Here is a 144,179-nt window from a genome sequence, read left to right on the forward strand (position 1 = left end):
ATGACAATTTGATGCTTACAGTCCCTGTAGCCATCCAGCCCTCTGAGAAAACAAGCCTAAGGACATCCAACACTCGGTTGACGACAACGTAGAAAACTAGAAAGAATCTCTGTTCTTAAAGACATTTTTGAGAGGCTAAATTTACTCTGGAAGGTCCCTATCTTGTATCTTAGTTTTACACAAGATACTCATTTTCCTTATTTTTGCATTTTTACTTGCATCTTATACTTGCAGTCAAAAGCACCGAAAATACCAACTTGTTCACTGGCTTCTCATGTGTTTTTCTGAGGTCTAGAAGCATATCAGATAATTTGTCAAGGAAGTGTGCTCTGTGATCTGGGGAGTGGAAGGAGCCCCAGACTTGGTTCAAGAGCAATCTATTACCTGAGTTTGGGTAATTCACACTCAGCTTCATGTTCATCATCTGTAAAATATTAGTAATTATGTTTATTTCACAGAGTAGTAGTAAAAACCAAAATGAGTAAGCTAAGTGAAAGCCTTTTGTAAACCAATGTAAGTTCTTTTAACAACATGCTTTTGAAAGATCAATGTAGAATATCAAAGTTTGCTCTGAATTCCAAATTTTGATAGTCAGTGTTTTCACCATTTTGTCTTAACAACAGCATTACTAAAATTATGTCAGTCAGGGAACAGTTGGAAGCACAGCTAGGATGAACAGGATTCTGACTGGCTCTCTCTGAGACTGGCAGAAACAGTCTCGTGATCAATGATCGGTGTCTCCAATGGGACAGATGAAGCAGTACCTGGGTACCCGGGGCACTTATATCCCTAGTTTCCATTGCTATTTTGAGGCATATTTTCATTTCTACCTGCTAACTGATTTTGGCCTAGTGGAGTAGCTGCATATAAACCTATACAACTATCTTGAGCGTTTAAACATAAGACAATTGAAACTTAAAATATTTATCCAATATGTTGTTCTTGATGTGATCTCTAAGGGTAAAAGTTGGATCCATTTACAAAGCAGGCTTTCTTGAGATTTGGGTAACATCTATGTCAAAATTCAAAAATATAACCAAAAAAACCTCACCAACAAAAATACTGTAAACATAATTTTTATTCTTTTCTTACCTTCAGTGAAAAGTGCATGATGCCACCAAAACATTTCTTTGAAACTCAGTAACTGAACACAGAACTCAATAGCCTGGTGATTATTTTTCAGACAACTGCTGAATAATTTATATTGCTTTAAAAATAACTAACATCTATTTTTATTACGTCAATCCGTTTTAAAGTAGCAATATTACTCTCATTTTTTCATAAAAATTTAAAATATCTCTAATAGTCCTAAGTGTATTGTATTTATATTTGTTCCAAGTGTTTGTTTCATTAAAATGTTCCAGAGATAAGTGCACTTCTACAGAGAAAACAAAATTTAAATAAAGACAAGGGGAAATATTCATGGTTGTAGCAAAATAGTTATTTTGAATGTTCTGACTCTTAGCAATTCAAAGAGAGAATAGAATGTGTTTTGTAGGCAGGGACCTCTCTATTGATTAAAATTTCAATCCATTTCTTTGTAGATCATTGATAGATGGATAGCTGTTTCTCCTACCAGTAGATACTGCTGGGTTGATTGTCTAAAGGTTTTCTACAATAAAACACCAACAATAAATGTACTTAAAAATATTGTAAGACCTACAGATCTACACAAAGATAACAGGTGTTTTAAAAAACAGAAAAGTATATTATCACAGAAATAAATGAAACCCTATCTTAACCCTAAGCAACCAGTTTTGAATATTCCATACTTGTTATTTTCCATTCAACTAATAGCTTATTAAATCAGATATATATTCCATTCAGTAAAGGTTGATAAGAAATTTCCTATTCTCAGATAGCATTATGCTTCAATAAATTTAAACATTTAAAGCCATCTTAATATGAAAAGCATAAAAGAAAAAAAACATAACTTGCTTTAATACAAAGGTTTTTTAATAAAAAAAAGTCAAAGTCTACATTAAATCAGGAAATCAACAAATCTGAATTATACAAGCTTTCTATATACTTAGAAAAACCAAAAACACACAGTTTATAACAAAACTCTTTAATTCAAAATAGTCTAATTTAAAGAAAATGTCATTATGCTCTGTTGATTAGATAGGGTTTTGTCATTTAAATTAAATGGTTCACCTGAAATATGGGAAGTATATAATAGAGAAAATTCAAGCTCAAGGGTACTTTGCAAGTTATCTAATTTGCTTTATGAATCAAATTCTTAGCTTCCAAAGGGCAGACACAGTCTTTAATTGCTTTTAGATAGGCACTTAAGAAATGCTTTTGATGAGGAGGAAACCCCAAAGATTATGAATCACTCAACTCCAGGGAAAAATGAGTATCTTAACAAGGTAAACTTTTCATAACTGCCCTTCTGCTGCCAAGAAACCATAACTATCCCCAAGTTCTTCCTATTAATCAGAATGAAGGAAATGGAACCTAAAATGCTCTATTCTTATTCAGTTAAAAGGTAAACTTAGTAATTCAGCTGCTTTGTATCAATCTCTCTCTCTCCCTTGAATTAATGAAATTTTTCAATACTAGAATAGTTACCATAGTGGAACCAGAGTATGTTGCAATTTCCTTGTATCTTACCCATTCACACTAGCAAAACATCCTTTTTAAAAAAACAGTGGGGAAGGGGGGAATGAGAAAAATCTCATAAAACTAAACGTAAGTTAGAGAGCTTTTAAAATTAGAAGCAGTTGTAATTAGAAAAACCAGAGCTAGGCAAAAGGAGATGACCCCAAAATTTTACTAGTTCTCTCTCCTAAATACTTGGTCACATGTTCCAGATAAGAAAAATGGAGATGAACTATTAGGTGAACTCATAAAAAGTATCAAATAAATACTAGGAGGGAAAGGGGAGGAAGAAAGGAAGGAAGGTGGGGGGAGGGAAAGGAAGGAAAGGGAAGAAAGGGAAGGGGAGAACAGGGCAGGAAGAAAAAAAGAACAGAATGGCCTTACTGAAACACCATGGAGCTCCCTAGCAAGCAGGACATTTATAAAAGCTTTTGTAGTTCCGCATAATGGTCCTATGCAATTCCTCCCCACTAGAAGAACATCTATACAAATAAATTGTCGCTTTAGATTCTGATCACAGATCATTCGTAACAGTAATAACTGTTGTTATCTAAAAAAGAAATTCTACTAGTTAACAGTTAAGACAAACATTAGGCCATTCTTCGATAAATTAATACTCCTCCACTATTACTGATGAAGCCAAAACCTCAGAGAGTCATTTTTAAATGAAAATGTTGAGCTGGAAAAGACTATCACATTCTTGGGGGAATATCCAAAGAATTTGCTGCTGACATCACCTCCCCCATCCTCTAATCACAAGCCCCCTGGCCTGCATTTATTTCCTTAATTTCGTTTACAGTAACCACAGTGATGGAGCTAAACATGAACAGTAGTGCCCTTGAATGAGCTAGCCTCCATCAAAGATCTGAAGACAGCATTCCCGTAGGACAGTAAAATCCCCCATAGCTGTGAACATCCACTCTGTTCAGGATCTTTGGTACATTTGGAGTATAAGAAAATAATGGCACAATAATACAAGTACTATCAAAGGAAAATTTTTCATCAAAACAAATAAAAGTTAACCAGCCATGATATGTAACAACTTTCTAGAAAACCAAAGTAAATAGCTCTTTGTTCTCTACAAGTTCATTTACATGATCAGAAGTTTGACGTTTAAAAAAATAGTTTAATAAAAATACACTAGTAGTTCTACAAGCAGCCTTCATGGTCATTTCTTCAATTCAACTCACCATAATCAAATTAAAATAATGCCATGTCCTCTTATTAAAAAAGAAGTCCTCTTGTCACAAGAAAAGCAACTTTACATTTTATATGATACAGTACATCTCCCTATGAGTATACAGAATACATGTATAAAGGTCATCAGTATTTCTGAATGCAAAGCAAATATATTAGTGGAGTGCTTGAGTGAAGCTGTTCAACTTCCTCCTTATTCAAAACTTGTTACTCCCTACTGTGGAGTTTGTGTAATAACATGATGGTAAACTTTATTTTTTAAATAACCCAGTGTATTTCCTTTTTAAAATGCCTTAAAACCATTCCAGAAATTGTCTTCATATATATTCTATAGATGTCCAAACCAATAGGGCAAGTGTTCTAATACCAGCTATGGAAGATGGCTTTTATTGATTATCTAGACCCATAAGGTGTGCAGTAAAACAGCCAATACTGCAGTGTTACCTACAGGTTAGCCTATGTTGCTTTAAATGATATGTGTTTCTCCTGAATTGATTAGAGGTGTTACAGTACAAAGCCACGGCACACACAGGCGGAATGGACCTTAATATGCGTGTAGGCAGTGCAGTTAGAAAGGGATGTACATTTCTTTTATTCCAGTACCTTCATATAATAAAGTTACCAAAAATAATATTAAAAAAAGAAAAAAGCCAGCTGGCACTGCCAACCAATTCCTGTAGTAGTCTTCGAAATCCTAATCCTGTAGAATTTCCTCTTGTAGTCAGAAGCACCACCGTCGTCAGGAGTATTACAGTGTATTGTTACCTACGCCAAGCAAGCCTGGTGATGCGGCTACCTGAGTTCTCTTGGTTGTGAGTCAACGTGACCTTCGTTCATAATTTCCCAGCCTTCATGTAGGTGGGGATAGAGCCACGCTGAGTCAACCCTTCAAACCTTTTATAGGTATAATTGAGAAAAACCCAGTCTTTGGATTTGTAGTCCGGTTCCGTGGTGTTTGGCACTGCAAAGATAGAAAAATTAACCAAGACCAAAGGAATTTCATTAATGAAATATGTTATCACTTTCATAGACTTTTAAATGTGGTTAACTGTGAGACTGTCTTACCTGGTTGTAAAATATCAGATTCAGGAAAGTCATCGAAATTTGATGTATCATCAATGCTTTTGATTTCTATAGGGATTGCTGCTGGCCTTTCCCTGTAAAATAGTATTGAGTAACCATGGTTAAGTTTTCTTGAATTCAGTTTTCCAAAGCTTAATTCTACTTGCAAATTCTGCATGCTGTTCTATAGATATTAGAAGAGCCAAGGAAATTTATTATGGATCTGAAATTTCTGAAGTTAAGTGGATTTCATAGCTGAGTAGAATTTTCTTATTAAAACATTATCATTTACTTGGAATTTTTATTTCTTTATACCAGGACTTTTTCATGCTGTTTCTTTTTTTAAAGAGGAAAAACAATAGTTAATGAAAGGGAAAGGAGAACAGAGAATTTTATTTAAAAAATTTAATCATTCTATAAAGTACCCTAAACATTGTTGGGATCAGAATCCAACCTAATTAATTTAGGAATAGAATTCTTCTAGTAGAAGATCTACCACTTCATAAGTCAAGTCATTTGGGGAAATAAGAGGCTCAAACGGTGAAGGGACTACATGTTTGTGATGAAATCTGAACCCAAAAACTTCTCAGTCATATAAATTTTAAGGGAACTGGGGGCATTAGGTTAAAAAAATAATAAGTCATGAAAATGTTTTGTTTATCATGCTAAAACTAGTTTAGAAAATTCATCAATTTTTATTGCTTCTATTTTTTCAGCAAGTACTTATTGATCTATTAGGTGATAAGTGTACAAAATTGTGTAAAAACACATTTATATTTCCCCCAGAATTATTCGAACCTATTTACACTTAATGTACTAACTTAATAAATTTATATTAGTTTAGTTTAAAAAAAATATAAACTCTGGTGCCCTAATGACCTTAGACATTGTGACTCTTCCCGCATATAAAACCAGGAGACTGGACTGGTAGTCTGTAAGCGTTCTTTCAGCTGTGACAAGGGGGAATCATGTGATAGTTCTGCTCAATGAGATGGCACATGGACAGTAAAATGCAGTGCAGCAGTTTAGAGTCAGGACTCTGGAATCACACCGCCTGGGTTCAGTTCCAGCCAGATCACTTACTAGCTGAGGCACTAGTAAGGCAAATTACTTCTCCGTGACTTAGTTTTCTCATTTGTAAAATGGGGATAATAATAATACCAATTGTATAAGGCTTATTATGAGGATAAGATGAGCAATGTACATAAAGTACTTACAACAGTGCTGGACATACAGTTAAGAGTCCCCCCAAATACACCTACTGCAGAGTCAGGTAGAGTGCCCAGCACATTGTAGGGGCTCCCGTGAGGGGACACTTAGCTGTCTTGAAAGTGGAAAGGGGGGCTGGCGAGCCTAGGCGAGGCAGGACTGAGGGCAGGGAGGCCAGAGAGGTGAAGAGCATTTTCATCAGAATGAAGAGCAAATGACAATGCCCTAGGGTGGGAGGAATGGGGCGGGAACCACAAAAGATGCAGCTTCTACAGATGATGCAGCTTCTACACATGATGCAAGAATCATATCCCAAGATCCTGAAAAGCAGGGAAGGACCCTTAGAATCACTCTCTAAGTACAAAGAGAAGGAAGGAAATGGCGCAATCAGATTTTTTTCTGAACTGTTGCTGTGTGGGGGAGAGACCAGAACTGCTGAAGACAGTATGGCCACAAAACGAATAAAGGCCAATGCTCACAACAAACAACTCTAAGCCAGTTCTTAGAAGTTACCTGCATTATTTAACTTCTCTCACAATGCGGGAGACCTGGGTTCGATCCCTGGGTTGGGAAGATATCCTGGAGAAGGGAAAGGTTACCCACTCCAGTATTCTGGCCTGGAGAATTCCATGGACTGTATAGTACATGGGTTTGCAAAGAGTTGGACACGACTGAGCGACTTTCACTTTCACAGTGTTTATAAGAGGGACTGTATATTCTTCAAAACTAATAAAGGAGACACAGTATAGAATATGAGAGGACAAAAACAGTTATATAGTGTTAAATGAATTACATCTTTGTTGCGCTAACAGCCTTCATCATGTAACTTTGCATATCAAAATCTCAACAGGGGCACAGTATGTGTTTGCTTCTTAAAGTGGATGTTACATAAAATGAGTCATTTATCTATAGCCACTACAGTCTCACTCATTTATATAATCCAGAAAACACTAACTTATCACATGATCACAATGTTACCTCTTGTATTTAATCTATCAGAATCAGAGATAAATTAATCACCAAATCTAGTAGAAAGTTTTCACTCACACGGCCTTATCCCACTCTAAGCCTGTAAACATACCTGATGTGCCCCCAGTCGACACCTTCAAAAAAAGGATGACTTTTTATTTCTTCTACTCCACTATTCCCAATTCTATTTTCAGAATCAATACAAAACCTAGAAAATGGAAACAGAGAAATTATAATATGCAGACTACATCTCAAGTACTCTGCATTATTTCAAACACTTCATCTTTTTTTCTGTTTACTGAAGTTAACTCTATTGTGAGAAATGTGAGGAAAAATAGAAATCATCTGTAACTTCACTATTCAGATATAACTATTGTAAACTGTTTGAGGCCACATTCTTCCAGTCTTTTACTATAATTTCAAAAATATGGTGTTGATAAGGAGTTTCCATTATTATTTTTTTTCACTTAATATACTGAGAACATTTCCCAAAGTCATTTAACTATTTTTCTATACATTTTTTCCCTAAAGTTTACACATGGAAACACTGCAATTTATTTAGCTAGTCCACCATTGCCAGACACTTAGATGATTTTCAATTTTTCATTACTAAAAACAGTATCAAGACAACATAATATACCCTAAATCTTTATACACATCTGATTATCTGCATATGCAAAATTCCTAGAAGTAGAATTGCTGGGTCAAAGGTCAAAGACAGTTTGAAGATTTTTTTTAATAGGATGCTACCAACTGGCTGTTCCCACAGACTGTCCCAATTCATATTCCTTCTAGGAATCCACAATAGAACCTAAACACTTCATCTTAGTTGAGAAAAAGAATGGAATCTTTTGCTTAGAAAAGGTTTCATACATAGACTTTTTTAATTGGGGGCTAATTACTTTATAATATTGTGGTGGCTTTTGCCATATATTCACATGAATTAGCCATGGGTGTACATGTGTTCCCCATCCTGAACCCCCCTCCCACCTCCCTCCACATCCCATCCCTCAGGGTCATCCCAGTGCACCAGCCCTGAGCACCCTGTCTCATGCATCGAACCTGGACTGGTGATCTGTTTCACATATGATAATATACATGTTTCAATGCTATTCTCTCAAATCATCCCACCCTCACCTTCTCCCACTGAGTCCAAAAGTCTGTTCTTTACATCTGTGTCTCTTTTGATGTCTCGCATATAGGGTCATCATTACTATCTTTCTAAATTTCATATATATGCATTAATATACTGTTGTTGGTGTTTTTCTTACATAGATTTTGTGATATGAACTGCTACTAAGAATTTATTGTCCCTTTCTCTTTAGGGGATAGAGTCATTGAATCCTACAGGAATGACCTCTGAAATAATATAAGACTTCTTCCCTCTTCTTAACTCTTTTTTTTTTTTCCCCTGAATATTACCTTTTAAGAATCTGCATTTAAAAAAACCAAAATGCCTTTTCTTTACCGAGTCCTTTGACTGTATAGATCAGTGATAGTCTTTTTCCTGCCACAAAACTGAAATAGGCAATTTAATCTTTTAGGTCCCTGTGAGGCCTTAAGATACCATAACCTCTTTAAGTGATTTACCTACTAACCTAAGAATTAAGTCCTTGGCTTTCTCAGATATAGGCACCTCTGGAGGAAATACCAGAGTTTCTTTCCAGTTCATCACTTTCCTGTATGTTTCTTGAGGTGTTTCAGAGCAGAAAGGTGGATATCCTAAGTATCACAGGAAATAAGGTTTCATTAGCCTTTACGGTCAAATTTGCTGCACCTACTACCTACATGTCACAAAAAAACAAAACAGCCCTGAGCACTCTACTTAACAATAAAAAAACACCACCATTCATCCATTTACAATAAAATGGCTTATAAAGTCAACAAAATAAAGGATTTAAAGCATTGCCCCTCTTTCACCTAAAAGGTCACACAGATACAATTTAGATATCTGGGAATTCTGGTTAAATGCCTCCTTCCTGACACAGGATCCCTAGAGAGCTCACTGATATTTATCATTGTGTATTTAACATTGGGGGATGCCAGAAATCAGCTTAAAGAGTTCAGATATTTTAGCCCATAATATCTACAGTATGTTCAATCAGTGGTGCTCTGATTTACATAGAATGTACATAAATGAATAATAAAACATACCTATTAGCATTTCATACATAATTACTCCCAAAGACCACCAGTCACACAATTTGTTGTAACCAGTCTGCATGAATACTTCTGGAGCAATGTAATCTGGTGTCCCAACTGTTGAATATGCCTGCAAAGGAACAGCTTGTCAAACCAGTGTCCTCAATATATATATATATATATTTTTTTTTTTTGAAAGATCTGAGTATGGCTCACTACTAGAAAAACTAAAATATACAGAAGCTAATTTTGAATCTAGTATGTGTTTTGCATGTTTATCATGTATAAGGCTTAGTGAAAGGCATGGAGTCAGATAACATGTTAAGACATGATTTCTGTTCCTAAATCCATTCCAAAAAAGAATAAAAAGGATGTGTTCAGTCGGCCTGGCTTCTCCACTCTATACTTGCTCTCAGGCAAGTTATTCAGCCTTTTTGAGCTTCAACTTCTGCTTACATAAAACTGGACTAATAATTCCTGCCCTCACAGAGTAGGTATGAGGATGAAACAAGCAAAGGAATGTGTCTGTAAACCACAGCCTCCCGTATAAAGATCACTTATTTTCGTTATAAACTCATTTCCAGGGTACTGCTTATCTATTAGAAAGCAATGCATGCAGTTTTTCATTCTTAATTAATATAAAATCTTACAAAAAACTTTCTTTAAGGCAGCAATTTTCTATTACAGGTAGTACTCTAGGGGCCATTTGAAAATGTGTAGCAGCAGATTTTGACATTTCTATATCTGGGGAAGGACATGATTGGCATTTAGTGGCAGGGGATATAGTCTCTAAAGGAATTTCCTGCGCCAAACACCAAGAGTCCGGTCTGTTTCATCACTGGAAAATACTGATGTGAGTCATGATGATAGTCACAAGAATAGTAAAACCTGCACATGAGTAATGATTGTGAATACTCTGTAATTAGGGGGTACAAAATTTCCACCATAGTTTTAGGCAGTATTCATATTTCCCTTTAAAAGCAAGAAATACTGCAATTCTTTCCTCAATCATAAAATCTGATCTAAAAGTGACACACTTAAAAGCAGAAATAATATTCTGTCATTAATGCATAGCTCAAAACATTTAAAAAATATTTTTGAAAACTTTAAAACACCAAAGTGTTTTATAGGCACAAAAAGTTTACTTGGACTAATGAGAGAATGAGCTCAATGATGCAAAGGTCATTTTATTTGCTTTGAGAGGGTACCAGACTCTTGCCTTTCAGTCTGTTTACCTTCCTGAAGGACTGCTGAGTAAGTTTCCCTTCATCACTTGGCAGAATTTAACAAATATTTATAGATATCTGTCGATATGTACCAGGCATTGTATAAGAAGTTAGGAAATTAAAGTCAAAAGGCACATTCATAACCTTGACAATGTTCACAAGATAAAAGGAAAGAGGAAAAGGGACAGATGATTCTAATATTTGCTAAGTAATGGAAGAGAAAGCTTGTAGGGTTAAAAACAGACAGTGCTGTTGGGCATTAAAGGAGTCATTACGTTTATTTGCGGTTAAGTCTGCTTTTCAATTCTATTTTATTGTAACACTGTTAACACGACAACAAACTTTATGTTTACTTTGTCTATAAAGTTCTTAGAAACAACAATAACCTTACTTATGCTGACTGATATTTGTTGTATCAGGACAGGTAGGGAAAATGGAAACATGAATATCACTCAGCATTTACCGCAATTTACACTCGTCTCCCAGGCGGTGCTAGAAGTAAAGAAACCCGCCTGCCAATGCAAGTAGACAGAAAAGACACAGGTTCAATGCCTGGGTTGGGAAGATCCCCTGGAGGAGGGCATGGCAACCCACTCCAGTACTGTAGAGTCCCATGGGCAGAGCAGCCTGGCAGGCTACATACAGTCTACATGGTCGCACAGAGCCAGACAAGACTGAGGTGACTTAGCACGCTCACACACTCTTCTCGGTGAGTTTTATAGAAAGTGCTAGTACTGGTAAACAGACAAATACATAATCAGAGATATGCTTGATAAAATACTCTGAACTGAAATCATAAAATATAAAAGTGGCATTTTCCGTTATAGGAATGGAAATGTTACAGAAAAATTAAGAAAACTATACAATCTCAGAGGGCTTTCCTGGTGGCTCAGAGGTTAAAGCGTCTGCCTGCAATGCGGGAGACCCGGGTTCAGTCCCTGGGTTGGGAAGATCCCCTGGAGAAGGCAATGGCAACCCACTCTAGTCCTCTTGCCTGGAGAATCCCATGGAGGGAGGAGCCTGGTGGGCTACAGTCCACGGGGTCGCGAAGAGTCGGACACGACTGAGCGACTTCACTCACTTACTATACGATCTCAGAACAAGCTCTATCACTGCTAGGAGGTAAGAACTAATTATTGTGAAACTCTAAATAATAAAACAAATACCAAATGAGATTTTAGAGCCAGGGCCCAAAATTCTTTCTTCCAAATGTGGCTACTTACCAGTTGTCTCCTATTCTTCTTCCACGTTTCTGCTTTCCTCTTTGAGTTCATGTTCTGGAATGCTAATTTCAATGAGACAGAATTGTAATTATGAGGGAGAAACTCTTACCAAAAAACAAATTCACATACATGCATTGAAAACACACCAGTTTAAGGGTTGAGGAGAAGGAGAGAAGCTTCAGTTCTCAACAGTCCTGGATTAAACCAGCTGGACTACTTTAACTTGGAAAAAAAAAAAAAAATCCAACTTACAGAAGTCACTTGGTGGATTGTGGGTAAGATTTCTGTAGAATTCAGTCCTATGAGCCTTCTTTAATCCCGTGCACAAACCAAAATCAGATAATTTTACATGACCCTAAGGAAAAAAAGGAAAAACCTCATAAAATCATTAGAGACAAAAGGCTTACTTAAAACTCTTCTTCTAAATGCAATCATAAAAATTCTTAGCTTAGAACTCCTACAGGTGAAATGCAAAATTATCAATATTTGATGTTGATTATTTTAAGAAGGAGAAAATGGAAGATGATAAAAAGACAGCCAATCTTTCCTTGATGTCATTTCACTCCCAGGGCTCTCTCCTACTGTACCAGTTTATGAAATAATGTAGATTATCAATCATATAAATTGCAGTTGCCCATTTCCAATCACAAAATCACCTCTGTTACAGCATAAAACAATCAGTGACCTAGTAATTCACCAGTTTATTCACATGCCTTGGCATCTAACAAAAGGTTGTCTGGTTTAATATCCCGATGGATGAAACCCAACTGGTGGATCGCATCTATTGCCAGAACAGTCTCTGAAATGTAGAACTGTGTTTCCTCTTCTGTCAAAGTATCCTTCTTCATTAGCAATGTCATCATGTCACCTAAGTAAAGGAGAGTAGGTGTCCTGTATTAGTAACATCTCAAAAGGGGGAATGTTTTATAAAAGATGTCTTTGTAATATACAACATAAGCCTCATTTCTGCATTTTATGATCCACCCAGAGTACTTCTAACCATCTCTAGGGCCAAATAAAATAAAGTCTCATTAAGGAGAAGTTTCATGACATGTAATGGTTTTAAGGTAGAAAATATGTGAAATCAAATCACAGCAGAACTGGTCATGATATAGTAGCTACCATTCAACATCCAGAAATAAGTTGCTGAGGAAAAGATACCAAACCGGGAAAATGAATGCGTGTAAGCAGATCTGGAAATGGGATATATCCTTTCAAATTCAAGTTTCAAAAGCACTCAGCACTCTTTGGGCCAACAAAGATAGGTCATTATTCCACCAAGAGGGTCACTTCTAGACATTCTTGTTCCCAAGAAATTTTGCTCTTTTACAAGGGACAAAGAAGAAACACTGGTAAATTTACAACTCAAAATTGACAACTGTTAATATTTTTCATGGTGCTTCAAGTCTTTAAAAAAAAAATACCATGCAAATTCTTCATCCTCTGTTTCCATTCCATTCCCCTTCCCCTTTTTGTTGAGTTGCCATTATCATGGATTTGCTTTGGTGTGTATTCTTCCAGCTTATTTTTGAAATGTTTTCAGATGTATATGTATTAATCTATGAATTTAGAGTCTTTTAATGGTTTTTAAAATTACATAAGTGATATCAACTGTACATATAATTCCACAGCTTGCTTTATCTCTCTTAATTTCTGAGATCTTACTGTTGAAACAAATACAGCTCCTGACTTTTAACTACTGTAAAATATTTAATGACATAATTATGCCATGTTTTACTTATCCATTCTTCTACTGATGGACAGTTACCTTGCATCTAGGGTTTCACTCTTATGACACTGCTGCCATGAGGCCTCTTGTGCACACGTGGGGAAGAATCCCTCACTGTAGCACACATGCCTTTTTAACTTTCCTGGCATCTCTGAACTGCTCTCCCCAAGAGTCAGAGATTCCTCTGCACAGATGAGAGGCCAGGTTTCCCCCACAGCCTCATCAGACTATTAATGTTTCTACCAATCAGATGGTTGAGTGTGAAATGGAATCTCATTCTTGTTTTAACTTGCATTTCCCTGAATATGAGTAAAGCTGAACATTTTCTTACTTTTTATAGACCAACTAGAGTTCTATTCCTTACACTGCCTATCATTTGCCCACTGGGTTGTCTGTCTTCTTCTTTGGTGACTTGTTCTGAACTCTAGACTTGCAAAGATCTAAAAAATTATATACAGTAAACAGAATAATAATATTTAAAATGTGCCAGCTTTATCATTTCTTCAAAACAATCTGATTTGCGGTTCAAATTAGTATTATTGTGGGAGGAATGATTAGAAAATTATGACTGTGTAAAACCTCAGAGCCAGAGGTATAAAATATCCCTAGCTTACTGATTTATATAATCAATAAAATCATAGTTAGATATAAAGATGTGCTTGCGTTGGCCTGTCATTGCTACTACATTTGCTTTTACCTCCAGGGAGAAATTCCATGATTAGATAAAGGTTCCTCTTGTCTTGAAAACTGTAAAACATCTTCACCACCCAGGCACCATCTGCTTCTACCAAAATATCTCTTTCTGCTCGGATATGGGCCACCTGGATGAATGTATTTTGAAAAAATAATTGTAACACGTTACACATTTTTCAAGCTTACTTCTTAACAATTACCATATTCTCATTAAATATGAAGAAGTTCAGGAAACAGTTTATTTTAGCTGATATCTTTAGGTCTGAAGAGGTGGGATCACAAAGGGAAGCTGAGAGTTTTCAGATAGAAAAATGATTAGTCTAAGGATTTTCTAACCAGAATCTTCACCTAACCAAGGATCTTGGCTTCGTCAAATAAATTTAGGGTCCTGGTCTGACTTTTATTAAAAGTTAAATAGTTAGCAATGCCCTATGATTGGTATAACAAAGTCAGGGTGCTCAACAAACTATTTTTAATTGTTACCAGTCCAACAAAGGGCCTAACTTGGCCTTTAACTACTAGGTTGTTTTAAGAAGTTGAAACATTTATAATAATTTTATATTATTTTGTTATAATAAACCTTTGTAATATCCAAAAACATGATCTACAGCATATTCTTATATAACTTTTTGGGATTTTGCTACTGACTTTTGTCAGACACATAATTACTACAGTTACTATTAAATGAACATTTTGGAGACTGAAAAACTTTATGAACTGAGTGATTTATGGGGTTGGTACAGTTACTTTTCAGATGTTTTCCCACTGATACATCTATACATTCTTTCTTCAAATTTAATTAACAACAGAATATTTGATTTTATGCTTTTGCTATTTTCATTGTGCACCATTATGAACTCTGGCCTAAAGCACATGAGGATACAGATTTTGTAAACCTTTTCTTGATAACAAAATATGATCTGCTTAAAATAACTGAGATTACTGTATCACAGTCTGATACAGTAAACGCTCTAAGATCAAAATCAAAGCACAAGAATAAACATTAAAAACCTGTTTTCTGGCATCAAAAAACTTAAAATTTCTTTGGACCTGTTTCATAAAGTGAAAAATTATATTGAAATTCCTACCTACCACCTTTTACAAAAAGCATTTTGAGATGGTAAAGGAAAAACAAACTCTGGTGCTGCCTCTGGTGTTGTCAAGATAACAACATCATTAACTTGGCTTGATTAATCATTTTTAAGTACCTTAAAGCCAGATTACAGGCACGTTTTCAAAATGGACCTAGGTTTCTATAGTAGAGGAAGTGTCATGCATAGCAATCTGGAACCACAACAGTGGGGAGATATGTTAGTCGCTTCAGTCGTGTCCAACTCTTTGCAACCCCAAGGACAGTAGCCTGCCAGGCTCTTCTGTTCATGGAATTCTCCAGGCAAGAATACTGGAGTGGGTTGGCATTTCCTTCTCCAGGGGAGAGATCTTCCCAAGCCAGGGACTGAACCTGGGTTTCACGCATTGCGGGCTGATGCTTTACTCTCTGAGCCACCAGGAAAGTGGGGAGATAAGTTGCTATTTAATCTTGCAGAGTTGTTAGCATTCAAGTAAATGTGATAAAAACTTAAAATTATAACATATTAGAATTAAGTGGGAAAAACATTTTCTAAAATGAAATTCAATGATGACAAAAGCAGATTAATTTATATAGGAGGAAAAAACAACCCCAAAGTGCAAAACAGACTTGATGTTGGACTACAGTGAAGATTCTTCTGCAAAAATTCTAGACCAGGGCTGTCCAACAGAAATAAATGCAAACCACGCATGTCACTAAGTTTTCTAGTAGCCACACAAAAGATAAAAAGAAATGGGTGGAATTATTTTTAACAATACAGTTTCTGTAACCCCTATATATCCAAATGTTATCATTTCAGCATGTAATCAACAGAAAAATTATTGAGCTACTTATTTATACTCTTTTTTTTGAGGGAGGGGGGACACCAAGCCTTCAAAATTTAGTAGGGCATTTTCCTTTGCACAGCATATCTCGGTTCAGACTAGCTACACTCAAGTGCCCAGCAGCCACACGTGGCCAGTTACGTAAAGACTATGGGCTGGAACTCACTTCTGCCTTTAGTCTTTCCTCTAAAACTCAATCCAGGACTAATCCCATATGGCTTAGTTAGAAGTTTCCCGTTTATCTCCTAATCTCGGAGGCTCTACATCTTGACCCAGATGTTTATTTCCATCATTATCTGTAATTCTCAAACACATCTCAATATCTGACCTCCCTTGCCTTCTAACCTTTTCCTTGTAGATCAGCCTGTGTTCAACAAAACCCCTGCCACCGCATCTCTGGACGTTCCTGTCACTTTCTCATCCTGAAAGCAGGCTGTCTGCAGAGAGTCCTGTCTTCCTGGAGAGTGAGTGGTCAGGAATGACCTGCTTTCCCCGTCTTTTCTACATTAGAAAATGACACCATCAAGCATCCCATTCCCAGGTACAACTCTGGGAATTATCCTTGATTCTTCCCTCTTTCCTCACGATCCTTGCCCCTCCTCTCCCTCCCAATATAGAGTACGGCTCAGAAAATCCTGCTGGCTCTTCCGTGAGATCATACACTTCATCTGCGACTTTTCTTCCACTTTATTGTCGTAACCCTGTCCTATTGTACAGGGCTTCCCAGGTGGTGCTAGGGGTAAAGAACCTGCCTGCCAACGCAGTAGACATAAGAGCCTCAGGTTCCGTCCCTGGATTGGGAAGATCACTTGGACGGAATGCAACCCACTCCCATATTCTTGCCTGGAGAATCCCATGGACAGAGGAACCTGGTGGGCCACAGTCCATAGTGTTACAGAGTCGGACACAACTGAAGCAACTGAGCGTGCACGCACTGGTGCGTAAGTCACAGTCACATCCTGGCTGCCACTGCTACACAGTCTCCCAAGTGTTCTCCCTGCGCCAACTCTTGTTTGTCCTGCCTGCAAGCCATCTTTGTCAAGCATCCAACAGACACATCAATTCTCGTTTAAGCAAAACAGTGTCTTCCCACTGCATCTGGAGTGGGACCCACACACCATCCATCAAAGCTCTGTGTGATCTGCTCCCTGCCTCCCTCTCCCACTTCATCTCCCACCACTCCTCCCCTCCTTGAATTCTAGCCACAGTGGCTTCTTTCCATCTCTAAACAGACCGAGATTCTTTTTGTTGCAGAGATTCTGGATCTTCGTTCTACCTGATCATAGGTCTCACTCTTTCTCGTCAATATTCTCTTTGCAGAGAACCTTCCCTCATCTAATTCTTTCTCCTAAAGCCAGGTCATCTGCATCACTTTATCCTTTTGTAAAATTTGTCTTCATAGTACTCGGCAGACCTGACTATTTCAAACAGCTGTCTGCTCATTTCCCCTACAACTGTCAGTGAACAAGATTTAGGTTTCGCCTGTTAATCACTATATTCCCAGAACCTAGAATAGTATCTGACACATCGTAGGCACCTAATAAATACTTGTTGAATGAATGGAACAGAAATAAAGTGAAATAATGCAGTGAAAATTCAATTGGGCCGTATTTAAATGAAAAGTCAGGATCGTACTGTTATGATAACAAAGTTAGTTTAGGTGGGACTAACAGTGCAGTTCAGCTTTAGGTCCAGGGAGGCACCATCTCCCTCTGCATCCTCACACTGTTGAGTCTTTCACTAGCACATATACTCACTCAGGGTTCTAACAATGTCTACTCAGGTGGATGCATAAATTAATGGAACAACAACAATCGATGTCTTCAGATTCTTGGTCACCCCAAAATTCCACCAAGTCACAGGAAAGAGGGAGAGAGCTCAGGAGTACAATTGGAGGGGTTACAGATTTTGAGTGTTAGAGTTAGTCGTTCAGTCATCTCTGACTCCGTAACCCATGGATTGTAGCCCGCCAGGCTCCTCTGTCCATGGAATTCTCCAGGCAAGAATACAGGACTGGGTAGCCATTCCCTTCTCCAGGGGATCTTCCTAACTCAGGGATCAAACCTGGGTCTCCTGCATTGCAGGTACATCTTTTACCATCCAAGCCACAAGAGGGGCCCTTTACAGATTTTGAAATATGTGTAATAAAATCAGCAAATTCTTAGGAGACTGGTTTGCTTATTTGATAGATAACAGGGACTGAGGGTGCTGAGGACTGCCCTTTACTTTTACTGAAGTCAGAGAAGAAGGTATTTTGCTGTGAAATGAAGGTTTGTGTCCTCTCTGAAAATTCCTATGGTGAAGCACTAAACCCCACTATGACTGGACTTGGAGACGGGGCCCTCTAAGGAGGTAGGCTTAGTGACGTCATAAGCAGGGAGGGTTAGTGTTCTTATAAGAAGAGACTCCAGGGAGTCACTCTCTGCCCTCTGCACATACCAAGGAAAGGCTATGTAGCCACTTGGTGAGAAGGCGGCTGTGTGCAAGCCAGGAACAGAGGTCTCACCAGAAATGAAACCCTGCCTTGCTCCTGGACTTTCAGCCTCCAGAGCTATGAGAAAAGAAATTTCTGTTGTGTAAGTCATCCAGTCTGTGGTATTTTGTTATGACAGCCTGAACACACAAGCTAGATTATGAATTTGGAAGAAATTTTAACCAGAGAGAAACAATGAAACACGCTACCAAAAAATCTATAATCAATTAAGTAGTAAGATGTGTAGCTTTCTCTTTCTTAAAATCCCAGTTTTAACACTTACTCTAACACCTCGCCAGTGGATGTTCCTTTGGTTACATGTGCTAAAGAACTCTTACCTGCTCTTTTTCAAGCATATCAGCTTTTCTCAATATCTTCATTGCATAGATATGGCCTGTATCTTTCTTCTGGACCAGCCGCACCTTGAATGTAAAAATTCATAGCACAAATTTCTGTCACTGCTATTTATTCAGGGGTGAAAGGTAGGCTCCTTTAAAGAAAGCAGTGCTGTAATTTGCTGTTGCTGGTTATTTTAGAAATTCTATTAAAATTACACTACTTTAATACATATTTTAACCCATTACACTACTTACATATGAAGCTACTATCTTAAGATACATATTTTCAATAACAGCGACTTTAAAAAAGAAGCACACCTCTCCGAACGCTCCTCTTCCTATAACTTTCAGAGACTCAAAGTCATCCAGGCCAAGTCTGGTCCGCTTGAGCCGTAAGAACTCTGTCTCCTTGCGAGCATGCTGCGATCGGCGTAACTTTTTCTATTAAAAAAGAACATTTTAGGAAGATGATTTTTAAAATCAGATTGTTTCAAAGGAAGCCTATAGTATTAAAAGAAGTGACATATTAAAATGAAGGTAACATATCTTAAATATTATATACTCGTGCTACAATTTATTTACCAAAGTTGAACATTCATTGAGCATGTAAAAAATAAAATAATTCTTAAAATCATTTAAAAATTTTTAACAATTGATAAATCTTTATTCTTGAGACAGACTCTGTTAAATATTTCATCTTAACAAGTCCACATATTCTTTCATCTATATATTAACTTAATTCAAAAACAAAAATTAAACTTTAGGAAATGCTAATAGCATCCTTTATTTTTCTTTTGGCCACATCGTGCAGCATGCGGGATCTTAATTCCACAAACCAGGAATCAAACCCGTGCCCCCTGCATTGGAAAGCAGATTGTTAACTGCTGGACCACAGGGGAAGTCCCATAATTTCTGATATTCATTTTTTACTGTTAACAAATCTACTAGGGAATTGTGTCAACTCCCTAATTTCCAAGGCTGCTCTCTCACAGCAGCTGAGACTTCAGACACCGAAATAACACAGCAGCAGTATTTCCATACAGACTTATTCATGGTAGAATTTATTCTTGGGCAGATTTTTTAAATAAAGTGCTTGAGACTTGGCATATAACTTCTTAAAAATATGAAACTGCAACAACAACAAAATAATTACACAAAGAATCCTTTAAAATATCCAAGTCAAGAATTTCACAATTCATTATACAAAGATTACAAAAAATACTATTAAAGAAAAATTATGAACTACCTGAAGCTTACACTAGGAATGGGCATTTATTTAATTGTTCTAAACCTTGCTTTTCCTTCCCCTCATGAAACAAAATTCTGCTTTTTGACACAGAATTATGTCAAATTAGCTCAACCTAGTAGAGGTCACATAAGACTCTTGAGAGTCCCTTGGACAGCAAGGATATCAAACTAATCAATCCTAAAGGACATCAACCCTGAATGTTCATTGGAAGGACAAATGCTGAAGCTGAAGCTCCAATACTTTGGCCACTTAATGTGAAGAGCTGACTCACTGGTAAAGACCCTGATGCTGGGAAAGATTAAGGGCAGGAGGAAAAGGGGACGGCACAGGATGAGATGGTTGGATGGCATCACCGACTCGGACATGAACCTGAGCAAACTCCAGGAGACAGTGAAGGACAGGGAAGACCTGGCGTGCTGCAGTCCATGGGGTTGCAAAGAGTTGGACACAACTTAGCAACAGAACAACAACATAGTAGAGGTCACACAGAACGGGTAACAAACAAAATCAGTGAAAAAATCAAGCCCCAGTTCATCTTCAACTGAACCCTATCAAACATGCAGAGAAAGAAACAGGTCAAAATGACTGAAACGGTTCAGAAACACTGTTCCTAAATGTAGTTCAAGATATAACCACTGAATAAGCCCTTCCTGCCCCTGTGTGCAACTGTTTCCAAATTGGTAAAGTGAATTATTAATTAGAAATATGCAAGGATGCATCATCAACACAATGGACTTTTGATACTTCTAACAAAGTCTACAAAGATAAAATCAGAAAATTATGTCTTCAATCTAAACACCTTTAAAACAGCTAAATGAAGTCACACCAGTGGTGAAAATAGTGAAGACCTTCTTTGTTTAAAAATGCCTTTTGAATCAATAATGTTGAAAAATGAATTATTAGTAAAACAAAAGGACAGCTCAGAAGTAACTTGTTATAAATTCTGACTCTAATTTAAAAAGGCCACATGGTGGCACTATAACACCATTTTTCAAAGAAGCAAAAGACCCTTTTAAAAATTACATGCATGATTAAATATAAGAATTCTGAAAGGCAGGCTGGATTTCTGGTTTTATGGGTTTAACAATGTACAGTTGGATGCAGATTCAGAAACTTGTCTAAGCTGAATGGAAAAGACCACATCACAATTTCATAAATTATGCTCAAAGTCGACAGACAAGAGAGGCAGTCAAAGAACGTAATGCTTATCACTATTTGACAGGTTGTGTAGTGTAGTAAGTAAACAACATTTATGTAGTCAGGAGACGGCTTTTAAATGGTGAAAGGGAGATCATAATGTATGGACTATACAATCCTATGAAGAAGGGATAGTACTTGAAAAACAAAAAAACCTATCAAATATCAAATATCAAAGTCCACGTTGTAGTCCAAAAGAGAGTTGAAACAAGTTCACATTTCTTAAAAAACTGATGAAAAAAGCATGCTGATATATCTGCTCACAACTTGTGTAAATCAAGTCATCTTGGAAAGCAAGTAACGTTGTAATCATATTTTTGGTAATCATATTCTTTCCTCTCGAAGACAACAGAAATCTACGGGCAGGCTTAACATTTCAAGGCTCTCTTGCTGCTTAAACTTGTGCAGTTTGGTTTTCCCTTACAGTAAATAGTATTCCATGTTAGACAGGATTTAAAAGGAGATGAAACTAGAAATATACCATTTTCTTTTTTTTCCCCTCCATTCCTCTTCAAATGGATGTTCCTCAAATGCTCATTTTGCAGGGTGCTCAATTTTTGTAGAAGACAGTGTACACAGAGTTTTAAGCTATGAAATACTTCAGGTAACAACTTCATCTCTTATAAATGTTTCTCATGGCCACATTATATACGGTTTAGTTTTCACAACTAACTTTCATAAACTATTTCACAAGTTAGTTTCTATTACAGAATGCATTAAGGATGAATTTATTTTTATAAAACAATTTTACTTTGAAAAGATCCACCCCACATAAAGATAGTTTCAGCACACTACATTCTTTCAGAGATCGTGTCTATTTGTGACCATCTAGGACTTAGAAAAGGGCCCAAGAAGGAGCATTTGTGGAATTCTAATATCTTCACTGAAAATTTTGGATGTTTTATACATGGTTATTTTAGGCCACTGAGAACTTTTAGGGGTAAAATCATCTCACATTTTCTGTGAGTTATTTAAAGAGAATTAAAGAGAACAGTTCTAGACGTACTTAGCACCTCCTGGTGTGGATGAGAGGCTATACTCAATGCTTACATGCATCTAATTTGGCCCCTAAGTTGTTTTTAAATCATTCTAATAACTTGCCAATATTTTAAAAAGGCAAATGATTTAATAGAAGTCCAGATTTCCAGCTTCTCTTGAAAGGCAGAACTTGGTTTCACTGGGCCAACAGGATCGCCCTGAAACCAGGCCTCCTCCATCCACCCCAGTGCCAGTCATGGGAAACTGGTATAATCAGGCTGGTGGTCTTGTTTCCTTCCAGCAAAGTGAAAAGTGGTATTCTTTATTAAAAGATAAACTATGAGGTGAAAATCTTTAGAACAAGGCAAAAAAAAAAAAATCTATTTCTTCGTGGAAATAAAAAAAGGTGAATTAAATATGCAAAATATATTAGATCAAAAGACTAAATGTCCCTAGGAAACCAATGTGACCAGCTTCTCTTGTTTATGATACTTGCTTGGCCTTTGGACATCTGCTTTCATATAGTTCATTTTTAAAGTGCAATATTCTGCACATATTCATTACTTTGAATGTACCTCTTAACAATCATGTAAATTCTACCTATTTCTTTAAGATTCAAATCAACTGTTAATTCTTCCGTGAAACATTTTCTGATCCCCTGAACTAGGAAAAAAACCCTCCATATTTTCAAAGTTTGCCGCATTCTATCATGTATACCTATTCGTACACGTACACACAGGTAATCTCTCCTTCTAATCTATAAACTCTTTAGGGAGAGATCCACTGTCCATTTGTTCATTTATTTACCAAGTATTTATCCCAGCCCTCTGCCAGCCCGGATCATGTAATGCGGAACAGACGTCACGGAGTTTCTACCCTGGGAGGACGGTTTTAAGGCTGCCTCAGGGACAAGAATAGTGTACTATCCCAGGGGACGTGTTGCCTAGAAAGAGACAGAAGCATCTTGAAGAATAGTGGAACTCAGGCAGGCAGAAGGAAGAGTTCCAAGCAGCAGAGATGCACAGAAGAAAGCCTACAGGCAGGAGGAAGGAAATGAAAATAATTCAATCCCATTGGGCAGCCTGGCGATGGGGTGACAGGAGATAAGGTGAGAGAAAGGGAAGCAAAAGCCAAATTATAGAGGGACTTGTATTCCACTCACATTGAAGAGCTGGCCTTATCCTGAGAGAACATGGGAGCCAGTGAAGGGTATTAAACAGGAGTGACTTGGTCAGATCTGGTTTTTGACAGGTAACCCTGGCTGCAGTGTATAGGAAAACTGGGGTTGGGAACACGGCTGAGAACGCAAGACAGACTAGCTGGGGGCAGTGAGTCTTCAGGTGAAACACACGGTCATTTACACGACTGGGTTCCTGGCACCAGACTAGTGAACCAGGAGGTTTTAAGAAACATGCAGGAAATTTTAAAGATTTCGCAATTAACTGATTCTTCTTGGAGCCCTCTTTTCTTATTCCTCAGACCTAGAATACTGTAGATACTATTCTCTGAATATATGTTATTAGAATTTTTAAAAAAGCTTCCCCCTTTCAAAGATTTCCAACATAGCAACACAGTAAGAAGACCACATTCAAATATTAAACCCACACTATCTAAATTATAAGACCATGTGTGCATTCTAAGTCACTTCAGTCATGTCCAGCTCTTGGTGACCCCATGGACTGTAACCCATCAGGTTCCTCTATCCATGGGCTTCTCCAGGCAAGAATACTAGAGTGGGTTGCCATTCCCTTCTCCAGGGGACCTTCCTGATCCAGGTATCGAGCCCGTGTTCTCTTATGTCTCCTGCATTGGCAGGAGGAATCTTTACCACTAGCGCTAATACTTGAAAAAGCCACTGGGGTAGCTTTCGTACAGTTATTGTAGTTGTCCCCTTTTTATTGAGAGATAATTGACATATAATATTGTGTAAGTTTAAGGTATACAATGTGGTAATTTTTCCCCCCCACCTTTTGGCCATGCCATGTGATCCACAGGATCTTAGTTCCTCAAAGAGGGATCAAACCCAGATACCCAGCAGTGGAAGCATGGGGTCCTAATCACCAGGGAATTTCCTACAATGTGATGACTTGATACAAGTGAATATGTATTGTGAAATGTGGACCACAATAAAGTTAGTTAACACATCCATCATGTCACATAACTAAATGCTATTTTTTTTTTTTTGCAGTGAGAACATTTACGATTTAGCGACTTTCAGGTATATAACAGAGGCATTAGTCACAGTAATTACAGCTTACATTACCTCTTCATCTGCTAATCCTTCTTCTTCCATAGCCACTTCTAATTTCTTCTGCCTTTTTAGAAGAAAAAACAATTTAAATTTAAATGTGTTCCTAAGTATTTCCATTTAAGAAATGTACATTTATTTTTTCAAGTTTATAATTCAGATTGCTATGCTAAAAAACAAATATTTCAAGTTGAATCAAAATAATCACTAAAAAGAGTGATTATGTGTGTGTATATATATATATATATATATATATATATACACACACATATAAATATTTCTTTTTCAAAATATAAGCCCAGTCCAGATTCAGCCGTCTTATACTAGCCAAATGAGTAATTTACTTCTAAAGCTGCCTAAATGAATTGTTAGCAAAGGTGACTCATGTTCTAACGTGGAAAACTCTGTTGTCTAATGTTCAAACTTCCAAAATCATTAACATTTATCAGTGCTTATACTAGATGTATAAAAAGGTAACTATAGTGACTAAAAGTAAAAATTTTTAAGGTGGATATCTCTAGGCTTCCCTGTGCTTGAACTTTGGTTTTAACTTATTAGCTAAAGCTTGTCTATATCCTTCACTTAACCTCTAAACTTGATTTTCCTAATTAATCAAGGAAAGATGTTCAGTGCAATTAAGTATATTTGAGTCTACTACAATTCTTGGGAAACTGGAAAGTGATACATGTACATTAAAAAAATAACCCATTAACTACTAGAATATTTGCATTGCTAGGTATAGCCAAGTTCAATTCTTCAATATTTTTAAATGTACCCTTGAAGTTACTTAAGCTACAGAGGGAGTGGGGGGTGGGGTGAGGGGATGTGTGGTGTTGATCAGTACAGATCAAATAACTGGTAACCAGACAGAAAGCTGGAGTATCCACTTTGCAACTCATTTCCAAGTGACTATTAGTATTTCATTTCTATTGTATTGCTTTTTTTTCCCGCCTAATGATAAACCTGGGAGAGCTTTTCCTAATTAGTTTTGCAGCATACTAGAAAAAGACTAACTTTCAAAGATTTACCCATAAGGGTTGAGGATTGAAACCATGATGTTTATGACAATATACCCCAAGGGAAGCTCTTTCCTAAACCACTGTTAAGATCCTTTTTATTTCTTATGGAAAATTCATAACAAAACTATCTGAAGCCTGTTCATAAGTCAGCTGTTCATAAGAATATTCTCCACTTACTTCCTCAATTCTAGTAATAAGCACCTACCTTGGTGCTAATCACACTGATTTTTATCTTTTGTTTACACATGATTGCCCAAGGCCAACCCTTTGAATGGACTAAGTTCCTGATACTGGACTCTTGTGTCTGCCATCATGCCCCTCTAGACACCAGAGCTGCTTGCTGAATGATCTGAGTTTTCTTCTCTGCAAGAAGAATCCAGAGTCAGAGGACCATTATCACAGGAGGGACTATCAACATACAAACAACTTTATTCTTCTGTCAAATCTCTATACTCGCCTTCTAAAGCCATCAACTCAGTAACTTATCCTTCCTTCTGGGAAGAGCTGCAAAAACTTTCATCTGTTTCCATACCTAAATGAGAAGACCCACAGGTTTCTCTTGTCCCTTCTTAAAACACAGTTTCCTCCTGAAATGATCTTAAGCTTTGTACTGATTGGTACTTTATTTGGCTTATGCATTTATCCAATTAATTAAGCCTAAAAAATCCATCACATGTTCCTTAAAGTACAAGCTTTTAGAAAACATAAGCTATTTAATTTGACTTCCATGGCACTTACCATGTTTTTTTAAAAAACTAATTTTTATATCTATTTTCTTTTGTTTAAAACTTCCCTGGTGGCTCAGATGGTAAAGCGTCTGCCTACAATGTGGGGGACCCGGGTTCAGTCCCTAGGTCAGGAAGATCTGGAGAAGGAACTGGCAACCCACTCCAGTGTTCTTGTTTGGAAAATCCCATGGATGGAGGAGCCTGTGGGCTACAGTCCATGGGGTCGCAAAGAGTCAGACACGACTGAGCGACTTCACTTTCACTTTCTTCTTTTGTTTGGGAACAGAAGGCAAAACTGAGTTACTTTAAGGTTCCAGCAATAAAAGACAATAATGAACCTTTAAAATTCTCATGAATTTTAAGCCAGCATTGACTTCTTTCTCTCACATACCTTATCTGGGTAGCTGCCATGTTTTTCCCATCTTTCTCACTGAAAAAGATAGTAACTTAAGCGACCATTGAAAAAATATAGGACTTTCCTTCCTTGGTTCTCTTTTACTTCATTCAGTCTCCCTTGATGATCTGATCACTTTCAGACTTTCATTATATTTACAATTACAGTAATTTCTTGTATGTTTTATTTCTAACTTATGGTGTGGTTTCTACTTGTACTTACTTTTAGGTATTTCAGTTTTTCTTTTTCCCTTGCTTTCTTCTGAACTTATTTTTCCCCTAGCTCTTTTTTTCCTTCTATTAATTTGAAAGTTACAAACTAATTTTATTCTTTTAGTGGCCACCCTAGAAATTATAACAAGCATTCTTAATTTGTCAAAGCTTGAAATTAATCAATCTTTACTCCTCTCTATGTTGTATCCCTATCCTTAGGACACACTGATCTCTAAGAACAATTTAATTCCACTTCCCTCCACTTCCACTTCTACTGTAGAAAAATACTTTAGTTCTATTCTTTAAAATATCTAAGATAGTATCATTATTGTTGAAGTTTTCTTATACAGTCCATTTTGGCTGAGATTTATCTACATATTTACATTTAGATCCTCTGAGTGTGCTCACCTGCCTTCTGCCTAAGCTGAATCTTTTGGAATTTCTGCTGATGGTGAACTCAGTTTAACTCACCTCTGTTCCATTCCCTTTCCTCTTTTCCTCTAGGAATTTTGATCAAAGACACATTTACTCTCCTCACTAGTCTCTACCTTTCTTAGCTCTCTTTTATACTTCCTTCCTCTAAGCTGACTTCTGAATAGTCACTTGAGTTTCACTTTCCAGTTCTGTACTCTCCCCAGCCATGTCTAATCTGTAGTTGCTGCTGCTGCTGCTAACTCGCTTCAGTCGTGTTCGACTCTGTGCAACCCCATAGATGGCAGCCGACCAGGCTCCCCCGTCCCTGGGATTCTCCAGGCAAGAACACTGGAGTGGGTTGCCATTTCCTTCTCCAATGCATGCAAGTGAAAAGTGAAAGTGAAGTCACTCAGTTGTAGACCCACCCAAAATTACATCCAAAACCACATTCTTCCCCTGGAGTTCTATTTCACTAAGTTTCACCACTCTCTGTTTGCCCAGGTGTGAAATTCCAGAGCCAGCATTGACTTCTTTCTCTCATATTCCTTACCTGCGTAGCTGCCATGTTTCTCCCATCTTTCTCACTGCATTCTTCCTTACTATGGCTGTCATAACCCTAAGGCTAGCCTACTTTCCACTGGCTGGGACTACATCCTTTTCTGTTTCCAATCTCTCCTCCCACAATCCATTCTGTACAACACAACTAAAGTGGTCTTCCAGAGAAGCACCTGTGATCATTTAGATCTTCTGTTCAAAATTTTTCAAGGCTCTTTACTACCATGGGACTAGCTTTGATCTGAAGCGTCCAAGGCTCACAGGAAATGGTAAAAATCTAGCTGGAGCTAACTTGGACAATGCCTGACTTGGTAAGGTGCTTTCTTCTATCTCCAGTATCCTCCCTCCAGCTTGTTAGCCTCTCCCTTCTCCCTTTCATGCATACTGAACAGTACTCTTCCTTAGGAGCTCTGTTCAAATGCCACCAGCCTTGATGAAGCCTTCCCAGCTGCCTTTGTCAAAAACAACCTCTCCTTCCTTCACCCTTCTCAAGGGGCACACTTTTCACCCTTTCATATAATATTCATGTGCATTATCTTCCTTACTGTAAGTTTTCTGAAGGCAAAATAACGTCATTAAAAAAAAAATTCTCTCATTCCCCCTGATATACACACAACACTACAAATGTTTCTGGATTAAAAGCAGTTATTCATTAATGAGCTCTCTCAAAGAAAGTTTTTTAAAAAAGAAAATATAAAGATATACCATAATCTCACGGTCAGAAACATTTTGCTTAAAACATCAATTAACAAGAGATATAAATATATTGGTGCCAGGACAAGACACTATTCTGTGAAGGTAAAACAAGTAACCAAGTACAATGTCATTATGGGAAACTTAAAAGCAGCATTCAAGGATCCACAATATTTATATTATTAACGGACAACATGTTTCCATCCCACTTGCAACAGAATAGCTTATTTAACTACACAGAAAATTTTGACCAGCCTTTACTATACCTGGTTTCTCTCTCTTCATGCTGTAAAATCAGGTTGCTGTAAAAATTCTCCAATGTGAGCTTGGCGACAGTCACTCTTTCCCGGGTGTGGTTGCTCATAGGAAAGGTGGTTGTAGACCCTGCCGTCATTGCCATAGTAACAGAAACTAGAAAGACACAGAGACACAAATTATTTCATAGGAAAAGAAAACTTTCTATCTCTTTTAACAAATTCTAGAAATGGCCTGATTTCTACTAGGCAACAATACTGTACCCTAACAGTTAAGACACTGGAGTCTTTCACATTATAAGTAAAATAATATAATAAAGAAATACAGTATTTAGTAAATATAGCAAAGAAAGATAAAGATACACCATTCCCAAAGCAACAGAAATGAAGTCTGTGCTGGCAGATGTAAACCACACTAAAGAAGCACCAGTAGCAGTCCACACACAACATGAACACATTCACATACATACTCACCAGTCACTCAAAACAAGGTTCAGTCAATTTTGTGGTTGTCTCACTGATTACTAAATAAAATTCACAAGATTTTGCTAATACTTATGACCCAATAAACACACATCTCCAAAAGAGTTAACAAAGTTTAGTTAAACAGAAAGAAGTAGTTTCTGCCATATAAATTGTATGAATCAAGTCGTGTTATATCAAATATGCACACAAACATCTGTCAGAGCAATTCTTATGGGTATTATGTTTTAGGGAAAAACTACTTTTAGAAGCAAACCCCTTTGGCCACGTTGCACAGCATGTGGGATCTTAATCCCCTGACTTGTGCCCCCTGCACTGGAAGTGCAGGCTTAACCAAGGATGCCCCAGAAACAAGCCCCTCTGAATGGAGTCCATGGATGCCCTATTTCATCCTGAATCCTAAGTCATTCCAAATAGTGTTAGGACAGTCTAGTACACTACTCTAGACTGGCAGGTCCATTTCATTTTCTGATGAAACTCAAATGCCTGTAGGAACCAGGCAGGAAACAAAACATATGAATCAAGTCAGGTGACAACAGGGAAGGTCTGTGGTCTTTCCTGGACAATGTTTGCTTACTTTAAAGTCATTCAGGTGCCAACTTTGAAAAACCATTGAGCCAGCCAAGCAAAGTACTGGAAGATGATGTGATGACTTCCCCGGAGTTCCAGTGGTTAAGACTCCATGCTTCCACTGCAAGGGGCACAGATTTGGTCCCTGGTTGGGGAACTAAGATCCCACATGCTGTGTGGCATGGCCAAAAACCAAACAACAACAACAACAAACCAAGAAGAAGAAGAAGATAAGGTAGACAAATAGACAAGATAAGGAATGTTAAGACTGAACTCTGGTGGCTGCTATAGGTGGGCACTGACCCTAGAGACTCTAGACCCCACCGCCCCCCCAAAAAAACCCCAAAACAAAAAACCTAGAATGGCTCCATACATTAAAGAAGCTTTTGCTAATCTAGATGGGAGATCATTACTGACCATACGAGAGAAGATCCAGATTGCCAGGGTAACTACCCAACGCTGCATTAATAGCTAAAAGTATTCTCCCAAATCTGACACCTACCCCCAACACCAGCCTCTCGTTAACTAACTACATCAAGACACAGAGCCCTAGATACAGACCTGAACTGAACTGCACTCCAAGGATCTCATTCTTCACATGAAACAAGCCATACACGGGTTGAAAGTAAACAATTATGGCAAACTCCCAGTTCCGCTGTTGTCTTAGTGAGTTTATACCTCAATCTACTGCTTGAACCTCATTATGTCTGAAATTTCACTTATTATTCTAACATCATAAACTTGTTTCTCTGCTAGCTGCTCTAAATCTTTTTATAACAAGAAGCTGATCACATTACTTGTTTAAAATTGTTCATGGCATGTACAGCAAGTCAAATGAGCTCAGCAAGATAAATAAGGACAACTCATACACAGACTGCTGATATCTATCAGAAACTTTATGAGAGTTTATTCATAAATTCCGCCTTTTTGCCTGAGGCTTTAAGACCATGGCACTCCCAAGCATTTCTTCCTCACAACAGCCCAGTAAAGAAAGGAACTGAAACTTGGAAAAGTCAGCTGGTGAGCTTCGGAGTCCCACCCCACCTATCTCCAATCTGCCTTTCTGGGCTTATCTGCTGCCCTTCCACACCACTCACTTGGCCTTTTCATGCCTCCAAGCCCTGGCATGACCTATTCCTGAACCAGTTCTGTCCTACGCTCTATCTGCAGGGCTACTGCTGATCCGTCACAGCCCAGTGTGACAGAAGCCTTACTGTGGTGACTTCTCTAAGGTTCCCTGCCAGGAGAGACATCAATTTACCAGAAGACACCAAATGGCATTATTTCAAGTGTGCTCTCTGCCACGTGTAACAAATACCCCAGGTACAAGCACTGATCACGTCATCTGCCTATCCCACTAAACTCGGAGCACTTCTGGGCAAGAACTTGCCCTGATTCGTTCCTGAGCGTTCACCTTGATAGCACTATATTGGACTCAGAGTAGGTATTACTCAATGAAATGAGTCCACTTATCAAATGGGGGATGGGGTGAAAGGAGAGTTGAAAAAATTAGCAAAACTTGCCTATAAAGGGTGGCAACTGGGGAAAAAGAAACTTACTGAACCTTGGAGTCAGATATTTAGAGATCTAATCCAGGTTCTGCTGCTAAACGATCACATGAAAGTGAAAAAGTGAAAATGAAGTTGCTCAGTTGTGTCCGACTCTATGTGACCCCATGGACTGTAGCCTATCAGGCTCCTCTGTCCATGGGATTTTCCAGGTGTACACTTTTCCAAGTGTACTGGAGTGGGTTGCCATTTCCTTCTCCAGGGGATCTTCCCAACCCAGGGATTGAACCCAGGTCTCCTGCATTGCAGGCAGATGTTTTACCATCTGAGCCACCAGGGTCCTATTCAAATCACCACAATGCTCTGAACTCAGGTCACTTTCCCCTCAGATCCAGGAATTACAGTACTTGCTCGGCTAGCTCACAGACCTAGTTTAAGGCCATCTGAGATAATACAACATAGAAATTATACAAATGTAAGATATTATTTTAGGCACTTAGTTTACTTTTTAAATGTGCTTTAATAATAGTGAGCATTATTTTTGAAACAATAATAAAATGAGCTCAAGAATTATCCTGGCCAAATGATTTCTGAGCACTAGGTTTGGAATGGTTTCCCGGGTGGCTCAGTGACAAAGAATCCACCTTCCATGGAGGACAAGTAGATTCGATCCCTGGGTAGAAGAGATCCTCTGGAGGAGGAAATGGCAACCCACTCCAGTATTTCTGCCTGGAAAATTCTATGGACAGACCAGTCTGGCAGGCCGCCGTCCACAGGGTTGAAGAGTCGGACACGACTGAACACGATGACGAAACTTGGAATGCTACCTAAGGCAATGCTGCCCTGTTATCTTTGGAGATCTCAGAAAACTGGGTTCATGGTCTATGTTTCAGGATCAGATGCGGAAAGGTCAAAGAAAGGAAAGAGGGGATGGGACAGTACAGAGCAAACATCCCCAGTCATGTTTGCTAATTGGCACTTGGGGACTGGTAAGGAAGGGGGGTGCTGGGAGGTTGGCTGGAAGTAGAAGAAGTCAAATAAATTTAGGAAATCTAGATTATACAAAGTTTTTTACTGTATGACTTACCATTACATTGTATCGTTAATGGAATAATATGTATCCTAAATCCTCAAAGAGGCGATAGGTCGACATTTACAGCAGTATTCGAGGAAATCCCCTTTAGGCATATAAATTTTAAGTTTATAGACAGTTATTTTCAAACACTGGTTTAAAAAGTGCCTGTTACTTTTTTTAATATTTGCTGGGGGGTGGGGGGAGGGGGACTTTGAAACTCCAACAAAGAACAATATCTAGAAATTTTAAGAGTGCTTTCTGATTTGTCCAGAATACCTGTAGCTGACAAGAGAATTTTCAAATTGGTTTGCCTGTTGGCAGGAGGAAAAAAGGTCAAGACTCAACTATAGTTATCCAAGGTTTATACTTTCCTTTCAAAAAGTGAATGGTGAAAAAAACTAATAATTAAAACCTTTTATAACGACCCTTGAAAAAGCACAAAGAAACAACACATCAGTAACGCTCCCAGGTGGCTCGGAGGTAAAGAGTCTGCCTGTCAGTGCAGGAGATACAGCAGATGTGGGTTTGATCCCTGGGTTGGGAAGAGTTCCTGGAGGAGGAAATGGCAACCCACTCCAGTGTTCTTGCCTGGGATATCTCATGGACAGAAGAGGCTGGTGGAGCTACAGTCCATGGGGTCACAAAGAGGTGGACACGACTTAGTGACTAAACACCACAAATGCTTTTAGAATTCAGAAAGAAGGATATATGATGAACTCAGGGTGTGGCAGCTGACAGGCTGCCAAAGGGCCTCGCAAAACAGGCTGCTCTGCTCTGTCTGCCAAGGAGCAGGGTCTGGCCTTTAGCTGCCAGTGTTCCAGGGCAATCAGATTATGGAAGCTACTTAATCCTCACAAAGTTCAAAAGAGACTGATAAACAAGACATAATGGCAGTTTACGGATTTACACAGTAAGAAACTGAGGAAACAAGAAACTGATAACTTGCATGTTTTGGCAAACGCACTCTGTTTCTATAGGCAAGTTAGATGTAAAGACTTAAGAAGGCTGGTGAGCACGGCATCAAAACAGAGAATTGTTTATTCAATCTGACTGTTTAATGGCACAAGGAGAAAGTGGAATCTTAAAAAAAAAAAAAGAAAAGACTGACCACTATCTTGCCCAGGACACCTCTGCCCATTCAAAGTGGCAGGAGGAGATGGCCAATATTAACCCCTATTGCTGACAGGGCTTTCCCAGATGATGCAAAATTAGGGGGCTAGGAGTGGGCAGAAATATTACTGAGCAAAATTTGGGGGGGAAATTTCTGTGAAACATAAAGAAGTTGGGGTACTAAAAACAACTCCAAACCACAGAAAGTGTTTGCATTAGCAGTGCAGAAAAAATGTGAGATAGTTTGAGATAAAGATTTATGAACCTGAAGTCTTTATGAAAGAGGGGTAAACAAAAAGAAGGGAAGGATTCTTCCATAGAAAGATGAAATGAACTTATAACCCCAAAATCCAGAAGGGATATAAAGCGATGAAGAGAGACTTCCAAACACTATATAATTTAACCATGATCACCATGGTTTTTCCATTCAAATTATACATACATGCAAGTGTATGCCTTGTTTAAAAACCTAATCAGAGCAAAACCTATGTCTGTTCATCTCTGTACAAAATTACAGCACCTGGCAAAGTGCTGAGCACACAGTCTGCATTCTATAAATGATGATGAGTAACCAAACTCAAAATTAATGGATTTTAAATTATATATGTCTCATATCTAACAATTTCCTTTGGATTAAAAACTACAGTAGCATTTGGTGTTATATTAACCTTCAGAGAGACAAATACTACTTGAGAGAGTCAACAACAGAAAAACCCCAAACTCTCTCCCTTAGTCTGGATTAAATCTTTTAGAGATTGGCTTAAAAAACAAAATAAAACAAAAATTATTACTCTCTAACCAGAAACAAATAGTGAGTGAGTGAGTGAAGTCGCTCAGTCATGTCCGACTCTGCGACCCCATGGACTGTAGCCTACCAGGCTTCTCTGTCCATGGGATTTTCCAGGCAATAGTACTGGAGTGGATTGCCATTTCCTTCTTCAGGAGATCTTCCCGACCCGGGGATCGAACCCAGGTGTCCTGCACTGTAGACAGACGCTTTACTGTCTGAGCCACCAGGGAAGTCCGAAACAAATAGGCTTTATAATATTAAAATTAAGCAAAACTAAGAACAGAAGGGACCAAATTATTACAAATGATCTGGATAACTGGCACTTGTTATACTGCAAATATATTCCTCTAATGGATTTCATACTGTTCTTTGTCTTTTATTTACTAAAGCCCTTTCTTCAGCCAGAAAAAGAACAGGATATAATTTGCAAGTCTAGAATTCCTGCACTGATAAAAAAAACAGTAGGTGTCCTTGAATTTCCTGTTCATGTGTTTTGTCCAGACTCTCCTATTCATTAATGGAGAAGCTACCAATGGCAGTTCAGCATTCTTTCGTTTATCAAGCCTGAGGAAAGGAGATAACAAATCTGGCACTGGGGCCATCTATAAATAGATGTAGTGTCTCCAAGCATTTACCATCACACTTCTAGAATAGAAAAACAGAGCTGCTACCTGACCAGTACGATTTAACCAATGACTTCTCCTTAACTTTCTCCAACTACATTTCAGAGACAGAGCATCATTAATGCCTTGGAGAACAAACATTTTCCTAGATTCATCATTAGCTGCAACCTAGAATCCAAACAGGTCCTCAGGCTGGACACTGCCCTCTGGGTCCCCAACAGAGCAGCCACAGCTTCTTTCCTCTCTGAGGTACCATCTGAAGAACAAGATATTCACTGTCAGGTGAGAGTTCAAGTGCCAATACTAACTTTTATAGTCATATTATTCCCAACCAACATTTTCTGCAGATACACACAATGTGCCAGCACTGCCAAAGCACTGAGAATACGAAGACTGATAAAACACAGTCCCTGCTCTTATGGAGTTCATAGTCCTAGGGTGACACAAGGAAAACTCAAGGAAAAGTATAGACTGAGGTTTAAGAGAGGAGGAGATGCCTCAATTGACTCTTGTTGGTGATAATCAAAGAGTCCACAAGTCAGATGGCCAGGGCACAAGGGGAAGAGGCTGAAAGGGCTTGAAATCAACTGACACACTCAAGTGTAGAGAATGGCTTGAGTACATCTGGTGAAACAGCCAAAGATGAAGGTGCAAAGTCAGTCAGGAATCATAAAATACTTTTCTGGCCATGTTAAAAAATTATCCTGAGTATAAACGGGAGTTGCCTAAGGCCTTTAATTAAGTGAAAAGCAATAAAGAACAGTGCTTGAGCACTTACCCAAGTACCAAGAACTCTTCCAAAAATGTTACTTGTTCTAATGTTTTTGATCCTGCTAACCTCCCCTACAATTCTATCTGATTGGGACTTCAGATAGATTATGCTAGCATAGGGAGGGTGCAAGCAGGCTGAGCAGACTAGACTGGAGGAGTGTCAATCAGCCTGGAGGACTCAATAAAAGGTCAGGGGTAGCAAAACTGAGGGCCTACAAACATATTTTGTGTAACTTGTACTATGGTTCAGAAATCAGAAGATGTCACATAAAAATCCAGATTTCTGGCTCCTCTCGAAAAAATCCAATCTGTCAAGTTCGAGCCCACAGTCCTGCCTGCAAATGGACGGCAAGGACAGAAGCAGTGGGTCCCTGAAAACCCCACTTCCTGCCAGAGTTCACCAACTTCCTTCCTCAGGCCCAGCCTCCTTCACTCCTTGTACTACCTACCTGCCTGCTTCCAGTAAGCATCTGAGATTACAATCCTTGGTTTAGGGCAGAATAATAAGGGCCCAATTTAACACAGTAGGAGAAGAGATTAAAAGAAGGGCTCAGATACTCAGCTGAAAATAATGAAATTTGTAATTCAATTTCCGATTTGGATGACTGGGTAAATCTTGATATCATTAATAAGAACAGGAAGTACATAAGAAATGCTAACTTGGTGGGGAAAGAAAATAAGCTCAAGGCTGATCCTGAGTTATTTCACCAGACACAGGATCCACGGCTCTAAAATGGATAGACACCAGGCCCGCCTTATAGAATTGATGTGAAGCTCCAATGATGGCAAAGCCCAGTGATGAAGGTCCACATTGCTAGGTCTGAATTTTGGCCCAGACACTTACTAGGTACATCACTTCAGGCAAATTACTTAAACTTTCTGTGCTTCAGTTTACTGTTGACTAAAATAAAGATTATGGTGGCCAACTTATATAGTACATGCTTATCATGTTAATGTAGGACTTATAAGAATCACAAAAGTTAATATTTGTAAAGGACTTAGAACAGTGCCTAGTAAAGAGAAACGTCATGTAAGTGTTTGATACCTCCATAATAAATGAGAAAACCTTTTAAATACATGTGGCTCATATTAAATACACAAAACAAAAATGATCAATTTTCTTCCCTTCTTTACCCAGTCCTCCTGCTCATTCCTCCTGTTTTGAGTAACTGTCCTGGTAAATTAATTTGTAAGTTTATTCTCTGGTGGATATTCTCTATGTCTTCTAGTCTTAAAACCTACTTGATTTGAAAGTTTAGAGTGCTTTTAGTGGTGAGAGAAAGGTATCAAAAAGTACTTATCAGTTTTCTAAACAGAAAGACTTGAAGGAAAAAAAAAAAGACAATTTTTGGTAGAAGTCTCGCTAGATGTTAGTGAAGATCTGGGAATGTGGCTATGACAGGAGGAAGTGTTCCAGAGAACTTCTCATTCCTCTCACAAGATGGAGTCATTCCCATGAGGCAAGAGACATTCAGTCTACCTAAAATCCATTTACTCTGCCTAGTGTCAAGAGCTTTTGCTTTTAATTAGTTAATGTGATGCTCTCCATCTGTGGAGAGAGAACTGGCTCTGTTTACTAGTCCAGCAGATCGAATTTATACACAGTTGTCCTTGCTTTCTGTGTGTCGTAAGCCTGGTGGTAATGGCGCAGCGGTGCTGAAGTCAACATTATCATTTTTATTTTTAAAACTGTTTATAAAAAGGCACCTTTTCCTGGTGACCAAAATACAGTTCAAAGGTTGAGCTCCCCAAAGCTTATTTGGCTACAGTAATACTGTTAACAGCAGACTACTTAAGAATGTTAATCCAAACTCCCTCTGTACATAGTTTTTTTTTTCTTTTAACTTGAAATGAGAAGGGAAAGTGTTGTTTGAAGCAAATGTAATCCAAGAAGCTGAATTAAATAAACTAAGTTAAATTTGCCAAAATAGTGGTAATTTTGTCTAAAACCTGGCCTGTTTACAGTTCTTATGGTTTAGGTAATGTAGAAACCCATTTTTCTCAAAAGTATTCAGAAAGAAGTCAACCACTCTTAAATATAGTTACATAATTCAATTATTCTATTGCTATAGCTCTGTGTGGTAATCCATCAGATCTTGCCTGCAAAGGATAGATGCTTACCTGAATCTACCAAGGCACAGTTAACTTAAAGAAATAAACTTCCTCATCTGAAATGCCAGACAACTCCAAATACTGATAATTTAGCACCACAATGGAGAAGAAAACAAGCTTAGAGAGTAGAGGTTGCCCTAACTTTTTTTTAAAATCAAGTTCTATTAATTGGTATAAGAACGTTCTCTAAGCCTGTTTGTTTTGTAAACAGACTGTTTTGTAAAAAAAATAAGTTCATTTATATCATTTTTTAAAAAAGATTCCACATATAAGCAATTTCATATGGTATTTGTCTTTCTCTGGCTGACTTCACTTACAGACTTCCAGTTTCAAGATGAATAAGTCCTGGGGATATAATTCACAGCATGGAGACTAAGTTAACAATATTATACTGCTATTTGAAAGTTGAAAGTATCTGAAAGTACTGTATATTTGAAAGCTGCTAAGAGTAGACTTTGGGAGAAGGCGATGGCACCCCACTCCAGTGCTCATGCCTGGAAAATCCCATGCATGTGTTGGGACAATTGGCTATATATTTGTGGAAAAAAAACAAGTCAGATGTTCATTTCATTCCAAACGGCAAAATAAATTTCAAATGGTACAAAAGGGTGAACATAAAGCTAAAGAGAAAAAAAGGAAAGGAAGGAAAAAGAAAGGGAAGGGAAAGAAAAACATGAGGAGGAACAGGAAGTAAAAGGAAAAGGAAAAATTAAACTTCAAAAAAATTACAAGAAAATTAGATGACTAACTGATCATTTAAAGGAAAAGGACTGTCATAATAGGAAATCATCACAAGGAAAATAGTCCTAGGTACAATTACAGAAAAATTTTGAATATCCATATGTGTATCAAACAAGATTAAAAGATAGTACTTTTAAGGGAAACTGCAAAATAGCAGTATATATTAAACTTTTATGCTAAAAATACCTTATGCCTATGTCAAAATAAATTAACTTCTTAAAATACACACAAAGTTCATAACACAAGTTTTATAACATTAAAGGTATAAAGAGACAATAAAGGCCCTAATAATAAATAGATAATACTGACTGACAAATACATAAGTAAAAGTAGCTAACAAACATGAAAAACATTCAATGTTAGCATAAATCAAAGACATGGAAACTTTAAAACTTTAAAATAATGCAATATATTCCCTGTGTAAAAGTAGCCACAACCTGGGGAAAAACTTTCTTGTTTGGGCCCAGTCTATCATCAGATACCTTTCTACACATCATCTGTATCCACGTGGATGTTTTTATAGCTATATTGAGATATAATGGATATGTAAGATTGTGTACCTTAACGTTCATGCGTGTTGTCACAAATTTCCTTTTTTTCCCCTGGGTGAATAACATTCTAGTAGGCTGTGTGTGTGTGTACACCATTTTCTTTATCATTTATCAGTGGACAGTTGGACCGTTTCCATGTCTTGGCTACTGTAACGTGAGGGTGCAGCAATCTCTTTGATAGTAACTGCATTTCCTTTCTATATTGCTGGACCATATGGTAGTTGTATTTTTAATTTTTTGAGGAACCTCTGTATGTTTTCCATAGTAGCTGTACCAATTTACATTCCCACCAATAGTTTACAAGAGTTCCCATTTGTTCACAATCTCAGTAACACTTGTTCTCTCTTGCCTTTTTGATAATACCCTCTCCAACCAGTATAGAGTGATATCTCATTGCTGTTTTGATTTGCATTTCCCTGATGACTTGTAATGTTGAGCACCTTTTCATACACCTCTTAGCCATTTGAATATCTTCTCTTAAAAAATGTTTATTCAAATCCTTCGTCCATTTTTAAACTGGACTGTGAATTTGAGTTGTAGGAGTTCCTTGTATATTTTGGATATTAACCCCCTGGTCCTCGGCTTTTCCTTGTTGGGAGATTTTTGATCACTGATTCAGTCTCCTTGCTCATTATTGTTGGGCACAGATTTTCTATTTCTTCAGGATTCATTCTTGATAGGTTGTATATTTCCAGGAATTTATTTCTTCTAGCTTGTCTAACTTGAGACGTGTAATTGTTAACAGCAGTCTCTTATGATCCTTTGTATTTCTGTGGTATGAGAGGCAGTACCTCCTCTTTCATTTATAATTTTATTTCAGCTCTCTCTTTTTTCTTGATTAGTTTAGCTAACGGTTTCTCTATTTTGTTTTTTCAAAGAATTAATTTTTAATTTTATCAATCTTTTCTATTGTTTTCCTATTCTCTAATTTACTCATTTCTATTCTGATCTTTATTATCTGCTTCCTTCTCTAACTTTGTGTTAGCTTGTTCTTTTTCTAGCTTCATGAGGTGGAAAGTTATGTTGTTAATTTGAGAGCTTCCCTTGTTCTTAATCTATGTTTTACATTTATCACTATCAACTTCCCTCTTAGATCCTCTGGCTGTATCCTGCAAGTTTTGGTATGCGTGTTTTCATTTTTTATTGTTTCATTTTTTGAAATATCTTTATTTCTTTGACCCATTAGTTGTTCATGACTGTGTTATTTAAATTCACATATTTGCAAGATTTCCAGCTTTTGTCCTGTTATTGATTTCCAATTTCACACTGTTGTGGTCAGAAAAGACACTTGATAATTCTTACCTTCTTGAATTTGTTGAGACTTGTCTTTGGCCTAACACATGATCTCTCCTAGAAAATGTTCTGTGTGCACTTAAGAAGAATGTGCAGTCTGCTGCAACTGGATGGAATGTTAGATCTGTTTGGTTTAATTCAAATGTGCTGTTTCCTTATTGATTCTGTCTGATTGATCTATCCATTATTGAGAGGGGTATTAAAGTCCTCACTATTACTGTATGGATGTTCACTTCCCCTTTTCCTTGTTAGTATGTGCTTTATATATTTCAATGCTCTGATGTTGGGGACATAATTAGTTACAATTGTTCTTCCTGATGAAATGACCCCTTTATCATTATATAATAACCTTCTGGTCTCTTCTGATATTTTAAGCTTAGTCTATTTTGTCTGTTATAACTATAGCTCCCCTGCTTTCTTTTGGTTACTATATGCTTGAAATAAGTTTTTTCATCCCTTCACTCTTAGTCTGTGTATGTCCTTAAAGCTAAAATGTCTCCTATTCAGCATATTATTGGATCTTGTTTTTTAATCCATTCAGCGATTCTACATCTTTTGATTAAAGAATTTAATCCAATTATGCTAAAAGTAATTATTGATGGGTAAAGACTTACCACTGCCATTGTATTGTTTTCTGTTTTGTAGATCCTTTGTTCTTTCCTTCCCCTCTTGCTATCTTGTTTTGCCAACAATGACTTTTTACAGCAGTGTGCTTCGACTCCTTTACCAGTCTTTTCTGTACCTACTACAGAAAGTTTTTCCTTTGTGATTACCATAAGGCTCACATAAAATATTCTATTTTAAACTGATGACAACTTAAGTTCAATAGCATATAGAGACTTTAGACATTTAATCCTCTGCCCCTCACGTTTCAGGTTACTGGTGTTACAATTTACGTATTTTTAATATTGTGTATCCAATTTTCATACATTTGTCTTTTAACTTTTAAACTAGAGTTATGAATTACATACTACTACTACAATTTCAAAGAACCAGACTTTTGACTATACATTTACCATCACCAGTAAGCTTTATAAACATATTCATATGTTTTTATGATGTTGGTTAGTATCTTTTAAATTCTGTTTGAATTGTAAGTTAAATCAAGGGGTGATAAAATCCCTCAGCTTTTGTTTTCCAGGATATCTTTTTCTCTCCTTGATTTGTGAGAAACAGCATTACTAGGTATACTATTCTTGGTTGACAGCTTTTTTCTTTCAATATTTTGAATATCATCCTCTCACTCTCCTGAACTGTGAAGTTTCTATTAAGAAATCGATTTACAGTCTTGTAAGGCCTCCCTTGTATGTAACAAGTCACTTTTCTCCACTGCTTTCATAATTTTCTCCTTTTCTTTGACTTTTGGTAATGTAGTTCTAATGTGTCTCAGTAGAACCCTTTTGATTTCAGTCTATTTGGGATCCTTGAATCTGAATGTCCTTTTCTTTCCCTAAGCAATTACTGCTTTCCTTTCTCCTTCTGGGATTCCAAGTATTTGTATGTCTTAATAGTGTTCTATAAGTCTTTACTCTTTTTCCTTCTTTCTGCAGCTTTGACTAAATAAGTTCAATGACCTATATTCTAATTCACTCACTCACTTTTTTTTTTTCTTTTGTGGGGGCCAAGGGGTGGTACTTGGTCAAGTCTGTTGTTGAACCTTTCAATAGAATTCTCCAGTTCAGTCATTGTATTTTTCAGTTTTAAGATTTCTGTCTGGGTTGCTTGTTTGGTTGTTGATAGTATCTATTTCTTTGCTGAAATTTCCACTTTGTTCTTGCATTGTTTTCCTAATATCATCTAGCTGCCTCTGTGTTCTTATAGGTCACTGGACTTCTTTAAGATAATTATTAGAAATTCTTTGTTAGATGGTTCACAGAGCTCGACTACTTCAGGATCAGTTAGAGGAGGTTTATTAGCATCTTTTGATGGTGTCAAGTTTACCTGACTCTTCCTATTCCTTGATTCCTTGTATTGGTATCTGCATATTAAGGCAAATGGTCTCTTCCTTCAGTATTTATGGTTTCACTAGTCAGCTCAGCTTGGAATATTGGACAGGCCTGCTGGTAGTGTCTGTTGGCAGGCAGGGCTTGCTATGGGGTTCTCTTGTTAGATAAGGCTACTGCCCATATTCTGAGGTATGGGGGTGGGTGCTGTTTGCTGGGTTCTGTGGTTGGGTGCAACTGCTGGCTGGACTCCACATTCCAGCAGAGTGCTAGGAGGGCCTCCTAATCGGGTGGGGCTGCTAGCTGTATCCATGGTCAGGTGGGGCCACTAGCTGGAGTCTGCATGCACTTCTAGTGGGGTGAGGTGGCAGGTTATGTTCCCTGGCAACATGGTGCTTGGGTTGGACTCATGAATGGGCAGGGCTATGGCTTGGGCTCTGCAATTGTTTCTGGTTGGGCGGGGTCTTAGGTTGTTAGGAACCAGATGGTGTTCCTGGCTTGACTCCCTGTTGAGGTGGAGCCCTAGGCTGGGCTTTGCACTTAGGCTTTGCGCCATTGACTGTGCTCAATTGTTGGACAAGGTCACTGGCAGGATCACTGGTTGCAAGAACTATATTCTGCAGTGGGATGAGTTAGAGGCTGTGCTTTTCAGATGATCAGAGTCACTATCCAGGTTCCCTTAATGGGTGGGATTACAGGTTATGCTCTGCAATTGGGCAGGATCAACAGCTGGGCGCCATGCCTGGGCAAGGCCACAAGCTATGTCCAACAATTAGACAGGGCCCTAGGCTGGGCTCTACTGCAGACTAGAGCAGTAGGGTGAATCCACAGATGGGCAGTACCATAGTCTGGGTCCCAAGGCTGCCCAGGGTCACTGTTTAGGCTCCTCAAACAGTTTGCTGGCTTGGCTCCCTGACTAAGCAGGGCTGTAGGATAGGCTCTGTGGCTATACAGGTTCTCTGACCAGGGTTCCTGGTCAAATAGGACCAGAGGCTACACTCAGCAGTTAGGCAGCACTGTCAGCATGCTTCTTTGCCTGGGTAGGACTATAGAATGGGCTCCATGGTCAGCCTGCTCATTGGCTAAAGACCCAAATCAGGCAAGCTACAAGCTCCCCATGCCAGACAGGACTACCGAACTTGCCTCTGCAGATGGACAGAACCACTGGCTGCAGTCTCTGTTCAGGCACCACTGTAAGCAGGAATGTGGTCCCCCAAGATCTGAGCACTGGTTGCTGTGAACACATCCCCTTCTCTGCCTCTAGTGTCTCCCAGTGGTTGAGTTCTACAGATTTCCCCAGTGATCCCTGTGAGGTGAGACCCGAGTGGGCTTCCCAGGAAGTGTCCCACAACACTGGAGGAGCTGGATGTCTAACTTGGGCTTTTTTTCCCACTGGAAAAAACAGACTCAGGGAGACCCTCTTGGTGTGGCACTGTGCTGGCCTAGGTTCCTTCTCAGTCTCTGCAGTTCCAAGGGATGTGCCAGCCTCACCCCAGGGTTCTGGGATATTTTACAATGGTGTCTAGCCCATAGATAACTGATCCTGTTAGGGGGGCAGGACTGAAATTAGTAATGACCTATGTCACCATCTTGATGACTACATTCCCTCTGCTTATGTTACCTGATAGGGATTAATTCTTTCTGGTAGGGAATGTAGAAATTTATATCAGGAATCTTAAAGGGTTTGTTTTGGGGTTTTTTTGCTTTTTTTAAAATCAAAAAAAATTTAAATTTGACATAAATAATTTCACCTTTGGGAATTTATGCTAAGAAAACAATCAAAACTGCAGCAAAGATTCAAAAGCATTTTTAAAAATCAAAGCATTATTTAAAATAGCAAATAAAGTAAATGTTTAAAAGTAAATGGAATGACTGATGGAATGATGATAGCACAAAATATCAGACATAATACTGAAGAAAAATTTCCCCCCAAAACCTAACAATGTGAAAAATAAGATTAAGTAAATGGGATATGATGCTTTATATTCAGGTAAAATATGAACTCAACTATATGGTGGGAGGAAGAGGGTAAATTAGAGTGAAATATGATGTAAAATATGCATGATTTCAATTTTTTCATTTTTTTCAAAGTTTCTAATTTTCCCATAAGAGGAAAACAATCCATCTTATGATAAGAAAAAAGTATTTAAGAGTATGTGAGGGGAAGGTAGGAACAGTAAAAGGAAATCAACTTGTATTTTTCAGCCCCCAGAGGTGGTTTTCCTGGTACCACTGTATGTGAATTTTTTCCCTAAGTACCAAATTCTTTTTTTGCCTCTTCATACTGTTCATGGGGTTCCTGTGGCAAGAATACTGGAATGGGTTGTCATTTCCTCTCCAGCAGGTCAAGAAACAACAGTTAGAATTGGACATGGAACAACAGAGTGGTTCAAAATTGGGAAAGGAGTATGTCAAGGCTGTATATTGCTACCCAACCTATTTAACTTCTATGTAGAGTACATCATGTGAAATGCCAGGCTGGATGAAGGATAAGTTAGACTCAAGATTGCTGGAAGAAATAACAACAACCTTAGATATGCAGATTAGTCACTCAGTTGTGTCCAACTCTTTGGAACCCCAAGGACTGCAGCCTACCGGGCTTCTCTGCCCACGGAATTCTCTAGGCAAGCATATTTGGAGTGGGTTGCCATTTCCTACTCCAAGGGATCTTCCCATCCCAGGGACTGAACTGGAGTCTCCTGCATTGTGGGCAGATTCTTTATCATCTGAGCCACCGTGGAAGATGCTGATATCACTTAATAGCAGAAAATGAAGAGAAACTAAAGAGCCTCTTGATGAGGTAGTGAAAGAAGAGAGTGAAAAACTGGTTTGAAATTCAACATTCAAAAAACTAAGATCATGGCGTCCAGTCTCATCACTTAAAGGGCAAATAGAAGGGGAAAAAGAGGAAGCAGTGAAAGACTATTTTCTTGGGCTCCAAAATCACTGCAGATGGTGACTACAGCCATGAAATTAAAAGACACTTGCTCCTTGGAAGGAAAGCTGACAATTCTAGACAGCATATTCAAAAGCAGAGACATCACTTTGCTGACAAAGGTCCGTATCGTCAAAGCTACGTTTTTTTCAGTAGTCATGTGCAGATGTGAGAGATGGACCATAACGAAAGCTGAGCACCAAAAAATTGATGCTTTTGAATTGTGCTGGAGGAGATTCTTGAGAGTCCCTTGGAATGCAAGGGGATCCAACCAGTTAATCCTAAAAAAATCAACCCCAAATATTCATTGGAAAGACTGATGCTGAAGCTTAAGCTCCAATACTTTAGCCACCTGATACAAAGAGCCAACTCACTGGAAAAGACTCTGAGGTAGGAAAGACTGAGGGCAGGAAGAGAAGGAGATGACAGAGGATGAGATGATTGAGTGGCGTCACTGACTCAATGGACATTGAGTTTGAGCAAACTCTGGAAGACAGTGAAGGGCAGAGGAGCCTGGCATGCTGCAGTCTGTGTGGTTGCAAAGAGCTGGACACGAGTAAACAACAATAGTAACAACCAGATTCTTAGTTTGGGTTTAGCAGAGGATTACAAAGAACAGCAAAAAGACTCTCACGTCACAGAATAAAACTAAAGGCAAACCAGAAGACTCATGGGAATTCCATAGTTTTTCAGTCATACTTCACACATCTTTGTAGGGAAATATTTTGGGGGTGGGGACTTATACTTGTGCATATTTACAAGGGCTAAAACTGCCCCTCACTTCTCAAATAGCTTTTCCACCTGTGATTCAAAAGGCCTGTACCAAAATCAAAAGCAAGGCAGCACAAATCTCAGCTCAATTAACTTCAAGCCTCATTTCACGTAAGGAAGCTAGCTACTCCTCCAAAAGCATAAGAGAAGACATGAGCACTCCAGCTTTAAAGAAGAGCCTCACTCCTGTTTACTCCTTCTTTGCCTGCTTTAAAGGAGATAATAACGCCTGATTCATAACACCAGTACAACCAAAACTGTTTTGTGCTACAAGGTGAAGGTTTGGTGTGACAGAGAACAACCAATGAGTGGGCAAGGAAGGAAAATGATGAGTGGGGAGAGGTGGTGTGACATGCTGGTAAAGGAAAGAGGAGGAGCTCTGGAAGTAGTCTAAGCACACAAATCCCTCAGCAGCCCAGTTATAAAAAGCCTGGTCATCTCTGCACTCTCTTGCCTTTCACTTTCCTGAAAGTAAGCTGCTAAGAGAGGAGAAGAAAAAACAGATCAACATTCACACACACAATAAAACCCGAAAACAGAAGAGTTTTAAGTGAGGCTGTAAAATATAAATTTCCTAAATAATGACTTTAATTAAAAATATAAACGATTTTACTTCTCCCATTCATTCAGAATATTTAAAGCTTCTGTATCACTAAAAAGCTTCAGGGGAGACTTACGTAGATTCCTCCATTGTATCAGTTTCTTTTATATGTTTTAATTTTAAAATTACTGTGTTGCTTTTTCTTTGTTGTTCTTCTTAAATGAAAAGCACTCACTCAAAGAGATCAGACTAACTTAACAACATAAGGGCCAGAGCAGAAGTCATTTTTGAGGGCAAAGATTAGACTAAAATTAAAACATGGTATCACCAAGCTTATGATTTTAAGATTTAAGTAGCTTTGAGCTACTGTTAGTTATTGTGGGCGATTTAAACTCTTCCAAGATACCTTTTGACCATTACAAGGGACCAGTGGAAACTGCTCCCAGCTAGAAACAGACATACCATGTGACACATCAGACTCAGATATTCTGCTGAACACAGAGATTACCTCACTTCTGCAGTCATGAGAAAAAACCGGAGGTTACCACCTCGTTAAGACACCAGAGAACAGAAAACTTTAAGACAGAAAAAAATGTTTTTAGTACTAGTAACCTTTATAATTAATACCTGAAAAACTTACTATCTATCAAACAGGGCCAGACCACTGTGCTGAGCTGTGATCTTCAGAACACAATTCTGGTTTATTTGGAAAACAAATATAGGAGGAAGACTGTGCCTAAAACAGAATAAAAGCGAATAACACAGTTTCTGTCACTGGGGATATCCTGTAATTCAAGTTAGTACACTGGCAAACCCTTCCATAAATCAGCCTATGAGTTCATTTCTGTTCAACACTTTTCTTGATGCCATTAAAGGTCTCAGGTCACAATTTTATTTTAGTTCACCACTCAGGCAAGACTGTCGGAATCATAGAACTTGAAGACAGAAACTCCGTTATCGAGTTCATCTCCCGCATTTTGCAGACATGAGGCCCACAGTCACATCCGGGGGAGACGTATGGACTAGGTTATCAACTTTCAGGGGAGCTCCCAGTCCATCTGGAGAGTCCACAGTGTGGTGGCTGCTCTATGCAGCCTCTATGTAGCTGTGTAACCCCCCAGTGGAGCTGCCCTTCAGAACACTGAACGCCAGGGCAGCCCCGGACCACAATGGCCCCTACCAGCTCTGTCCCTGGAGTCCATGTCTGACACTAAGTCACTGCTTTCTATCCTAGGATTATGGATCTGTGGATCAAATAACTGCCTGCTTTTCAGATGACCAAAGAATAACATTTTAACCCCAAACTTTCTGGAAACCAAAGTACTGTGGCTTTGACTAAAGGCTTCTTGAAGGCTATTAGTACCTCATTACAGAAGTTAGTCAACCACTAAGCAATACAGGGCTTCCCAGGTGGTGTGAGTTGCAAAGAACCCACTGGCCAATGCGGGAGACATAAAGAGATGAAGGTTTGATCCCCAAATTGGGAAGATTCCCTGGAGAGGGGCATGGCAACCCACTCCAGTATTCTTTCCTGGAGGATCCCCCATGGACAGAGGAGCCTGATGGGTTACAGTCCACGGAGTCGCAGTCTGGACACACACACACAAGCGATACAGATTTAGTTTGGGGCTCTACCTCTATCTGTAATTATTTCCTTATAAAATTATGCTCCAAAGTGAGTTTCTCAAAACCATATATACTGTAATGGGGTTGTGTATGCTCCTTGTCCAAGATAATTTAGCATGATGGCAAACCTAAGTGCACAAATATTCAGGTCTCTGGAATTTGCATAGGTATCCTATAACAGATGAAATAACATTTCTAAAATATAAAAATGAACTTTTTTTGAAGATAGAAATATCTTTTTTTCTATTTATGACAGAAATATCTGACACGTGAAAAATGTGAAAATATCCAAAAGTATATAGTGTCAATCAAAAGTGACCTCATCACTCTAAAATCCAGTTTTCACTGTAGGGTAACGGACTGAAGTCAGACTGCCTGCATTAAATTCTGGTTCTGCCGCTTAAGAACTGGAAGACCTCTCAGGGTGTTGGTATCCTTATCTACAAACAGAGACCATGAAAGCATGTGAGAACTATAACAAGTGTTGATTAAGTACTTTACAAAGTATAGGAATTATTCCAAGTACTTAAAACATGTTAACCAATTTTAATAAAGTAGATATGAGTTAAAGCACTTAGAATAGTGCCTGAGATCTAGTCAAGGGCTCATTAAATGCTAACTGTTGTTATGGCCTTCCAAAACTTTAATGCCCATATAAACACACACACACACAAACACACACACAGTTTCAACAAAATGCATTTACATAAAGTGTTCTGTAACTTGCTTTTTCCCTAACTTGCAGACATCCTTCAGTGTTAATTCCAACCGATCCACTTTATCCTTTTTAAGCAACAAATAGTAATAATATTTACTAACATATAATAACACATTATACTAACATGTAATGAATTGTTTTGTACTAGACACCATGCTTTGTGTATCATCTCACTTAATCCTCTGCTGCTGCTTAGTCGCTCAGTCCTGTCAGACTCTTTGGGACTGCATGGACTGTAGCCCACCAGGCTCCTCTGTCTGTGGGATTTCCCAGGCAAGAATACTAGAGTGGGTTGTCCTTTCCTTCTCTAGGGGATCTTCCCAACTCAGGGATCAAACCTGCATCTCCTGCTTGGCAGATGGATTCTTTACCACTGAGCCACCTGAGAAGCCCCTACTTAATCCTCACAAGACCCCTAAAATGAATGTGCCTTTATTAGAGAAGAGGGCGGTGAGATGTCGCTGGATTAAGTAACATGCCCAAGAACATGGTGGAACCAGGATTTGAACTTGGTTCCTCTGTGACTGAGGGTCCAAGCACACTTCATTCTCTATAGTGCCATACTTTTTAACCAGTGTCCACTAAACCAATGTTCAAATGGTCTCTATTGATGGATGAGGAGGGGATTTTTCACAATACTACAGTGAATATATTAGATCATAGATTATGCATGCTTTCTTCTATTTCCTTATTATGTTCTTCCAGACATGCAACTGCTGTCAAATCATGCACATTTAAAATTTTGATACATACAGCAAGGTTGCTTTCCAGAGATATAAAACCAATTGATCAACCACAGTTACACGAGAGAGCCAAAACTAGTCACTGTCCATCTTTTTAATCTTGGCCAGTCCAATAGGACATCTTAGTTTTGCTTATGCATTTCTTTGACTACAGTGAGCTCCCAGGTAGCTCAGTGGTAAAGAATCTGCTGACAATTCAGGAGACGCAAGTTCAATCTCTGGATTGGAAAGATCCCCTGGAGAAGGAACTGGCAACCTACTCCAGTATTCTTGCCTGGAAAATCCCATGGACAGAGGAGCCTGGCTGTCTACAGTCCATGGGGTCACAGAGTCAGACATGACTGAGTTACACACATACAATGAGTTAACCAATTTTCATGTATTTTAAATAATTATTTCTTCTTTTGTAAGCTGCCTGATTTACATTCTTTTCCCAGCTTAAATCATATCATAATGCCCATATTGAAACAATTTCCATTGATACAATTTAAGAAAATTTAGTCCATGCAGGAACTGTAGTTATTACAACAGCAGCAAGGCACTTTCCTATAAATCAACAGTATCAAATCAAAAGTGTCACAAAGCTCAAAAGCTGAAAATATATACGGAAATATAACTTTCCAAACTAAGTAAAACTTTCTGTGATTCAGATGTGACATTAAGACCCTGTTGTGTAGACCCTATTTATTTGGACCAGCATATATAAATTTTTAATAATGCCAAATTATTCTTCAGCAGAAACTTCCCAACTTAGATAACAATTCTCTAGAAGGCAACTAATCATGTCCTTCTCATTATCATGATCATCACTGTCAGCATCACAGCCAACCTGACATGCCAGATAGTACTGTGTGCCTCCTCTCAGGTAACCTCACAACAACCAGGGGCAGGAGATACTATTTCTGCATTTTTCTGAGAAACTGAGGCTCAGAGAGATGAAGTCATTTGCCAGAGGCCTCTTAACTAGCAAGTAGCAGAGTTAGGGTTTCAACCCTGTCTGACTCCAGAGCTATTATTCTATTGTTCCAACATCATGTCTTCCTTTTATGACCAGACTCATGTGATTAAATGAAGCTAAAACCAAAAATAAATCTGTAACTTCCAAAAGGCAACTCCAGAGAAGGGCTGGCCTTTTCTTATATGATCACCTTACTTACTCTTGACAAATCTTAAATTGCTGTATAATCCCTAGTTTTAAAGAAACTTCAAAGGATCGACTCTCTCATCCTTCTATCAGGAACAAGGCTGTGCTAACCTTCCTCCACTGTGCTAACCTGACCTCTGGTCCACACAGCTATAGAAGCTGTTTAAAAAGTTTCATAATCTTGCTGGGAATTTTTGGTGTCCTCATTTACTTGTCTAAATAGGGAAAAAGTATCAGAATGTTTTGCTATATGAGCAGGAGGATTAACCAACATTGAGAGGCTTCCAGAATCTTGGCAAAGATACCATCATGTGGGTTGAAGTCCGTCCAGGTTTAACCTGTGTCTAGATGGGGTCACAGCAGCCCTGAAATAACCTGAGAATAGAAAGGTCTCCTGGTGATGACAAAGGAGCCCTTCTTATCTGCTTGGCAGTCTCATAATCAGAGGATTCTTACATCCAACCTAAATCTTTCCCACTGAAATTCAAGCCTATTTCCTTTTCTCATATTTGCCATAAAAAGAAAGAAATCGCTGCAGCAATTAACTCACTCAAATTCTCACAGCAAATTTTTTAAAAGTAGCTGGAACCAGTACTGATTTTCTTTGATTCTCTTCATTGCATAATCAAAAGTTTTCAGTCTTTTTTGCTAAGGGAAGAATTGCTTCTCGCAAGAAAACTGTGAAACTGGTTTGAAAATAAAGTTGCTTTATTTATAACTCTTCATGACTGGTATTTAACTGAGACAAAAGCCCTTCAGCAGTGCTTTTAAAGGTCTTTATCAACAAAAATAAAACCATAGGTAACTTTCTCAAACCCTTCTGTGTCAGGTACAGTACTAAACATTTAACATTTTTTCATCTTCACAACAATTTTATGAAGTAGATGCTTCTCAAATTTACAAATAAGGAAACTGAGGCTTAGTTAAGTCTCCACCCCAAAGCCACAGAGCTAGTAAATGGAACCGATTCCGCCTTATAACTGAGCCTAAGCTTATAACCCACTCTACTACATTGTCTCCCATCTGACCTTTATTCTTAACTGGGTAAATAAGCCTCTGTTTATAGAGCACTTGGTTTCTAAGAGCTCCAAGTTCTTTATAATAAATTTTATGCTCCTCATCTCTTTCCAACACAACATTTGTGCAAATACAACAACCACAAGGTTTCACGGAACTAAAGAGAATCAACTTAAAAATGCAGCAAACACCTTAAAAATCTAAGGAAAATAAATTATGTGCACCAAGATTTTGAGTCTGAGTTTGAGCAACTACAGAACTTCTGCACGAGACAACCATCTGGTAACAATCCGTTTTGAAACTCTACTCTGTTCCATCAATCTACTTATTTATTTATTCTCATAACTAAACCAAGCTATTTTCAGAGCTTGTAAAATATATTTTGACATCTTGTTGGAAAGACTCTCCTCTTTCTTTTGTTTTCCTCCCAAATTTTTATACACTCTTTTATCTGAATTTTAAATTCTGTTCTTAAAGTTCAATTAAAAACACTGTTGGGATTTTGACTAGGTATCAGTTTTTTGAAAAGGGGGAGGAAAGGGCATGGCAGTTTAAGCACATCCAGCCTCAGCCACTGGTGGCTCAGCTGGTAAAGAATCCACCTGCAATGTAGGAGACCTAGGTTCGATCCCTGGTGTTGGGAAGATCCCCTGGAGACGGGAACGGATGCCCACTCCAGTATCCTGGCCTGGAAAATTCCATGGACTGTATAGTCCATGGGGTCACAAAGAGTCGGACATGACTGAGTGACTTTCACTTTCAACCTCAGCCTCAGGATTAAAATTACCAATTTGATTTTGGTTCCTTTGCCAAGGTATTTCTATCACCTGGGAAACAAATATCCAAACTGAAGGTTAAGGTTTTCAAAATTCTTTTAAATATATATATACATATATTTGACTGTACTGGGTTTTAATTGCAGCATGTGGGATCTAGTTCCTCAACCAGGGATTGAACCCAGACTCCCTGAACTGGGAGTTCTGAGTTTTAGCCACTGGACCACTAGAGAAGTCCCTAAAGATCCCTTTTTAAAAGTGGCATCCAAACTTAAAGTGTCTCTAACTGATTACAGGGGAAAAAAAAAAATCAATATTCAGTAAACCTACCAGGTGGTGGCTGAAAGGCTGGCTTTCAGGAAGACCAAAGGCAGAGAGATAGAAGACACCAGCTAACAGTTCCACTGGTTTAGGTAACTGATCATTACTTGGCCAATTATGATCAAATAATTGGCATCATAAGCACCCCTTATACACCTGACACTCTGCTAGTAAGAAGAGACCTAAATAGTAAGAGAGGTGACCTGAGCACTTAAAATCTGGTGATCTGTTGAAAAAAGCAATACAAAACCACAAAAACCATCAGTGCATGTGACAAATATGCCCAGGTGAGCCTATGTGATGTAAGCAGGGCTTCAAACAGGGAAAGATCAGTGTGGGCTGCAGCACCCAATAAAAACTAATAAGTTGGCTAAACTCAGCTCCAGCTTACCTGAATGCGGTAATCAAAATTTAATGACAGCTTTTTAGGAGCCCAGGTTAAGAAAAACAGTGATGAGCTCACCTTGGTTTATAAATCACGACTCAGCCAAACTCCCAGCATCCTGATAAAAGGGCAGAGAGCCCATAAGCATGCCATCTCTCACTGTTCCCGAAGCAGCTACTCCAGATGACACATAGAAACTGTAGTGGGTACAGGATTAACCCAGTGGGAAATCCCCAAACACTCTGCAGCGTGAGGGCTATTCAATACCAGAACCTGATCCTACTCCCCTACACTCAACCTGAAAAGTCCCTGTTCCAGAGGACTCACATCCACAGAAACTCCACCCAGTTTCCTCACATCATGGAAAGTCACTAGTTTACTCAGGGGACCTAGTACGAGGGCTCCTTGACTTGGGGAAAGAGGTAGTTCTTTCCAAAAGCACTGAGTCAAAAATTTTTACCAGCACTAGATTTGTTCAAAGTAAAAAGAAAGGAATAAAAGAATATTTTTTTTTAGTTGAATAAACAGGATGAGCACTGTATCTCCTCCCAAGGAACAAGAAAACAATGCTAAACATAGCTGGGAAAACTGGTTGGGGGCAATGGGGGTGGAATGCTTAAAAAAATTTTAATCTTATGCAAACTCTACAGATATTAATTTTAAAATATTATTAGATAATGCAAAGCAAGACATCTCAGTGAATTTTTTAACCAACCTGATATGTCAACAAGCATTACTTATGGTATTTTCTTTGAAAGTGCATAGAAAACTTACTTGTGAGTTAGTTTTAAGACCTGTGCATGGATGCTAAGTCATTTCAGTCATGTCTGACTCTTTGCAACTCTATGGACTGTAGCATGCCAGGCTCCTTTGTCCATTGGATCCTCCAGGCAAGAATACTGGAGTGAGTAGCCATTCCCTTCTCCAAGGGGTCTTCCCAACTCTTACATCTCCTACAACGGCAGCCACCTAGCCATTACCTAGCCATTACCTAGCCATTACCACTAGCGCCACCTAGGAAGCCCTGGGAAGTTTTAAGGCAGCTTCACTAAAATGAGGAAGTTAAGACCATTTATTCATCTGAAGTTCCTTCTCAATCTCATGACACTGTTTATACTTTTTAAACGTAAGTTTTAGTACTTTAAGCATATGAAGAGTATTCATACAAAAGCCTCAGAACTCCATTTCTAATGAGATACACTGTAAATCATAAAACATTGCCTCATACCCTGTAGCTTTTAAGTGAAACTTGGATAATTCAGTGGGTTGTACATTTTTAGAAGTGATATAAACACTCTGTACAGTTCCCTACATACTTCAGGAGTTGTGAAGACCTAGTGGGAGAGATAACATTGCTTTCTAAAGGGCAAAACACTATTCACTGTGCGGTTATACATCCACTAGACAATAAAACTTCTACATCCGGGATGAGTATGTCTGGGGAGAGAAGGAAGGGAAGGACCACAAAGGCATTTCAGACTCTATGTAATGTTTCGTTATCTCAATAAAAACTCAGGCAAACAGAGCAAAAAGTTAAGATTTATGCATCAGGTACATGAATGTTCTTTCCATTTTTCTCTCTAACTTTGTAATAATCCATAATTAAAAGGAAGCTTCTAATATAATCTTGAGAAAATAAAAATAACAAAGATTCCAAGAACTTTTAAAGGTTTCCTGTGGATAAACTTTTTTAAAGCTATTTAACCTTATACATAGAGTATCTTCCTTTCTCTAACAACTATTTTCCTTACTAATATGGTCACCGATTCTTTTCTCCCTTACACCTCCATCTAACTGAATCTAAATAAAACAGCACAACTTTCTCCAGGGCATACAGATAAATGAAGCTCAGGGATATGGGCTCAGTGGACTTGATGGTCTTGGAACAGCTGGGAGGGGGATGAAGACTACCCCCCCAGTGGGAGAGGCTGCCAGTTTTCTGGAGCCAAGCCTTCAGTAAGGCGTCATTATTTTATCTGAAGTATAATGACTTCCCAGAATAGCAAGAGATCTATATTCAAAAGATTAAAAACATATCCCATATATACTGAAATATTCCCAGATGAAATACTGTAACATTATCAAGAATTGTCTGTAAAATAATACAAAAAGAATGAGTATGGTTACAGATGAAATAAGATGCCATGATTTGGTAAAATCTGGTGATGGTACATGGGAATATATTATACTCTCCTCTGTATTTTTGTATATATTAAAATTTTCTCATAATTAAGCTTTCAAAAAATATACCCAAACTAAGTTGTTTACTTATTATCACATTAGGGCTTCCCATGTGGCTCAATCATAAAGAATCCACTTGCCAATGCAGAAGAAATGGGCTCAATTCCCGGGTCAGGAAGATCCCCTGGAGAAGGAAATGGCAAACCACTCTACTATTCTTGCCTGGGAAATCCCGTGGACAGAGGAACCTGGTGGGCTACAGTCCATGAGGTCACAAAAGAGTCGGACAGGATTTAGCCACTGAAACAACAATTATCACATTAAAAGCCTTTCCCATTTTCATCTGCTAGGCCTGTCCATGCCAGGGTTAATCCTCATGCCATCACTCCTCAGTGTGCGCCGTGGCCTTAGTTACTCAGTCTCTTTGGTTCTGAGTTCATCCGTCTGAAAAAGTGAAAGGATTGGATGAGATGGTTCTTAACTTCCCTATGCTATACCATGATTACTGGATTTATAAACTGACTTAGTTATTGAATAATACAGTTAAGAACTGCACATGTTATTAGTAATACACTATGGTCACATAGGAGCATCCTTAACCCCTCATTTATTTATTTGTTTGACAAACATTTAGGGTATGTGCACTATGTGCCTGGCAGTATTATATGTGGGTAGAATACAAAATTAAACAATGCAAAATCTCTGCCTTCAAGATCCAGTCTCACAGTGGAAAACATGTCTAAACAAATGACAACATTACAATGTATGATGACATCGCAGTGATGGAGGTGAAAATAATAGAAGGCTGGGGCTTCCTTGGTGGCCCAGTGGTTAAGTATCCACCTTGCAATGCAAGGGACACAGGTTCAATTCCTGGTCTGGGAAGAAGATCCCGCATGCCTCAGAGCAACTAAGCCCATGTACCACAACTACTGAGCCTGTGTGCCACAACTAACGAAGCCCAGTACCTAGAGCTGAGCTCTGCAACACAGAGAAGCCAGTGCAATGAGAAGCCCAAGCACCATAACTAGAAGTAGTCCCCACTCGTCACAACTAGAGAGAGCCTATGTGCAGCAGTGGAGACCCAGCACAGCCAAAAATAAATAATCTTTAAAAAAAAATACTATAAGGCCTTCACGATGTGAGAAAGCATGGAATTACAAATAAATTCATATGCAAAGGGAGAGAGAAAGTAAGGTGCAGTAGATGAGATTGGAAAGAAAGCAGGGACCAGACTGAGAAGAACCCTGTAAGCCACACCAAGGAATTTGGAGTTTCTTGAAAAGCGATAAGAAAAGCATTTTAAAGATTTCTAAACCAGAAATGTTGTGATCCAATTTACATTTTAGATGATCTGCTGGAAAAGGAGTACAGATTTGGTGGTAGTTGGTGGTGTTTATAGAACAGAGGAGGGTAAAAAGGACGGAAATTAAATCTAGTATTTAAGAGAAAACTAAAATGATCCAGTCCATGGGGTCACAGTCAGACATCACTGCATGACTGAACTGAACTGAAAATGGTCAAGCAGGAGATGCATGAGGCCTTGAATTGAGGTAGATGGAGATTCCTGAGATTCTGCTCTAGCGGCACCCTGAGGTTCAGAACAGGGAACAGAAAGCATACTCAGTTACATGAGAAAGTAGTTGTTGATGTACAGTAAAGGCAATCGGTTCCTTCTCCAAAGTATAAATGAAGCAAAGATCTTAGAAATGCAGGTTTTAGGTACTCTGCTATAAGTCTGCTTCTTTCTTCCAAGATAATACAGAAATTATAGCATGAGACATTATCTATTCACCATTATTGAGGGGCCAGGTTCAAGCACAGTGCCACACATGTTGTTGTCATTGTTTAATTGCTAAGTCATTCTGACTCTTTTGTGACCCATGGACTATAGCTGCCAGGCTCCTCTGTCCACGGGATTTCCCAGGCAAGAATACTGGAGTGGGTTGCCATTTCCTTCTCCAGGGAATCTTTCTGACCCAGGAATTGAACCCACGTCTCCTGTGCTAGCAGGTGGATTCTTTACCACTGAGCCACCAGGGAAGCCCCACATACAGCAGGTGCTTAACAAATGTGGGTTATGTGTTGGATATGATGAGTTTTCATAAGCTAATGAAACAGTGCCACGTGGTACAGGTGATTAACTCCCTGCTCACTGGCCATATTAGCAATGACTTGATCAAGAGCACCAGTAAGGAGAGATGAAAATTATTGTCCTGGTAATTTTATGCCCCTCTGAGACCCTCCCCATAACCCCTTATCCCCTTCAGATTTTTAGACCATATCAGCAATAATCCCCACACAAGGGAATGAGTGGATAGTTCAGTTATTATTTGAGTCAGACTACACCCAACATGTAGACTATTACAGAAGATACTTTTTTCCTTATAAATTACATTGTATCTTTTATCTGAGCTCCCAAGGGGGCACTTCTGAGAGTAGAAGTCCTAGGTGCTGCAAACCACATGGAATTCTGTTTCAATTTTTATAAAACAAAAGCAGTATTTTTTCCCTCAGAAACCATTATCTTTATTTGAATAAAGATGATAAAAAATAAAGCACAGGAAGGGAGGTCATCTAAACAACATCTTGCTATTAATGACTATTGTCTGAAATTAGAAAATTCTGCCCATCTGTTAAGTATTTACTTTCTTATACTTTTTAAGATTTTCTCAGCAGTAAGCCTATGCTACTAAACATCAAAACTTCAAAATCTGATCATCCAATTTCAAACTCATAACTTTATAAAATGTTAATATCACTTCAGACATTACTGACAATAACAACAATATATAATTAATAGTAACGAACTGAGCATTAATCATGAGTCAGGTAACAAGCTTAACACTTTATATACAATGTCTCATTTGATTTTGATCCTCACATTAACCCTAAGGAGTAGTACATAAAGTTACTACCACTTTGCAGTAGGGAAAAATGGGGTTCAGAGACATGTACCTTATCTGATATGATATATCCAAAACAAGCCTGCTAGACTCAGTAGCCCAGAACTCTTCACCACTCTGCAGTACTCTCTCTCCCAAACCCATTTAAGGATAAAAAAAAAAACCCGGAGGCTCACAAAGTTGACAAGACTTGTTGAAGGGCACATATTTAGAAATGGAGCCAGCATTAGGCTCATGGTTCAGGGCCTCTACCACTCTACCTCTAATACTGGATCTGTTCCATGAAACAAATCATAATCACCCCACAGGAATCAACAAAGTATAAAACCCCCACCCTGTTAAAAAAAAAAAAAATCAAACTAAACAGGCTTTGTCAACATAGCATAAAGGTCATGACGTTCTTTAAAAACAATTTAAAAAAAGCTAGTAGGGTTTCTTTTTGACACATCAAGGGCATTTTAAACTCAAATCATAAAAGGAGCTAATTTAGAAAATAATGCTTCTCAGATGTCTAATTGTGCCTTTATTTTTGCTTTCCCAATATTTATTTACATGTTTCTTTTACAGTTCATATTTAATTGTCAAAGTTTTCAGTACTTCTCAGGGACTTGGGAAAAGGTTAATGAGCAACCTTCTGTTCCCAACCCACAAAGAAAACAATGTATACAATTAATCCTCATAGATCCTATTGCCAAGTAGCAAGCAAGTGCAATATCTCTCTGATGTATGGGGTGGGGGCGGGGGGACAGAATGGGTGAAAGAGGGCAGAGAGAAACATTAAAAAAAAAACAACCCACACTTCAGGGGCTCATTTCTTCCAAGTGACTTATACCTCATAGTTGACAAGATGATCCCACCCTTGAATACAAGGAAGTTGCACCCAGTCTCACAAAGCACAGATTCAATCACCCCAAACAGAAGTCTGGACTTCCCTCCAAGACAAATATGGAATTCAATCTGTGTGATGCTTTGAATGCAGCTAATTAACTTGCAATCCTTCATTATGACCAAATAAGGGAGGGAAAAGAGCTACCTTCCTGGTCCTTCCTTGAGGGGGAAGCGAAAGGAAAAGGCATAATATTTAAATCCCACAGCAAAGTTTGAAAACTTTTCCACTAAGATACACACCCTAGCTGAGTCATCATCATAACACCCTACAGTGGCTCACCTCAGTACTAATTACCTTTGTTATAGATGGTCATTCCAACTCTGCTAATTCACTCAAAATAGAATGGATAAGAAGCTATAATTTGTTTCACTCTTTTCACTTATTTAACTCTATAATTTTTAGAGCAAATGCACTGGCCTTAATTTATGTAAGTACTTAATCTATAGCTGAATGAATCAAGAGCCCACAGCTGAGTGAAAATTATATCTGAAAATAGCCACTAACCAAAGCAGTAAAGGACCCTGATGCTGGGAAAGATTGAAGGCAGGAGAAGGGGACAACAGGGGACAGGATGGTTGGATGGCATCACCGATTCAATAGACATGAGTTCGAGCAAATTCCAAGAGCTGGTGAAGGATGGGGAAGTCTGGCATGCTGCAATCCCTGGGGTTGCAAAGAGTCGGATATGACTGAGGGACAGAACAACAACAAAGCAGCAATAGCAACAAAGAAGATTACCTCATGAACCAAGGAGAATGTTTCAGATTCCAAACAAAGATTATGAGGGGCGAAATTTTCTTAACCTAAAGTTTAATGAGTGGACACTTTTCAAATATGTTTACCTATTTTCCCGAATAGTTGTATAAGATTCCCCTATCAAATCTTTTAGGAGGACTCCAACCAACCTCTAATCAGTGAGAGCTCTCTGTGGTATTTCTTAAGCCTTTCCCCCATTTTTCCCTTTCCAAATAGTTGACAATGGCATATAGGGGGGTGGGGGTGGCTCGGTGAATTAAAGGCTATGGAGCTCTTGAAATCTTTCACAGGCCACAGTCCACTCACAAAGATCCAAAGTGTTTTGATGTGAGCCTGACACACCAGACAACTCCAGTTCCAAGCTCTCCTCCTATTTTGATTCCATCCATCATGCTGAAAATGTGCTTTCCATTCTTTCACCACTACATTAAAAAACAATCCAGAGTTTTAGGTAAATTCTTTTAAAACTAAATGAGGTAACACTTCAGACACCAAGTCAGTAACTACCTTAGGAATCTACTTCTGAGACTGGAACTAGACTCACTGAATTTGAATCTGATCCTACTCTTGCTAGCTTTGGGACCTTAGAGAAGTTAATTCACCTGTCTGAGTCTTTAGTTTTCTCACTGATTAAAGAAATTTTTGTCGGTTACTACATGTGATGCCTTTAGGATAGTACTCGACACTTAAGTGGTCAATCTGGAGAAACTGTTATTATCAGGATCATTGCTGTCCATCATCACTGTTGTTAACTTGATAATCTGTTAACATACCCCTTTTACCATCCTTCTAGTATGTGGAAGAATCTATCAGGAGATAATCAGATTTCTGAACTACTGTTAAGCTGAAGAAAATAATCCACTAACAGCTTGGTCGGCAAGTTACGTATTTCAAAGAACTTAAGTCTGTGATTTAACATCGTAAGGACTCAACCACTCAACTATAATAATAGTTTAGGATTCATTTAAATCTCTTATGGGCAACTGTTACAGATTTCAGGCAGGCCCTAAGTTATGAGTGTTTAATTTTGAAATAATGAAGCCAAAGATATTTTGTCTTCAAAATCATTACAATACATCTGGAGAGATAGCTGCATCTTTAACTAGGCTACAACATAGAGAATTAAACTACAGTAATTTGAACAGGAAACAAAATAGGTTAATTTTTCCTGGGGTTAGGAAAAAAGAGCAGCAACAACAAAAATGATACTCAAGATTGAAAATTTATAGGTTATGAAATGTAACATTTGCCCCATGAATTTGCCATGGTGATCTTATATAAAACTTAATTTATACATATTAAAATACTAGGTTAAAAAAAATATAGCATCACAGAATGAAAAATAAGCTACAAACTAGCATAAGACATTTGAAACATAAAAATAAAGAACTAAATACAATGGTAATATAGTAGTAATAGTTATTCTTATACAGTTCTTACTAAGTATCAGGCGCTATTCTAAACCATACACATGTATCTTAAATACATAAAGAATTACTATGAATCAATAAGAAAAACACAAACAACAAAATTTTTAAAAGAGCAAAAATCCCAAATAGGAATTTCACAGAAAACAAAAATGGCCCATACACATAAAAGATGCTCAACTACAATTCTAATCAAGGAAATGAATATTAAAGGCCTGATGAGGTATCAGTTCACACACTAGATTCACAAACACTAAAAAGGCTGTCAGCATCTAGTTCTACTGAGGAAGCAGAACAATGAGAATTCTTATCCACTGCTGGTAAAGGTCTAAACTGGTGTAACTGCTGTGGAGAACAGCTGGATATTACTAAGCAAAAATGAATAGCCAATGACTAAGCAATCCTACTCCTAGGTATAAATGGAAAAGATACCCCTGCACAAATGCAATACCTAACAACATTCAGTGGACACTGTTACTACAGATAAAAAAAAAGTATGAAACAAATAGAATAGAATAGAAGATTCTATTATATGGTCTAATATATTCTATTATATTCTATAGACCATATATTCTATTATACGGTCTAATATAAGATCATCAATAGAAGTGAATAAAAAAAAATTCTGGTACATTCATCTAACTGAAAACTACACCACAGTGAAAACGAACAAGGTACCAGCACCTGGGTGAATCTCAGAAACATAAACTGGAAAAAAAGGAAATGAGTAAAAGAAGATTATGCACTGTATGTTTCCATTTATATAAAGTTCAAAAAAACAAGCAAACCTAAAAAATAATACTGACTCAATGGGATCTATTCCGAGGTGATGAAACTGTAAGTAAAAGCCAGGAAGTGCTAGCTGTTCAGTCACTAAATCGTGTCTGACTCCTCCGTTTACCATAAAATTAAAGACAGCTCGGAGGAGGAAGGGCATTCAGGAAGCTTCTGAAATACTGGTAAAGTTTTAGTTTTTAAACTCCCTGGAAGATACTTTGTAATCAGTTTCATTATTTTTCCTTATTTTGTACAGATATATTTTATATTCTAACATGTAACACACTTCAAAATCTTAAAAAAACAATTTAACATGTATTCCTTTTAGATAAGTCCTAGGTAAGTCTACATAATGAATCCATCATTGAAACAACATATACATGGCAGACTAGAAAAGTAACAATTTTAAAATAAAGAAAACTTTAAAATCTGCAGCAGAAACAAAAAACCTAAACTTTAAAATGGAACCAAACTGAATTCACAATCAGAAAAACAACACAGTAATAACTCAAAGCATCAGTTATTCAAGTGTGTTCTATAAACCATTTTTTTCTTAGATGTCTAAGGGAAAATGGGTACCAGGAGTGAAATAAATTTGAGGATTAATGGGTTAAACAGATAAATCTCCTAAGGAAGCAACAGAATTTCCTTAACTTGACTCTAGAATCTTTTAACATGGTGAATTACATAGTGATCTTTTAGGATTCATATTTCCTATAATGCAAACTGGGAAACATTTTATGACACAGAGGTCATACCAGAGAGCATATCCCCAAGCCAGGTGAGAGCAGACAATACTCTGGTGAAAGGTATTCAGATACCTAAGTCTTCAGTGGCTGATCTGTCCAACCCAAACCATGGGCAGTTGGGATCAAAACCCATAACCAAATACAACCCTTTAGTAACTAAGGGAACAGTCATTTCAAGTGTTACATGAACATGGTGACAGCTTTATGTGATTCCCTTGGGGGCAAAACAACATAAGCATAAGGTGCAACAGAAAAGATCTGGATGGAATATAAAAAATAAATCTATTTCTACAGCTTTTAGCAGGTCTTATTTGGTTTAGGTAGAGTTCAGTGGAAGGCTCCAGTAGAAAAATATGTTTCAAATCATACCTCTTAGTTAAAAGGTTTTTACACTAGGCTTCCCCTAATACAATTAGAAAGTTTCTAGTTTTCTACTAAAGTTTTCCCTAAGTAAAACAAATCTGTGAACTGGGTCAGCCAGTTCTTCAAAATGTGGTTTTATTACCATAGGAAAATAAGGTGATAATGCTCTTCAAAAGAAAACACATCCAGAGCAGGGGGCACAATCTCTGTCGGGGAACTAAGATCCCACATGCTGTGCTGTGTACCCCCTCAAAAATGATTAAGATTGACAAATATGACAGTGACAGAAGGAAGAACACCTGTCGTGTGGACATCCGTGGCCAATCATTTCATTACAACCAGATTCCTACTGAGAGCCAAATCACAGTAAGAAGATTCCAAAGTACGCACAGAATCAGAATTAAGGAAGTAAGAGGAATTGAGAATGTAATGGTCTTCTTTCATCCTGGCAATAACTGTTTTTTCTTTAATTAAGCAATCCCTATGTCTAGGCATTCTTCCAAGTCCTAGGGATACGGAGGTCTTTGCTTTCAGAGAGCTCATATTTAAGTAACAGCTGAAGAATATTTATTTCATCAAAGTTTACTATAATATTATTCATGGAGTAAAAAATTTCAAAGCAATCTAAGTGTTCAACAATAAAGCTGTTGATTAAATAACTATAAATCTAAATGATGGGGAAAATATAGTTTTTAAAGAATAGTACTTTTAAGCAGTAATTCAAGACATGGAAAAATGATTATGGTGCAACATTAAATGAAAAAAGCAGGCTGTAAAAGTGTATGTAGTGTATGATCACACGTGCATATGTGCATCACATGTATACTTACATATATGTATACATTTCCTACCCTTCTAGATGCATCAGAGAAAGCCAGAACGTCACCAATAATTATCTATTTTTCCTCTGCTATCTTTTCAAAGGTAACTGAAAACTTGATACCTTTTCAAACTTTGTAATTTCCTGAAATATCACTACATGTCTTTTATCACCAAGGCAGGGATTACTTTCAAAGTAATTTCAATCGACATAAATACCAGAATCTCTTCAGATTTATCTTTAAGAAGCCATCCATGAATGCCTGTTCTTGGCTCTGTCTCTGAACTTTCAGGGAGAGAAGTCACCCTTCCTTATGCCTGTAAGCCATACTCCACAAGGACAAGTAACACACCTTATTTCCTCATTCCTACTTCTTGCTTCTTCCTTTCAACTTAAACATCTTAAAAAAAGTTACACTTAATTACCTTGGAAATAAATGTATAACTCTTCCCCCACAGCCAGTCTGCTAACAACCCCATTTCTAGCCATGGCACCAACCTTTCTCCCAATCAGAATCTTGGAAAGCAGCCTTCATTCACCTCTCCCTTTCCCATTTCAGGTTCATTAATAAAATCTGCTGAAATCTCTCGCATCGCATCTTACTGCTCACCCATACTTCTGCCACTGGGTAGTCCAGGCCCTGACCGCACAAGACGGTGCGTGTGTGCATGCTGGTTGCTCCGACCCCACAGACTGTAGCCCACCAGGCTCCTCTGTCCAAGGGATTCTCCAGGCAAGAATACTAGAGTGCGTTGCCGTGCCCTCTTCCAGGGGATCTTCCTGATCCAGAGATCAAACCCGTGTCTCTTACATCTCCTGCACTGGCAAGTGGGTCCTTTGCCACTAGCGCCACCTGGGAAGCCCTACGTGACGGTACCAGCGTTCAAGCTGGTTTTCCTGAGGCCATCTCACCCTTCTCTAAATCACGGCTCTGTATACAGAATTTAGATGATGTCATTTGGAGGCTCAAAAACTTCGACGCTGTCTCCTTTTTTCCATTCCAATCTTAACTTCTTTGCTTGGCTTTTATTAAACCCCATAATTTGGCTCCACCCTAACTACTTAACTCTATTTTCCATTATTTGCCGGTCTCACCCCTCATCAACTAAGAGACATGCCATAATCAATCTTACCACCAAGCTCTGGAAAATCTAAACATAAAAAAGGCCCTTCCTTTCGTCTGTACATTTATTTTGAAAGCCTAATGGATTTCCCCTCTTCTACAAAGCTTTTCTTGATTTCTCCAACCTCATTTATGTTTCACTTTTCTGAACCTGTCTCAAGTGTGTATGTGTGTGTGCACAAGTTCTTCATCTATTCATTCACTGATGGACACTTAGGTCATTTCCGTATCTTGGCTAGTGTAAATAATGCTGCTATGAACATGGAGGCACAGATATCTTTTCCGGTTAGTGTTTTCGTTTCCTCTGAACATATTGTCAGAAGTGACTATGTAATTTTGACTTACTGATCAAGTGGACTTTAAGCTTAAAGTGGAAAAAGAGACAGAAAAAGTGCAGATATTACTGCAACAATGAAAGCACCCGGTCAGGCTCTCCTTAAAAAATGACAATGGTGAGAATGGTCTAGCAAGTTATTTATTGCAGAAGAAGAAATGGGAAAGGTGTGAGCAACAATGCAGCCTTAGATCCCTGCAAACTTATGTCCAGAATATGGGATTAAATAAAGAAAGAAAATTGGCATTATAAAAATAAGCTAAATATAAGTTATAATACCACTAAGCATCAGTGAGATTTGAAGGGATGGGACTTAGAAACATAAAGAACTGCTGGTCTGGATTATGTGAGAGGTTGAAGCTGACACAGAAAGAAACCAAGCTGTAATGGGGACTTCAACATTTGGGATATTTGCTAGAGCTCTCCTACAGCTAAAACTCAACGAACCTGATAATGCCTTGCTTAATCTCCATCTCTCACATAGGGAAAGAAACATTCTGGATAAAATACAACTACTGGGAAGAAATCAGCTGACTGAAGAGCAACGGTTAACTGGAAAACCTGAGAGAGACTCTCAAGTTGGCTACAATTGCTGGGGATAGGAATGTGGGACATGCTTAGGGAACAGAAATTACAAAAACTTCAGAGGAAAGAAAAGTAAACCCTGTTGAGACTCTAAAACGGAAGATGCATCATATGTTTTTAGGAAGTTCTCAAGAACAGAATTCTAGCTAAACAATACTTGATTAATTAATCCCACAAGTATTTACTGAGCATCTACTATGGGCCAGGTAATGGGACTTCCCCAGTAGCAAAGTGATAAAGAATCTGCCTGCAGTGCAGAAGCTGCAGGAGATGAGAGTTCAATCCCTGGGTCAGGAAGATCGCCTGGAGGGGAGCATGGCAACCCACTCCAGTTTTCCTGTCTGGAGAATCCCATGGACAGAGGAGCCTCGTGGGCTACAGTTTATCGGGTCGCAGAGTCAGACACAACCAAGCATGTAGGCACAAGGAAAATACAAAGGAAGTAGAAAACATGATTACTGCCCTGGAGATAGTGAACATTTCAAACTTGGTTGAAAGAAAATTTGGGCTTCCCTAGTGGCTCAGACAGAGAAGGCCATGGCAACCCACTCCAGTACTCTTGCCTGGAGAATCCCAGGGACGGGGGAGCCTGGTGGGCTGCCCTCTATGGGGTCGCACAGAGTCGGACACGACTGAAGCAACTTAGCAGCAGCAGCAGCAGTGGCTCAGACAGTAAAGAACCTGCCTGCAACGCGGGAGACCTGGGTTCAGTATCTGGGTTGGGAACATCCTCTGGAGGAGGGCATGGCAACCTACTTCAGTATTCTTGCCTGGAGAATTCCCGCGGACAGAGGAGTGTGGCAGGCTATGGTCCAGGGGGTTGCAAACAGTCAGACATGATTGAAAGTAAATTATAAACTGAAAATGAATTTAAAAGAATAACTAGGAAGATGTTTCATATCCACACAGGACTTGATAAAATAACAGGTTTAAACTTCTGGGTTTTAGAGTAAATAATTCTTAAAGCTACATCACTAGAATAATCTAGGAAAGAAGGCTGAGACAAAGTGAGAGAACTAAAAAAAGAAGAAAAGTGAGAAAGACATGTGGAAAGAGACAGAATCAAACAGCATGCCCCAGTTCATTCTAGTCACATAGAAAAAAGTACAACTTAAATGATTTGGTATGAAAAAAAAAAATGGAATTCTGGTTATAATGTGCAACACAGAAGAGGAGAAGAGTCTGAAAGGACTAGCTGCACACAGAGCTCTCCAACGAGCTGAGGTTTTAAAAGACACAGATAAAAGACAACACATAACATGGACGCCTGGAAAAGCAGCTCAGGGTGACATCAGGAAGCAAAAAGCCCACATTGAGCTGAGCTTAAGAAAACCATCAAGGGCTACCAAACGGGCTTTTGAATGTATGTCCAGGAGAGAAAATTTGCAAAAGGCCTGGGTACACTGGTTAAAGTGAATGGTGTAGTTAACACATGACAGGGAAAAGAGAATGACCTCTACTTTTATGTTGCTTTTTGAAATTTTTACACTTGAATACCACCTTACAGTTTACATGTTTCTATTTTACAACGTCCTTGAGAAGCAGGGCCAGCCCCTACTTTAAAAACTCTCTGTCCAGTATGCATCCCCCTCTTGAACTCGGCCTCCTTCCTTGGTCTCCTCCTCAGGATGAGGGCCGGAAGTGGAGTCCGTGGGGTGAGGGAACCAAAGCCCAAGACGGCAGGGGCCACAAAAGAGCTGCCCCCAGTGCCTTGCAGGTCTTCTAACTCAGCCAGCTGATAAGGTCACACACCAGGAATTTGCCTCTGAACTGCTGAGGACAAGTACTCTTTGATGGATTATGGAGACCTGAGAGCTCTGCTGAAAGACAGAATACAGGCCTCCCAATCCTCCAAAATGAGGAAAGAACATGAACATTACAAAATACTAACATGAACATTACAAAAGAGCATGGATATGACGAAACACTAATATCAATAACGTTATGCTTATCACCCAGCTTGAAGAATATTCGAAAAAACATCATAAAGCAGATGGTTTCTGAACAAAGATGGGTGGTCACTAAAAATCCACATGGATTCAGGAGGAACAAGTCTTGCCCAGTAACTCTACTTCTTTTCTTGGCAAACAATCTATGTGACTCTTTGAAAGGTATTTAACAAGCTTCACTCTCCAAGTCTTTCTAGAGGGCTAAGGGAGAAAGATGATGAAACATGGGCTGAGATGTGTTTATAAAGCAACAAAACCCAGAATGCTCATAGGCAAGTTCTATACAAGACTTATGGGGCTTCAACAGTTATACTAACAATGAACCAGATAAAGCTTTTAATGACACTCTTACCAAAACGTGAGGATGAATAACCATGAGCAGGACAGCAGAGTCAGAATCCAAATTAATTTTTACAGAAGGTAAAGTGAAGACGAGCTAAAAAGCCTCTTGATGAAAGTGAAAGAGGAGAGTGAAAAAGTTGGCTTAAAGATCAACATGCAGAAAATGAAGATCATGGCATCTGGTCCCATCACTTCATGGGAAATAGATGGGGAAACAGTAGAAACAGTGTCAGACTTTATTTTGGGGGGCTCCAAAATCACTGCAGGTGGTGACTGCAGCCATGAAATTAAAAGATGCTTACTCCTTGGAAGAAAAGTTATGATCAACCTAGAGAGCATATTCAAAAGCAAAGACGTTACTTTGCCAACTAAGGTCCGTCTAGTCAAGGCTATGGTTTTTCCAGTAGTCATGTATGGATGTGAGAGTTGGACTGTGAAGAAGGCTGAGCGCCGAAGAATTTATGCGTTTGAACTGTAGTGCTGGAGAAGACTCTTGAGAGTCCCTTGGACTGCAAGGAGATCCAACCAGTCCATTCTGAAGGAGATCAGCCCTGGGATTTCTTTGGAAGGAATGATGCTAAAGCTGAAACTCCAGTACTTTGGCCACCTCATGCGAAGAGTTGACTCATTGGAAAAGACTCTGATGCTGGGAGGGATTGGGGGCAGGAGGAGAAGGGGACAACAGAGGATGAGATGGCTGAACAGCATCACTGACTCGATGGACGTGAGTCTGAGTGAACTCCAGGAGTTGGTGATGGACAGGGAGGCCTGGCGTGCTGCGATTCATGGGGTCGCAAAGAGTCAGACATGACTGAGCGGCTGAACTGAACTTTAACAAATGAAATTTAATAGAAAGAAGGTAAAAATTATATTTTGATTCAAAAACAAATGCTAAGTATAAATTGTGATAAACTATTATATACATAAGGAACAACTAAAGATTTTGCTGAATAAAGCTTGACACAAATTAAAAGTATGGAAAAGCTGTCCTCAAAATTTACATGATCTCAATCTTAGGCTGAGTTAATAGACATAGATTAGAAACAAGCAAGATGAACGCCATACACTAGGCTGTATCATCGGAGAAGGCAATGGCACCCCACTCCAGTACTCTTGCCTGGACAATCCCATGGACGGAGGAGTCTGGTAGGCTGCAGTCCATGGGGTTGCTGAGGGTCGGACACAACTGAGTGACTTCCCTTTCACTTTTCACTTTCATGCATTGGAGAAGGAAACGGCAACCCACTCCAGCATTCTTGCCTGGAGAGTCCCAGGGACTGGGGAGCCTGGTGGGCTGCCGTCTGTGGGGTCGCACGGAGTCGGACACGACTGATGCGACTTAGCAGCAGCGGCAGCAGCAGCAGGCTGTATCATTGGGTTCTGACCTGGAGAAGTTTTCAATAGTTGGCAATGTGCTATAGTAAGTACAAAAGGACAAAGTAAAATGTCCTCACAATTTGAAAATTAAGTCACCCTCTGGGAGTAATAACAGCATGAACCAAAAGAATTAGAAATGATAATCAACATAAGTAATTCCAAGAAAAGGTATGATTGAAAATATTTGAGAACACTCAAACCCAATCAAAAGTGAGCAGGGTGTACTTTCTGGGAGGCTGGATTATAACAGAATGTGAATTAAGAAAGCTGAAACATTGTCAATTGTGTTTCTGTCTGGCTAAAGGAAAGACTATATTAACAGAAGGCGCTCAGTCACTCAGTCATGTCCAACTCTTTGTGGCCCCATGGACTGTAGCCTATCAGGCTCCTCTGCCCATGCAATTTTCCAGGCAAGAATTCTGGAGTAGGGAGCAATTTCCTACTTCAGGGGATCTTCCTGACCCAGGGCTCAAACCTGCATGTCTTGTGTCTCCGGTACTGATGGGTGGATTCCTTACCACTAGCACCACCTGGTGAGCCTGTTAAGAGAAGAATGTTACATTAATCTGTTGGGGGTGGGGACAGGAGCTTAACAAGCAAGATTTTGCCTGTATTCCCCAACACTGTCTGAGACAGAGATGGCTAACAATGTCCAGAGCACTGCTGGTAGGTGTATCCTTATTAAAAAGAGGCTCCATCAACTCTCCTGGCTCAGTGACACTCCTCATTAAGATGACCTATCTTGATTAGAATTAACCACTTCCCATGTAGACTGTCCTGCTGGGGTGACAGTGCGCTGACCAAATTATGAAGTTTCCGTTCTACTCACAGTGATATTAATAAATTCATTAGTTGACGTCTTGTTTCTCTGTCAGTCTCCTGGTCACTTGCTAAATATAAGTAGATTCCATAATCCCAAATATTTCTGGACACACACATACACACAAATTCACATTTATGGAACTGGAAAAGCAAAGTCTATACATTAAGTTGTGTCATTCTATATCCAGATACCACAAACCTGTGGAGTCCTGTTTCTCTGTATGAAAACTGTATTTTATCTTTATTTAAGAGAGGAAACTAACAAAATATAACACATGTGGAAGAGAGTAGTCAGGAAAGTAAAAAGTCTGAAATCCCTGATATTTGAACAAATTAAACGAACATGCTTATCTTGAGACAGAGATGATTGAGATAGCTGTCCTCAGTCGTCACTCTTGCTGTTGTTTAGTGGTTAAGTCGTGTCTGACTCTTTGCGATCCCATGGACTGTAGCCTGCCAGGCTCCTGTCCACGGGATTTCCCAGGAAAGCATACTGGAGTGGGTTGCCATTTCCTTCATCATTCTTTCAGTGATATAAAATTATCTCTAACTCTGTGATGAGAAACAGTTGAAATCTGAGTAATGAAGAGTTTTTCAATTTATACTGTCCCATGTCTGGACACATGGGAAATGTTCACAATGTTAGCTATGATTGTGTTGTATTACAAGATATTGTGGGAATGCAAAGGAGGGGTACCTAACTCTGAACAAGAGATGAGAGATCAAGGAAGGCATCCTCAAAAGCAGATACCTAAGCAGGGTATGAAAGAAAGCACAGGAGTTACCCAGAAGAGTGTGGGAGAAGGAATTCCAGAAAGAAGCATGTAAGATTCAAGGTCAGAGAAAGCTGCAGAGGTGAGTAGAGGGGGTAATGAAAGAGAAGGCTAGGAAAGCAAAAGGGCACCACTTCTTGAAGGGACTCAGGTCACAGGCCATGGGAAGGAATCTGGTGGAGATGATGGAGAATCGTTGGAAACTGTAACTGATGGGAGTTACATAATCAGATTTATGTTTGAGGAGAACCCTTTTGGCAACCACACATAAAACGGATTGGAAGAGCACAAGGCTGGTAGCAGAAAAAGACGGTTATTTCAATAATTTGGAGTCCACATGAAGATACTGACATTGTAGAAAGAGCCAAGCTGGGGACTTCTCTGGTGGTCTATGGGCTCAGACTCCATGCTTCCAGTTCCAGGGGCCCAAGTTCAATCCCTGAAAGGGAACTAGATTCCACATGCTGCAACTAAGAGTTTATGTGAGTGATAAACAAGAGGAGAGTCAAGGATGATTTCCAGCTTTACGGCTGGGACAACCAAAGAGAATAATACCGTGCACTGGAGGAGGTAAGAAGCCTGAGACAGATTCCGGGAAAGGAGAAGACAACACTGAGTCTTGTGGAAAAACACCCAGGTGGTGATGTCTACGAAAGAGATAAACCATGGAGTCTCAAGCTCAGAAAAGGGGTCTGGTTTGAAAGTCATCATCACAGAGTAGTCACTGAAGGAAGCTTCAGATCCTATGAGATCATCCAGTCCCCAGAGTGTGAGAAGTAAGCAGAGGGTTGGGGACAGAAGGCTGGAAAACACCAACCACTCAAGACAATGAAAGTCAGTGATTTCATGATCTGTTAAGTTTCTTTTCTTTGCAAGGAACTGAAATAGTTAGGCAAAGATTAAACACCCACTTACCAAGGATTAGGGGGAATTCACAGCACAGAAATGGACTATCTGACCTCTATAGGATCTTTCAACTCTGAAAATGAGTCAAATACTTTAATTCAATCTAGTATGTCTTACAATCTGAGGAAACTTTTAATTACCACTACAGAAAAACTAAAATCATACTTTTTTTTCCCATACTTATTTTAATTCTTTGGCCACGTTTGTCCAGGATGAAAAAACACTTTGAGGAACTAAAGTTTCTCGTTTGATAACGTCTCCGCAAAGGGAAGGAGTCCCTGACTGACCAAGACAGGTGAGCACAGGCTCTTACCTGATTTCCTGTTCTACGTTCCCCTCTACGGGTCCTGTCATACGGTTGGTATCAGGATGCAGTTTTACCCAAACACATGTGCCTACTTATTCTTCCTTTCCCTTTCTGTCACCCTGTGCCTGACTGGGGCTAGACTTAACCTATGGTTTTAAGTCTTAAAGGTTTTCCGAAACGTAGCTATAATTTCCACTAATATTTAAAGTGTATTGGCTTTTGTTTCCCTTTCCGCTCAATTCTAAAAACACAGAGACACAGGTATAAAAACACATTTTAAAAAATTAAATCCAGAAATGTCTGATTAAAACAAACTATCGTTTTGGGCACAACAATATACCCAGGGTATTTTTAGAGAGGACTAAAATTTCACCTTAAAAAATAACACTGGTTCTACCCAGAGACACTTGGAACAGGTGTCAGAGATATTTGACCTCTCTCAACCATATGCACCTTTCTCCTTCCCCCAGTCAACACCTGTCCTGCCCCCCTGCAAGCCTTCTCTTTCTTCTCGTGCCCTTGTCTTTCACTTTCTTCCTGGCAGTACCCATAAACTTTTATTACCACTAATGGCAGTAAAGCTAACACAGCTGCCACCCCCTCAACCCCCCACCTAGAAATACAATGGGTATAAATCTAACTGGAGCCTACAATGAACTTTTTGGTTGTCCTTAGAAAAGAATTTAACTATATTCTGTATCACTGACCCAATCCACAGGACAGAAAACAAATGGCTCCAGCAAATAAACTTTTGTGGAAAGAAACCACAAGTGCTTTTTAGCTCTAGCAGTTTAATGGGGAGGCTCAGAACCATAACTTGCAGATGCAGGTTTCTAAATGAGCAAAACAGAGAGAAACAGGACAAACTAGAGGTAATGGTTGACACCATTTGAAGTTTAGAATCCTACTAAGTAATTACCACACAATAAGCATTAGAGTAGAGAAGATGGGGAAAAAAAAAAAATCAAGGCTAGATCCAGAATAAAAGGACTTCAGCACTAGATATTACAATTCTGGGAAAGTTCTAGGGGCACCATAAAACTTTATGGGAAAGGTAAATAATTATGTTCCTCTCAAGTCAGGTGCTCTTGAAGCTGTGTTCTGATGCTGCACTCTCATACAACAAGCTTACTTGCTCCAGGCATTCATCAAAGGAAAGGGTTTTAGGATTTTTCTCCTCTCTGGCTAATGGTATCATTACCTTTTCTGTTTAATTTCACAAAATGAAAGCAAGAGACAATGTATCCCTGGCAGACGATTTGGGAAACACAGCAGAGGTGCTTCCATGAGGCTATAAGAGGCAACAGGAACATTTCCTTACAAAAGTTCGGAGTGCTGAAGCTAAAGAAACTAAATTTGGAAAAACATAGCCAATAAAAAGTTATTTTACAGGACAAGTTCATTTATTTTACCTAGCCTCTTGTCCCAACGCAAAGTAATCCCCGAACAGTCTCTCACATTCTATGCTATTATATCTTCCTCCTGCCTGTTGGCCAGAAAAACTCCTACTCACCCTTCAGGTCTAAGCTCCAACACCACCACCTCTCTGGAAACCTTTGATTCTCCCAAACAGGTGCTCCTTTTCCTTTCTTCCTGAGTGCTCCTTCATTACAGCAGCTATATGCTATTGCAATTATCTCTAAACCTTGAGGTAGCCCAGCAGTTGCCTGCCTGCTTTCTGAGGGCACAACTCGTCTTTCCATCACTGCATCTCCTGGAACAGGACACAGATCTCACATGTAATCACAGAGGCAAAGAACTCCCTATGTCTCAACATGAAGGGCCAACACTCACCCATCCAAGTCTCTCCTTTCCAATCCCACCAGGTTTCTTTCTTTATTTTTTTTAAATATAAATTTATTTATTCCCACCAGGTTTAGAATTTCACTATCAATCCTTTTGGAGAAGGAAACGGCAGCTCACGCCAGTATTCTTGCCTGGAAAATGCCATGGACAGAGGAGCCCAGTGGGTGGGCTACAATCTGTGGGGTCATGAACGAGTCAGACACAACTGAGCATGAGTGCAATCTCTTAGATTATTTAAACCAGCCTCTTCCTCGGTCTTTCCATTTCCAGTCCATCTTCCCTTGAATCCGTCCCATATACACTACCGTGTCTGTAATCTTACTAAAGTAGAACTTTAATTAAATGTACCAGGTTGAACAGTTGATGATGCAGAGAATGAAAAGCTGAAAAACACCTGTTCCCTAAGCTGAATGGGCTAAAATCCAAAAGGGCAGAGAAAGAAGTAAATAATTAACACAAAACTCATCAGGTGTTATAGAGATATTTCAAACTCATGCTAATCCCTCCCCTGGCATGTCTTTCACTCATAAATGGACAATTTCTATTTCACTTTATACAGGAAGCCATCCTAATCTCTCCAGCCAGACGCATTCTTTTCTCCCTCTGTTTCCCAGTACCCTGTTACTTGCTTATCACTTTCTGCTTGATTTACACTTATTTGTACTCATACATTAGGTCTCTTACTGGATTGAACCTTCCTAAATAGAAGGGCAATCCCTTTCACTTGTCTCTATTTTGCTGTGGTACCTAATAAAAGTGTCCAGAATATAGTTGATAAATGTTGAACTGTGATGATTAAGCTCATGAAAATATTATGAGTCTGTGATTCCTTGAGGATTTGCCAATATTAAGAATATCAGTGGGTCAAATAATACACACAATTCAAGACTGAAATTTTTTCACTCTTGCCACCAAAATAGAAAGTCTATTCTGTTTGGCAAAGTAATAGTGGACATAAGGAGAACATCCTCAACCAGATTTGAAAGATGTGTCCAAATGCAATGGATCACTACTGTAAAAACACAACAAAAGGTAACTCCCCAGTCTCTAAAGTCAGCCCCTGCTTACACATACAGACTCATCATGAAGGGCAAACATGTTATGGCGTTTCCGTAATGGGGGCAAGTCAATGGATAAGTGCTCAGCTAAGTAAAAATGTCCACAGCTAGGCAAACACTAAATTTAATAAAGCAAGATACAGGTACAAGATAGTATTTCAAAAATGGATCATTCAATAAACTCTCTGATCACTCAAATTCCATAGGTGAATACTTGCAGCTTGTCCATCCTTTAAAGCTTATCATCGGTTTCCTAAAACAAAGCTACTGGAAGACTCCTCACCAAGCCCTCCTTCTTTAATTTCACTTTTGAAACAATATCTATCCTCCCTCCACCCATTCCTTCATCATAATTAATCTAGTTAAATCCAACAGCTGTGTGCAGGATGAGGCAGATAGAAACTTAACTATCACTCACCTGACCTGTAAGAACTGAGGACTTAAAACAGCCTATGACTCAAAATGCAAAACTAAAATTCCAATTTCTCAATTTTGACCAAAAAAGTCCAAAACTGTAAGACCCTTTAGGAAAATGCTGTGCTACAATGATATACATCTGCTCCCAACTGGTGTGAAATCAGAACATTTGATCACATCATTTATTTCAGCATTAAAATCGCTGAGGCCCAAAACCGTCTCATCAACTAACTTTGCAGACGCCTTAGCAAACTACCTTTGGCAGCTTTTAATCTAAAGACACAAATTTAAGTTTGCTTTGAGGATTAACCAAGAAAATGTCTAAAAATGCTTTATAAGACTCTAAAGCACAATACAAACTAAGGTGTTACTAGTGTTCTTCTTATAGTTAGCTCTCGCCAAGAGCAGGTCCCCCTTTATAGGAAATCTGAGCAGAGCTGAAGTTATTTCTGTACACTTTTCCCAAAGGAATTTATGTTCTATATAAAAAATGTAAATAACTCCTAAAAAAAAGGAGGGAGGAGAGGAAAGGAAACAAAATTCAAGTGAGACTAGAAGGAGGAGGTAAATTAAACAGCACAGGAGAAGTTTTTTGTAATAAAATAAAGCAGTATAAGAGAAAGCAACCCTGGATCTCAGAGATCAGTTTCTAGCCCTGCCACTGAATTATCTACTCAGCTACTCCTGTGGCCCTGGTCCCTTCACCCCACTAGGCTCCAGTTTCCTTGTCTGTAACTAGAGATAACAGCTCAGACAGTTGCTGTGGGATTAAATGAGATAATATTTATATAAAGTACTCAGTACTATATCTGGTACATAGTAAGTATTAAGCAAATAAATGATTACTGTTGTGGTAAAATTATTACTAGACCTGTACCCTGATTGGTGACATTCAGGAAGAAAAAGGAGCCAAGAACATGTCAGCAGGGAAGAGGAAATACAGAGGGCTAAGTCTATATTCCACTGCTGGGCAACAACATTTGGGAAACATGGATTACCACAATGCATTTTTCATATTAAATACACAAATTACTTACTGTGTTTCCAGGACTGCTGAAGAATCTAGAGAAGTGTAACCAAAATCTCCAAGTCATAAAAGCTGAAGAGCAATGACTGTATAGAAGGAGAACAGGACAAAAAAAAGTGCTTAGTGATGTGCAACTTTCAATTTTCCAAATATTCATAGACAGAATGAAAGTGAGGCTCCATAGCAAAGCTACCACAACTCTGCTGACCCAAAATAGATGGTATCAGAATCATGTAGACTCATTTCAGTTTCTGCCATCTTGTTTTTTATTCTGGGGAAGTGGCTGTATCTGTGATTGATTTTGAGATGGGGTGGGTGGGTGTGTGTGCGCGTGTGCGCGTGCACATGCATGCGCTCAGTAGCTCAGTCATGTCCAACTCTATGCAACCCCATGGACTGTAGCCCATCAGCCTTCTCTGTCTATAGGATTTTTCCAGGGAGGAATACTGAAGTGGGTTGCCATTTCCTCCTCCAGGGAATCTTCCTGACCCAGGGGTCGAACTCGCATCTCCTGCATCTCCTGCATTGGCAAGTAGACTCTTTACCAGTAGGGTCACCTGGGAAATCATTATTAACACCATCATATTTGATAACTGCAAAAACAGTAAAAGTGTCCTAAAATTAGGAAGAAGAGGAATCGAATCCCCTCCTGAAGCAGATGAAGAGATAGCAAATAACTGTAAAAGGTGAAAAACAATGGACACTGCCTTTGCAAATGAGCTCAGCATCTTAAACACTCTAACATGTGAAAAGTCTGCACCCATGGATGTTAAGACCCATGTCACCAATCAGAGATTTGATGTGAAAGTAAGTGAAAGTGTTAGCCACTCAGCTGCATCTGTTTGCGACCCCATGGACTGTAACCCACCAGACTCCTCTTCTGTCCATGGAATTCTCCAGGCAAGAATACTGGAATGGGTAGCCATTCCTTTCTCCAAGGGATCTTCCCAACTCAGGAATCAAACCCAGGTCTCCTGCATTGCAGGCAGATTCTTTACTGAGCAATATGGGAAGCCCTATGGAACCAATAAGAATCAGCAAAAGACCAGGAAAACAGGAAACGTTCCATATGGCTGGCCAGAGAATCAACACCCACTTGGGTGTCAACCTGTCTAGGGTTACTTCAGGGGAAGGCAAAGAGCTTGTTTAAGAATTTAAAAGCTGAACACAGTACAAATACTACTGTCATAAGCCACAGACAAACTGCCAAAGTTCGAGGCCTTTCTGAATTTACACAACATGAACATGAACGGTCAACTCACTATCTGACCTGTAACTGCTAAGGAGGTGAAGGTATGTCTGGTTTCCCTTTGAGTTTGCCCAACTCACACTCCTCCTTACTGAGAATAACCTTTCAAAATAAAACCTGTACTTAAAGGAATGTGTAATTTTTCTTTTTTAATAACAAAGCAGAGTAGACTTAAAAGCATCTCCCTGAAATTATGGGCTGAAGATCCCCCAAATTTTGTCAATCAGGCGGTGATAAATGGAAATAATATGCCATCACTACTAATTCAGGCTGTGTGGAAAAACATTTTTTTAAAATCTGTTTTGCAATTTGTGTCTTACTGTAATAATATAAATACATTAGGCTCTAAATCCTGGATTTTGTTCTGCCACTTTTTCCCATTAGGTTGTAAGCTTGTCAAGGTTTCCTACAATCTACCACACTCACAGAAGGAGAGGATACTTATATTCATTCATAAAAACTGTGCCACTAGAGCTCTACTTAATACTACAAGTACAGCTGATAAGGGCTCTGACAAAGGTCTGCACCTTGCTGGGAGGAAAGGACAGCTAAGTATCCATATGGTTAGTATGGTCTAACGATTATTTTTTTTCCCTTATCTTTAAATTCAATTTAAAGTTACTTCAATACCTAACCAACAAGTGCAAACCACTCCTGAAACTTCATAAATAAAATCAGTTGGACCATTCATTCAACAAAGATGCATTTACCAAGTAGGCTTGTACTGGGCCCAGTGCAATTCTACAGTACCTTTTATTTCACAACCCCAAAGAGCTTTCAAAGTTGCCCTAACATAAAAGTATCAGTGACTGAAGTTCTCTCATTTTATACACGTACAACAATATTCAAAACACTGATTCAAGTGTTCAACACTATTCAAATTCACTGATTATAAATTTAACTGTTGTGAAAATAAAAAATAAAAAGGGCTGCTGAGACTGACGTTCAATAATTAACTAAATTCCAACTTCCCAATTCAATCCAAAAAATACCCAGTGCCAAGTGGTTTTAAAAAATTACAAGCCAAAATATACAATGATTCAAACATTCCACAAGGCAAAGGAATTAACATAGTTACAACTTCTCTCTTGTAAACCCTTGCGGGTACTGCTACTAGGTAATGAATCAAATTTATCAAAACCCCACTCAAGGATTACACTTAATATGCACCAAGAGCAATTTCTAAAACTGGAGTCAGTATCTAACATGCCAAAAATAACGTATTTACCTGGGTTTTCACCATTTTGGAGCTCTTTCTAGAAAACATATCCCTAAATTTAGGTGTCAGAAGAACGCATTTTCCCAAACCAACATCATCAAAAGTGGGAGAAAAATCAAGGAGACTGGTTAAGCACAGGGATACAAGTCAGAATTCTTGGGTGGGAACCCCTGCTTTACCATTTTCTAGATACCTCAATTACTCTGTCTGCAAAATGGGAATAAAAACACCCACTCCACAGTTGCTGGAAGGATTAAACTGAGGTAGATTAGCATGGTAACAGCTTAGGAGCAAGCAGCATTATATAAAGTGTTTGCTTATGATGATTATCATATGACTAGATCATCTCAATCATCTACACAAATGCCTTTCCCTGATGAAAGCCTTCTTTAATTGGTCTAGTAAAATTTAACCCCTTCCTCTTTGGCTTCCCCACAAAATGGATTGTGTATTATAGTTATTTGGGAATATCTTCTTCCCATCAGGCTGAAGAAAACGACCACAGTTCATCTGAGTGCACAGGGCAGCAAATACTACTCATTGTTGCCCTTCAGTTTCCTCTCTCTAAAGGTTCTGAACAATAATACTGTGTCAATCAATTATAAAACATTTACCTGGAGAAAGGAGCTTTATGTAATTAGCACACATCAGTACCGGACATACCTAGGTCAACACTCTCTTAAAGACTTAAACAAAAATTTGGGAGGTGGGGAAGAAGGATTCACTTAATATCTTTTAACTACTGACCAAGGTTATCTTTTTAAATTAATTCTTAAAATTTCTTATGCTTTAAAAGCTCTCTCATTATTTCATTCAAAAAGTCTATGGTGTTTTTAATATAAAAATACAGTAGCATAATTTCCACATATGTCAAGTCAACCTAATCATAACTTACCCATCTGCTAATTTTAACATAATCTTGGGGTTGCTAGATGACAATATGCTTGCCTGATTCACCCTCCATTGTTTATGTAAAATAAAACCATTTTCACATTACATTGAGATGCAAAACTTTCTGGCTTTGATTTGTGCCCTTTTCCATCTCTCAAAAAAGTGCCACACACAGGCAAAAGAGCCTCCAACTGATCCCAGATCACTGAGAAAACACTATCTAAAGTGTTATCCAACTTTGCTAACATGATGCTGCAGCCCTAACTTTGAGAGGACAGAACTTTCCTGAGAACAAATGGCTGAACTGAGGCTGCTGCTTTATTATCCCTTTCTACAAACTACGATTCTTCCTTTGTTTTCATAGCGTGTTACCTTTAGAAATTAATTTTTTAAGCATAAAAACTGTTGGGGACACCTTATTTGCACAAATATTTCTGGTCTCCACTCTATGATTTATTTAAAGTGAAACTCAAAAACAAAAGGCTAAAGAAGAATCGCACTAATTTAATGTGGTTTTTCTAAGTCTAATTTTTTTTTCATTCCCCAGCGGCAGGGGCTTCCAAAGGATTACAAAAACAACACCCAATTTGTAAACGGGGAATGTTATTAGCCATCTTAACAAGGAGAACACCATAAACGCTAAGCCAGATTAAACAAACAAAAAAAATTTTTTTTTATCCATTGTACTTCCTCTGAGATCAGAATCTTTTACAGAAAGGTACTTTGACGATTCTATGCAATGAACAAATGTCATCATAATTTAACATCCTATTCTGGATGAATTTCTCTCCCCTCACATAGTCACAAGAATGGTCAGTTCACATACAATACCTCTCAGCTACTGGATAGACAGTATAATAAACTTAATTGTTTTATATATCCTGAGGCATACAAAGAAAAACCAAACACAAAGAGGCTTCCAGTACCTTACATACATTTATGACCGAGACAAAGAACTTTCAAAAACCTGCCTTCAGTAAGCAAAACTGGGCTTAAACAACAATAAACCCTGCCTTAAAGTAAGGAGACCTGGCAAGTATTAAGGCCTAACCCCGTCCCCCACTCACAGCCCCTGAAAGACCAAGTCTCACTCCCAGCTTACAGCTAGGAGGCATAACTGAAACACTTAAAGCTGTTTCCTCAGATTTTAGTAGTATTAAAGCTAATACTCAGGTCACCTTTTCCAAGCAATTGGCTTACATCAAAACTTATCGCAAGTTGCGTGAAATAGACAGGAGCGTTGGCTCTGCATTTTATCAAGTGAGGAACACCAGCATCATACTTTCTGGACCAGCCAATACTCCCTGCACCACCAGCTCTCCCCGTCCCCCTCCCCATTTCTTTTTAAGTCTTTCCTCCAAATCCACAATTCGAAAAGCGGTCTCATAAAACAAAAGTAGTATCAGTAAGCGGGAGGCCACCGATTTTGAAAATAAAGTTAGTTCTTTTGCTCTCTACCTGGCAACTTTTAAGGGTGAAATGTTTCCTTCCTCCATCGAACACAACCTTCCCTATTTTTACCCATACCAACCAACCACTCGTTCGTCCCCTCGTAGTAAAGGTGAAAAAAAGGGAGTGGGAGAAAATGATGGTGAAAAGAAGGGTCTAGGATTCCACCGGTAGGGTCCGATTTTGAGAGACCGGCTTTAAACACTCCTTGGCTTCTGAGAGCAGGACGGCTTTTACTGTGTCTATTTGAGAAATGTTTAGGAATCTGACGCATCAGTTTTTAGGAATGGTACACAAACAGCCCCCACAATCTAAGAGCCATGCCCAGAATCCTTCTCGCTGGCATCGGCTGGAGGGCACGGGACAGGAGAGCAGGGGATACAGGGGAAGGTCCTCACGACATTTGTTATTGTTTATGAAGCCCAGGCAGGGACAGAGAGCCCGGGGCTCCGGGACAGCGGAGGGGAGAGGCCAAAGGAGCCTGGAAGGACAAAGACTCCTCCCCGGGCCACAGGCCACCTCTCCGGACACCCGGGGCCACTATCACCCCAAGGAACAAGAGGGCCAAGGCCGTCACCGGAGCTTCACCGGAGATATTTCCAGCCTCGAAATCAGCCCGGCTTTTCCTGGACACCCTAAGACACATAAGATCTTCTCCTGATCCGGCTCTCAGAGTTGCGGCCGGAGAGGCAAGCCATACCCCTAGCCTCCTCCGCGAAGAAGCGCCGCATCAGCGCACTCACCTGCCTCCGGTCGCGCCCGCGGCCGGCTCAGCCTCCGCACGGACCGCAGCCGGCCCGGCGACCGTCTGCTCCCTCTGCCCGCTCCGCCCTCGCCCCGCCCCCGGGAGGTGGGACCCGCCGCCGCGACGCCGGAATCTCGGGGCGGCCTCCTTGAACTCTCGCGAGCCCTTCCTCCTCCGCTTCTAGGAGGCTCGGCTGGTCCCCGACGTCATACGCACCACAGCCGGAAGTAGCCTTCTGTCGTCAACGCAGGCACCCCGCCAGACACACGCCCCACCCACCTGCGCCCGGTAAATTCCTGACTGGCCCTGAAAGAGTTGTTCCAAGAGTGACCGCCTTCCTTCCTCATCAGCATCACCTCACCTCCCTCTTCTCTGCTGAAAGCTAGTTCAGGCCACTCTTGAGGGACCCAGGGTGTTGCCACATTGGTCACGTGTCCTACAGGTCGCCAGAGTTTCTCTTGATGCTTCACAATGCAAAGTGAGTGTTAAAGATAAAAGGGAGCTCAGAGATCATTTCTATTATTTTTTTGGAACCTTTTGCAGAATATGAAAATGTGGTCAACAAAAATGGATTGGCTGATCGTGTTGCCTAACTAGTTAGTAACTCAGTGTTCCTTGACTCTCTTCCTTTTCCATTATGACTCGATTGTAGAGACTTGAGAGGAATTCACATTTGGAAAAGCTACAAAAAAAAAAAAAAAAAAAAACCTTCAGCATTCATGAAGAATTTGCTTGCATCATCTTGGAAAATCTAAAATAACTGATGGTACTGGGCTGCTGCTTGTTTAGGATCAGAGAACTATGAGGAAAATCACCTGTACTATGACTCAGAAAGGATGGCTTTGGGAAGGTGATGCATTTGAGTTCTTATTGAGCAAATCAAATAAGAAAATTGTCCCCAATTATCGTTAACAAATTATCTTCTATCTGAATATTGGAGATTTTATAAAATAAGATTTACTTTAGACTGTTAAGACACTATACAAAGCTAGCGCTGTGCTTGCAGAAAATGTAATTCAGAGATGACAACCATTATCTTTATTTTTACCCAGAGCAGGTGACACATAGGAAAGACTTAGGAAAGAATCTTAACATCACTTCTCTCTCTTTTTTACACTCTCTTCTCTCTCTTTTTTACACTCTCTTCTCTCTCATACATAGCTTGATTGTTGGAAAAAGCACTATGTGATCTGGTAATTAGTGTGTTCTTGGAGAAATCAGTTCCTTCTATATCATGGTGATTTTGAGGCTCAAATGACAGTTGCCATATGCAAGCATTAGAAGTTTAATTGTGATCAAACACGCTTGACAGAGGGCTGTACACCTCTCTCCCTCCACCACACACATATTAATTCAGGTGAGTAGGACTGAGAACATATTCAAAAGCAGAGACATTACTTTGCTGACTAAGGTCCATTTAGTCAAGGCTATGGTTTTTCCTGTGGTCATGTATGGATGTGAAAGTTGGACTGTGAAGAAGGCTGAGCGCTGAAGAATTAATGCTTTTGAACTGTGGTGTTGGAGAAAACTCTTGAGAGTCCCTTGGACTGCAAGGAGATCCAACCAGTCCATTCTGAAGGAGATCAGCCCTGGGATTTCTTTGGAAGGAATAATGCTAAAGCTGAAACTCCAGTACTTTGGCCACCTCATGCGAAGAGTTACTCATTGGAAAAGGCTCTGATGTTGGGAGGGATTGGGGCAGGAAGAGAAGGGGACAATAGAGGATGAGATGGCTGGATGGCATCACGGACTCAATGGACGTGAGTTTGAGTGAAATCCGGGAGTTGGTGATGGACAGGGAGGCCTGGCTGCAATTCAGAGGGTCGCTAAGAGTCAGACATGACTGAGCAACTGAACTGAGGACTGAGAACAGTTTATGGGGTATTCTCTAGCAAACTTATGTTTTCAAATGTGCCACGCTATTTTCATGGCACTAAGAGATATGAACTAGTCTAGGGTATCAGACTAAGATAACATGAGGCAGGCTAGTTTCTAAACTGACGGCATTCCTAACAAATTCCCCTAGGTGTTGAAGGTACCTGACGTGAATCAAATTAGAGCCAAGTGCCCTTTTGGAAGTTTGGTGAAATCTATGGACTCTTTTTCAGAATAGTGTTTTTAAATGCATAAATAAGCTACCTAGGATATAAAGGAAATTGATTACTTTAATGTAAAGTTATTAAAATACTAAAACTGAGTTTTCTATATAGTTCTGATGTAGGCAGCTTCTAAGATGACTCTTAATAATCTTCACCTTCTGGTATTCCTATCTTGCACAACCTCCTTAAGTGTGGACTGGACCTAGTGACTTGGTTTTGCAAAGGAGAATACAGCAAAAATGATGAGCTGTCACCTCCACGACTGGGTTACAAAGAACCTGGCTTCCATCTTGTTCATCCTCTCTTGCTCCATTTCTTACTCACTCTGATGAAAACAGCTGTCATGCTTTGCCCTGTCTTGTGAAGAGGAACTCACAGTAAACACAGAGCAAAGTCTCCAGTCAACAGACACTTAGGAATTGGGGCACCCAGTCCAACAGCCTGTGAGGGACTGAATCCTGCCCACAACCACATAGAAGCAGACTCTATCCCAGTGGAACTTCAAGATGACTGCAGCCTGGTAAAGGACTCTTAGCCAACATACACAGCAAAGTCTTGCAAGATTCCTACCCCACAGACACTGTGAAATAATATGTATTCATTTTTTAAGCCATTAATTTGGGCCAGGGGTAATTTATTACACAGCCATAGATAAAAATAGTTGTATATTTGCTTTATTAATGCATCAAATAACAAGATCAATACCTACAGTAATTTTGTGGTAGTGATATACATAAACAATGTTTTGAGATATTTGTACCAACTTAATGAGGTAGAAAATATGCATGATTTCTATTGGAAACAAAGTCAAAGATTTCTAGTATTACTATGATTTGCTGAGTATATTCATAATGGAAGAAATGATCATTTTCAATTAAGGATTAGTGGAAAAATACATTGATGCATATGTATTATTAATGCCTATGTTTATATATATATGTATATAAGATTTGTATATTTATTTTTCATTAAAGTTCACAGACCCAGATTGAGAACTGTTGGCCTAAATAACGTATTTTGGCAGGACTTTCCAAAACTCTTCTTATCAACTGTCATTATCAATCATAATTAAAGTTCAAGTAATACAGGTAACAGGTACACACCATGGTCATTGCTAACTTTAGTAACCTATAGTTGAATATGAATTTTTATCCCCTATCTTTCACTTACTCCTTCTTCTTTAAATTATACCAAATGTGGATAGACAAACTAAAATTGTAGCCCACAGAGAAAAATCATAGTGAAAACCTTTTTGGCACCCAGAATTCATCTGATCTTTGTTTTCAGTGTGTGAAATTTAGTATTACTTTTACTCTCCTAGACCTACCATGTAGTAAATAACCAAAGAATGCCAAATGACAGTAGTAAACAGAAACAGAAGGAAGCTATTAGTAAAACCCTTCCACATAGGAAACATAGAAAGAGAAAAGTTGTTTTCCTGTATACGCAGCTTTGCGTCTGTGGGATATGGTCAAAGTAGTGTTTAAACGTACTGCTTTAAATGCATTGAACAGAAAACACAAAAATGTACAAACAAGTGAACCAAACTTTCAACTCAGGAAACCTGAGTTGAAAAAGAAAACAAAATAAATTAAAGAAAACAAAATAAATTCAACAAAAGTAGAAAAATGTTAAGATTACAGCAGAATTCCTTCCAGATATCCTGGCCCTTTTGTCTATCAAGTATTATAGATCAAATACATAATTGCTCCTATATATAACTCCATTTTTTCAAATAGATGTAATTTATTAAGATTAACAAATTCAAATGCAATTCTAAAATATAAAGGCAGAAATTAATGTAACACAAAACAAAACAAAAATGTTTGAAGTTGACCAATAAGGTAATTCTTTAAAAAGTCAAAGAAATAGGGAAAATCTTTGGCAAAACTAATCCAGTGGGAGAATAGGACAACAGAGGATGAGATAGCTGAATAGCATCACCAACTCAATGGACATGAGTTTAAGCAAGCTCCGAGAGTTGGTGATAAACAGGAAAGCCTGGCATGCTGCAGTCCATGGGGCTGCAAAAAGCTGGATACGACTGAGTGAACTGAACTGAATCCAAGGGAGACACAGCTAGAAAGGATGATAATAGAGATATAACTGCTGATATGGAGCATTTTTTAGCATTAAAAATGATGATGAAAAAGAGAGGATTTTCCTGGTGGTCCAGTGGCTAAGAGTCCACCTGCCAATGCAGGGGTTTGACTCCTGGTCTGGGAAGATTCCACATGCTACAGGGCATCTAAGCTCTACAACTACTGAAGCCCTCAAGCCTATAGCTTGTACTCCACTACCAGAGAAACCACCATGATGAGAAGCCTACAGACAATGAGAGAGTAGCCCTTGCTCATTGCAACTAGAGAAAGCCCACTTGCAATTTCAAGGACCTAGTGCAGCCAAAAAGCCCACTCACAGCTTCAAGGACCCAGTGCAGCCAAAAGACAAATAAATAATACATTAAAAAAAAAAGTGAGAGGCTATCAAGACAAGCTGGCTGAACACTTCCTTCTGTATGAGTATGAGCAATGTTAATTTCTGATTAGATTTATGGATAAACAAAAGTAGTTCATATTTATTGAGGTTTTTTTCTGTGTGCCAAGCATTATGCCCTCTGATTGTATTGTAATCTTTATAATAAGTTGGTGAGTTAGGTATTATCACCAATTTATAGATGATGAAACTGAGGCTCAAAGAGCTCTAATAACTTACCTAAGGTCACCCAGTAGCAAGTAGCAAAGCCAGCAACCCAGATTCCTAATAGTGGATCAAAGAAGCACTACTAAGCAAAAGTAAAAGCATGGAATTTGGAGACAGAGAAACTAGTTGAAGTACTTACCTGTTTACAACGTGTTCAATGACTATTAACTGTGAGTACTGCATGCATGCTAAGTCGCTTCAGTCACATCTGACTCTGTGCGGCACTATGGACTCAAGCCCACCAGGCTTCTGAGTCCATAGGATTCTCCAGGCAAGAATACTGGAATGGATTGCCTTGCCCTTCTCCAGGGGTCTTCTTGACCCAAGGAGCAAATTTGTGACAATTAGGTGTCCTGCATTGGCAGGCAGATTTTTTACCACTAGTTCCACCTGGGAAGCCCACTAGTATGATGATAATCCCCATCCTTTAAGTGGAATTAAGACCACAACTGCCTACATGCAGATATACGGACAGAAATATGTATCAGCATTATGTATTCATAATTGTGAAAAATTGGAACTAATCTAAATATCTAAAGATAGGGATTAGTGTAATAAATTATGGTGGATCTGTACAATGTAATAGCATATATTTGTTTAAAATTGTATGTAGATAAATGGTTAATGACATAGAAAGATGTTCAGAATATATTGTTAGGTTTGGGAGTTCTAAAGCATGTTACCAACAGTCTAACAGCTTTTACATAAAAATTATTTGAAAAACAATATATGTATATATTCATAATATGGGCTTCCCATGTGGTGCTAGTGATAAAGAACCCACCTGCTAATGCAGGAGACATAAGACATGTGGGTTTGATCCCTGGGTCGGGAAGATCCTCTGGAGTAGAAAATGGCAACCCGCTCCAGTATTCTGGCTGGGAATATTCCATGGACGGAGGAGCCTGTCGGATTACAGTCTGTGAGGCTGCAAAGAGTTGGACACAACTGAGTGAGCACATACACATAAACACATACATTCATAATATACACATTCCATATATATATATATATATATATATATATATAAATTTTTAAATACTGAAAGAAAAACAGTAAAACAAAAGCTTTAAGTGTTGTGATTATGAAAAAAAGATTATGGTATTAAATTTTTTTTTTAAGGAGAGAGAATAGGTGCTTCTCAGTCTGCTTGGAAGAGTATCCTGACAGGAAGACATTAATTTTTCTGTTTTGGAAAAGATAGAAAGTAGATAGGATTTACCAAAAAAAAAAAGTGAATGGACCTTTCCAGTTTGACATGAAGAGTGCTTGACCCCTGGCTTCTTTTCTCATAGCCAAGGTTTTCAAAGGGGCTCTTGCCCAGACAATCAAAATGCAATTCAGGTTTGTCTGTTTGAAAATAAAGTCTCTTTTCTACAAGCTTCAGGGGACTTTCATTGAACCATTTAGTCAAACACATGACAATCCATTCAGAACTCTCACCAGACTGCCTTCTGAAAAATACTTTATAAACCTGGAAACAATGACTTCTAATTGACTTATACTTTAATTTTTAGCTGGCTTGACTAAATTGCAAACTATTTATCACCTAGGGTTTAAAGCATTCCAAATTTAGGCTATTTCTCTCCCAAAGTTAAACACACCTATGTAAATAAAAAAAACCCAAAGAAAAGCATAAAGGGAAGGTAAAAATATACTACATCTTACTGAAGTGGTAAAGAATCTACCTGCCAATGCAGGAGATGGTGGATGCATAGATTCGATCCCTGGGTCTGAAAGATCCCCTGGATTATAAAATGGCAACCTGCTCCAGTATTCTTACCTGAAAAATTCCGTGGACAGAAGAGCCTGGCAGGCTACAATCCATGGGATCATGAGGAGTCGGACATGACTGAACACTCACATAATGCAACCCATCTCTTTGCATTTTATTTATTACTCCTCTAACAGAAAAATCAGACTGGATTTGTATTCCAAAAACCAGGTTCTCTTACTACTGTATGACCTTGCACAGATCAAAAATGTCCTTTTTCCTCATTTGTAAGATGGGAGAATAGCAACAGGGTATTTGCAGCAAAATATTTTTTGATAAAATTACTTTGTGAACCATAAAACACCATTGCCATAATGGAAAAAATACTGAAGATAGATCTCAGTTTAGTAATAGCTACCTTTTAGGATTAAATGAAATTAAATGAGATAATATAAACATCTATTATAAAACTCAGAACATATTCACTCTCAGTTCAAGGTAGCTGTCTTTATTATCCTTGCTAATACTAATAATTAACAAAAATGCATGTTTCAGAATGAAACTCTCTTACTTTTGTCAACTTCAAATCAAATGAGTTCTCTGCATCTACAAAAGACTTTTGGTGATATTGACATCCATGAAGAGAGAGGAAGTGCTTGTCAGACCTTTCTTGCCTTGATTTGTGTCTCCTGTCTATTAACTTTTACAGATTTCTGATACTAATAGAGATACAGTGGATTTTCCATCTGTGAAATAGGAAACAGTGCATACATAAGATGAGACAAAGTGATGCTGTGATAACAATCAGAGAATTTTAGTGGCTTAAAATGGTGAAGATTTATTTATTACTAGTGTTTCATGCCTGATTCAGGCCAGCAATAAGGCTTTCTCATCAGGATTACTCAGGGTTCCAAACCAATGCAGCAGCTGTCATCTTGAACATTGCTAATTTTTATGCCAGAAGGAAAAGACAAGATGGAAGGGTCTCAAGTACAGACTTCTGCTTACAACCCATTGATTGACCAGAAGTAGTTGGATGGCCCCAATGCAAATAAAAGAAAGCCAAGAGGTACAATCTCCTCATATTCTAGGAAGGAGACATCTCTGACACTCCACCTTTCTAGTGCAGTGAGCATGGGTTCTATACCTGGGTGGGGAAATAAGATCCTGCATGTCACATCAGTTCAGTCACTCAGTCGTGTCCAACTCTTTGCAACCCCATGGACTGCAGCATGCCAGGCTTCTCTGCCCATCACCAACTCCCGGATGTTACTCAAACTCATGTCCATTGAGTTGGTGATGCCATCCAATCATCTCATCCTCTGTCATCCCCTTCTCCTGCCTTCAATCGTTCTCAGCATCAGGGTCTTTTCCAATGAGTCAGTTCTTTGCATCAGGTGGCCAGAGTATTGGAGTTTCAGCTTCAACATCAGTCCTTCCAATGAATATTCAGGACTGATTTCCTTTGGGATTGGCTGCTTTGATCTCCTTGCAGTCCAAGGGACTCTCAAGAGTCTTCTCCAGTACCATAGCTCAAAAGCATCAATTCTTCGTCACTCAGCTTTCTTTATAGTCTAACTCTCATATCCATACTTGATTAGTGGAAAAACCATAGCTTTGACTAGATGGACCTTTGTTGGCAAAGTAATGTCTCTGCCTTTTAATATGCTGTCTGCTGCCTCTGCTGCTAAGTTGCTTCAGTCGTGTCTGATTCTGTGCAACACCATAGACGGCAGCCCACCAGGCTTCTCCGTCCCTGGGATTCTCAGGCAAGAACACTGGAGTGGGTTGCCATTTCCTTCTCCAATGCATGAAAGTGAAAAGTGAAAGTGAAGGCGCTCAGTCGTGTCCGACTCTTCGCGACCCCCTCGACTGTAGCCCACCAGGCTCCTCCATCCATGGGATTTTCCAGGCAAGAGTACTGGAGTGGGGTGCCATGATCATATCTTTTCTTCCAAGGAGCAAACATGTTTTAATATCATGGCTGCAGTCACCAGCTGCAGTGAGTTTGGAGCCCCCCAAAATACAGTCCGTCACTATTTCATTGTCTCCCCATCTATTTGCCATGAAGTAATGGAACCTGATGCCATGATCTTGGTTTTCTGAATGTTGAGATTTAAGCCAAATTTTTCACTCTCCTCTTTCACTTTCATCAAGAGGCTCTTTAGTTCTTTGCTTTCTGCCATAAGGCTGGTGTCATCCCTTATGTCACATAGTGTGGCCCAAAAAATGTTCTAAAAAATAGAAGATATCCCAGGAAGGAGAAAAAAACAGGAATGTTTGTCAGCAGTATTAATATTAATGACCTACATACTGTATGTGTGAAAAACACTGTTCAAATACTAGGTGTTACTTGAATCCCTTTCTCCATGTCTTAAAGAAACACTGATAGTTAAGCTCTTTACAAAAGAAAAATGCATGATACTATATAATATTTTGTAATAATATATATTTGATGAAATTTTAATTTTTAAAACAACAAATTAGAACAGAAAAAATAACTTCTCCTTGGTCTCTTCAGTCTCTTGTGACATTCATTCACATTAGAAATCTACTCACATTGTATAATACCCTATTTTTTAAAAATTTTATTTTTAAAACTAAAAAGCAGAGTGTTTTTTTCTTCAATCTCATTGCCTTTCCCATTCTTAATTTTAGGACTGAATCCTAAAATTTTTATTTTCTCAAGTAAGAGAGAGAATATCCTTCCAAAGACTGTTTTTCATGACAATAGTGGAATTCAACTTATGAAAAAAATCATGCTTAATGTAGGCAGTCTAATGAAAATTAAAATAATTTGAATACATTCTGGGAAGTTAATGTAGTCACTTTGTTGCAGAGTGTCTATTCATGTTCTGTGAATCTAGTACTTAAAATTATTATACCTTTATAAAGCAATCACTTTCCAGTTTTAAAAAGAATTTTAATGGTATCACTCTGGTTTTTAAATAAATATTTATTTATTTTAAATATTATTAAAATATTTATTTTAAATAAACAGATAACATTTTTGGTTTTTGGATCTGCCCCAAAGTTCCTATACTTTATTTGGTTTTTCCTTTATAATTTATTAGCCCATTAAATATAGAGTATTTTTTTAAAGTTGATTTTTTTATAAGTGATTATGACTGCTTCAAAATCTATTCGAATTGTAAAGAGGAACTCTTTGGAGATAATATCAGATCTCAGAAAAATCTGTAAACTAAGAAGGTTTAGAGGAGATTTTTTTTAACACCTCCCATCTGTTGGTCTTTCCTTCTCTTGCGATGCATGCATGCTCAGTTGTCAATTGTGTCTGACTCTTTACAGTCCCCGTGGACTGTAACCCTCCAGGATCCTCTGTCCATGGGATTCTCTAGGCAGGGGTACTAGAGTGGGTTGCCATGCCCTCCTCCAGGGGATCTTCACGACCCAGGGATTGACCCCACATCAACTGCATTGGCAGGCAGATTCTTTACCACTGAGCCACCTCGGAAGCCCAAACCTCAGTTTACTCATCCATAATATGGAAAATTTAGGAAGTTCACATTATCAGAGGATAATTGTTACCAGGAGAAAAAAAGTAAATATCAGAGGGAGGGACAGTATTTTATAGTAACCATGGAAGAAAATTTATGTTATATGTATTTTACCAAGATAAAAAATAATTGGAAAAAAATTCAGGTTACAGTTGTAGCCATGAAATACTTAGACTGAACAGAGACTGAATCACATTAGGGATTTTTTTTTTAACATTTTTTTTTCTGACATTGTATGATATTATGGATTGACATCCTCAATTTACATTTAACATCACAATCATATAGAGGGTTCCTTTTAAAAAAATAAGTTTTCTGAGATCTTTTGATGTTCATATTTTTCTATTTTAAACCATTGTTTTCAATAGTTTCCACTTTGTGAAAACAGTTAAAACACTTGAACTTCCTCCTCAGTTATCTCTTCCCAATAGAGAGTGTCAACTGTAAGGCAAATTCTTAGAAATGGGTCAAAGAGAATGCACATTTTATATTTCCCACACTGACTGCAAAAACTATCATCCTGAGGTTGCACTAATTTCCACTGTTACCAGCACACAGTACAAGAAAATTTCCATTTCCCCTTATGCTGTTCACACCAGGACTTGTCCAGATTTTCAGTTTTGCCACAGAAAGAGAGACTCACAGACGTAGAAAACAAACTTATTGTGATTACCAAAGGGGATACAGGAAGAAAGGAGAAATAAATTAAGAGCTTGGGGTTAACATATACATACTGTTACATATAGAATAAATGACAGGAGTTTCCCTGGTGGCCCAGTGGTTAAGAATTCACCTGTCTGAAAGAAATCAAAGAGGACACTAATAAATGGAGAAATATACTGTGTTCATGGATCAGAAGAATCAAAATAGTGAAAATGAGTATACTACCAAAGCAATCTACAGATTCAATGCAATCCCTATCAAGCTACCAATGGTACCTTTTACAGAGCTAGAACAAATAATTTCACAATTTGTATGGAAATACAAAAAACCTGGAATAGCCAAAGCAATCTTGAGAAAGAAGAATGGAACTGGAGGAATCAATCTGCCTGACTTCAGGATCTACTACAAAGCCACAGTCAACAAGACAGTATGTTGACTGTCTTGGCACAAAGACAGAAAGATAGATCAATGGAACAAAATAGAAAGCCCAGAGATAAATCCACGCGCCTATGGACACCTTGTCTTTGACAAAGGAGGCAAGAATATACAATGGAGAAAAGACAATCTCTTTAACAAGTGGTGCTGGGAAAACTGGTCAACCACCTGTAAAAGAATGAAACTAGATCACTTTCTAACACCATACACACAAAAAAACTCAAAATGGATTAAAGATCTAAAAGTAAGACCAGAAACTATAAAACTCCTAGAGGAGAACATAGGCAAAACACTCTCTGACATAAATCACAGCAAAATCCTCTATGACCCACCTCCCAGAATATTGGAAATAAAAGCAAAATAAACAAATGGGACCTAATTAAAATTAAAAGCTTCTGCACAACAAAGGAAACTATAAGAAAAGTGAAAAGACAGCCTTCAAAATGGATAAAATAATAGCAAATGAAGCAACTGACAAAGAATTAATCTCAAAAATATACAAGCAACTCCTGCAGCCCAATTCCATAAAAATAAATGACCCAATCCAAAAATGGGCCAAAGAACTAAACAGACATTTCTCCAAAGAAGACATACAGATGGCTAACAAACACATGAAAAGATGCTCAACATCACTCATTATCAGAGAAATGCAAATCAAAACCACAGTGAGGTACCATTTCATGCCAGTCAGAATGGCTACTATCCAAAAGTCTACAAGCAATAAATGCTGGAGAGGGTGTGGAGAAAAGGGAACCCTCTTACACTGTTGGTGGGAATGCAAACTAGTACCGCCACTATGGAGAACAGTGTGGAGATTCCTTAAAAAACTGGAAATAGAACTGCCATATGACCCAGCAATCCCACTCCTGGGCATACACACTGAAGAAACCAGAATTGAAAGAGACACGTGTACCCCAGTGTTCATCGCAGCTCTGTTTACAATAGGCAGGGCATGGAAGCCACCTAGATGTCCATCAGCAGACAAATGGATAAGAAAGCTGTGGTACATATACACAATGGAGTATTACTCAGCCATTAAAAAGAATACATTTGAATCAATTCTAATGAGGTGGATGAAACTGGAGCCTATTATACAGAGTGAAGTAAGCCAGAAAGAAAAACACCAATACAGTATACTAATGCATATATATGGAATTTAGAAAGATGGTAATGATAACCCTGTATGCGGGACAGCAAAAGAGACACAGAGGTATAGAACAGTCTTTTGGACTCTGTGGGAGTGGAAGAGGGTGGGATGATTTGGGAGAATGGCATTGAAACATGTATAATATCATATGTGAAACGAGTCGCCAGTCCAGGCACGATGCATGGTACAGGATGCTCAGGGTGGGTGCACTAGGATGACCCAGAAGGATGGCATGGGGAGGGAGGTGGGAGGGGGGTTCAGGATGGGGAACACGTGTGCACCCATGGCAGATTCATGTTGATGTATGGCAAAACCAATACAATATTGTAAAGTAATTAGCCTCCAATTAAAATAAATAAATTTATATTTAAAAAAAAGGATTCACCTTTCAAGCAGGGGACACAGGTTCAATCCCTAGTGGGAGATGATCCCACATACCCAGGGGCAACTAAGCTTGTGCACCATATATACTGAACCCTGGAGCCACAATTACTGAAGTCCATGCACCCTAGAGCTTGTGCTCTGCAACGAAGAGAAGCCACTGCAATGAGAAACCCAAGCACCAAAACTAGAGAGTAGCCTCTGCTCACCACAACTAAAGAAAGACTGTGCACATCAATGAAGACCTAGCACAGCCAAAAATAAATAAATAAATAAAATAAGCAACAAGGACACACTGTATATAGACCACAGGGAACTACATTCAATATCTTATAATAACCTATCATGGAAAAGAATCTGAAAATAATATATATATATATATAGCTGAATCACTTTGCTGTACACCTGAAACTAATGCAACATTGTAAATGAACCGTACTTCAATTTTAAAAATGGTTTTAAAAAAAGAAAGCAAGAGAGACTAAGACTTTGGTATGGTATTAGAAATAAAGCCCAGTGTTAAGTGGAAGGTTTGTGTGGAGACTCATTTTGTAATAGGTCCATTTGTTAGTAGTTATTTTCATGTTTTGAGACTCGTTTGAACAATCTCATAAGAATAGGGAATGAATACTTGGATAAGGAGGATTCCCCGCACCCCTCCCCCCCCCCCCCCCACTCCCGCCTCCATCTGATACAATCTCTTCATAGACACTCAGTCTGAGTGCCTCTTCTTCCTGTGGAGCTAAGGTTGGGAAGAAGACATTGTAAGGAAGAAAGTCACAAAACCTGTGGCTTGTTTGATCATAGAGGATTCAAGTATAGTCTGGGGTCGTGTTGTTTGTTCCTGGGTTGATGATTTCTCTTTGCCTACTAGTTTTATAAATCTGAAAGCAAGGGACTGTAGGGAAGAAGTTATTGGACCTGTCTCTCACTCTGCTACACTCTCTAACACCGGTTGATTTCAGAGGGTTGGATTCATGTATTTTATGCTGATTTGGGTTCCAGGAGGACATAACCCAAATAGGACTTTCAAAAACATGATCTTTTTTTCTGATTAGGCCACACAGGGCCTTGCAGATAAGGTTAAGGAGATTTATCTACCCTTAATAGCAACTGGAAGTTATTACACGGTTTTAGGCAGATGAATGATGTGTCAAATTTACATTTGAAAAGTACTCTGTTTCTCTCATATGGAGAACTGGTCTTATAAGTATTAAGTTGAATATTGTAAGTTGCCACGGTAAGCAGGAATAAATGTCTGGTCTACTTGTGAGTGTGTCCAACCAGGGTTGAATAGTACAAATATGATCAGATATGATAAATCAAATAAGTGAACATCAGATGTATCACCTTAGTCATCAAGTACATTTCTGATTTAGTTTCTCATTTAGATTTTCTTATGGATTGGGGGTATGCCAGTTAGCCAGTAGAAAAATTTGGTTTGTTACGCAATTACTTTTCTCATTATAAATTGCTACTTGTTCTTTTCAGAGCTGTGTTACTATTACTCTGTATTAGTTTCCCTGAGTTTGATCACCTCTGACAAAGTTAAATTTCTAGCTTGCAAAGCTAAGGACCAAGCTCTAAGGACAAAGCCTCTTGTTGACATCTTAGCAGTGGTTCTCTGAGTAAAATTATTTTAAGAGAATTAATACACAGACCATTTTAATAATTTTGAAGTGTTTTACATGAGCCTGTTTTAATTTTTGAAATGATTATTGAAAGACTCACTCACCTATTTAAAATGGCCTAATTGTGGGTCAGGTTTCCTAGGGAAAAGACCCTAAAACTCTCAGATTAGTATGCAGGGGATTTATTGAAGAGTGATCTCTGGCACAACTCAGGTAAGCGAGAGAAGTTAGCAAGATTAGGCAGACGAAGAAGTGGAACTCAGATGCAGATGCAACAGAAGCCTCAGTCTATCCCCCAGGGAACTCTGGAGTTGAGATGACTTTTCCAAGTTGTCCAATTGAGACAAGGGTACAGGATTTTGCACCCCGATCTCAACCAGCTGTTGAATGTGGGAGAGGCAGCCACTTGGCTCAGGGAATAGCTGAAGAAGGATGCATCTGTGGGCGCCAGTGTTTCAGGCAGATATGGAGTTGGATGGTGCCCCACAGCATCCACTACCAGCCCACTGAAGTGGTTCCAGGCTTCATCCTTGGTCCTAGGCTTGTTTATTGCATGTACCAATAAAGTCAGTCAGTCAGTTCAGTCATTCGGTCATGTCTGACTCTTTGTGACTCGACTGCAGCACACCAGACTTCCCTGTCCATCACCAACTCCCGGAGCTTACTTAAACTCAGGTGCATTGAGTCGGTGATGCCATCCAACCACCTCATCCTCTGTTGTCCCCTTCTCCCGGCTTCAATCTTTCCCAGCATCAGGGTTGTTTCCAATGAGTCAGTTCTTCACATCAGGTGGCCAAAGCATTGGAGTTTCAGCTTCAGCATCAGTCCTTCCAATGAATATTCAGGACTGATTTTCTTTGGGATTGACTGGTTTGATCTCCTTGCAGTCCAAGGGACTCTCAAGATTCCACAGTTCGAAAGCATCAATTCTTCAGCACTCAGCTTTCTTTATAGTCCAACTCTCACATCCATAACATGACCACAGGAAAAACCATAGCTTTGACTAGATGGACCTTTGTTGATGTAGTAATGTCTCTGCTTTTTAATATGCTGTCTAGATTGGTCATATCTTTTCTTCCAAAGAGCAAGCATCCTTTAATTTCATGGCTGCAGTCACCATCTGTAGTGATTTTGGAGACCCAAGAATGAAGTCTGTCACTGTTTCCATCGTTTCCCCAACTATTTGCCATGAAGTGATGGAACCAGATGCCATGATCTTCGTTTTCTGAATGTTGACCTTTAAGCCAACTTTTTCACTCTCCTCTTTCACTTTCATCAAGAGGCTCTTTAGTTTTTCTTCACTTTCTGCCAATCCGGTGGTGTCATCTGCATATCTGAGGTTATTGATATTTCTCCTGGCAATCTTGATTCCAGCTTGTGCTTCTTTCAGCCCAGCGTTTCTCATGATGTACTCTGCATAGAAGTTAAATAAGCAGGGTGACAATATACAGCCTTGACGTACTCCTTTTCCTATTTGGAGCCAGTCTATTGTTCCATGTCCAGTTCTAACTGTTGCTTCTTGACCTGATACAGATTTCTCAGGAGGCAGGTAGGGTGGTCTGATATTTCCATCTCTTTAAGAATTTTTCACAATTTGTTGTGATCCACACAGTCAAAGGCTTTGGCACAGTCAATAAAACAGAAGTAGATGTTTTTCTGGAACTCTTTTGCTGTTTCAATGATTCAACAGATGTTGGCAATTTGATCTCTGGTTCCTCTGCCTTTTCTAAAACCAGCTTGAACATCTGGAAGGTCATGGTTCACATACTGTTGAAGCCAGGCTTGGAGAATTTTGAGCATTACTTTAGTAGTGTGTGAGATGAGTGCAATTGTACAGTACTTTGAACATTCTTTGGCATTTCCTTTCTTTGGGATTGGAATGAAAACTGACCTTTTCCAATCCTGTGGCCACTGCTGAGTTTTCCAAATTTGCTGGCATATTGAGTGCAGCACTTTCATAGCATCATCTGTTAGCATTTGAAATAGCTCAACTGGAATTCCATCACTTCCACTAGCTTTGCTCGTAGTGATGCTTCCTAAGGCCCACTTGACTTCGCATTCCAGGATGTCTGGCTCTAGGTGAGTGATCACACCATTGTGGTTATCTAGGTCATGAAGATCTTTTCTGTATAGTTCTTCTGTGTATTCTTGCCACCTCTTCTTAATACCTTCTGCTTCTGTTAGGTCCAAACCATTTCTGACCTTTATTGAGCCCATCTTTGCACAAAATTTTCCCTTGGCATCTCTAATTTTCTTGAAGAGATCTCTAGTCTTTCGCATTCTATTGTTTTCCTCTATTTCTTTGCATTGATCACTGAGGAAGGCTTTCTTATTTCTCCTTGCTATTCTTTGAAACACTGCATTCAGATGGGCATATCTTTCCTTTTCTCCTTTGCCTTTCACTTCTCTTCTTTTCTCAGCTCTTTGTAAGGCCTCCTCAGACAACCATTTTGCCTTTTTGCATTTCTTTTTCTTGGGGATGGTCTTGATCACTCTTTTCTGTACAATGCCATGAACCTGTGTCCATAGTTCTTCAGGCACTCTATCAGTACTAATCCTTTGAATCTATCTGTCACTTCTATTTTGAATCTATTTGTCACTGACCTGCCAACACAGGAGACATAAGAGACCTGGGTTCTGTCTCTGGTTCATGAAGATCCCCTGGAGAAGAACATGGCTACCCACTCCAGCATTTTTGCCTGGAGAATCCCATGGACAGAGGAGCCTGGCTGGCTATAGTTCATGGGGTCAGAAAGAGTCGGATATGACTGAAGGGACTCAACAGCCACAGCATCATGATATACTGAGGTCACATTACTCTTATCTTACCCTGTGGTGGTGGTGCTTTAGTCGTTAAGTCGTGTCCGAAACTTGCGACCCCATGGACTGTTGGCCACCAGGCTCCTCTGTCCATGGGATTCTCCAGGCAAGAATGTTGGAGTGGGTTGCCATTTCCTTCTCCATGGGATCTTCTGACCCAGGAATCGAACCCAGGTCTCCTGCACTGCAGACAGATTCTTTACTGATGAGCTACAAGGTGCTTTCCCTTAAATTCATCATGAAGAACATCAGACCAACAGAAGTCAGAGATACTATGCAAAATAACTGGCCTATACTCTTCAAAATATAAACTTCATGAAAAAAAAAAAGGTGGACTGAGAAATTGTTTCAGATTTTAAAAACTAGAGAGACAACACAGCTAAATGCAACATTTAATTCCCAATTAGATCCTTGACCAGAATTTTATTATTATTTGCTATAAAGGATATTTTGGTGACAGTTGATGAAAATATGATTAAGATCTATAATTTAGATAAAGTTAATGTGAATTTTCTGATTTTGATGATCATTCTATGGTTATGTAAGAGAATATCCTGTTCCTAAGAAATACACACAGGAATATTTAAGTATAAAATGGTGAAACATTCCATTTGAACAATGCCATTTATTTTTATCTCAAATATTCCCAGTTTTGCCCTGGGAAAAACTATTGTATCTGTCAACGGAAAACCTGACATTTTTAATGCATGCTAAGTCACTTAGGTCGTGCCCAACACTGAGCGACCCTTTGGACTGTAACCCGCCAGGCTCCTCTGTCCACGGATTCTCCAGGCAAGAATACTGGAGTGGGTTGCCATGCCCTTTCTGGGGGAACTTCCTGACATTTTCAGTAACTAAAACTAATTATAAATCACAGAAATATATTTACCTAGAATGCATACAAGAAGAAAAAACCCTGCTTCCTAAAAGGGCTCTTTTTTATAGTTGTTTTATTTATTTATTTATTTTTTTGACAAGAGCCAGGTGGCTTGTGCAACCACCTCCTTCCTGAGTATGTCTTCTGTTCCTGAGGTCCAAAGGCCCCATTTCATTTGCCTTCCCTCTTTGATATTTTTAAAAGGACAATTTGTTGCAAACTAGTTCCATATTATGTAAATATTGTTAGTGGAACCTCCACAGGAATCTCAGTATCTAAATAATGGTAAAGTAGTCCCTTGAAGTTCAAACAGTAAGGTGTTTTGAGTCCTGCTGAGCCCTTCTAAATACAATAAGAATAATATTGTTACAAACTTTACAGTTATTTAGTGCTTTCATCAAAAGATCCTAAAGCAATTTACATGTATTTAATTAAGCAATTGAACACTCCTGTGAGCATGCTGCATATTATTCGCCTCACTTCAAAGATGATTCAACTAAAGAAAAATTAAATGGTGATAAATAGATCATGGAATTCTCCAGGCGGGAATACTGGGGTGGGTAGCCATTCCCTTCTGCAGGGGATCTTATGGACCCAGGGATCAAACCCATGTCTCTTACCTCTCTTGTATTGGCAGGCAGGATCTTTACCACTAGTACCACCTGGGAAACCCCAATAAATAGATAGGTGTATACTCATGTCTAATTCTTTGCAACCCCATGGACTGGAGCCTGCCAGGCTCCTCTGTCCATGGAATTCTCCAGACAAGAATACTGGAGTGGGTAGCTATTCCCCTCTTCAGGGATCTTCATGACCCAGGGATCAAATCCAGTTCTCCCGCATTGCAGGCAGATTCTTTACTGTGCGAGCCATCAGGGAAGCTCCATATACATACTGGATTGGCCAGAAAAGTCCTTAGGGTTTTTAATGTCAGGTAATATGGAAAAACTCAAACAAACTTTGGCCAACCCAATACATATGCATATAGTAGTAGTAGTGTTAGTTGCTCAGTCATGTCTGACTCTTTGCAACCCATGGACTGTAGCTCACCAGGCTCCTTGGTCCATGGAATTCCCCAGGCAAGAATAATAGAGTGGGTTGTCATTTCCTCCTCCAGGGACATATGCACATAAATGTATATATTTAAGTACTTTGATAGGATATAAAATTAATGGAAGACAATTGTTTACCATGTAAAACTAATGCCTTTTATTTACTTATTTTTATACCTCTAATGTCTATCTATCTATCTATGTGATAACTAACTCATCCCAGTTTGCCAGGCATTTCCTTGGTTCCAGCACTGAAAATCTTGTGTCCTAGGAACAGCCTCAGTATTGGGCAAAGCAGAACCATTGGTTACTCTAAGTAGAACCTTTGCTTTTTTTTCAAGGTAAATGAATGAAAATTGACTTTAAAAAAGTCAAGGATCCAACTAGTTAATAAAGTGTGGACTGGCCTTGTGGTCCTGTGAATTTAAATTTTCACTCTGTTCTGTTAAACAAGTGAAAATTGGGTCAACTTACATGGGCTTTTACATTCTCCACCAAACATTTTAAATTCAAAATTTTTTGAGGAACTGGCTATATAAATAAATAGTGGTACAAAACAGAATTGCAGTTTGCATCTAGCCTCTTGTGAGTCCAATCTTAAATTTCATAGCACTGAGAAATAGAAGTTATTAAAGTTTTAAGGGGCTTGAGGCTTCATAATAAGAAGGTATACTAGGAAAAATATAAAGTGAAAAATGTACCAACAGAACCCTCAGAGATAAGAAACAACAGAGTTTGACAAAACAGAAGCAAGAAGTATGTTAATTTTTAAGGAAGAGTTATGCGAATTACTTAAAGGTAATCTGATTGCTATACACAATAGCAACCAGGGACTTCCCTGGTGGCACAATGGGTAGGAATCAGCCTGCCAATGCAGGGGACACAGGTTTGATCCCTGATCCGAGGAGATTCCACATGCCTTGGAGCAGCTAAGGCCATGTGCCACAACTACTGAGCACATACTCTGGAGCCTATGAGCTTCAGCTACTGAGCCTCTGCGCTGCAGCTACTGAAGCTCATACACTAGAGGCTGTGCTCCAAAGTAGGAGAGACTGCCGCAATGAGAAGACTGCACATTGCGACTAGAGGGTAGCCCCTGCTCACCACAACTAGGGAAAGCCCTCATGCAGCAACCAAACACTCAGCACAGCCAAAGATAAATAAATAAATGAAATTTCTAAAAAAGAAATATGTTAATGAATGGCTTCCTACAGTAACATTGGACCTTGACCCTAGCATCATCATTATCATCAACATTATCATCATCATCGTCATCCCACTGTTTGTTGTTCAGTCGCTCACTCGTGTCCGACACTTTGTAACCCCATGGACTGCAGCATGCCAGGCTTCCCTGTCCTTCACCATCTTCCAGAGTTTGCTCAAATTCATGTTCATTGAGTCAATGATGCCATCCAACCATCTCATCCTCTGTTGTCCCCTTCTCCTGCCTTCAATCTTTCTCAGCATCAGGGTCTTTTCCAGTGAGTCAGCTCCTTGCATCAGGTGGCCAAATTATTAGAGCTTCAGCTTCAGCTCAGTCTTTCCAATGAATAGTCAGATTGATTTCCTTTAGGATTGACTTCTTTGATCTCCTTGCTGTCCAAGGGGTTCTTCTCTAACACCACAGGTTGAAAGCATCAGTTCTTCAGTGCTCAGCTTTCTTTATGGTCCAACTTTCACATCCATACATGACTATTGGAAAAACCACAGCTTTGACTATACAGACCTTTGTCAGCAAAGTAATGTCTGCTTTTTAATATGCTGTCTAGGTTTGTCATATGTTTTCTTCCAAGGAGCTAGTGTCTTTTAATCATGGCTGCAGCCACCATCGTCAGTGATTTTGGAGCCCAAGAAAATAAAATCCGTCACTGTTTACATTGTTTCCCCATCTATTTGCCATGAAGTGATAGGACTGGATGCCATGATCTTAGTTTTTTGAATGTTGAGTTTCAAGCCAGCTTTTTTACTCTGTTCTTTCACCTTCATCAAGAGGCTCTTTAGTTCCACTTTGCTTTCTGCCATAAGGGTGGTGTCATCTGCATAACTGAGGTTATTGATATTTCTCCTGGCAATCTTGATTCCAACTTGTGCTTCATCCAGCCTGGCATTTCGCATGATGTACTCTGCATAGAAGTTAAATAAGCAAGGTAACAATATACAGCCTTGATATACTCCTTTCCCAATTTCAAACTAGTCCATTGTTCCATCTCACTATAAATTAGTACTATATAGACTTTGAAATCGTTCATATTTTATACATAAAGACAAGATTAAAAAGTGACTAAAATGAATGAAACCATTATTGTGTATTGCCTCATGTATGGCTATTGTGTATAGCAATCAGATTACCTTTAAGTAATTCACATAACTCTTCCTTAAAAATGAAAACTAAACAAAACGAAAAGGAAGCATACTCAGAAGAAATCATTCCCTTCTTTATACTTTGTATCTTGTGCACATTTTACCAAAGCACTTGCAATATTCCAAAGACGTACAGTGATTGTTGATATATATTAAATGTTCGATAAATATTCTTTGAGGAAAAGACTTGGAGAAAGAAAAGCATTCAAGCAAGGGTAGAATAGTCTACTGAAAATTAGTTCTTCTAAACACACAAGAGCTCCCTAGACAATGGATAAGACATTTGTTTTTAACTGAGAGGAAGGGTATGAAGACAAGGGGATGTGAGATTATGCCTTCCGTCATTAAGAAGATTGAACTTAGATTAGGGAGCTATGATTAAAAGTTTAAAAATGACTTGTGTTCAGTATGTATGTATGTGTTTGTGCTCAGTCATGTCCTACTCTTTGCAACCTGATGGACTGTAGCCCACCGGGTTCCTCTGTCCATGGGATTTCCCAGGTAAGAATACTGGAGTGGATTGCCATTTCCTTCTTGAGGGGATCTTCCCGACCCAAGGATCAAACCCTTGTATCCTGCATTGGCAGGCAGATTCTTTACCACTGTGCTCCTTGGGAAGTCCCTTGTGTTCAGTACAGTAGTACAAAACTCCAAGTAAGTAAAAGTCAAATGAATGATAAGGACAGTATACTCAGAAAGACTGCAAGATCACTGTGACCTAGATTAGAGTAGGTGAGGTCTTCACTTAGATTCACCTTCTCCAGGAACCCTGGCCTGATGACCTAAGACTGGGTTGGATATTTCTCTCAAGGTCTTGCTCTCATAGTATGGAGGTTTTGAAACTGCCTTTTCTTCTCTGTTTCTGCCATTAGGCAAAATGTCTTTGAAGGTAGAAACTCTGTTTCATTCACCATCACATCTCCAATAGCCTTTATTATGCTTGGCAAATAAAAGGCCAAAAAGAAATGGTTTTTGAAAGACTGAGTACATGAGTGAATCAAAAAATCTTTTGACTGAATATTAAAGCTTTTGGAAAAAGTATAGGATTTGACATACAGAAAAAAGGAAAACAATGTGGGCAAACGTGGAGAAACAGAAATGATGTGTTGACAAAACAGTGACTGGACTAGAAGTTCCAGGAAGGAGAATTTAGAATACAAAACTTGAAAAGTAGGTTGTGTTTGAACATCAGAGTAAGAATTTTTATAATTTTACTTATTCATGGCTGTGCTAGGTCTTCATCGCTGCACGAGCTTCTCTCTAGTTACAGTGAGCTGGGGTTACTCTCTAGCTGCAATATGTGGGCTTCTCATTGCAGAGGCTTCTCTTCGTGGAGAGCACTTGCTATAACTGCTCAGGCTCCAGTAGTTGCAGCTCATGGGCTCCAGAGCACAAGCAGGCTCAATAGTTGTGGCACATGGGCTAAGTTGCTCCATGGTATGTGGGATCTTCCCGAGATCAGGAATCGAACCTGCATCTCCTACATTGGCAAGTGAATTCTTTACCACTTAGCCACCAGGGAAGACCCCAGAGTAAGGATTTTTCACTTGATGTTCTAAGCAACAGGAAGGCAATTCCTGAAATTCTTCAGGAAGCTCAGTGGCAAGGGATGGGATGGTTTAGTTGAATGAGGGGAGGGAAGATTCAGAGGTCAATTAAAAGACAAATCCCAGTCAGATGCACAGCTCAACTTTCTGTTGTCTCTTTCTTACATATGAAGAGATAACCAAGCATTTGATGAAAGCTACAGCATTAAAGAAAAAGATAAAGACAAATAAATAGAAAAAGTGGCCTGGCAAAAACAGCTAATGCAGGGAGTAGGATAGAACTTTTAAAACAAAAATGCAAATAAAATCAAATTGAAGTGTCATATTCCTAAAACATGAATGAGATGCCACAGAGAAGAAAAAGTCAGAGAACAAACCTCATTCTTGGGAAGCGAAAATACAACTGCCAAAAACATTTAAAAATTTGGAAGATAAAACAGGGAGATTTGGCAATATGGAATAAAAAATACATAAAGGCAAAAAGCAAGAGAGAAAGTTAAGAAATAAGAGATCATTCCAAGAAGCCCCAACTGACTAAAAAGCACTTTGGAAAGAAAGAACAACACAATAGAAAAGCTAAATGGAGAAACACTGTCTTCACATTGCAAAAGCCTATTGATTGCAGAACAGGATGAATAGGGAAAATAAAGAGAAAGTAAAAACTCAGATACATCACTGGGGGTGTGTAAAGATAAAATCCTAAAAGTTTCTTGAAAGAAATTTCACACACACACACACACACACACACACACACGCACGATCTTTGTCATCAAAGCCATGAAAGGTAAGCATGCCTCAGACTTCTCATCAGCAGTAGCGCTGTCAAAATTCTAAGAGAAAATGAGTTTCCACCTAGAATTCTATGTCCAGCCTAACTACCAATTATGTGGAAGGCCAAAAAGAAGACTTTTCAAATATGTAAGAATTTGGAAATTTTACTCCCAATGCATCTTTTCTTAGGAAGTATTTGAGTACAGCAAAATTGAAATAGAGATCCGTAAGGCTAATCAAGGAGAATGACGAAGGGAAGTACCATCATGGCATTTATTTAGCAGAAACTAAATAAAGAGAAACTCTTTCAATTATCCAGTAAATACTTATTGTGCTAGGCACTCTTCTAGGTGCTAGGAATTCATTGTTGCTTTCCAAAGTCATCGTAACGCTTCCATTCTGACATGGGAGACAAAAGAAGTGAACAAATATGTATATAAGCTAACTGTTGGAAGTGATCGATGCTATGATGAAATATAAAGCAGGGAAAGGAGCGGTATGCTGGTTCAGTCATGGTGGAAAAGGAAAGCTTCTCTTGTGGGGTGGCACTTGAGGGGAGTCTTGAAAGAAATGAGGAACTGGGTCTAGGAAAAGCTGGGGAAGACTTTTCAGGAAAAAGAAACAGGAAGTGCAAGAATCCAGAGGCAGAAATGAGCTTTGTGTCTTTGAAGAGTGGGAAGAAGGCAACAGTAAGTAGCTAGAATTGTGGGCATGATGCAATATGTGGAAGGGGATGATGGGAGAGAGATAAGCAGGGGCCAGTTCACAAGAGCCTTCTCTGTCTCGTTAACTGTGCCCATAAGTCATTGAAGGGTTTTAAATGGAGGAATACAGGAAAAGGAGAATTCCATGTGCTTGATGGTGTGATTGAAATAATGGAAAACATTAAGAATTAAGACAGAGAATGAAAGGGGGAAAAAGGAAGGTAATTTGAAACTATAGGGGGAAACAGTGATAGAAAGAAATAAGTAGAATTATCACACATTATGTGCCTCTCCATGAAAGATATTTAACTCAATACAAAAATCGAAATAATTTTCATTGACTTTCAATTTTTAGGATGGATTGGGGGAAGCATGAAACAGGGGAAGCAGAATAGCACAGTAGTTATAAGCGTGCTATTCTAAAAGCAGGCTGCCTGAATTTGAATCCCAGTTTTGCCATTTATTAGCTGTATGACCTTTGGAAAATTATTTAACCTCTGTTCTTCAGTTTCCTTACCTAGAAAATGGGGATAATAAAAGTACCTACCTCATACGGCTGTAAGGAGAAAATGAGTTGATACTGTAATGTAGATAGAATAATATTTGCGTATAGTTGCCATTACATTAGTGTTTTGTGGGATTTTCTCAGTGGTCCAGTGGCTAAGACTCCATGCTCCCAATGCAGGAGGCCCGGTCAGGAAACTAGATTGCACATGCTGCAACTAAGACCACGTATACCCAAATAAATAACTATTTCCTTAAATTATAATTGTGGTATGATTTGAGGGTAGTAGAAAAGTGTTCCACCTGAATTTCCCTCCTACATGTATGAAATTCCAATATCAGAAATTTTGTCCAAGGCTCTACAATTTTTTAGAGGCCTCTGTGAAATAAAAATTCTCTTGAGAGGAATGGCATCTTAAACTCTCATTTGCTGCAAACGTGTTTGAATTAATCAAACCCTTTCCAACCTCAGTCCTTGTCTGAGCACAAAGGCAGCATGGTGGGCAGCCGAGATGGGGAGAAGGGTCCATTTGCCAGGAGAGTAAACAGCTTCAGAAAGGAAGGTGGGAGGATCATTCAAAAGGCCTCTGATGTGGACAACTCCAAGACAAACAACCTCCCCATGTGGCCAAGAGCCAGACTTCAACCAATGGAGTCCTGGCTCCCTTCTCTCCACCACCAGTCCTGGCTGTGTAACATTGACATGTTTGAACCAAGATAGACTCCAGCATGAATTCCAGGTTTGGCACAGGCTTCCGGTTATTTATTAATGACTGGAAAACCATGTTATTTCTGAGTCTGCCATGGAGTCAAAACCAGGGACCACTTTCTTCACATTTATTTTTGTCCAACGCTGACTGGCCCCTGTAGTGGATTTGATCCCAAAGGGTAGTCCCTAAACCAGCTCAGCCTCGAGGGTTTGGGAGGGGCTGTTTATTCAGGCAGGAAATGGTTCCCAGAAATTCCACCCGCCTTTGGGAGTGGTTGCCTTGGGAGGCCTTTCCGTCCCCTCAGACTGGGGACTCTGACTGGCCAAACTCCCCTACTAGTTTCACAAAAACAGTGTCTGCATTTGAGCAGAAAGAAAACGTGGACAAGTTAGGACTTGCCCCTTTTCAAGATGAGAATTTTGGATCCATAAGCAATCTGCTTTGGGAGTTGATGAAATCTGAAATATGGCCATTTACAGGTAACTTTTTTAGGTGTTCAGATTTCATTTGGAGAGAAATGTGATACAGGAGGAAACTGTGCCGGTTTAAACCATTGCCATCTGTATCTGCATTTAAAGTTTAGAAATCATAAAATTTTAAAGCTGGAAGAGACTTAACATCACCTAGTCCCCCTCCCTTCTTTATGTGTATGACAAAGCTAAAATATCAAGTAACTGAGAGTGACTGACATTAAACTCAGGTGTGTTGACTTCCAGGCTAGGACTTCAATTCATCAGACACTATCTGCAACCCGGAGGGGATTGTAAATATAACTCTATGAGTTTTGGTAAAAACACTATATTTTCTTTGTCGGATACCATTATCTACCAAAACGCAAAAATAAATTCAAATGTTGTAAAATTTTTAATAGTTCTTAAATCGCTTAAAAATTTTAAAGACTACAAAAATTTGACAATACCTACAACTCACAGATGCCTGTAACCTGTGGCATGTCCTCTGAGAAACTCTACAAATTAGCTCACTTTAGGAGTTGGTTAAGTGCTCTGAGGGGAAAGTAATTAATGGGGGGGAAAAATTAGATCTCTCTTTTGCAGTCCCTCTCCTACCCAGTTGGCCCAGCTTAGATGTCTAGGTATTTGTGAAGGAAAAAGAAACTAAGAAGCTGAGGGTTGGTAACAGCCAGGCAGGTCTAGCCCAGCATGTCCCCTATGCTGTGAGCCCAAGGGTTCTGGATTGAAAGCACGAGGGAGCCAGAGACAGAAAGCAAGGATGGGAGAGAACAAGAAAATCTGGAAGCAGACACATAGGACTGTGCTCAGCTCTCAGACTTCGTGTGGTCTTTCTATGGCCTAGGCTGTAAAAGTGTATCCACCCTGAAATATGCAAACACTAATATACAATCAGATTGATAAAATGAGCAAATGTAGAAAAACAAAGTGAGTGCTTAAGAGGGTGGAGGTAGGGATGGAGTAGGGAATACAGAATGCCAGGGAAGAAAGCAAACTTTCCTTGGGAAGGCAGTGTCAGTGAAAAATAGCCTCTGCTACTCAACACTTTATCCCTCTCTCACTGACTCATTGCTTAGACTCTTTAAAAAAGGAACCTTATTTTTCAGAGCACTTTTAAGTTCACAGCAAAACTGAGTGGAGGTACAAAGAGTTCCTCTCCTGAGCACAATCCCTCACCCCCCATCACTTTCAAGATCCAGCACCAGAGTGGTACATTTGTTACAATCGATGAACTTACATTGACAGGTCATTATCACCCAAGTCTGTAATTTATACTAGAGTTCACTCCCAGTGTTTTAAATTCTTTTGGGTTTTAAAAAGCGATGAATGTAATCCACCATTACAGTATCATATAAAATAGTTTCACTACCCTAAAATTCATCTGTACTCTATTCATCTGTCCCTCCCCTGGAACACACTGATCTTTTTATATGCTCACACGTTATATTGTAGAAATCATACAGTTTGTAGCCTTCTCAGATTGGCTTCTTAGTAGTAGACATTCGAGGTTTCTCCACATCTTTTTTGGCTTAATAGATCATTTTCTTTTAGTGATAGAAAACACTTCATTGGATATACCACAGTTTATTTATCCATTCACTTACTAAAGAATATCTTGATTTCTTCCTGTCCTAATGATGTATGATATTGAGTGCTCTTTTATATGCTTACTTGCTATCTATACATCTTCTTTGTTGAGGTGTTTATTTGAGTCTTTGACCAATTTTTTATTCATATTATTTTTTTAATGTTGAGTTCTTTGTATATTTTGTACAAGACCTTTCTCAGATATGTCTTTTGCAAATATTTTCTCGCGTCTTGTGTCTTCTTGTTCTCTTGATAGTGTCTTTCACAGTGCAGAGGTTTTTAATTTTAGTAAAGTTTCCAGTTTTTAATTTAATTTAAAATTAAATTTTTTAATTTTTAGTTTTTTAGTTTTTTTTAAATTTAACTTTTGTTTTTAATTTTAGCTCAGTCATGTCCAACTCTTTGTGACCCTATGGATGGCAACCTGCCAGGCTCCTCAATCCATGGGATTCTCCAGGCAAGAATACTGGAGTGGGTTGCTATTTCCTTCTCCAGCGGATCTTGCCAACCCAGGGATCAAAACTGTATCTCCCGTGTCTCCTACACTGCAGGATGATTCTTTACTGCTGAGCCATCAGGGAAACCCCTGATTGAAGTATAGCTTATCAATTATTTCTTTCATGGATAATGCCTTTGGCGTTGTATTTAAAAAGTCATGCCCACACCCAAGGTTATCTTGATTTCCTCTGACGTTATCTTCTAGGAGTTTTATAGTTTTGTATTTTACAATTATCTATGAGCTACTTTGTAAGTTAATTTTTGTGAAGGAAGTAAGGTCTGTGTCTGGATTCATTTTTTACATCTGAATGTTCAGTTGTTCCAGTACCATCCCTTGAGAAAACTATCTTCCTTCCATTGTATTATCTTTGTTTCTTTGTCAAAGTTACTTGCTTTTATTTTTTATTGAGATTGCCTTGAATTAAATTGAGAAGAACTGACATCATGACCAGATTTTGTCCTCCTATCTGTGAATGTGGAATATCTCTTCATTTATTTATTTTGATTTTATTTCATCAGAGTTTTGTAGTCTTCCTCAGATAGATATTGTATATGTTTTGTTCAATGTATACCCAAGTATTTCTTTAGGGAAATATTAATGGAAATAGTACCGTATTTCAATTTTTACTTGTTCATTGCTGATATAAGAAATTGACTGACTTTTGTATATTAACCTTATATCCAACCAACTTGCTATAATAGCTTATTAGCTCCAGAAGGTTTTTTTGTCTGTTCTTTCAGTTTTTGTACACGGACAGCTTATGCTCTTTTAAGTTTTGTTATACCTGGGTTTTGTTTCAGTTACTTCAAAGCAGTGAAGCAGCAGAGTTGGGGGAAGGGGTTTGTGAGCAGAGACAGTTTTCCCTCTGATTCCCCAGACTGAACTGAACAGAGCTGCAAGATCAGGTTTGTGTTTAGGTCAAAGCGCTTGGAAGGATAGTGAAGGAATGAGATAGTGAGTGAATGAGGTAATTACTTCAGCAGTTTTTCAGATCTTTTGTCTGATTTTTGGCTTGTTTCTCCTAAGTTCTTTCTTTGCCTAAACAGCCATGGGTAGCTGAAGATGCCAGTTTGTTCTTAGGACCTTGTACAATGCTTCTAAAATTTCTATCATGAAGCTGTCTTGTCCTCAAGTTTGCTCTTTTGCAACCGTGCCTACCCAGCTGGTCTCCAGAGAGACATCTCCTTAATGGAGCAATCTCAGAACTTAAAAAAAAAAGAGATAACTTTGCTGCTTTATCCCATTCCCCTCTCCCAACCTCCTGGAAGTCCTGGGCCAAGTCAGGTGGCCTCTACAAGCAAATATTTACAGACGTTTGTTCAACATTGGTTTGGTCGAGATATGGGTAAATTTTTTCGATCAACAAAAAATGCATTTAGAAACATATTTGCTGCTAATTCACTTCCACTAGCTGAAGAACAGGAAATGTTCTAAAAAATGTTTAACAGTCACTTCCCATTTTTCTGAAGCGCTCTTCTCGCTTGTGTTTTGTTTTGTTTGTAATTTTATGAACTAGAAAACATTTTGAGAGACATGAAAGGGTGAGTAAAACAAACCACTCACTCTCAAATAGCCCTAGGTCATACATTAACTGATACAGGAATTTCAGCTAATCACTAGTGCACATGTTCACCTCAAAAATATCCAAATTAGATTGGCTGCTACTACTAAAGAGTGCTGTTTTCATTTCCTTTTGAGGGGAGTGTCCACCTCAGTAAGACTGTAACCAAGTTTCATTTCCTTAGCTATATAAGGAGTTGATAGAAAAACCAGAATTAGAGTACATTACTTTTCAGTTAATACCAGTGAAATATTGAAGTTGATTTGTTTTTGCCAATGTTATTTTAACATTCTTTTACTATCACCCCTCCCCCGCCCACCTCCTTTCACAGCTGCCCACTGGCCTGCCTTTTTAATCCGGCTCTGAAACTTTGTGACCTAGTCCAGTCACATAATTTCTTTCTAAAATAATCTTCCTTGACTCACTGACTTGAAGCTGACAATTTACTCCTGAATAATATAACTCCTTTCTCAGAACTGCCTCCCTTAAGATTTCTCCTCATCTTTGCTTCTGAGGATGGAAAGAAAGTAAACATGTTAGAGTTTCACTGTGTAATTGGCTAAGAAATACATGGACCTGACAGCAAGGACTTTTCCTCAGTCTGATGTAATATAACCTTGCTTGATCTGTATTCATCACAGTACCCACTTTTAGTGTGAATTAGTGTGATGGTTTGACTAGGATACTCTCCTTTGGTCAGGAGGTGATGGAGGCATGAAAAGAAGAGACACAACTGATTTATATAGTAGTTCTACCTAGACTGCTTTACAGTGATATCAACTGTACTTCAATTCAGAATCCCATATTTTACAAGTATATTTGGCAATACTGTTCTGGGAGATAACTTGGAAATATGCATTGATCTATTAGAATACCTACATTAACCAAAAGCCTTGGTTGCCTAAGGACAAAAAGTGAAATGTGCAAGTATTAGTTGCTCAGTCATGTCTGACTCTTTGTGATCGCATGGACTGTAGCCCTCCAGGCTCCTCCACCCAAGGAATTCTCCAGGCAAGAATATTGGAGTCGATAGCCTTCCCTTCTCCAGGGGATCTTCCCAATTCAGGGGCTGAACCTAGGTCTCCCGCATTGCAGGCAGATTCTTTACCATCTGAGCCACCAGAGAAGCAAACCAGCTCCAATAGTTTTAAGCAAAAAGGAGAAGTTATTAGGTCAAGTAACTGAAAAAGGCTATGGTTTTTCCAGTAGTCATGTATGGATGTGAGAATTGGACTGTGAAGAAAGCTGAGCGCTAAAGAACTGATGCTTTTGAACTGTGGTGTTGGAGAAGACTCTTGAGAGTCCCTTGCACTGCAAGGAGATCAGTCCATTCTGAAGGAGATCAGCCCTGGGTGTTCTTTGGAAGGACTGATGCTAAAGCTGAAACTCCAGTACTTTGGCCACCTCATGCAAAGAGTTGACTCATTGGAAAAGACCCTGATGCTGGGAGGGATTGGGGGCAGGAGGAGAAGGGGACGACCGAGGATGAGATGGCTGGATGGCATCACTGACTTGATGAACGTGAGTTTGAGTGAACTCTGGGAGTTGGTGATGGACAGGGAGGCCTGGCATGCTGCAATTCATGGGTCGCAAAGGGTTGGACACGACCAAGCAACTGAACTGAACTGAACTGAAAAAGTCTAGAGGAGCACCTTGCTTCTGGAACCAGGAAGTTGAATGTTGTCATCAGGAATCTTCCTTCTCTCTCCACCTTTCAGCTGTGCTTTCTTCTATGTTGGCATCATTGTTGCAAAGATGTCTTTTGTCAGTTCCAATCTTAAATAGTATGTGGTACCCATAATATCAGAAGAAAAGAGATGTTTTTATCCAAGTATCATTAGCAGATGTAGAAAAATTCTCCCTTATTGACCCAGCTTAGATCATATACCACTCCTGGACTAGTCACTTTATCTGGAGTGGTAGGAAACAGGATACTGATTAATCCTAGCCATGTGACAAAACATTCTACCAGGTGATTGAGAAGCAATTCCTGAAAGGCAGTGCATGTGTGGTGTATGAGGTCAGTTCTATCATGAAAAAGGGACAGAATTCTAGGCGGGCAGAAATAAGAGATATCTATATCCAAGGTTCTTAATCTTCTATGTATTTACTTTTAGGAAATAATCAGGAATGTGAGAGAGTTTCAAGGTTATTCATGACAGAATTATTCAAAATAATGCAAAACTAGAAAGAATTGAAATATTCTATAATGAGGGATTAGTTGAATAAATTATGGTACGATGTATTCAAAGGAACACTACACAGCCTTTGAAAAATGTGCTGTCGAAGAAAATGATATGAAAAAAGTGTTCATGGCATGTTAAGCATGACAATTGTGTGCAGTGTCCAAATGTATACACATTTCTACGTATGTGCACATTTCATCTAAAAAAAATATCGCATAAATGTTTTGAAAGACTGAAGGAATAGATGATGTTGATTACCTCTTGGTGAAATTAGGAGTAATTTTAAGCATTCTGATATTTTCTTTATTTTCTACAATAAATATGTATTTTTTTAAATTAAAAACATTACTGAAAAACTTTTAATTCTTCACTACCAATTAAAAACTGATCATGCTATTTCTCTCTGGGAAAGAAGGAGCTGAAATAAAGATCCTAATTACTGGTAAATAGCAAACTCTACGGCAAGGAAACTAATTAGGAGAATAAATTATTCACCAGTTTTCTAAGATTAGCTAAGACCCAAATGTATTCTCCATTATGTCACATTTCCATATTTTGATGCTTTATTTGTATGCATACCACTGAGTCTTTCAGAATTAATCAACCGGCCAGATCCATACTCAAAGCACCAGGCCAGATATCTACACAAAGAGACACTCACGGTTCCTTTCTAAATTTTACTCTTGAATGTATTTGGAGAAAGTGAAATGTATTTCCTGCAGTTAGAGACCAAGACTTTTTCTTGATCCTATTAAAAATATTCTGATTGGAGGAAATGACTTCGGCAAAACAGACAGCAATAAGCATCCTAAGTGAACAAACCTTAGCTCCTGAATTGCTTATTCACTTGTTTCAGTTTTTCCTGGGGAACTCCCTTTTTGAATGAGACTTGGGATCATCCTGAGAGCTTCTGAGTTATCTGACCCAGGAGAGAGGATCAAATAATTGGTCCCTCCCCAGTCTACAAATAGCATATCAATGAGCCAAATCTTTACAAGCCCACAGGGAAAACTTTAATTATGCCAGTGACTTTTTAAAAAGCACAAAATTAGGAGGAAGGATGAAAGCAACACTCACATTCACTGATTTCTGCCATTACTCGTGTACATCATTTCTCCTGGAAACTAGCCCCATGTCTTTTTGAATTACCAAACCAGTGGCAGAAGCCCCCTTGTGGCTCAGATGGTAAAGAGTCTGCCTGCAATGCAGGAGACCCAGGTTTGATCCCTGAGTTAGGAAGATCCCCTGTAGAAGGAAATGGCAACCCACTCCAGTAATCTTGCCTGGAAAATCCCATGGATGGAGGATGTATAGTCCATGAGGCTGCAAAGAGTTGGACATGACTGATCAACTTCACTTTCACTTTCAAACCAGTGGCAGCTTGATGTCATGCGAAGATGGCTTATAGGGTGCTCACTAACGCAGATGATGTTTCTGTTTCTTGTCACCCTTGCACCATAAGATATAACTACTCGTAGAACTTTTTTCAACAAAGAGTCCCCTTTATCTGGCAAAATTGTTCTTGTCACTGGAGAAGGAAACTTAACAAAGTTTATGCAATAAAACAAGGCCTATCCAGGGGTCCCCAAACTCTGGCATCTAATGCTTGATGATCTGAGGTGGAGCTGACATAAAAATAATAGAAATAAAGTATACAATAAATGTAATGAGCTTGAATCATCCCCAACCATCCTCCCACCCAACCTCCGGCCCGTGGAAAAATTGTCTCCCATGAAACTGATTCCTGGTGCCCAAGAAGCTGGGCAATATCCTTTCTTCTTCCTTATTAACAAAACTCCAAATTTCTTTGGGAGGACAACATGTTCAGCTAAAAACCTCCATTTCCCAGGCTGTCACACATGGGGATGTACCACTCAAATCCCCTTGTTTCCAGAAAGGATTTGCTACCCATGTCAAAGTTGCGAGTTACCTCCTGGCAACTTTCAAGCTGAGATCCTGCTCTCCTCAGGGCTCTCCTCAGCCCCCAGCCAATGTCTACACAATGAGAATACAGAGCCTAGCCATTTCCACCCAACACCGGATTCCCCTAGTGGGCAACTCTTGCTATCCCTGAGCTGGCAGACACTGTCAGATTTGCATCAGGGCATGCTGACTCCCCCTGCCTAACTGGGCTTCCTGCTTCTTTCACAGGTGTTATTCCCCATTAAACCATTCTCACTCCTCACTGTCTCAGCACCTACTCCCTGAAGAACAAAATTGGCCACACCCAGCTTCCTTTGTGGTTTTGGGCAGCCACGTGACACAGTTCTGATCAGTGAGATCTAAGTGGAAGTTGATAGGTGGGAGTCTAGAAAACCACTGTAATCAGAAGCAGTTTCAACTGGCACACACCTTTCGCTCTTTGCTGTTGTCTTCTTTTTAGCCTGAGACACAGATGTGATTTAAACTGTGGAGCAGCCATTTTGTGACGAGGTAACAAGCACTAGGTCTAAAACCCCATACTAAAAATGGCAGAGTAGAAACCCGAAAAGAGCCGGGGTCCTAGAAGGCAGTGTGAAGGGATCATACCAGTCTTGCATACCTCTAGGTTTCTTATTTTGTGTAACAAATAACTTCCTTGCTTGTTTAAGACTTGGTATACAGGCTTTACAGTGGACTGCAAATCTATGACTTGCACATCTATGTTGCCCTGGGAAATGAAGGGTTTTAGCTAGACATGTTGCCCTCCCAAAGAAATTTGGAGTTCTACTAATAACAAAAAGGCCATCGTGCAGGCCACTGTTGTATCAGCTATACCTTGTTAAGTTTCCTTCACAAGTGACAAGAACTGTTTTGCCAGATTCCAAGGACATAGGAAAATGCTCTTGATATTAAGCATGTTAAGCAATACCAGTAGGTTACAGAGCATGCACAGAGCATGGTCCTCATCATCTGGTGTGAGTATACATACATGCACACATGTAGATATCTGTTATATACACATTTTAGCATGTACACATGCAGATATCTATTATCGGCACATTTTACACACACAGACATTTCATCTATATAAAGCTAAAATATGTGCTTAAGAAGAGGAGCGGCATAGTGATATCCAGCCAAATGAGCTGAGTCAGCCTCATTCAGTGAGGGGACTGGGAATGACATCACTTTACTTTCCCCTTCTCCTTTAATTGCTTAACTCATGAGGAACTAAACCATCAGCATGTGAAATATTTTGTGTGCAGACAGAAAGCAAATGTTTATCAGTTGTATAATACCCATATTGATTTACCCAGGAAAATGTAAAGCCAAACACTGCATGTAATTTAAGCCAAGCATCTCTTTTCCTAGTAGAGTATGAGAATTCCAAATGTCTACCTTTTCATCATTTGGGAATTCTTAGTGACAAGAAAAGACACCCAATCTTTAAATTTTAGAATGAGGAAAATCAGGCAGCCACCCATGCATGGGGGAGTGGAAAGGATTTTGAATTAGAAATTGGAAAATCTGAATTGCAGGCCTAAGTACTGAATCACTTCATCTGCAAAGATCGTAATATGGCCTACCTTAACCTTTTTCACAGGGTGCTGTGAAAATCAAATGAGATGATTGTTGTTGTTCAGGTACTCATTCATGTCTGACTCTTTGCAACCCCATAGACTGTAGCATGCCAGGCTTCCCTGTCCTTCACCATCTCCTAGAGTTTGCTCAAACTCATGTCCATTGGGTTGGTGATGCCATCCAACCATCTCACCCTCTATTGTCCTAAATCAATAATAATAACTAAGGCTCTCTGTATGCCAGGCACTATTTACATACTTTTATATATTTTAACTCATTCAATCCTTGCACCAGCCCAATGATATTATGTGATGTGACTATGGGACCCAGAATGCCCAGGGGGCCATTCACCCAATTTATGGGTGGACACAAGTGTGTATTTATTATGAAACAAATAGGCTTCAGCATAAGGGTGAATTTTATAATAAGACATTCCTGATCTTTAATGCAAAATGACAAACCTAGACAGTGTATTGGGGCTTCACAGGTGGCGCTAAAGGTAAAGAATCCACCTTCCAATGCAGGAGACATAAGGTTCAATCCCTGCGTTGGGAAGATTCCCCGGAGGAGGAAATGGCAACCCATTTCAGTATTCTTGCCTGAAGAATCCCATGAACAGAGGAGCCTGGTGGGCTACAGTCCATCTGGTTGCAAACAGTCAGACACGACTGAAGCAACATAGCACACATGCAGACAGTGTATTAAAAATCAGTGATGTGACTTTGCTGACAAAGGTCCATATGGTCAAAGCTATGGTTTTTCCAGTAGTCATGTACAGATGAAAGAAGTGAACCATAAAAAAGGTTAAGTGCTGAAGAATTAACGCTTTTAAATTGTGATGCTGGAGAAGGCTCTATAGAGTCCCTTGGATAGCAAGGAGATCAAACCAGTCAATCCTAGAGGGAATCAACCCTGACTATTCATTGGAATGACTGATGCTGAAGCTTCGATACATTGGTCACCTGATGCAAAAAGCCAATTCATTGGAAAAGACCCTGATGTTGGGAAAGATTGAAGGCAGAAGGAGAAGAGGGCAGCAGAGGATGAGATAGTTAGATACCATCACTGACTCAATGGGCATGAATTTCCACAAACTCTGGGAGATAGTGGAGGACAGAGGAGCCTGATGTGCTATAGTTCATGGGGTCACAAAGAGCTGGACACGACTGAACAACAACACATGCTTCACTGGTATTTCACATTTCAGAAAATGTTTAATTATGATTGAACTGAACATTGAGACACTTGTAGATTTTCGTGCTTCTAATTATTTCTAAGAAAAGGAGACACAGGTAAGGAAAACTGCTGAGGATGGAGGAATTTCTTTCACCTTTTCCTCACTTCTTTGCCTTCTCTCAGAAAAGAGGGAAACTCACACGCTTCTTTCCTCTCTCACTTCACTCCTTGTTTTGTCTCTCCTCATAGGAGAGACTGAGATGCTTGGTCAGAGTTGGGAACATTTGTTGGACCAGTTTAACTGGTGGCTAGACCTGTTTTCAAGGCTAAAGGGGTGTGCCTGGGGTTTTCAAGGTCAGAGCTCATGACTGTCCTGTCATTTCATTCACTTCTGAGCCCAGATCTGGCCTTACTTCCTGTCAGAGTGACAAGCACATGTGGGCAGGGAGCCTACCTTTTAAAAAGGAACTTGCGATCTTTGCTGTTTGCCCATTTGGCTAAGCAACACAAGGGCTGTTCTGAAGGCCCCATCTGTGTTCATCCCAGCCACGTGCCTCAATATGCAGGTACCAAGTCTACTTACTAACCTGTGTGCAAAGGAGGAAACTCCAGCACAGCCTCAGCCAGACTCACTATTCAGTCTCTAACTCTGCAGTGTATCATACCCTTGCCTTTGGGGGAAGGGACTATTGAGAGTCCCTTGGCCGGCAAAGAGATCATAACAGTCAATTGTAAAGGAAATCACTCCTGAATATTCATTGGAAGGACTGATGCTGAAGCTTTAGCTCCAACCCTTTGGCCACCTGATGTGAAGAACTGACTCATTGGAAAAGACCTTAATGCTGGGAGAGATTGAAGGCAGGAGGAGAAGGGGATGACAGAGGATGAGATGGTTGGATAGCATCACCAGCTTGATGGACATGACTTTGAGCAAGCTTCAGGAGTTGGTGATGGACAGGGAAGACTGTTGTGCTGCAGTCATAGGGTCACAAAGAATTGGACATGACTGAACGGCTGAACATGACTGAACGGCTGAACATCCGGTCCCATCACTCCATGGGAAATAGATGGGGAAACAGTGGAAACAGTGTCAGACTTTATTTTTTGGGGCTCCAAAATCACTGCAGATGGTGATTGCAGCCATGAAATTAAAAGACACTTACTCTTTGGAAGAAAAGTTATGACCAACCTAGATAGCATACTCAAAAGCAGAGACATTACTTTGCCAACTAAGGTCCGTCTAGTCAAGGCTATGGTTTTTCCTGTGGTCATGTATGGATGTGAGAGTTGGACTGTGAAGAAGGCTGAGCGCCGAAGAATTGATGCTTTTGAACTGTGGTGTTGGAGAAGACTCTTGAGAGTCCCTTGGACTGCAAGGAGATCCAACCAGTCCATTCTGAAGGAGATCAGCCCTGGGATTTCTTCGGAAGGAATGATGCTAAAGCTGAAACTCCAGTACTTTGGCCACCTCATGCGAAGAGTTGACTCATTGGAAAAGACTCTGATGCTGGGAAGGACTGGGGGCAGGAGGAGAAGGGGACAACAGAGGATGAGATGGCTGGATGGCATCACTGACTCGATGGATGTGAGTCTGAGTGAACTCCAGGATTTGGTGATGGACAGGGAGGCCTGGCGTGCTGCGATTCATGGGGTCGCAAACAGTCGGACACGACTGAGCGACTGACCTGAACTGAACTGAACAGCTGAACAGAACTGAACTGATGTAAGCTAAGATGTAAAAGACATTGAGAATACTGGCTGGCATATCATAAGCCCTAGTTATTTTATGATATACCAGGCAGTGTTCACTGACTTGTGCAGCTGAGACCAACTCATCCGTTCTCTCCCCAGAGGCCAGGTCTGGTCTCAGGTAAGGACGACAGAAGTCAGCATGTCTGTCACGGTAGTTCTGAGTGAAAATTGATCTCACTTCATGATCATATCCCTCAAGGAGGAAGTCTTTGTCTTCAGCCCCATTTTCCACAAGAATTCAATTTCCTTGCTCTGAATTCCAGCTCTTTTGTCCAGGTCTTTTGTGCTTGTCTCTAGACCTCTCTGATGCCAGTCATTTATCCATATGGGTCTTTGCTAATTATCTCTGCTGTTCCCTCCTTCCACACTGCTTGAATAGAGATGATTTCTTAGACAATGGTTCTGAACTTTTACTAATAGAACATGACCATAAAATGTTTGGGCTAGTATTGAGTTCAATTGCATAAAATAGAAAACTAAAATAAAGAGTGTACATCAGTAAGAAATTTGTTTTTTTCTCATGCAAAATAAATCCAGGCTCTAGAGTTGCTCTGTGACATCATGTGTTTACCAGTCTCCTTTCTCATTCTGTAATACTGTCCATGGGCTTCTCCTGGTGGCTCAGTGGTAAAGAATCCTTCTGCAGTGCAGGAGATACAGGTTCAATCCATAGGTCGGGAAGATCCCCTGGAGAAGGAAATGACAACCCACTCCAGTATTCTTGCCTGGAGAATTCCAGGGACAGAGGAGCTTGCCAGGCTACAATCCATGGGGTGTCAAAAGAGTTGGACACGATTTAGCAACTAAACACACGCATACACGCACAATCCTGTCCATAGTGGTCAGTTTCACCCTCATGTGGCCTACTGACTACCCGACAGTAGCTGCACAAGAGAGTTCCAGGCAGGGAGAAGGAGGAAGAGAAAAGGAGAAGTGTGTGCCTGCTAGGTAAGTCAGTTCCCATTTAAGAACTTCTGTAGATGCTTCACCCAAGGGCTTCTGACATCTCACTGACTACCCCGATCTGCAAGGGAGGTTGGTAAATATGCTTCTCAAGATTGCCAGATAAAATAGTTCCTGAGACATTCTTATATTAAGAAATTATTCATTGCTTAACTGAAATACAAAATTAACTGACAGTCTTATGTTTTTAATTTGTTAGGCTTGCAAACGTAATATTTTTATTTGACAGGACACATGTCATACCCAACAAGATGGGCATTGAATTGGAAAAAGAGCAGTCAACTAGCAGTCCCTGCCTTGTTGAGCCTTCTGTTTACTTCTGTAGCTTCATCCTTCCTATTTTAATCCAGATTTCCACTCCCTGAAGGCAATGCTAAGTCACTTCAGTCTTGTCCAACTCTGTGTGACCCTGTGGACCATAGTCCACCAGGCTCCTCTGTCCATGGGACTTTCCAGACAAGAATACTAGAGTGGGTTGGCATGCCCTTCTCCAGGTTCCTCTCCCTATCCCTAGAGTTATTAACCAACTTTAGTTTTACTAGGGTTCCTCATCTACTACAATTCAAATATCAATATAATAATATCTAATATCAATATAATAATAAAATTTTATTTGAAGTTTTCCTGGAGAGGTGAATAGAGGGAGAGACATCTAGCTCAACTGGAGGTCAAAGATAACCAAATGCTAATATAATTTGTCATATTAATTTAATAGCCTAAATATTTAGGTCCATGTCCCTAAATAAAATGTCTTCTGTCTCACAGCTTTTATAGTACCTAACTCTGGTTTTTAATCATTAATTTGAAGGTAACAAGTATAGGAACAAAAAATGGTGATGTAATTATGTTAAAAGGAAGGCAGAAGGAAAGTTGAGAAAGCGTGGAGAAGTGAGCTGTTTCATCATTCATTGTAACAGATTGTCAGCACACCATGTTTCGCACTGATAAATTATAAATAGTTAAATATATATGTATTTTTAAAGATTCCTTTGGGTTTTTCTGGAGTAAAGCAGGAAGTTATTGTCTCTTTTTGCTGTACTTCTCCTTTTAATCTTTTTTTTCTTACTGGAGTATAATTAGTTTATAATGTTGTATTCGTTTCTGCTGTGCAATGACGTGAAGCAGCTATATGCATATATATGCGCCCTTTCTCTTGGCTCTCCCTCCCACCTCCCCCTCATCTCACTCCTCTAGGTCATCACAGTGCGCTGAGCTGAGCTCCCTGTGCGTAAAGTAGCTTCTCGCCACCTACGTATTTTACACATGGTCGTGTATTCAAGTGCCACTCGCTCAGTTTGTCCTGTCCTCCCCTCCCCTCCCCCACCCCACATCCAAATGTCCATTCTCTTCATCTGTGTCTCTTCCTGCCCTGCAAGTTGGCTCATCTGTACTATTTTTCTAGATTTCATATGTATATGTGTTAATATACAATATGTTTTTCCTTTTCTTATTTACTTCACTCCCTATGACAGACTCTAGGTACAGCCATTGCCTTACCATATAAATCATAATTATTCAACTTTTAAAAATTCTGTGATTGAATGATTTCACTGAAAAGTAAAATGTAGAGGTGAGCTCTGACTATGTACGGAATGTTATCTTCCTAGAATAAACAACATGGTGTAGCAAGAGAACTGTTAGAATTAATCAACAATAGAAGGCAATGGCACCCCACTCCAGTACTCTCGCCTGGAGAATCCCATGGGCGGAGGAGCCTGGTAGGCTGTAGTCCATGGGGTCGCTGAGGGTCGGACACGACTGAGCGACTTCACTTTCACTTTTCACTTTCATACATTGGAGAAGGAAATGGCAACCCACTCCAGTGTTCTTGCCTGGAGAATCCCAGGGACGGGGGAGCCTGGGGGGCTGCCACCTATGGGGTTGCACAGAGTCGGACATGACTGAAGTGACTTAGCAGCAGCAGCAGTGACCAACAGGGTGGGCCCTGGTAAATGAACCAGGTGGAAGGTGTGCTTGGTGTCCATCAACCACCACATTTTTCTTTTTACAGACTTCCTTCTTTTCTGTTCACCTGAAACCTAACATTTCCGTCCTTCAAAACCCTCTCATCTGCAAGGGTCAGAAATTCACCGACTTCATTTTAAATGACCAAGAAGCTTAAAAAATTCCTTTCTTCGTGGGTTGTTGTTAATGTCCAGTCACTAAGTCATATCTGACTCTTTGTGACCCCCTGGAGCACAGCACACCAGGCTTCCCTGTCCTTCACTATCTCTCAGAGTTTGCTCAAACTCACGTCCATCAAGTCGGTGATGCCATCCAACCATCTCATCCTCTGTTGTCCCCTTCTACTGCCTTCAATCTTTCCCAGCATCAGGGTCTTTTCCAATGATTTGGCTCTTCACATCAGGTGGCCAAAGTATTGGAGCTTCAGCTTCAGCATCAGTCCTTCCAATGAATATTCAAGGTTGATTTCCTTTAGGATTGACTGATTTGATCTTGCTATCCAAGGGACTCTCAGGAGTCTTCTCCAGCACCACAATTAATTCTTCATAGGTATTTTGATTAAAAAGATAGGAAGTTTTAAGGTAAAAGAACAAAACTGGCCAGAACTCTGTGTCTCAGCTGTTAGAGAAAAGCTCTCTGGGGTAGCAGTTTTCCCTAAGACTCCTAATGTCAGGAGGAGGAAGTGGTGAGACAAGGTTTGCCTGTTGGTAAGGCCGTCACGCTAGGAATCTTTCATTTGCTCTAGAACTTTGAGTGATATGATTAGTCTATGGAATTAGATCATTTCTCCAACTTACGTTTACAGTTAAAAAAAACAAAAACAGTCTTGGGCAGAGTAGATAAACCTCTAATTCGGAGCCCTATTTAAAATCAAGCCACTATAACACAAACGTAGGTTTAATAAGGGCTGCTTTGAAATAGATCACTTTGTAATAACTATAAGGTATATTATCCCCACTACTTCTAATAGAATTGCTTTAACTTAAACATGTTACTACAGTATAGGCAGGATGTAATGTGATTTGGGGGTTTCCATGGTGGCTCAGACTGTAAAAGAATCTGCCTGCAAAGCAGACCTGGGTTCAATCCCTGGATCAGGAAGATCCCCTGGAGAAGGGAATGGCAACCCACTCCAGTATTCTTGCCTGGAATGGCTACCCACTCCAGTATTCTTGCTTGGAGAATTCCATGGACAGAGGAGCCTGGCGGACTACAGTCCATGGGGTCACAAAGAGTCAGATAGGACTGAGTGACGAATACTTAAACTTTCAATGTGATTTTTAAACTTCTTTATATTGGTAGAATGGAAAGAATATTTTATTCCTTTTTAGTTATGCAGATTTAAAAATAAAAGTAACTTTCCATTGTTTTTGCTCATTCTAAAATAATACACGTTCATTGTAAAAATTAAACAATGCATAAGTATACATAATATACTGTGGCAGATTGTATTTTCCAAAGGATGCTTCACCAGTCGTAGTGCATCCAACACACTTTTCTTATAATGAGATGCTGACACTTTTCCATCAAGAACAAAGTCTAGAACTCATAGAAGCAGAGAACAGATTGGAGGGTTTTGCCAGGGGCGGAAGTTAGGGGTGGGGGAAACGGTAAATGTGGTCAAAAGACACAAACTTCTGGTTTGTAAGATGAATAAGTTCTTGGGCTATAATGTACAGAATGAGGACTACAGCTCATAATGCTGTGCTGTATATTTTAAAATTGCTAAGAGAGATTTTAGAAGCTCTTGCCACACACAGAAAACAATTGTAGCTATGTGTTAACTTATCCCATTGCAGTAATCATCTTGCAATATATACACATATAAAATCACATCACATACCTTTAAACTAATACAATGCTATCTGTCAGTTATATCTCATTAGCTGGTGACAAAGAGAATAGGGTCAGATTCCTCACCTTGGACCTGATCAGTGCCTGTGTGCTCTGTTGGGTCCAACTCTACGACCCTGTGGACTATAGCTCACCAAGCTCCTCTGTCCATGGAATTCTCCAGGCAAGAATTCTGGAGTGGGTTGCCATTTCCTCCTCCAGGGATCTTCCCAACCCAGGAATCGAACCCATGTCTCCTGCATCTCCTTTGCTGCAGGCAGGTTCTTTACAGCTGAGCCACTGGGGAAGCCCCCTGGACCTTTGTAACTGCCTTCGACTAGTAGAAAGGTGGAAGCAACTTCCAAGGCTAGGTCATCAAAGGCAGTGTGGCTTCTGCCTGCTTCTTGCTCTTTCAGCCCATATCTTTGGAGGCCTGAAAAGTCATGTAAGAAGTCCAAAAAGGTAGTTGGACTACCACTCTGGAAAAACCACATGGAAAAACCACAAGGGGATAGATGGGTGAATGAACAAGCCTTTGGGTTGACCCCACCCCCTGATCATAATCTGAGTATAATAGAACCACCCTACTGAGCAACTTCAAAAATCCAGATCCACATAGACAATGGGAGTTGATAAATAAATACTGTTGCTTCAAGCCACACGTTTTAGGATGAATTGTGAGGCAGTGCTAGATAAACAGAATAGCTTCATTTCTCATCCAAGATGTAACTGCAATTACTAGTTGAGTTATATCCATAAAGACATTTTGTTAAATTTTTAACAAACTTAAAAAAAAATACTAATAAGCTCATAGTATATATATTATTACATAACCTTTCTCTCCACTTAAAAATATATCAGTGTGGAAGGGTTCCCTTTTCTCCACATCCTTGCCAAGATTTGTCATTTGTAGACTTTTTGATTATAGTCATTCTGATAGGTGTGAGGTAATAGCTCATTGTGGTTTTGATTTGCATTTCTCTGATGATCAGCAATGTACATATGTATATATATCAGTTGTATTTGACTTTTTGCAACTCCATGGATTGTAGCCTGCTAGGCTTCTCTGTCCATGGAATTCTCCAAGCAAGAATACTGGAATGGGTTGCCATTCCCTTTTCCAGGGGATCTTCCCGACACAGGAATGGAATCTGGGTCTCCTGCATTACAGGCAGATTCTTTACCATCTGAGCCACATTTATCTCTGTATATGTATTATTATATAACCTTTTTATCCACTTACTATATCTTTCTCCATCAGCATTTGGATCAACATCATCCTTTTTTTCTAGTCTAGCCAAGCCAAGCAGCATGTGGGATCTTAGTTCCCCAACCAGGGAAAGAACCCATTTCCCCTGCCTTAGGAGCTTGGCGGCTTAACCACTGGATCACCAGGGAAGTCCCATGTCATCCTTTAACATCCACATAATACTCCACTGTGGCTTCCCTGGTGGCTCAGACAGCAAAGCGTCTGCCTGCAGTGCGGGAGACCCGGGTTCGATTCCTGGATCAGGAAGATCCCCTGGAGAAGGAAATGGCAATCCACTCCAGCACTCTTGCCTGGAAAATCCCATGGATGGAAGAGCCTGATAGGCTACAGTCCATGGGGTCACAAAGAGTTGGACACGACTGAGCGACTTCACTTTCACTTTCACTCCACTGTATGGATGTCCCATAATTTATTTCCCAATCCCTTAGTGACATATATATGTATATAGTTCCAGTATTTGTTAAATAAATATTTATGTATTTCATAATAAAACTATAATCATATTATCATACTATTTGGTAAACTGTTTTTACATTCAACACATTGTAGTTCTCATAATATTCATTTTAACGCTGGAATAATATATTTCATTTGAATGTACCAAATTTATTTAAATGAGTCTCTTGCTGGACATTTATATTGTTCTTGATTTTTAAAATGCTAAGTTAAACATCATCACGTGTGAATTTGTATGTGTGTGTCCCATTATTTATCCTAAATGTTTAAAAATAAAAAAGCTAAACCAAAAGGTATGAACATTGTAAAACTTTATACAAACTGCAAAATCCATATGAAAAACATTGTTCTAATTCATTCTCCCAACAATGGGAAATGAGAAGGTATATTTCTCCATAATCTGTTAACTCTGATAATTTAAGAATAATTTACCGAGTTGTAAGTTGGTTATAATATTCTATCAGTTTCAGGTGATTCACAACACAGTGATCCAACATTTTAACAGATTACACTCCATTTAAAGTTGTTATAAAATATGGTCCCTGTTCCCTGTACTGCACGATGTATCTTTGTAGCTTATTTATTTCCTACATAGTAGTTTGTACCTCTTGACCTCCATCTCTATCTTGTCCCCCCGCTTCCTTTTTCCCCTGAGAAGCGCTAGTTTGTCCCCTTTATCTGTGAGTCTTTCTGTTTTGTTATATTCATTCATTTGTTTTAGTTTTAGATTCCATGTATCAGTGAAATTATACAGTACTTTCCTTTCTCTGACTTCCCTGGTGGCTCAGACGGTAAAGTGTTTGCCTACAATGGGGGAGACCTGGATACAATCCCTGTGTCGGGAAGATCTCCTGGAGAAGGAAATGGCACCCCACTTCAGTATTCTTGCCTGGAAAATCCCATGGATAGAGGAGCCTGGTAAACTACAGTCCATGGGGTTGCAAAGAGTCGGACGGGACTGAGCGATTTCACGTTCCCTTTTCTTTCTCTGACTTATTTCACTGAACATAATATTAATATCCTCCAGGTCCATTCAGGTTGTTACATACAACAAAATTTCCTTTTTTTTAAATCTCTGAGTGGTATTCCATGGTATATATACCACATCTTCTTTATCCATTCATCTGTTGATCGACACTGAGCTTGCTTCCATACCTTAGCCATTGTAAATAATGCTCTATGAACCCTGAGGTCCATGAATGTTTTCAAATTAGTGTTTTTGTTTTCTTTAGATATATACCCAGGTGTGAAATTGCCAGATATTTGGTAGTTTCATTTTTAGTTTTTTGAGGAACACCTATACTGTTTTCCACAATGGCTGCCACCAATACGCACATTTCCACAGCAGTATATGAGTGTTTCCTTTTCTCCACATCCTTGCCAATATTTGTTATTTTTATACTTTTTGAGGACTGTCATTCCTGGCAGGTGTGAGATGATATCTCATCATGGTTTTGATTTGCATTTCTCTGATGATTAGCAGTGTTGAGCCTCTTTTCATGTGCCTGTTGACCATCTGTATGTCTTCTTTGGGAAAATATCTATTCAGGATTCTGCTCATTTTTAAATTGGGTGTGTTTTTGTTTTTATATGAGTTGTTTATATATTTTGGATATTAATCCATTATTGATCGTATCATTTGCAAATGTTTTCTCCCATTCAATAGGTTGTCTTTCATTTTGTCAATGGTTTCCTTTGCTGGACAAAAGCTTTTAAGTTTGGTTAGGTCCTACTTCTCACTCTGTTCATCCATTCATCTCACAAGTTGTTTGACCATCTTTAGGATCATGACCCTGAACTCATTCTCCTGTAGGTTACCAGTCTCCACTTCAATTAGTTCTTCCAGGGTTTTATCTCGTTCTTTCATTTAGTACATGTTCTTCCTGTTGCTTCATTTTGCCTAATTTGCTGTTTTTATTTCTCTGTATGTGGTAGGTTGGTTATGTTTCCTGACCTTTAAAAGATGCCTTTTGTGGGAGATATCATATTCATCCCAACAGCACACTCCCCTCTGGTCACCAGGACTATACATTCTAGGAGTGTCTCTTATGTGGGTTGCAGAGGTTCTTCTCTTGGGGCAGATTGGCTATGTGGGTGGTCTGGTAGGCGTGTCTGGCCCTCTGATTGGTTGCCAGGCCCTGCCTTGTGCCGAGGCTGCTGGCTATTGATTGGCAAGGCCAGGTCACAAGGTGGCTGGCTCCAGGAACCCTGGGAGCTCCCAGGGCTAGTACTGCTCACTTGTGGGCAGAATCAGGTTCTGGGCTGGGTGATTGTAGGGTCAGGTTTCTGAATGTAGTGTCAGTCAGCCAGCCTGCTGTTGAGTGGAGCTGGATCCTGGGGACCAAGGTCTCTCAGAGCTGGTATTGGCCTGCAGGTGGATACGACTAAACTGGGGGTAGTGGTAGGGGTGGGGATGAGTTGAGAAGACAGTGGCAGGGGGGTGTTGCGGCATTAGTGCAGGCTGACTGGTGGGCAGAGATAGGGCCCAAGGGCTCTGGTGGCAGGTCCCTGGATGTCCTGAAGCTGATGTTGGCCAGTAATGGGTGGGATTGGATCCCCAGGTTGCTGGCAGAAGGTCCCAGAGTGTCTCAGAGGGGGCGTTGACCTGCTGATGGGCAGGCTGCAGGGCCGAGGTGGTCCTGAGACTGGTGTCTGCCCATTGACGGGTGGGGTCATGGCCCAGGGCCTCCCAAATCTGGTGCCTGCCAATTGGTGGGTGCAATCAGGTCCTGGGTTAGAGACCCACTGGCAGAGAGAGCTGAGTCTTGGAGGGGGAGTGTCAAGCTGCTAGTGGGTGATGCCAAAGCCCTGGGTGTTCTGGGACCATTGCTGGGTCACTCGTGGGTGCAGCTGGGTCCTAGGATCTCTGGATGCAGGGCCCTGGGGGTCTTGGAACTGGTGTTGGCCTACTAGTGGGTGCGGTCAGTTCCCGACACAGCTGGCTGCAGGGCTATGGTGGCCCTGGGCTGGAGCCTGGACGTTCATGGTTAGAGCTGGTCCCAGGGTCTCTGGCTGTAGGGTACAGGGCTCCCAGAGCTGGTGTTGACTCAGATCATTTTAAAAGGTTTTAATCTTTGCTGGTCTCAGTGGTTAAATTATTTCACTTTTGTTTTAATTTATATGTGTTCAAATATTTTACATTATAAAATACAGCTGACCTTAGTTTGGGTGTGTACTATCTTTGGAGAAGATTACTGGAGTTAAAAACTTCAGCACCACAGAGAATCCTCTCTAGAGAATTCAGAGCTCTCCTGCCTTCTGGGCCATCCTATGGACTATGGCCTTGCACAGTGATGATTGGATTGTTCATGTCGTATCCTTTTGCTTTAGCATTTTGGGGACTTCAAGACTATTATTTTTTAATGACTTTTAAATATCATGCATCTTCTAAAAAGAGCCAAGCCTGATTATAAAACACTCAATGTATTATATTAATTATAAGAACATATTTATACTTTTTAAAAATATTTTAATTTGACCTTAAAATTTTGCATTTTCATATCTCTAGAAAATTGACCTGTCGCCAGTTTGAATGTTTGTGTCACTGGAGAGGTTATTTTCAAATTTTTCCTCTTTAACATTTCTATTGGGTCTGTTTATTCTTGTTATCACTCTATCTAAAGCTTACACTGGATTTGAACATGTCATCAATTTGGAAATTGGTCTTTTTTGGTTTGCAGGGAGTTGTTTTTTGTTTTGGTCTCTAAGCATTGAAAAATCCTAGAAAATGTTACTGTTCCAGATTTATAATATATGTAATATCATAACTGTTATCTGTATGATTTAAAATGCCTTCATGTATATAAAGTCTCATTGTAACGTTGAGATATTAACAACTCTGGGAGTGGGAATTATCATCCATGTTGTTCAGAAAGGAATGGACATCTGTGAGGGGCAATGATTTATTTGTCCAATAAACTACAGAACTGCCAAAAAAAAAAAAAAAAAAGAATCCAGCTGCCAATTCGACAGACGTGGGTTCGATCCCTGGTCTGGGAAGATCCCACATACCATGGGGCAGCTAAGCCCATGCACAACAACTCCTGGGCCTGCACACCCTGAAGTCCATGCTCCACAACTAAAGAAGCCATTGCAATGAGAAGCCCACACACAGCAACTAGAGAAAACCCTCGCACAGCAATGAAGACCCAGAGCAGCCAAAAATAGATAAATACATACATTAAATTTTTTTTTTAATAAAATGACATTATTAGGTAGTTGTGACAGAAATCTTACAGCCTGCAAAGATGAAAATACTTATTATCTGGCCCTTTACTAAAAAAAGCTTGTTAATCCTTGTCTATTTTTAGTAAGAAAAGAGATGTGCCCTTTGGACGTAATCCATTAAACCTCTCACCTCATAAAATCTGCAAGCATTAGAATTGTGAAAAGGAATATTCGCCCTAAAATAGAATCTCAGTTCAGGAAGTGTCAGGTGTCAGCTAAGGACCTTGTAGGAAATTCATGTACAACTTAAATGTCTGGGAAGTGTCTAGTTATCATTGAAAAATAATGACCTGACATTTGAGATTTGTAGATAATTTTATCTGAACTTGAATAATGGGAGTCTGCCATTTGTGTCCAGCTCAGCTGGAATTAGTCTTTCCTCCCTTAGTGCTCCAGGATATTTCATTCTCTCTGTTACAACATCTATTTCAATTGGCCTTGCATTAATTTATTTTCATGAGTATACTTCCAGACTAGGGTTATATACACCATGTGTTAAGGAACTCTTTTGTTCAACCCTGGAGTCTCCATGAAGTTTTCTCAAAGCAAATATTGATAAATGGTGGTTGAATGAATGTCACTAATGCAAATGTGAAAAATAGGTTTATGATACACTGATCTTTTGAAACCATGGGCAAATGCTCAGCAGAGATTCTTCATACTATGCTTCACACATACACATTTTCAATCCAGTTTATTCTGCTTATGTCTGTTTCACTTGTTCGTATATGTGTACAGAAAGGAAGTCATCTCAAGAATGCCTCTTAACAATAGCACTCTGTTGTTAAAAAAATTAAAAAAGACCAAGACAAAACAATTCTCTTGAAAAAGTAAATGCCTTGTCTGGGGTTAAGCAATTTTCTCAGGAAACTGACATTATTGTTAACAAGAACACCCTTCTGGACTTCATTTCCTTAACTCTTCACTGTTAAGCTTCATCATATAATGAATCTTACTTAGCAGTCCAAGTGACAGTTGATCCTGTAGGCCTCCAGTTTTCATCTATGTGAGGTCATAGTTGTAGTCTAGACCCAGTGGAGTCTAAATGAAGCAACCTTAAGGTACTTTATTTGCCTTTGGATAAGTAAAGCTCTTGGTTGCAAGATAATAGAAACACAGCTTGAATTTGCCTGAGAGAGGGAGTGGTGTGCTGCGTGCTAAGTCACTTCAGTTGTGTCTGACTCTTTGTGACCCCATGGACTGACTGTAGCCTGCCAGGCTCCTCTGTCCATGGGATTCTTTAGGCAAGAATACTGAAGTGGGTTACCATTTCCTTCTCCAAAGAGAGGGGGTAGGGAGGTGAGGACAGCTGTCTCACAAAATCCAAGAAGGAGGTAAATAAGCTAATGAGGGGGAAATTGGGATGCAGCAAAGCCTCTGGAACCATGGGAACCAGGGACTGGAAAGCTGCCAGAATTCTCTCCTTTGCCATTTGGAATCTCTGCTTCCCTCCACATGCCACCCTCAGTCTCAGTGTAAATCAATCTTCTCTATCAAGAGGAAACCTAACCTTACACAGCTCCTTTCTCTCTCTTTCAAATCTTGCAGCTTTATTCCTAAAGAGGCACAGTGTCTCAATTTTAATTAGAAAAATCCCAGGGAAAACCTCTGAGCCCAGGTCGGATCAAAGCTAACAGGAGATGTGTTGTACAAAAATGACACTCTTATCCTAGATGAGGGGGCAAAGAGGGAGACAGGATGGAGAAGAGACTGCACCTTTTCTAGGAGAAGGGGGCTAAAAAGGTATTGGGTTAACAACTCTGTCCATGTTCTTTGCTATGTTTGAGGGCATGGATTGTCCTATTTACAAACAAATCTCTAAGATTCTGGAAAGACAAAAATGGCTAAGAAAGAGCCACCCACTGGATGCTCAGAGAAGAGACTTCCAGCATAGTGACTTCAGTGAAAGGCAGGGAGAGGTGACATGTTTATTTGAAGCACAATTCCCTGATAACTCAGTTAGTAAAGAATCTGCCTGCAGTGCAGGAGACCCCGGTTGGAGCCCTGGGTCGGGAAGATCCCCTGGAGAAGGAATTGGCTACCCACTATAGTATTCTTGGGCTTCCCTTGTGGCTCAGCTGGTAAAGAATCTGCCTGCAATTGGGGAGACCTGGGTTCGATCCCTGGGTTGGGAAGATGCCCTGGAGAAGGGAAAGGCTACCCACTCCAGTATTCTGGCCTGAAGAATTCAAGGGACTGTGTAGTCTATGGGGTCGCAAAGAGTCAGACACGATTGAACGACTTTCGCTTTCAGTGACAGTGAAAGGCTGTCATCAAAGGACATCAAGGAAAAAGGACAAGAAAGGACTTCCCTGGTGGTCTAGTGCTAAGACTCCACTGTAGGGGATGCAGATTCTATCCCTGGTTGGGGAACGAAGATCCCGCATGCCCCGTGACATGGCCAAACAAAAAGAGAGAGAAACTGACAAGAAGCACCTAACATATGTAGCACCTGACATGGAGCCTACTGGGAAGGTCTGGTCTGTGTTCCTCATATGAAAGACCATAACTTTGCACTGCCTTATGTTTTCTGCAAGCACTGCCCAGGACTGCCACCAACCCATGAGTGCTCTTGTGCAAATTAGAAAGGCATGCCTTCCTCGAGCTGACCCAACACCTGGCCACCTCCTTAGCACCCTGCCAGGATTCTTGTGTCGAGTGTTGGATTTCAGCCTCCTTATACCCCTCAGCCTGGATCCCACCAGCCCAGGGTCCCACCTGCACAAGCATCTCTGACAGTCCAGGCCACCGAGAAGGAAGTGAGGCAGGCAGGCTATCCCTTCTTCAAAAGCAAGGATTCCAGCATCAGTAAGAGTAAGGCTCAGTGGTAGCTTTGGCTTGGTGATGGAAGGCAGTAGAAGGAATGGCAACAATGGCTAAATTGGAAGGCCTCTAGGAATGGACAGCCCACCCCCAGGTACCAGAGCCATAGGGACATCTCTGGTAGTGGAGAGGCCAGCCACAAACTCCACGGACTGAGTGACAGCGAAAGCAACATCAGCTTCTGAGGCTGTTGGGCTGATTCAAGGAGGAGCAGTGATGACGGTCTGTGCACACTTGTCTCTCCCACTTACAAACAGGGATTTTTTTTAAAACAGGAATTAATCAATTAGCTAATGAAGAATTTATGTAGCAAATTGCCTTGATAGAGATGAAACATTTTTATCTCCTTCAAAAACCATATGATATCACTTCTATGTGGAGTCTAAAATATAACACAAGTGAACTTATCTACAAAACAAAAACAGACTCACAGCCATGAAGAGCAGACTGGTGGTTGCTAAGAGGAAGGGGGTGGGGAGAGATGGATTGAGAGTTTGGGGTTAGCAGATGCAACCTAGTATACATAAGATGGATAAACGACAGGGTCTTACTGCCTAGAACAGGGAACTATATTCAATATCCTGTGATAAACCTAATGGAAAAGAACATGAAAAAGAATATGTATATATATGTATGTGTGTGTGTGTGTGTGTGTGTGTGTGTGTGCATCTGAACATATGAATCACTTTGATGTATACCCAAAACTAACACAACATTGTAAATCAACTATACTTTGATAAAATGAATTTTAAAACTTTTTTGTCTCCTTTGATTTTACCTTTGAAACATCAAAAATAACTCCCCTTTGAAGGGCATGGTTGTGTAAGGATTTAGGGAAGCTATACTTAGAAAAGGTAATGCAGGATTTAGGAATGCCATTTTTATAAGGTTGTATTCAAAGTTGTAGGGTAGTTTGTCTTCAAAGAGAAGCCACACTCTCATCCTTCTCAAAGAGTGAGGAGTCAGTCCATTTAAGGTGCAAAAGAAAGGCACTGGCCCCCAGAAGCAGAAACAGGAGAAGGGAAAATGATCAAGGTTAAGGTCTGGGGGTGAGGGACACCAGAATTTGGGTGTGCTGCCTTCTGATAGCAGCTGGAAATCAGCTTCCACCCTGGAGGTCCTGAGCACCACGAGTCTGGGCGATCAGGGTACAGTTCTGCCACAAATGGACATCAGGCCAGTGCCTGGAGCAATGGCAATAATAGCAGAGCCATCATCCCGGCAATGCAGTCCAGGGAATCAGTACCCAGGCAGCCTGCCACTACGCTGTTAGAGTCCCGTTTATTTTTGTCCTTCGAAGGAGCCGCCCATGAATGTTCCAGTCACAGCATGAGTCAGAGTCTTGTTCCCCAAGAGCTGCTGCAATGCTGCCTCCATTCCACCCTCTCCCCCACTTCCTGGATTCCATCTGAGAGCCGCTCACCAGGGCTGTGTATGAATTAGGTGCTGGCTGGCTCTCCAACTCTGACGCTTGCACAGAGCCACAAGGGGCGGGGAAGTGGGAAAGAACTGGACACTCTTTACATGCGTCTGTGACAAAAAGTAGCATTCAAACCACTGAAGGAAAGAACGGATCATTTAAAAGTTTTGGGTAAATTGACTAGCAATTAGGGGGAAAATATTAGCTCATTACTTCACTCTATCTAACTAAATACGGACTTCTATTTTATACTCGAGGAGAGTTGATTAACAACGTTGTGTTGGTTTCAGGTGTACAACAACGTGATTCAGTTACACATTTACATGTATCTGTTCTTTTTCCTGGAGAGGGAAATGGCAACCCACTCCAGTATTCTTGCCTGGAAAATGCTATGGGCAGAGGAGCCTGACAGGTAGAGTCCATGGGGTAGCAAAGAGTTGGACACAACTGAGCGACTTCACTTTCCAGTTAGGTGTTACAGAATATTGAACAGAGTTCCCTGTGTTATATAGTAGGTCCTTGTTGGTTATCCATTTTAAATATAGCAGTGTGTACATGTCAATCCCAAACTTCCTAACTATTCCTTAATGTAAACATTTTAGACATAAAAACTATTTAAAAATAGGAAGAACGATGACAAGTAAACAATGTTAAGTACAAACAGTTGGAAATTTCGGTGTGGCAAAATTTTAAAATCACATATATGTTTCAAACATAAGTGATAAACTGAGGAAAATGAAAATGTGAGGCAAAGGATTACTACTCATAATATTAACAGAGCTCATACAATGCATGAAAAATTAAAACTTCAATAGAAAAAATGGGCAAAAGGCACAAAAAGATAAGTAAAACACATTGGTCAAAAATATATGAAAAAATGTCCAACTTTGCTAATACTCAGAGGCAAATTGAAACAATAACAAGATAATTTTCACCTGTCAGATTAGCAAAGATTTTTAATTGCCTAAACTCACACACTGACAAGGTTGGAAGACATGTATACTTCATGCTTTTTCTATTGGAGTATAAAATGGCACAACTTTCCCTGAGGGAAATCTGATAAGAAGTATCAAAACATTAGATATACATTCTCTTTGGTGCAGTAATTCTGCATGTAGGACTTTAATCCAAAGAGATTATTACACATCTTTGAAAAGATGTATTCAGACTTTATCAGTTTGAAAAATAAGAAATAACTTTAATGTTTCTTAGTAGGGGCTTCCCTGGTGGCTCAGACAGTAAAGAATCCACCTGCAGAGCAAGAGACCTTCCTTGGGTTGGGAAGATGATCCCCTGGAGGAGGGCATGGCAATCCACTCCAGTATTCTTGCCTGGAGAATCCCATGGACAGAGGAGCCTGGCAGGCTACAGTCCATAGGGTCACAAAGAGTGGGACATGACTGAGCGACCAAGCACAGCACAGCATAATAGGGGCTAGTTAAGTAATTGTGGTATATGCATTTATGGACTGCTTTACAGCCCTTGAAAAGAATGATGTGGACTTCCCCCGGTGGACCAATGGTTTAGAATCCACCTGCCAATGCCGGGGACATGGGGTTGATCCTTGGTCCAGGAAGATCCCGCATGCCGCAGGGCAACTAAGCCTGGGCATCACAACTAGAGAGTAGCCTCCATTTGCTGCAACTAGAGACGGCTCAAGCACACTAATGAAGACCCAGGGCAGCCAAAAATAAATAAATAAGAATGATGTATATCTATATCAACACAGAAAGATGACTTCAATGATTGAATCTTTAAGGACCATGCCATTCAGTCATATCAACTATTATTCTTCCTATCAGCAGAGTTTTTGATAAATTACCCCTTATTAAATTGGCACTTGGTTCATAGCTTTGCAAATGACTATCACCCAAGGAGACTTAAATATCTGCATGAACAACCCATACCCTTTCCAGTCTCAGGAATTCTTCAATTTCTCATGTACAATAAAATACAATAGATGTTACTGTGTCATCATCTGGTTTGTTGGCCACAGTCTGCACAAATTGCCTCATCTCTAAAATTACTTAATCAGGCGACTTCTCTCTGACCACATCCTCTTATCCTCTCAACTAGCCTGCTCAATTTTCATGATACATTTGTTTTTCTTTTGCTTCAGATCTTCTAGTCCACCCCTCTATTCATCGAAGGCTTAATGATCAACAATTTCAAGCATTCTCTTGCCAATATTTTAAATTCCTTCACCTCATCATTCACTCTGCACCTGCTGCAAAATCGCCTACCCTCTGTGATTAAATTATCTGTCCTTGTTGGTTTTTTTTCATACCCTGGCTACCAAGCAATCCTAGAGTATCACCTCCTGAAAGACAGGTACCACTATTCACTATTGTTCACTAATTTCAACTGGGCCCTTGCTTGAGTTCTGTTCCCACAAGGGTAGAGCCTGAATCGCAGATCTGGATGCAAATGGTTTAAGATATTCCTAAGTAGAGGAATGAAAAAGGGAGAGAGAAGAGGAGAGAAAGAAGGAGAGAGGGGTAGGAATAAGGAGAGAGAAGCAGGGTGGGAGGAGAGGGACCACTGTAGGGCATGTTAAGAGCAGATTACTGCTGTGGCAACTGAAGCTCAATTCTACCTGCACCTCAGAGAGACCATATAGAGCCATCCTTTCTTCTCTGCCATTGGTGGAGGTCTGCTCTCAGGGGCATTAACTCCCTCTCATTCCAGGCTACCTGTGCACAGGTCACACAAGCTCCTAGCCAGAGGATGCCTCCAGGCAGTTGTGTTTGCAATAGAAAACCATCAGCATGTTTGCAGAACTGTGAGTGCCAAGGGATGTCAGTGGGCCACCCCTGCAGCGTCAGTGTGGCCTAGCATCTTACCCTGTTACCCTAGCCACCTTCAAATCCCTCCCTACAACCATTTCAAAATTCCTTATCACTTCAAACCTCTGCAATTGATTTTGCCTCCTAATTCACAGAGAAACATGGACATCCTCAAAAAGGAATTCATCGAATTTCTGCCAACAATTCTACCATTGTGTCTACATCCACACCCATCATTTCTCTTTCTTCCTCTTCAGTAAAAGAGGAATCCCTCACCCATCAGAGGCCAACACCTGCCTCTCTTTGACTCTCCTTTCCACCTTCTATGGTGACTATCCTCAAGTGATTGCCTTTTCTCTCTCTTGAATCTTCGACCTCTCGCTTGCCCCTTCTCTTTAACCTTAAACAAACAACCTTCCCTAGAATTCACTTCCCCATTCCACCTATGGTCCTGTCTCTCCTCCTCTTCACATGAGATTTATTGAAAGAGCATCTTGGCCTCCAGTTTCTCTCCTCCTGTTCCTTCCTTTATGTTCCATAGTAAGGGCACTACCAGGGTCACAAATAGCCTCCTTGTGGCAAAAGTCAGAGGATTCCGGTCCTTGTCTCTCTTGCCATTTCAGCAGCATTTGACTCTGTAGATTAGTTTCTCCCTGGGCTTCTAAGACATCTAATTCATTGGGTTTTGCTCCTTTCTCCCCGGTCACATTCCTTCAGTGTCTTTACCCATCTTCTAAAAGATGCTATCCTCAGCTCTCCAGCACTCTACCAGTGCTCTCATCCACTGCCACACCTCCAATCACCACGCTAAGGGGGATGACTCGTAGATCTACAGAAAACACCAGACTTCTCTGCTGAACTCCAGACCTAAATTTGCATTTACTGAACGCACACACTTGGAGAAGGCAATGGCACCCCACTCCAGTACTCTTGCCTGGAAAATCCCATGCATGGAGGAGCCTGGTAGGCTGCAGTCCATGGGGTCACTGAGGGTCAGACACGTCTGAGCGACTTCACTTTCACTTTTCGCTTTCATGCCTTGGAGAAGGAAATGGCAACCCACTCCAGTGTCATTGCCTGGAGAATCCCAGGGACGGGGGAGCCTGGTGGGCTGCCATCTATGGAGTCGCACAGAGTCGGACACGACTGAAGTGACTTAGCAGCAGCAGCAGCAGCAACGCACACACTCAAATCCGTCACTTTAGCCAACTTATTAAACTTCCCTTAACCTACATTCTTGGGTGTAAAATGAACATGAGATACCTATCTCTTGTGACCTTCAAAATTCTTTTAAATTTTGAAGTAACTATAGATTCATAGGAAGTTGCAAAGACAATATGGGGATGTCCCTGGTGCCCTTCCCCCAGTTTCCCTCAATGGTTACATTTTACATAACAATTCAGTTCAGTTCAGTTCAGTTGCTCTGTCGTGTCCGACTCTTTGCGACCCCATGAATCGCAGCACGCCAGGCCTCCCTGTCCATCACCAACTCCCGGAGTTCACTCAAACTCATGTCCATCGAGTCCGTGATGCCATCCAGCCATCTCATCCTCTGTCGTCCCCTTCTCCTCCTGCCCCCAATCCCTCCCAGCATCAGAGTCTTTCCCAATGAGTCAGGTCTTCGCATGAGGTGGCCAAAGTACTGGAGTTTCAGCTTTAGCATCATTCCTTCCAAAGAAATCCCAGGGCTGATCTCCTTCAGAATGGACTGGTTGGATCTCCTTGCAGTCCAAGGGACTCTCAAGCGTCTTCTCCAACACCACAGTTCAAAAGCATCAATTCTTCTGTGCTCAGCTTTCTTCACAGTCCAACTCTCACATCCATACATGACCACTGGAAAAACCATAGCCTTGACTAGACGGACCTTTGTTGGCAAAGTAATGTCTCTGCTTTTGAATATGCTATCTAGGTTGGTCATAACTTTCCTTCCAAGGAGTAAGTGTCTTTTAATTTCATGGCTGCAATCACCATCTGCGGTGATTTTGGAGCCCAAAAAAATAAAGTCTGACACTGTTTCCACTCTTTCCCCATCTAGTCCAACATTAAAAACAGGAAACTGACATGGTAATAATGTGTGCAGTTCTATACCATTTTATCACCAGTGTGGGTTTGTGGAACCACCATTGCAATCATGATACAAAACTATTCCATCACCAAAAAGAGCTCCCTCATTTTCATCTCTGTGTTTCTTTTTAAGTCTCATCAGAGACTTGTGAGAATGGACATATATGTTATTTGGGTTTGTGTTCTCAGAGTCTCACACATGGTGCCCTGATCTCAGAAAGTACTGCTAAATGTTTGTGAAAGCAAGGATGGAAGAATGGAAAAGGCATCTGATCCATGGAGGCCAGGGAGAGTTGCCTGGGATCCAGGGCAGACTATGACAATGCTTAGCTCCAAGCCAGTGACCAGAGACTTGAGGACAGAGCCCTCTTCCTTGTGAATAAGAAATCTCCTTTATCTCCTGGTGAATAACATGTTAGTAGATGCAGCAAGAGTCAGAATGGTGAGGCTCGTGCGTGCGTGCATGCTAAGTCACTTTAGTTGTGTTGGACTCTTTACAACCCTATTGGACCATAGCTCGCGAGGCTCCTCTGTCCATGGGATTCTCCAGGCAAGAATACTGGAGTGGGTTGCCATGCCCTCATCCAGGGAATCTTCTTGGCCCACATCTCTTATGTCTCCTCCATTGGCAGTTGGGTTTTATACCACTAATGCCACCTGGGAAACCCTGGTGAGGCTCACCTCACATTAATTCTGACAGTTAACCATACTTCCGTCTGTCTGTGGCAGAGGCTTCCTTGGTGGTTCAGATAGTAAAGAATCTGCCTCCTATGTGGGAGCCCCGGTTTGATCCCTGGGTCAGGAAGATCCCCTGGAGAAGGAGATGGCATCCCCACTCCAATATTCTTGCCTGGGAATTCCCATGGACAGAGGAGTCTGATGGGCTACAGCCCATGGGGTCTCAAAGAGTTGGACACGACTGTGACTGACACTACACTGTCTGTAGCAGAGAGGAAGGGCTTTCTCTATTCAGTCCCTTTTGTGGGAATCTCTGACATCACACCACATGGCCAGTTACTGTCTTCATTCTACCTAGTGTCTGCCCTGCTCTCACATCACCAGCACTTCCTGTGCACACTAGAAGAATCAGGGAGACCATCTTGACTTCAGCTTGTCTGCTACTAGGCTAGCATGTGGGGCAACATTTTCCTCAAGGCTCAGCACTTTTGTTCAGTCCAAGGACATGATCTTAAAATTTTGCTTACTAGTAATTGCTCTTGATATATAAGTAATATTTTTGTTGCCCAGTAATTATGATAGTCAGTAGGAGAACTCTAAAACTGGGAAGAGACGAAAAGCACAGACACAAATAGCTAGACAAACTGCATAGACAATTACGCATACATTCATGGCTAACCTCGCCCCACATTAAACGTGCATATATTTGTTTATCATCATATCATTATTCCTATTAGAAGGAAAAATAAGGAAATATTTATCCAACATGTTCATAAGATTTTAATCAGAGCAAAAGTCAATTTGGGTTCCCTTAAATAGTGTGGTTAAATCCTCCAAAATGAGAAACACTAGCTTGGAATCTCTTTGTCAGCAGTGAGCAATTTGTGTTGTCTAGTCTGCAAGTCTCAAAGGGCAGTTATTTGATTTGCAAGGCTTAAACTTATTTATCAGTGGTAATTTATAAACTTGGTGCAACAATTTGTGAGCTGATGTTATGCTTCCAGCCGGGTGGTTTGGAAACAATCCATATGGGAATTTCTTTTCTTTTTTTTTTTGGCCTGGCTGCGGGGCATAGGGGATCTTAGTTCCCTGACCAGGGATCAAACCAGTGCCCTGTGAAATGGAAGCCTGGAGTTTTAACCACTGGACCAGCAGGGACATCCTAGAAATTTATTTATAATGGAGGAAATGAGAGGCAACCCATGGGTCTCTTAAATGTTGGGGGGGGGGGGTGGTGTTAGGAAGTACAGTGTGTCTTGTACATTAAGTGAAAGACCCATTGGTGTCTGTCAGGGTGTGTTTGATGTTAAAGACTGATGTTTGCAGAAAGCACACACACAGGATGGACGTGGTTAGAAAGACAGGGACCTTGTTTTACTTACTGGCTTTTTCTCAGTGCTCAGGATGCTGCTTGGTGGTTGGTGGACTCTCAGAAGATTTTGACTGAATGAATAGTCAACACTTATACCACGTGCAAGAGAGAAAGAACAAATCAATAGGTGTTCCATTATCAACCAACCCAAGGCATTCTGGGTAATAACGTCACAACACAAGACTTAGCCATGCAGCCTGTTCGGTCACAGCAAAAAGAGAGAGGATTGAGAGAGAAACAAGGAGTCAGAAGAATAAGGTCAGAGGAGACAACCAAAACAGCTCTGGAAAACTTCCGTGGTTCAGGGCCAGCTTCGGTTGGGTTTGGGCAAGTCAGTCCAGTCTGGAGGGTAGGACATGACAGCATGAGTCCCAGTAATAGGCTAGAATCAAAGTCAGGTGGATGGAGAACAGTCCGATCCTAGCAGAATCTGAGTCACTTTGCTATAGGGCAAAAATTGTCACAAGGTTGTTAATCAAATAAATAAACATACAAAGCAAAAAACAAAAACAAAAACCCCACAAATTTAAAATAAACTAGCAAGGCAGCCAGGCTACATTTCCCCTTTTTTACTAAGCAGCCCCAGATTTTCTGTTGCAATTACATACTTTGCTCTCTGAAGAATGTATTTTCACCCCAGTGTTTTACGCTACTTTACAGATAAGTATGAGCTTCAGGGAGAGGAAGGATGAGGGGTAGAAAGAGGAAACAGAGAAAGGAACAGGAGAAATTAAGACATCCCTGTACCACTTGTGCCAGGGCTGGATCAGGATTGCTGATGCCCCACCTTCCAGTTACTGCCCAGTATCCTGCCCACTCCTGGCTTCCTGTCTGCCACAATGCCACAACTGCAACAAACCACAGCTGCTGAAGAGCCAGCCTAGGACAGAGGAAGCCTTGCCCCCTGCATCCCAACACAGCAGCCACCTTTGTTCTGAGTGCCTGGCTTCCCGCTCCACACACACTGAAGTTCCGCTCTCCAGCGGTTACTTGACCTTTCAGGGCTTTTTCCTTTGCAGCTTGAGCATCTCAATCAATGAGACAGAGCTGGAAGGTCATCCAGTCTAGAATGCCTCTGAAGCCAAAGCTAATAAATAGCTGAAAAAATGGGTCAATGGTGGGAAAGAAAGACTCTGTGTGTGTCTATGTGTGATTTTAGACTAACAGGAAAATCATTGCAAATAGAATTCCAGCAGGACAAATTCGTACCCAACAGGAAACTGTAAATGGTTCTAAGAAATAGCTAAGAACATAAACTGTTTGCAGGAAAAAAAAAAAAACTGAGAGATGACATCATCGCCTCTAAAAGGAATCAGTGTCTTAAAAATTAAACAAATAAACTGACCCATGAGGCGAAGGGATAACCAGAGCATATCTGGATTCTTTGCCCTGTATTTTTACAGCAAGATTTAAAAAAAAAAAAAGATTTCAAGCATGAT

The 144,179-nt window shown here is 39.7% G+C and overlaps 1 protein-coding gene across 1 annotated transcript; it reads right to left on the minus strand.

Moving 5' to 3' along the window:
* Window positions 1-2,113: 2,113 nt before the first annotated feature.
* STK38L (serine/threonine kinase 38 like) lies at window positions 2,114-82,602 on the minus strand. Its single transcript, XM_052639971.1, has 15 exons — window positions 82,510-82,602; window positions 76,969-77,044; window positions 28,730-28,874; window positions 24,464-24,515; window positions 19,095-19,217; window positions 18,777-18,860; window positions 14,056-14,179; window positions 12,343-12,497; window positions 11,882-11,984; window positions 11,630-11,691; window positions 9,193-9,310; window positions 8,637-8,760; window positions 7,151-7,246; window positions 4,864-4,955; window positions 2,114-4,759 (listed from the first exon to the last, which is right to left on the minus strand). Exons 3-15 carry the CDS (start codon window positions 28,861-28,863, stop codon window positions 4,632-4,634), a joined length of 1,395 nt encoding a protein of 464 aa, XP_052495931.1. The 5' UTR covers window positions 28,864-28,874; window positions 76,969-77,044; window positions 82,510-82,602; the 3' UTR covers window positions 2,114-4,631.
* Window positions 82,603-144,179: the final 61,577 nt, after the last annotated feature.

The sequence above is a fragment of the Budorcas taxicolor genome, chromosome 5 (genome assembly GCF_023091745.1).
Source record: "Budorcas taxicolor isolate Tak-1 chromosome 5, Takin1.1, whole genome shotgun sequence".
In the NCBI taxonomy this organism is placed as follows: Eukaryota; Metazoa; Chordata; class Mammalia; order Artiodactyla; family Bovidae; genus Budorcas; species Budorcas taxicolor.

Excerpts from the sequence above, each read along its gene's own strand:
- STK38L (XM_052639971.1), bottom strand. The coding sequence starts at position 28,863 with ATGGCAATGACGGCAGGGTCTACAACCACCTTTCCTATGAGCAACCAC. Across the intron at positions 18,861-19,094 it reads GAAGAGGAGCGTTCGGAGAG|GTGCGGCTGGTCCAGAAGAA; the intron begins GTGTGCTTCTTT and ends TTTACATTCAAG. Across the intron at positions 4,956-7,150 it reads GTCGACTGGGGGCACATCAG|GGAAAGGCCAGCAGCAATCC; the intron begins GTATGTTTACAG and ends ACTATTTTACAG.